This window comes from Nerophis ophidion, linkage group LG17 (genome assembly GCF_033978795.1).
Source record: "Nerophis ophidion isolate RoL-2023_Sa linkage group LG17, RoL_Noph_v1.0, whole genome shotgun sequence".
NCBI classification, from domain to species: domain Eukaryota; kingdom Metazoa; phylum Chordata; class Actinopteri; order Syngnathiformes; family Syngnathidae; genus Nerophis; species Nerophis ophidion.
The window spans coordinates 37,000,777-37,144,955 of record NC_084627.1 but is presented as its reverse complement, the minus strand read 5'-3'; the positions used below and the strand labels follow the sequence as shown (position 1 = coordinate 37,144,955).

Here is a 144,179-nt window from a genome sequence, read left to right as displayed (position 1 = left end):
AGCCAGACATGGTCTAAAAAACATATTTTATAACAAAAGCTTTAAAAAAAACAATTGATTTCTGACTTTTATTATTTAATTATGAATTGGAAAAATGTTGGAAATTGTTTTGAGCAATGACCGTTTGAAAGAAAAAAAACAGCTTTGTTTTAATAGTCAACGTTGCAACTTTTTCTAAATTACATTTAGCCTTTAAAGGGGAACATTATCACAATTTCAGAAGGGCTTAAACCAATAAAAATCAGTTCCCAGTGTCTTATTTTATTTTTTGAAGTTTTTTTCAAAATTTTACCCGTCCCGGAATATCCCTAAAAATAGCTTTAAACTGCTTGATTTTTGCTATTTGCTTAAGCCACTGTCCATTTCCTTGTGACGTCACATAGCGATTCCAATACAAACAATGGCAAATAGCACAGCAAGATATAGCGACATTAGCTAGGATTCAGACTCGGATTTCAGCGGCTTAAGCGATTCAACAGATTACGCATGTATTGAAACAGATGGTTGGAGTATGGAGGCAGATAGCGAAAATGAAATTGAAGAAGAAATTGACGCTATTGAGCGAATAGCTATTGACGCTATTCGGCCATGTCTGCCTTAGCATTGCCGGTAAAATGTGCAGACCAACCGATCAGGACTTTCGCATTGACACTGGATCAACTTAAATCTGTCGATTGGTAAGTGTTTGTTTCGCATTAAATGTGGGTGGAAGGAAACGCTGGATGTAAATATAGTTTCATATGTACATACAGGTAGCCTATATAGCATGTTAGCATCGATTAGCTGGCAGTCATGCCGCGACCAAATATGTCTGATTAGCACATAAGTCAATAACATCAACAACACCCACCTTTGTGATTTCGTTGACTTTATCGTTGGGAATGCATCTGCTTTGAGTGTCGCAGGATATCCAGACATTCTTGTCATCTCTGTGCCATCTCTGTCGTAGCATCGCAGGTAAAAACCAAACGAGGGACTTTCGCATCTCTTGACACAATCCGTCGATTGCTAAGTGTTTGTTTGGCATTAAATGTGGGTGGAGGGAAAGGCTAGATGTAAATATAGCTACAAATGAGGCATAGTGCTGCAATATGTACACAGCTAGCCTAAATAGCATGTTAGCTTCGATTAGCATGCCGTGCTAATCGATGCACATTCTACGTAAATCAACTTGAATCCGTCACTGATCATGTTGTTACACCCTCCGACAACACACTGACGAGGCATGATGTCTCCAAGGTACCAGAAAACAGTCGAAAAAACGGAAAATAACAAAGCTGATTTGACTCGATGCGTCTGATGTGGTAGGGAAAAATGGCGTTGAGTACCGATGTGACGTCACGTTCTGACGTCGTCGCTCAGAGAGGCATAAACAGGAAGGCGTTTAATTTGCCAAAATTCACCCAATTAGAGTTCGGAAATCGGTTAAAAAAATATATGGTATTTTTTCTGCAACATCAAGGTATATTTTGACACTTACATAGGTCTGGTGATAATGTTCCCCTTTAAGCTTTTTTATTTCACTTTTGTTTATGTTTTTGTTTATTTTAATAGTATTTTTAGAATGTGCCGTGGGCCTTTAAAACATTAGCTGTGGGCCGCAAATGGCTTCCGGGGCACACTTTTGACACCCCTGCTATAGATAATAAAAAATAAAATATGATAAATCTATGGATAAAAAGTAGAGCCTGGCGACGCATGTGCGGTTATCATAACTCTCTCGCTCTCTCTGTCCCTTCCTCACGAATGCTGCTGCATGCACAATTTGTTTTGTTTTTACCCCTTCTTAGCCCTGAATGTACATTGAAAATACACTTAACCCTAACTTAAAATGCTGGACATTTGAGGCATTTAAGAAACTCCACCCGGACAGCCCCGCAAAGGAGGACATATCCGGTGAAAAGAGGAGGTATGGTCAGTCTATCGTAGCCCGGTCGCATGCTAGCATGCCGTGTGTTGTGCCTCGGTGTGCATTGTTTACACAACGTGTGGTACGCTACTTAATATGTCCGTGTGGAAACTCGTTCGGTACACCTCCGAACCGAACCGAAACCCCCGTACCGAAACGGTTCAATACAAATACGCGTACCTTTACACCCCTAGTAAAAAGTGGGATTTCTAACAATTAGTAAGGTTTGTGTCATGTTTGTCCTCCTTTTGTTTATTTTTGGTTTACGCTTTAGATACCTTTTTACCTGCATGCTGCCTCCCGCTGTCGTCTGCATATTGTGATCATGACAAACCATCGTCGTTACAAAGCAATTAACCACCTGCTGAAATGGAAGAGTATTACACGGTTACTCCGCCGATCCCGAGACAGCACCGACACTCAACAATGGTGCATTATTTGCAGATTATAATTACTGGTTTGTAAAATGATTTTTTAACCCAAATAGGTGAAATTACGTGATCTCCCACGGCACACCAGACTGTATCTGGCATACTGCATGTGTGTATGGGATGCCAGCTGCACGGCGGCAGAGAGAAATGCACTTTAGAGGGTCATAAAAACTGCTATGAAGATCACTGGCTGCTCTCTCCCCTCCCTAAATGAACTGTACAGTGCCAGGTGCCTCAAAAACCATCATAAGGGACCCATCACACCCTGGACATAAACTTTTTAAACTGCTGCCCTCGGGCAGGAGATACAGGACAATAAAATGCCGGACAAACAGATTTAAGAACACTTTTTACCCGAGAGCAATAGCGTCGCTGAACACAAGACGATAATGACTGTGCATGTGAGCTTGGTGTTTTTATGTATTTTATGTATTTTTATCTATGTTCTTATGTGTTATTATGAATTTGCACTAAATTAGTTTTGCTTACAATTTCATTGTACAATGGCAATAAAGATATATTGTATTCAATTCTATTCTATTGCTCTGGTGTATCGTCAAATTTGTAAAACGATGGCATCCCCTCAAGGAGAACAAAGGCTGTTTGTCGCAATGGAAGGTTTGGGCAGGGCTGTGAGAACACAGACTGTGGCGATTTCTGAACTAAATCGCGAGACGGATCACATCATGGAGAAGTTTGCTGAAAAGGAAGATTGAATTGAATTTGAGAGAGCCGGCATAGACTAAGAACAGACAAGTCATTGTTTTGTCTGTTCGCGAAAAACAAACATCCTAATCTACGATTTGACTCCCTCGAATGGCTTTGACGCTAGGACCAGGCTGATCTGAAAAACTCCCCCCAGGACACCTCGATAATGGACGCTTTTGACCTCCCTCCCTTCTCAACGACACCCGGAGTCAAACTTTTTCAGACCGGCCTCAGTCTACAAAAACATTACACCATGACACCCAAGACAATTGGGCACACACGCAAAAACCTCCCCTCCCCCACCCCACACCTTCACCACCGCTTGTTTTTCCCCTCGGGGCCTTCTAGGGCTCCAACTCCCCCCCTCCTCTTCTGTGTGAGTTGTCATGATTAAATGTAACGTGTTTATGTGGGCATTGCAAATGCCATCCATCCATCTTCTGCTGCTTATCAGAGGTCGGGTCGCGGGGGTAGCAGCCTAAACAGGGAAGCCCAGACTTCCCTCTCCCTAGCCACTTCATCTAGCTCTTTCCGGGGGATACCGAGGCGTTCCCAGGCCAGGCGGGAGACAGTCTTCCCATAGTCTTCCTTGCATTGCAAATGAGTTTTTGCGGTATAGCTCGGTTGGTAGGGTGGCCGTGCCAGCAACTTGAGGGTTGCAGGTTCGATTCCCGCTTCCGCCATCCTAGTCACTGCCGTTGTGTCCTTGGGCAAGACACTTTACCCACCTGCTCCCGGTGCCACCCACACTGGTTTAAATGTAACTTAGATATTGGGTATCACTATGTAAAGCGCTTTGAGTCACTAGAGAAAAGCGCTATATAAATATAATTCACTTCACTTCAAATGACCTGTGGGTCCAGCCTTTGACTGATATTTGTTTACTCTCACCCCCTTTCCCAATATCACCTTTTTCCCGCCTTTTTTAAGGAGTGCCGTAAAAATGGCTGATCCGTTGGCGGTCCCGTATTGTCTCCCTGTAACGTATGTCTGCTCTTAGTGGGACTCTGCCGAAAATGTACTTGTCGGTTCTTATGTGTCATGTTAAGAATTGACGATAAATAATTTTGAATCTTGATCTCACGGTACACTGCAGTGGTTGAAAAACACTGCAGTCCACGATTTTTAACGTCAAAAAGGAAATAAGTCTGGGCTTCCCTGCTTAGGCTGCTGCCCCCGCGACCCGACCTCGGATAAGCGGAAGATGATGGATGGATGGATGGATGGATGGATGGGAAATAACAAATATATTTAGTAAGAAAAGATTAAGCATTTTATTCACGCATATTATTTCCAGGCTTTTGCGGGCCACATAAAATAATGTGGGCGGGCCAGGTTTGGCCCCTGGGCCTCGAGTTTGACACCTGTGCTCTAAAGCAACAGTACTCTTACTTAAGTCTGATTTTTGACGACTCCACCCACTTCCAACGGTCATTTGTTTACAGTATGTTTGCCACTGACTGGCGACCAGTCAACTGGGATAGGCTCCAGCTCGCCTGCATCACTAATGAGAACATGCAGCACCCAAAAGTGGTTTATTTTCTGCACCGGTAAACAAGCTCATGACTTATCATTGCAGCCAAAATCTTCTCAGCTGTCAATTGGTTTTTAGGGCATCTTGATATGTTTGTAACTTCTATCTGTGTGAGGTTGGCTTTAAAACACTCAGCAGAGATTCACAGAGTATGTGGCAAAGTAGCACGTCTGTGCAGACTCACCCAAAAGGTCAGGGAGCGCACTGCCAGTACCTTCTGTGTGCTTTTCATGACTCTGTGGGGGTTCACTTGAATATTTGAACTTGCTCGCCACAGAAATAACCCCCGGAGCCAAACCGGTGGCACACTTCTCACATTACAGTGAAAGGTTTTTTTTTTCAAAAATGGCGCATCAACCCCTGCGGCTGAGTTCCAAAGACCTCCATATGCAATAATGCGCAGGACAACGGTCTTTATAAAAGCTCACTGTATTAAAAGTCCTTTTTAACAACCATTACATGCCAGGAATAAAACCCCCCTAAAGGGGTATTTTCACTGCAGGCCTCAATACACCATTAAAGTGGGCCTTTATAGAACACCACTAAAATATAAACAACATGATTTAAGTGTAGGATTTTGTCAATGTCTCCAACAACATTCATAATTTTGAAAATGTACAAGTTTTGCCCTCACTTTATACTGCAATTGTACGTTTTGCATGAAGATGCACATGAAAAATATCAATAATGAATGGCATCGGGCCTCATATGACATTTTACATATAACATATTCCTAATCTGTCTATAATACAAAATCCAAAACCAGTGAAGTTGGCACGTTGTGTAATTCGTAAATAAAAATAGAACACAATGGTTTGCAAATCCTTTTCAACTTATATTCAATTGAATGGAAAGCAAAGACCAGATATTTAATGTTCGAACTGGGAAACGTGTTTTTTTTTTTTTTTTGGCAAAAAATTAGGGTGTGAAGGATATCACCACATGGGCTCAGGAACACTTCAGAAAAGCACTGTCAGTAACTACAGTGTGTTGTTACATCTGTAAGTGCAAGTTAAAACTATACTATGCAAATCCGAAGACATTTTGTGACGTCTGGGTGGCATCGTGGCGTGTGTTTGCGTTCTCGTGGTGCAGCGTAGATGGAACAACAGCGTTAAGGTAGGAATGATGATTTATTCCTAACTAAAAAAACAAACTAATAACAGAAATACGGGCACATAGGTACTACAGACAAAACAAACAGCACTAGCGTGGAAGCTAGAAAGAACAGAAAGCGCTAGTATGTAACCTAGGGACAAGTAAACAAACAAAATAGCATGGAAGCTAATGGGTGAAACAAGATAATTACCACAATGCAGGAAGAGCGATGTCACTTGTTGCGTATAGCAAACTATAGTCCGAGACCGAATGTGAAACAAGGGCGGTCTTAAATAAGGAGATAACTAATCAAGTCAGGTGCGTGACGACAAACCAGAATCAGGTGACACTGAATGAGTTACCCTGACAACAGAAAACCAAACAGGAAGTGCCACCGGGAACCAAACACAGGATGATAATAAAACAGAACAAAAGCAGAATATGACATGGTCCAAGTTGTGGACCATGACACATTTATCAACAACACCCAGAAACGCCGCCGGCTTCGCTGAGCCCGAACTCATCTAAGAAGGACATATCAGTAGAAGCATTTAAGTCTCACCTTAAAACTCATTTGTATACTCTAGCCTTTAAATAAACTCCCTTTTTAGACCAGTTGGTCTGCCGTTTCTTTTCTTTTTCTCCTATGTCCACTCTCCCTTGTGGAGGGGGTCCGGTCCGGTGGCCATGGATGAAGTACTGGCTGTCCAGAGTCGGGACCCAGGATGGACCGCTCGTCCTGTGTATTGACTGACGACATCTCTGCGCTGCTGATCCGCCTCCGCTTGGGATGGTTTCTTACTGGCTCCGCTGTGGACGGTACTCTCGCTGCTGTGTTGGATCCGCTTTGGACTGGACTCTCACGGCTGTGTTGGATCCACTATGGATTGAACTTTCACAGTATCATCTTAGACCCGCTCGACATCCATTGCTTTTGGTCCCCTAGTGGACATATGTGGTCCTCTCCAAGGTTCTCATAGTCATCACTGTCACCGACATCCCACTGGGTGAGTTTTCCTTGCCCTTATGTGGGCCTACCGAGGATATCATAGTGGTTTGTGCAGCCCTTTGAGACACTAGTGATTTAGGGCTATATAAGTAAACATTGATTGATTGATATGCGAAGTGGAAAAGTGTTCTGGCCTCTGACGAGTCCACATTTCAAATTGTTTTGAGAAACTGTTGACGTTGTGTTCCCTGTACCAAAGAGAAAAAGAACCATCCGGACTGTCTAGGCGCAAAGTTCAAAAGCCAGCAACTGTGATGGTATGGGGGTGTATTAGTGCCCAAGGCATGGGTAACTTACAAATCTGTGAAGGCACCATTAATGCTGAAAGGTACATACAGGTTTTGGAGCAAGATATGTCGCCATCCAAGCAACGCTATCATGGACGCCCCTGCTTATTTCAGCAAGACAATGCCAAGCCACGTGTTACAACAGCGTGGCTTCATAGGTACTAGACTGGCCTGCCTGTAGTCTAGACCTGTCCCCCATTGAAAATGTGTGGGGCATTATGAAACGTAAAATACCTTAACAGAGACGCCGGACCGTTGAACAACTTAAGCTGTACGTCAATCAAGAATGGGAAATAATTTCACTTAAAAATTGGTCTTGTCAGTTCTTAAACATTTACCGAGTGTTGTTAAAAGGAAAGGCCATGTAACACAGTGGTAAAAATGCCCCTGTGCCAACTTTTTTGCAATCTGTTGCTGCCATTAAATTCTAAGTTGATGATTATTTGCAAAAAAAACTAAATTCTCAGTTCGAACATTAAATATCTTGTCTTTGCAGTCTATTCAATTGAATATAAGTTGAAAAGGATTTGCAAATCATTGTATTGTTTTTACTTACGATTTACACAACGTGCCAACTTCACTGGTTCTGGGTTTGGTGCAACTCGAAATGACCCAAAATGTTACAGCATGCATCAGCCGCTATATTAGGAGCCTTTGTAACCTATTTTGAAATATTTGTGTTATCATCCATCCATCCATCCATTTTCTACCGCTTATTCCCTTTTGGGGTGACGGGGGGCGCTGGCGCCTATCTCAGCTACAATCGGGCGGAAGGCGGGGTACACCCTGGACAAGTCGCCACCTCATCGCAGGGCCAACACAGATAGACAGACAACATTCACACTCACATTCACACACTAGGGCCAATTTAGCGTTATCATATGTATGCCAAATAGTATTGACTGTCCATCGTTTTTATGATAATGAATGAAAAACTGGAGGAAAAACAAGTTAACCATCAGGCAGCACCAAGTTCCTGGGGGGTGCAGATAACTGACAATATGACCTGGTCCCCACACACTGGAGCTCTTGTAAAAAAGAGCTCAGCAGCGCATGCACTTTTTGCGTCAGATGAAAAAAGCACAGCTCCCTGCCCCCATTCTCAGCACATTCTACAAAGGCACTATAGAGCAGTGGTCCCCAACCACCGGGCCGCGGCGTGGCCCGATTGGTACTGGGCCGCAGAATAATTTTTTATTCATTTTTATTTAAAAAATAAAAATAAATTAAAATTTTTGTTTTTTATTTTTTATTAAATCAACATAAAAAACACAATATACACTTACAATTAGTGCACCAACCACAAAAACGTATTATTTTCGGGTCTCCCCATGTCTAGCATTAAAAGATTACAGTTGGTACAAAATGCGGCTGCTAGACTTTTGACAAAAACAAGAAAGTTTGATCACATTACGCCTGTACTGGCTCACCTGCACTGGCTTCCTGTGGACTTAAGATGTGACTTTAAGGTTTTACTACTTACGTATAAAATACTACACGGTCTAGCTCCAGCCTATCTTGCCGATTGTATTGTACCGTATGTCCCGGCAAGAAATCTGCGTTCAAAAGACTCCGGCTTATTAGTGATTCCTAGAGCTCAAAAAAAGTCTGCGGGCTATAGAGCGTTTTCCGTTCGGGCTCCAGTACTCTGGAATGCCCTCCCGGTAACAGTTAGAGATGCTACCTCAGTAGAAGCATTTAAGTCTCATCTTAAAACTCATCTGTATACTCTAGCCTTTAAATAGACCTCCTTTTTAGACCAGTTGATCTGCCGCTTCTTTTCTTTCTCCTATGTCCCCCCCTCCCTTGTGGAGGGGGTCCGGTCCGATGACCATGGATGAAGTACTGACTGTCCAGAGTCGAGACCCAGGATGGACCGCTCGTCGGGACCCAGGATGGACCGCTCGCCTGTATCGGTTGGGGACATCTCTACGCTGCTGATCCGCTTGAGATGGTTTCCTGTGGACGGGACTCTCACTGCTGTCTTGGAGCCACTATGGATTGAACTTTCACAGTATCATGTTAGACCCGCTCGACATCCATTGCTTTCGGTCCCCTAGAGGGGGGGGGGGGGGTTGCCCACATCTGAGGTCCTCTCCAAGGTTTCTCATAGTCAGCATTGTCACTGGCGTCCCACTGAATGTGAATTCTCCCTGCCCACTGGGTGTGAGTTTTCCTTGCCCTTTTGTGGGTTCTTCCGAGGATGTTGTAGTCGTAATGATTTGTGCAGTCCTTTGAGACATTTGTGATTTGGGGCTATATAAATAAACATTGATTGATTGATTGAAACCTCCCTTTTCCATGACAAAAACGTCCCTTTTTCATGACAAAGAAAAAAAAAAAAAAAAAGCCCCCGGGCCGCGGGACAAATTATTACGCGTTGACCGGTCCGCAGATACAAAAAGGTTGGGGACCACTGCTGTAGAGAACCTACTGACCAACTGCAACTATGTCTGGACTGGAGCCTGCAGTGCCTCAGAACGGAAGTCTCTACAGAAAATGGTGAGGACGGCGGAAAAAAATCGTCAAGACTCCTCTTTCTCCTATCCGGGAGAACGCAAAAAGCCGCTGCCTGACCAGGGCTCAGAAAATCTGCAGAGACTCCTCCCACCCCCAGCAAGGACTGTTTTCACTGCTGGACTTTAGAAAGAGGTTCCGCAGCCTCCGAAGCGGAACCTCCAGGTTCTGTAACAGCTTCTTCCCTCAGGCCGTAAGACTCTTGAACGCATCATAATAATCCCCTCAATTCCCCCCAAAAATGGATTAACTGGCTGGAATATAAAGACAATATAACATAAATCCATAAACCTGGATGCATTAGCAAAAGTGCAATATATTTATCTGTACCGTAATCTATTATTTATATCTGCACCTTATTGCTCTTTTATCTTGTAATACCATCAGCTAGTGCTGTCATGATCCGTGGTCCGGATCATGTATTTGTTACGTTCTGTTCATTTTGGACTCTTTTAGTTCCTGTTTATGCACCACCTGTGTTTGTTACCATGGCTACTTATGATTTTCACCTGCCTCTGCTGTTGGGGACGCGCACCTGTTTCCAATCAGACGTTATTCAAGCTTGCCTTTGCCAGTCGGTCGGCCTGGCGTCGTCATTTGCCTCATGCCTTGCCAAGTAAGTCTTGTTTGTTCCATGCCAGTTTATGTTAGTTGTTCGCCTCACGCCTAAGTCTTTTTTATTTCATGCCACAGTTTCGCGAGGGTCCATGTCCAATAGTTTCACGTCTTTGCCTTAGCTTCAAGTGGGAACGGCACGTCTTTTCCTCGACTAGTTTTCTGTTTTTGGTGCTCTTTTGACCTCTCAAGAATAAACCATGTTCCTACCTGCAAGTCTTGTCCGGAGTGGTCCATTTACCTTCCTGGGGGAACGACCCCGCAGTAAGCTGCGAAAACCATGTCCTGACAAACACAACTGAATTCAGTTCTTATCTGTACTGTAAAGTTCAGATATGAATGACAAAAAAAAGGAAATCTAAAGTCTAATCGCCTCTCATGCTGTGGGGAATGAGGATGATTCCGAGAAAGGTGAGGGATCAGCCCGGGATTACACAAGAGGAGCTTGTCAATGAGCTCAAGGGGGAGCTGTGGCCACAGACTCCAATTACAAACCTCGGTTGCATAGTTCACTTTCATGCAATCCTCACAACGTCCTGCTCAAGAAGGAACATGTTTAGAACCCTTTGAAGTTTGCCAAGGAACATTTGAACGATTGAGAGAATCATCAGGAGCGTGTGACGTAGTGAGATGAGGCAACATTTGGCATCGACTCGACCGGCTGCGTTTAGCGTAGAAGTGCTGAATACGACTTCATGAACAGCCTTCCAGAAAAAAAACACTTTTCCAAATTTATTTTGCAGATTTTCCGCAGCCCTTAAGACAAAAACATACTGGTATACACAAGCTATGTGAGTTTGTGACGAACCCCAAGATGCAGAGATGGCGGCAAGCATAGTGCGGGAAAACATGATTTAATGTCCAAAAGTAAAAATAAAGAAAAGACCCAAACCAGGAACTAGGAACAGCCAAACTGGAAAACGGGAAACAGGATCCAGCAAACAGGAACTAGGAACAAAAAGCAGTCCACGGCATACAGGAACAGCGATAAGTAACATGTAGGAGCTACAAGTATTGATGACAATAATCCAGCATCTGACTGGAGGACAATGCAGGTTCAAATAGCATTTGGCTGATTGACACCAGGTGTGGCTAGGTGACAATCAGCCGCGGCTGAGGGGAAACAGCGCTCAGGGAGAAAAGCAGGAAACAAAGACATACAGAGGAAAAACTAACACCTAACCAAACTGTCAGGGACGAACCTGACACTATGGAGATGATATCAGTAGACAAAACTGCATCTAGTTTTGATATTTAACAAATCATATATTGGAATATGGGATACTTTAGTTAAATTTGTTTTAACTATTAAATTAACCAAAAATATGACTGATTTTTATCTTTGTGAAAATATTGGACACAGTGCGTTGTCTAGCTTATGAGATGCGATGCAAGTGTAAGCAACTGTGACACTATTGTTCATTTTTATTATTATTTTTTTATAAATATCTAGTGATAATGTCAATGAGGGATTTTTACTCACTGCTATGTTGAAATTGTTACTGGTAATGATACTGTTGTTGATAATATTCTATTTTGTTTCACTACTTTTGGATTGTTCTGTGTCATTTTTGTGTGTCCTCTTAACTGCTCTGTTTATTGTTGCTGGGTCGGGTTTGGTTCTGGAATTGGATTGCAATATTATGGTATTGCTGTGTATTGTTTTGTTGGATTAAACAAAGTAATTAAGAAAAAAAAAACTTTCCCTTTTCTGGGCTTTCTAAATAGTGAAAAACTGCTAGCACGAGGCAGCTACCATGCAGGTTTTGCATTTCACCTATTTCGCCTGGAACAGGAGTCGGCAACCCAAATTGTTGAAAGAGCAATATTGGACCAAAAAAACAAAAAAACAAAAAAAATAAAAATCTGTCTGGAGCCTCAAAAAAATAATTGCCTTCTATAAGTGATATAGAAGGCATATTATGTTTGCTGTGGTCTGGAACAACATGGCACATGAACCACTATCAGAAATGCAGCCAACTATACATACAGATAAAGTGTCATGAGAAATGCAGATATACCGTATTTCCTTGAATTGCCGCCGGGGCGCTAATTAATTTAAAACCTCTTCTCACTCCTACGCTTACCAAAGGCATGCGGTAAAAGTAAGCATGCGCTAAACATTTTAAAACCTCTTCTCACTCACACATTTAATTAAAAAAAACGTTATTTATGGTCTTACCATTACTTATAAATGAAGTCCATGCCAGCTCCTTCGGATGAAAAGCATCGATAACTTGTTTATAGAAGTCTTCCTTATCTTTCTTCAGTTTTAAAAGTCTCTCTGTCTCGATGGAGATCTTCCTTTATTACCTCCTGCTTCGATTGAAATTCCAGTTTAGAAAACTGTTTTATTTTAACAAACACACGCTGCTCACTCTTGCTGGTCCAGTTCATATCCGTCATATCCGTCCCAGCACAATTCACGTCACTCAGTCACTTCTTCCGCAGCCGAGTAGTCGCAAGAAGGATCACTAGCGCCCTCTACCACCAGGAGGCGGAAGTCATTTAATGACTCATATTTGATAGACGCAGCTAGGTTATTGTGATGATCTCAAGCCGTCGTTTTGCAGGTTCCCAGGACCACCAAGGAAGGACATGGCTTGAGTAGTTTGATTTTGTTTATTTTTCAATAAAACCTCAGTCCAGGTCGCTCTTCCGCTCCTCCTCTCCGCTCGCTCACCGTCTCCTCGCCGCCAGCATGCCCGGCCTGTCTGTTGGACCGTCGGCTCCACCTCTCCACAGGTACCGGTATATTAATAAAACATAGCTGCTTACTGTTCTTTTTAGCATACCGGTATTCTATAGCTTGGACCTTAAATCCTACTGAATAGCTCTTAATCTTCTTCCCTTTATGCGATTTCATATTACCGGTATTGAAATCAGCCTCCTCCATTTTGAAAATGATGACAGGGGAAGTGTCACTCGTGACATCACGAGTTTGACCCGGCAGTAATACTAAGCATGCGCTAATTATTTTGCGAAGCAAGTTTGAGCCGGCAGTAATTCAAGGCAGGCGCATACTATATACCCGGCGGCAATTCAAGGAAATACGGTAAATTAAATACACAGAGAACATAGGAAATTAAAAGAGCTCAAGTATACCAACAAACGAAGCATAATGATGTAATACGTACATAAAGCTAGCCTAAATAGCATGGTAGCATCGATTAGCTTGCAGTCATGCGCACTGACCAAACATGCTTGGTAAGCACTCCAACAAGTCAATAACGTCAACAAAGTTCACCTTTGTGCAGTCACGCACAGCATAAAAAGTTTGGTGGACAAAATGAGACAAAGAAGGAGTGGCATGAAATATGTCTTTCTCTGGCATCGTTGAAGAAAGTTGTACATGCAAACAAACTACGGTGAGTTCAAGGACCGCCAGAATTAGTAGGACAAAACGGTGCTCGCCAAATATTCTCATCAGTGAAGCATGTTTAATGTAAACAGTGGTTTGTGTCATGTTTGTCCTTCTAAAGAAACCCTATTAAAACCAAAATATATTTTTCCCCCCATCTTTTTAAAATTTTTATAAATTTTTGAAAAAGCTCCAGGGAGACGGCAGACTCCCCGGCCTAGAATATTAACCAAGCTGTAGCGACATTGTTATTGTGGAGCTAACAAAGAAGATCTAAGACAGGGGTGCCCATTACGTCGATCGCGAGCTACCAGTCGACAGCGGGGGGTGTGTCAGTCGATCTCCAGCCAGGCTTTTAAAAAAAATAGACCTAAAAATTAGTGATCATCAATCTTCACCAAGACGTCACTTAAATGACATTCACGGTACCGGAGGGTCTTGTGAGATGACGCTGGCTGCTGCAAGATCATTATTATTAAAATATGACCGAGAGGAAGGCGAGAAACACTTTTTATTTCAACAGACTCTCGCGCCGTACCTTCCGTCAAAACTCTAAAGGCCGACTGCACATTTCCTATCTTCACAATAAAAGCCCTGCTTCATGCTGCCTGCGCTAACTAAATACAGAGTCTCGGAAAACTGGCGTGCACAAGCGATCCCTCAGAAAGCTGGCGTGCACATCACTTGTGCACGCCAGCTTTCCGAGACTCTTATTTTGTTAGCGCAGGCAGCATGAAGCAGGGCTTTTATTGTGAAGATAGGAAATGTGCAATCGACCTTTAGAGTTTTGACGGAAGGGACGGCGCGAAAGTCTGTTGAAATAAAAAGTGTTTCTCGCCTTCCTCTCTGTCATTTTTTCATAATAATGAACTGGCAGCAGCCAGCGTCATCTCACAAGACCCTCGGGTGCCGTGAATGTCAATCAAGCAAGCTACGGAATTTGCCGCCAATGTTTTTCTTGTAAAGTGTATGGAAGCTGGATGAATTAGATGCCAAAAACCAACCACTTTCATGTGGTATTGTACAGAAAGGACAACTTTTTTCTCCTCCATTTGAAAATGGGGGCGTTATCATCATTACTGTCTGATTCCAATCAATGCAAGTCATCAGAATCAGGTAATACACCAACTTATATTCTTGTCTTCGTGAAAGAAAGACATCTATATGTGTTACACATGCTTGTATTATCATTAAACACATTTAACTTGTTTACAAAAATGTCTCTTTCATTAATAAATAAATATAAATGATATATATAAATGAGGTAGATCCCCTCGAGTTGGTCAATTGAAAAGTAGCTCGCCTGCAGAAAAAGTGTGGGCACCCCTGATCTAGGCTTTTGGCGTAGTAAAACAAGGCCTTGCTCACAGGCTACTATTTTAAGTGATGCGAGCTACAGCACCGGAACGGCTTCTGCTGTTGTATCACATGTGAGTTTTGAAAAGTTAAGGTGAGCTATTAAAACATGACTCACATGTATTTTTTAATCAACTCAAAATATTTTTTAAACATTTAACAGTGATAATGATAACTATACTGCCCAGTTATATTAAGTTTTCTTACACTTTCTTACACTACATACAGGTTTTGAAGCAACATACGTCGCCATCCAAGCAACGTTATCATGGACGCCCCTGCTTATTTCAGCAAGACAATGCCAAGCCACGTGTTACAACAGCGTGGCTTCATAATAAAAGAGTGCAGGTACTAGACTGGCATGCCCATAGTCCAGACCTGTCTCCCATTGAAAATGTGTGAAGCAATATGAAGCCTAAAATACCACAACCGAGACCCTGGACTGTTGAACAACTTAAGCCAGGGTTGTCAAAGGCCCGGCCCGCAAACAGGTTTTATCCGGCCCGCGGGATGAGTTTGCTAAATATAAAAATGAGCCGAAATTTTTGAATGAAAGAAACGGCTGTTCTGAATGTGTCCACTAGATGTCACAATAGCAATTTTGTGTATGTTCGTAGAGCAGGGGTCGGCAACACGACTCCTGAGCTACATGCGGCTCTTTGATCTCTCTGATGTGGCTCAGCTGCATACTTGCCGACCCTCAAGATTTTTCCGGGAGGTTGTCCGGATTTCAGTGCTTTCCCCAGTAAAATCCCTGGGCTAGTATTTTCCGGTTTTCACCCACATAATTAATTTGAGGGCGTGTCGTGGTGACAATGCTTTTAACGTTGTTTTACACATATCGTCACACACGCCTTCACGTTATGCTATCTGCGTGCCAGCCAGTCACATACTTGTTCAACAGCCACACATGTTACACTGATGCTTGTGATATAAATAACGTTAACACTCTCACTAATATGCGCCACGCTGTGAACCCACACCAAACAAGAATGACAAACACATTTCGGGAGAACATCCGCACTGTAACACAACATAAACACAACAGAAGAAATACCCAGAATCCCATGCATCTCTTCCGGGCCACATTATACAACCTGCCCCCCCCAACCACGCCCCTTCAACCGACGCACGGATATCAACTGATACCGATATATACAGTTCGCGGAATTAAATTATTATTATGCCTAATTTTGTTGCGAAATCCGAAGTTGTCTTTGTTTTTAAGTTATCGTGCTGTGATTTTACCAGCCCGGCCCACTCGGGAGTAGATTTTTCTCCATGTGGCCCCCCATGTAAAATGAGTTTGACACCCCTGACTTAAGCTGTACATCAAGCAAGAATGGAAAATAATTCCACCTGGCACTAATGGCAAAAACGACTGAGAAAGTTGAGGAATGCTCATCAAACACTTATTTGGAACATCTCACAGGTGAACAGGCTAATTGGAAAACAGGTGGGTGCCATGATTGGGAATAAAAGCAGCTTCCATGAAATGCTCAGTCATTCACAAACAAGCAAATTGTCCAACAGTTTAAGAACAGCATTTCTCAACGACCTATTGCAAGAAATTTAGGGATTTCACCATGTACGGTCCGTAATATCATCAAAAGGTTCAGGGAATCTGGAGAAATCACTGCACGTAGGCAATGACATTACGAACCTTGGATCCCTCAGGCGGAATTGCATCAAAAAGCCACATCAGTGTGTAAAGGATATCACCACATGGGCTCAGGAACACTTCAGAAAATCACTGCCAGTAACTACAGTTGGTCGCTACATCTGTCAGTGCAAGTTAAAACTCTACTATGCAATGCGAAAGCCATTTATCAACAACACCCAGAAACGCCGCCGGCTTCGCCGGGCCCGAGCTCATCTAAAATGGACTGATGCAAATTTTGAAAAGTGTTCTGTGGTCTGACAAGTTCACATTTCAATTTTTTGGGGGAAACAGTGAACGTCGTGTTCTCTGGACCAATGAGTTAAAGAACCAACCGGATTGTTATGGGTGCAGAGTTCAAAAGCCAGCATCTGTGATGGTATGGGGGTGTATTAGTGCCCAAGGCATGTGTAACTTACACATCTGTGAAGGCACCATTAATGCTGAAAGGTACATGCAGGTTTTGGAGCAACATGTGTTGCCATCCAAGCAACATTATCATGGACGCCCCTGCTTATTTCAGCGGGACAATGCCAAGCCACGTGTTACAACAGCGTGGATTCATAGTAAAAGAGTGCGGTACTAGACTGGCCTGCCTGTAGTCCAGACCTGTCTCCCATTGAAAATGTGTGGGGCATTATGAAGCCTAAAATATCACAATAGAGACCCCAGCTGTACATCAAGCAAGAATGGGAAAGAATTCCACCTGAAAAGCTTCAAAAATTGGTCTCCTCAGTTCCCAAACGTTTACTGAGTGTTGTTAAAAGGAAAGGCCATGTAACACAGTGGTAAAAATGCCCCTGTGCCAACTTTTTTGCAATGTTTTGCTGCCATTAAATTCTAACTTAATGATTATTTGCCAAACAAAAATAAGTTTCTCAGTTGGAACGCTAAATATCTTGTCCTTGCAGTCTATTCAAGTGAACATCAGTTAAAAAGGATTTGCAAATCATTGTATTCGGTTTTTATTTACAATTTACACAATGTGCCAACTTCACTAGTTTTGGGTTTTGTAACTTAATAGACAAAAAAATAAATAAATAAACAAAAACTGCACACTAAGCATCAGTCTAGAACAGGGGTCGGCAACCCAAAATGTTGAAAGAGCCATATCGGACCACAAATACAAAAAAAGTAATCGGTCTGGAGCCGCAAGAAATTAAAAACCTTATACATGTCAGGCTTTCCCCTGACAGTTTGTGGGTTTTAGTTTTTTCCTCCGTATTTGTCTTTGTTTCTTCTGTGTTTAGTATCTCCTGTCTTTAGTTCCTGTCAAGTGCTCTTATTTTGGTTCGGCTTCCTGTTTGTCTCCCTGTGTGATGTTGTCACCTCATCTGCAGCTGATTGGCATCTGGCCACACCTGTGGTCAATCAACCCGCTCCGATTTTACCTGCTCTGTTCCTCCAGTCAGTGCTGGATCATTGTATTGTCGTAGCGGTAAGCTGTTCTTGTTAGCCATAAGCTATTCCCAGTTTTTCTGTTTGCTATCCACTAGCTTCCATGCTAAAGCTCCTGTTCGTTTTTCTAGCTCCCAGTGCTAGCTCCCTTAGTTTGTTAATCCGCCCACGTGCGTGCTTTTTGTTTATACCCTTTGTTCTTATTCTAATATTTTATATTAGTCGTAGCGGTAAGCTGTTCTTGTTAGCCATAAGCTATTCTCAGTTTTTCTGTTTGCTATCCACTAGCTTCCATGCTAAAGCTCCTGTTCGTTTTTCTAGCTCCCAGTGCTAGCTCCCTTAGTTTGTTAATCCGCCCACGTGCGTGCTTTTTGTTTATACCCTTTGTTCTTATTCTAATATTTTATATTAGTCGTAGTGGTAAGCTGTTCTTGTTAGCCATAAGCTATTCTCAGTTTTTCTGTTTGCTATCCACTAGCTTCCATGCTAAAGCTCCTGTTCGTTTTTCTAGCTCCCAGTGCTAGCACCCTTAGTTTGTTAAACCGCCCACGTGCATGCTTTTTGTTTATACCCTTTGTTCTTATTCTAATATTTTATATTAGTCGTAGTGGTAAGCTGTTCTTGTTAGCCATAAGCTATTCTCAGTTTTTCTGTTTGCTATCCACTAGCTTCCATGCTAAAGCTCCTGTTCGTTTTTCTAGCTCCCAGTGCTAGCTCCCTTAGTTTGTTAATCCGCCCACGTGCGTGCTTTTTGTTTATACCCTTTGTTCTTATTCTAATATTTTATATTAAATCATGTGTTTTCATTCAATGCCTACCTCCATCTCTGGATCTTGGGGTTCCTCATCAAATAACTTTGACAATATAAGTGTTAGGATGTAAGTGTCTATATTAGCCTACTATCAAAATAACTATGTGGCGCAAATCTTTGTTCACAGAAATGTTGAAACGTAATATTTATTCTAAACATTTTTACAACATTGGAAAACATTAGTACAACCTCTCAGAAGGTGAGATAACTCCTAAAAAATAACTGTCTTAGAATGGTCAAAGGTATAGATGTGTGTCCAGGTTAAAGGAAACAGCAAGCTTTCTTCTTCTAATGGATTAATTACAATCTTTGCAAACTAAGAAATGTTTGCTGTGGTCTGGAACAACATGGCACACAAACAACTATCAGAAATGCAGCCAATATTACATACATATAGTGTGTGATGAAAGATGGAAAATTAAAGGGGAACATTATCACAATTTCAGAAGGGTTATTAAAACCAATAAAAATCAGTTCCCAGTGGCTTATTTTATTTTTCAAAGTTTTTTTCAAAATTTTACCCTTGATGGAATATCCCGAAAAAAGGCTTTAAAGTGCATTTTCGCTATCTGTAAATCTAGCCGTCCATTTTCTTGTGACGCTAATACAAACAAACATGGCAGATATAGCGACATTAGCTTGGTTTCAGACTCGGATTTCAGCGGCTTAAGCGATTCAACAGATTACGCATGTATTGAAACGGATGGTTGGAGTGTGGGGGCAGATAGCGAAAATAAAATTGATGCAGTAACTGAAGCTATTGAGCGAATAGCTATTGGAGCTATTCGGCGATCGCCTTCTAACCAACGATTGCATATTTTGACCGCTGGAGCAACTTAAATACGTCGATTGGTAAGTGTTTGTTTGGCATTAAATGTGGGTGGAGGGAAAGGCTGGAATGCACATATAGCTACAAATGTAAATACAGCTAGCCTAAATATCATGTTAGCATCGATTAGCTGGCAGTCACGCCGTGCACAAATATGCCTGATTAGCACATAAGTCAAAAACATCAACAAAACTCACCTTTGTGATTTCATTGACTTTATCGTTGGAAATGCATCTGCTTTGAGTGTCGCAGGATATCCACACATCTCTGTCGTAGCATCGCTATCATAGGTAAAATGTGCAGAACAAACGAGGGACTTTCGTATCTTTTGACACTGGTGCAACTTGAATCCGTCGATTGGTATGTGTTTGTTTGGCATTAAATGTGGATGGAGGGAAAGGCTGGATGCAAATATAGCTACAAATGAGGCATATTGATGCAATATGTACATACAGCTAGCCTAAATAGCATGTTAGCATCGATTAGCATGCCGTGCTAATCGATGCATATTCTACATAAATCAACTTGAATCCGTCCCTGATCGTGTTGTTACGAGGCATGATGTTCTCCAAGGTACCGGAAAACAGTCGAAAAAACGGAAAATAACAGCTGATTTGACTTGCTGCGTGTAATGTGTTTGAGAAAATGGCGGTTGACTACCTATGTGACGTCACGTTTTGACGTCATCGCTCCGAAAGCAAATAATAGAAAGGCGTTTAATTCGCCAAAATTCACCCATTTAGAGTTCGGAAATCGGTTAAAAAAATATATGGTCTTTTTTCTGCAACATCAAGGTATATATTGACGCTTACATAGGTCTGGTGATAATGTTCCCCTTTAAAACTACGGAAGTTTCTAGAAATAACTTTTTAATCTTGGCAAGTGGCAATTAATATGCAGCGTGGTTAATTACTGTGTTGTTTTTGTTGTGCGGAGGGCCCTGATGACAAGGTTTGTCTCGGGCCCTCAAAGGACCAAATGCTTTAACTCGATCCTGGGGTTCTACGGATACGCTGCCACAGTTGATCAGGGAGAGAGCGTACACAGCAGGAGGTCGATCGATGCTGTTTGAGTAGCACTCGAGGCCGATCTGATAGGACAATCATAGGGTGTGTGTCAGGAAGGAGAAGGCTGTCTCAAAAGCAAAACAAACAAGTGAAGGAGGTGAAGGCAAAGCAAGCGGGTTGCCATCACAGATAGAATGCAGGTGACAATATTTGCCTACGAAGGAAGGTGTCTTGCCCAAGATGTCAGAGTGCTACATATTGCAATAAAATAACTGAAAATTGAGACCCCATGTACAAACCCTGTTTCCATATGAGTCGGGAAATTGTGTTAAATGTAAATATAAACGGAATACAATGATTTGCAAATCCTTTTCAACCCATAAACAGTTGAATGTACTACAAAGACTATATATATATTTTTTTTTTTTGCAAATAATTTAGAATTTCATGGCTGCAACATGTGCCAAAGTAGTTGGGAAAGGGCATGTTCACCACTGTGTTACACCACCTTTTCTTTTAACAACACTCAATAAACATTTGGGAACTGAGGAAACTAATTGTTGAAGCTTTGAAAGTGGAATTCTTTCCCATTCTTGTTTTATGTAGAGCTTCAGTCGTTCAACAGTCCGAGGTCTCCGCTGTCATAATGCACTACATTTTCGATGGGAGACAGGTATGGACTGCAGGCGGGCCACGAAAGTACCAGCACTCTTTTTTTACAAAGCCATGCTGTTTTAACACGTGCTGAATGTGGCTTGGCATTGTCTTGCTGAAATAAGCAGGGGCGTCCATGAAAAAGACAGAGCTTAGATGGCAGCATATGTTCTTCCAAAACCTGTATGTAGCTTTCAGCATTAATGGTGCCTTCACAGATGTGTAAGTTACCTATGCCTTGGGCACTAATGCACCCCCATACCATCACAGATGCTGGCTTTGAAACTTTGCGTCGATAACAGTCTGGATGGTTCACTTCCCCTTTGGTCCGGATGACACGATGTTGAATTGTTCCAAATTTGAAATGTGGATTCGTCAGACCACAGAACACTTTTCCACTTTGCATCAGTCCATCCTAGATGATCTCGGGCCTAGAGAAGCCGGCGGCGTTTCTGGATGTTGTTGATAAATGGCTTTCGCTTTGCACAGTAGAACTTTAACTTGCACTTACAGATGTAGCGACGAACTGTATTTAGTGGCAGTGGTTTTCTGAAGTGTTCCTGAGCCCATGTGGTGATATCCTTTAGAGATTGATGTTGGTTTTTGATACAGTGCCGTCTGAGTGATCGAAAGTCACGGTCATTCTATGTTGGTTTCCGGCCATGCCGCTTACGTGGAGTGATTTCTCCAGATTCTCTGAACATTTTGATATTATGGACCGTAGATGTTGAAATCCCTAAATTTCTTGCAATTGCACTTTGAGAAATGTTGTTCTTAAACTGTTTGACTATTTGATCACGCAGTTGTGGACAAAGGGGTGTACCTCGCACCATCCTATATTGTGAAAGACAGCATTTCATGGAAGCTGTTTTTATACCCAATCATGGCACCCACCTGTTCCCAATTAGCCTGCACACCTGTGGGATTTCCAAATAAGTGTTTGATGAGCATTCCTCAACTTTATCAGTATTTATTGCCACCTTTCCCAACTTCTTTGTCACATGTTGCTGGCATCAAATTCTAAAGTTAATGATTATTTGCACACAAAAAAAAATGTTTATGTGTTTGAACATCAAATATGTTGTCTTTGTAGCATATTCATCTGAATATGGGTTGAAATTTATTTGCAAATCATTGTATTCCGTTTATCCATCCATCCATCCATCCATCCATTTTCTACCGCTTATTCCCTTTCGGGGTCGCGGGGGGCGCTGGCGCCTATCTCAGCTACAATCGGGCAGAAGGCGGGGTACACCCTGGACAAGTCTCCACCTCACCGCAGGGCCAACACAGATAGACAGACAACATTCCCACTCACATTCACACACTAGGGCCATTTTATTGTTGCCAATCAACCTATCCCCAGATCAACACAATTTCCCGACTCATATGGAAACAGGGTTTTTATTTTCATACTATTTCCATTTTGTCATAGCTTATAACAGTTAAGACTGGAGTGTGAAAACGACCTGTTAGAAGAGTGGGAATGAACACATTGGCAGTTCACAGTCTTAGACAACTCTAACATCCAGGTTCAGATCCACAGGATGAAGTGTGGAATTTGAACTACACACCACACTGGTAAGTGAGTGTGACTTAAAAGCCAACCTTGGAAATTTTTTTTTTTTAAAAATCACGTTTGACTGAGCTGACCCTCTCTGGGCCCTCTCTCTTGGTCCGTTCTTATAAACAGACAATAGCAGTATTTACACTAAATGTTTCTGGTCAAAATAAAGGAGGCTATTGGCAAAATATACTTATACTGGTAACACGCAGTTTATATATGTGCCAAAAGTTTGGACACACCTTCTCATTTCAATGCTTTATTTTCATGACTATTTTACATTGTACAAACCCCGTTTCCATATGAGTTGGGAAATTGTGTTAGACGTAAATATAAACGGAATACAATGATTTGCAAATCATTTTCAACCCATATTCAGTTGAATGCACTACAAATAATAATTAACTTAGAATTTCATGGCTGCAACACGTGCCAAAGTATTTGGGAAAAGGCATGTTCACCACTGTGTTACATCACCTTTTCTTTTAACAACACTCAATAAACGTTTGGGAACTGAGGAAACTAATTGTTGGAGCTTTGAAAGTGGAATTCTTTACCATTCTTGCTTGATGTACAGCTTAAGTTGTTCAACAGTCCGGGGTTTTGTTGTCGTATTTTACGCTTCATAATGCGCCACACATTTTCGATGGGAGACATGTCTGGACTGCAGGCGGGCCAGGAAAGTACCCGCACTCTTTTACTACGAAACCACGCTGTTTTAACGCGTGGCTTGGCATTGTATTGCTGAAATAAGCAGGAGCGTCCATGATAACATTGCTTGGGTGACAACATATGTTGCTCCAAAACCTGTATGGACCATTCAGCATTAAGGGTGCCTTCACAGATGTGTAGGTTACCCATGCCTTGGGCACTAATACACCCCCATACCATCACAGATGCTGGCCTTAGAACTCTGCACCCATAACAATCCGGTTGGTTCTTTAACTCATTGGTCCAGAGAACACGACGTTCACTGTTTACCAAAAAAAATTGCAATGTGAACTTGTCAGACCACGGAACACTTTTCAAAATTTGCATCAGTCTATTTTAGATGAGTTCGGGCCCAGTGAAGCCGGCGGCGTTGTTGATAAATGGCTTTCGCATTGCATAGTGGAGTTTTAACTTGCACTGACAGATGTAGCGACCAAATGTAGTTACTGGCAGTGATTTTCTGAAGTGTTCCTGAGCCCATGTGGTGATATCCTTTACACACTGATGTGGCTTTTTGATGCAATTCCGCCTGAGGGATCCAAGGTTCGTAATACCATTGCTTACGTGCAGTGATTTCTTCAGATTCTCTGAACCTTTTGATGATATTACGGACCGCAGATGGTGAAATCCCTAAATTTCTTGGAATAGGTCGTTGAGAAATGCTGTTCTTAAACTGTTGGACAATTTGCCCGTTTGTGAATGACTGAGCATTTCATGGAAGCTGCTTTTATTCCCAATCATGGCACTCACCTGTTCCCAATTAGCCTGTTCACCTGTGAGAAGTTCCAAATAAGTGTTTGATGAGCATTCCTCAACTTTCTCAGTTGTTTTTGCCACTTGTGCCAGCTTTTTTGCAACATGTTGCAGGCATTAAATTCCAAATGAGCTAATATTTGCAAAAAATAACAACATTTTCCAGTTCAAACATTAAATATCTTGTTATATAATGTATAACTTATAATTTTATCTCATATAATGTTTTTGTTATCCTGTCTATGATGTATTTATTGTATTTATTTTGATATCTACTCAACTTAAGAGTTAGTTTTTTTTGACATTGTTCTGTGTTTTAATCAAGCTTTTGAATAGATTAAATTGATATGAACCCTTATTTCATCTTATTTGATATAAATATTATTTTTCTATATTTTCTTTTTTTTTTTTTTTTTAATTCCCTTGTAACGTGCCTCTGGTGTTTTCTCACTGGCATTTCCTGACTCAAGTTTTCATCAACGGCCATATTATTTCAGCTGCAGTGTGTGTGTGTGTTCTTGTATTTCTACCCTTCTTGAGACATCATTAAGGAAAAGTACCTTCCATATGAGGACCGGTTAACAAGTTAGGACCCAAATCATGTTCCCAATACGGAAAACCATTGCATCTAATAGAGAGACAAATACTAGTCTGTGAACATTGCTCCAAAGTCAAGAATTTTTGTTGATTTAATGTGCATACAAAATTAAACAAGGACAGGTGCAAAGGCAGCAGTATATGATAAAAAAAAATATGGCAGCTGAAGAAAGATTTCCCTATTCATTCCCGGAAAAACCTGTTAGGTGAACAACTGATTTTACGACTTCCGGTGCTGACGTAAGACAACCCGCGTCCCACATGATGAACAAATACACTACGATACTAAGAGTATAGTGGCTAATAAAAGTTAGCGTCTACAGCTGGGTTGCCCAAAGTGCGGCATAGGGGCCATCTGTGGTCCGTGATTCGTTTGTCATCGGGCTCAAGCACATTACAAAAAACAAAAAACAAAATTATACAAAAAAATAGATTTGCACCCCTGGTGGTGAAATCTATCAAAATTAGGGTGGTCCCAAAATGGAGGGATTTTTTCAAATTGACTGTTAGTTAGAGTTAGTGTCACACACACACTAGATGTGGTAAAATTATTCTCTGCATTTGACCCATCACTCCTGATCACCCACAGGGAGGTGAGGGGAGCAGTGAGCAGCAGCGGCGGCCACGCCCGGGAAACATTTTGGACGATTTAACCCCCAATTCCAACCATTGATGCTGAATGCCAAGCAGGGAGGTAAAGGGTCTCGTTTTTATAGTCTTTGGTATGACTCGGCTGACGGTTTTGAACTCACGACCTACCGAGTTTTAAAAGTGCGCCCCCTCAACATATGAAATAAAAAGGGGGGGGAAAAGTTTTAAGTGCTCCCCCTCTGGACAACATATGAAATAACAAGTGTGTGTAAGAAATTAACATGTGCCCCCTATGGCCAAAATGTATACAACAAATAAAATATATATGTACGTGTCGGTTTTAAAAGTGCGCCCCCTCAACATATGAAATAACAAGTGTGTGTAAAAGTTTTAAGTGCTCCTCCTCTGGCCAACATATGAAATAACAAGTGTGTGTAAGAAATTGAAATGTGCCCCCTATGGCCAAAATGTATAAATAAATATGTATATAGAGACATACTGTAATAACTTGAAGTAGTGAAGTGAAGTGAAGTGAATTATATTTATATAGCGCTTTTCTCTAGTGACTCAAAGCGCTTTACATAGTGAAACCCAATATCTAAGTTACATTTAAACCAGTGTGGGTGGCACTGGGAGCAGGTGGGTAAAGTGTCTTGCCCAAGGACACAACGGCAGTGACTAGGATGACAGAAGCGGGAATCGAACCTGCAACCCTCAAGTTGCTGGCACGGCCGCTCTACCAACCGAGCTATGCCTAGTAAAATAATGATTAAAAAACAATTACAATAAAAAAATAAACTAAAAGAGCACCTTTTTTTAAATGTGCATAGTTTGTATATATTATTAATGTTGTAAATACACATATTCATATATCTAGAAAAGGTGGTCCTACAGAGGAAGGCATTTTTCGGAGGTCTCAAGAAGGTAACGAATACGAGTGTGTGTGTGTGTGTGTGTGTGTGTGTGTGTGTGTGTGTGTGCATGAAACATCTGTACTCACCCTGCTTTTATTGTGACAAGCACTACGATGTTGTGTAGGGGTGGTTCTAGTTGTGGGCCACATGGATTTTTCTCTAGGGGGCGCTGCAAGGATAAAGCGGGGGGAGGGGGTTAAGGATTAATAATCCTAACCTTTTGGACTTTGGGGCCCAACTTTTTCACTACAAGGCCCACTCAAATGTTGACACAAAATTTGTAATGTTACCCTTGATTTTAACCATATTCAATAATTATATCTAGCCTACTTAGAGTTTAACAGTGCTAAAATACATAAATAACTGAATTAATGGTAACCTAGATGAGGCAATTCCTAAAGGGAATTGTGTGTGAATGCTCCAATGCTGAAGTTGAAGTGAAATACTGAAAGAATGTAGTATGAATGTAAGAATAGTTTGAATGTGGGAATGGTTTGAATGTGTCATGACGTGGACTTTGGTGTGATTAGTTTTCCCGTGGTGCAAAGCGACTGGATCGGACATGGCGTGAAGGTAAAAACATGATTTTAATCTTAACTTGGAAAAAAAGGACCAAACGAAAGACGATGAGGTGGTGACTTGTCCAGGGTGTACCCCGCCTTCCGCCCGATTGTAGCTGAGATAGGCGCCAGCGCCGCCCGCCACCCCAAAAGGGAATAAGCGGTAGAAAATGGATGGATGGATGGATGGATGGAAAGGCGCTCTCAGTGTTATGTTTACTAAAGGGGAGATGACGGCAGACTGACACCAGGTGGGAGTAATGTTCAATAATTATTATATATATATATATATATATATATATATATATATATATATATATATATATATATATATATATATATATATATATATATATATATATATATAATAAACAATACTAAACTAATAAGATAACCCAAGGAAATGGAGTGTGTCAAACCCAAGTGCATAAGTGTGTGACTACGTGTGTAGATTAACTGAAGTGTGTGTTACCAAGTGTTGTAGAGAGCGAAGGAACAAGGCAGTCCGATGAACATCCAGGGTAGGAGAGAAGAGGCTCGATCCGTGTTCAGGCGAAGGTTTGGGAATCGAGGAAGGCAGTCCAAAAACACAGGGGGGAACAAAAGATGATCTTGAAGGGGGAAGACTCTACGGGAGAGCAACACGGACGTCAAAATCATATAGGGAAACACAACAAAGTTGCGTCGACATCAGGCTTACGGTACACAGAGAGGTAACTAAGTTCCCGCGTTGATCCTTGGGTCCACTGGACCTTTATCCAGCCCGCCCTCATCAATTCCAGGTGAGCAGATTGGCGAGTGGGTGCAGGCTTGCCGCTGCGTGGGTATGCTGCGCTCAGCGTGGGCATGTCCGAGCGAGCAGCCAGAGGAGGAACTGTGACAAACAGATGCAGGAGGAAAACGGGTTCGAAATCCACGCCGTGACACTCAGCAGAGGTTCAAAACTTGGCTAGGAAAACAAAACTACCACAAAGGCAAAACTATGGACATGAAACAAAAATTTGCAAACTATGGCATGAATAGAGAACGAGAAAAGAACTTGGAACGAGAAAAGAGCATGAAAAAGAGCAGCATGGATCATCAGCATGAATAACAAGGGTGTATAGAGGGTGATGTCGCCAGGCTGACTGCCTGGCAACTACAGGCTTAAATGGAGGTGACGTGATTAGCAACAGGTGAACGAGTTCAAATGAATCAGGTGCGTGACATGAGGACAGGTGAAAACTAATTGGTTTTCATGGAAACAAAGCAGGGAGTGCAAAAAACAGGAGCTGACAGAATGCAAAAACCAAACAGAACATAGCCAAACTAAACATGATCACCAAGACATAACAGAATGTTGAAAAGCTGACCATGAACTGAAATGCTAATGGAATGAAGGATAATTGTAGAAATCGTTTAAATGTTGAAATCGTTTAAACGCTGAAATAGTTTGAATGTAGGAATGGTTTGAATGTTGAAGAATTTTAATTTCCAGGGAAATCGGAATTTGATTTGGAACTTGGGGAAAGGGTTAGTTTGAATGTCCGGGATGAGTAAAATTGTTTGATGTTGGAATGGTTAGAATAGGTTGAAAAATGCGAGATTTGTGCAAAACTTAGGAAAATGTCCCATTTATTTCAATGGGAACTTCCTGGAAATTTGGGGATTTAGGGAAAAGCGGGAGTTTTTCAAAAAATGATTAGGAGCATGAATGGTCTGAATGAGCTGAAATGGTTGGTGTTGAAATTGTTTAAATCGGTCACGAAACAGTTTTTAATTGAGATATTCCTGGAATTTTTCCAGTTCCTTAACCAAATTGTTTTTTGTCCTGAATATGAGGAGTTTTTTGACGGTGGAATGGTTGAAATGGGTTGAAACATGTGAAAGGAGTCGAACTTAAGGGTGGAAATAGGTTACCAAAAAAGGGAGTCCCTGGAAATGTGTTGAATGTGGAAAAATTGTACTTTGAATTTCCAGGATGAGTTGAATGTGTTGAAGGTGGAATGCTTTGAATGGGTTGAAGAATGTGGGAATTGTGGAAGTTGAAAAATGGCCAAATCATTTTGAATGGGGAAAATGCAAAAAAAAAAAAAAAAAAAAGGAATTATGGGAAATCTGGGAATTTTTATTTAGAATTGTTAAAGTAGAGCACACAATTGCTAAACATATTTAGAGGTTGACACAGATTGAATCAGATGAAAAGTGTGGAAATTGTCAAACGTTGAAAAATGTCCAATTGATTTCAACGGAAATTTCAGAAAACATTGGGAATTTTGAGAAAAGCGGGAACTTTTTTGAAAATGATTAAAAAAAAACTTTTTTCATATGTGTATATATATGTACATATATATATATATATATATATATATATATATATATATATATAGATATACAACATTCACACACTAGGGCCAATTTAGTGCTACCAATTATATATATATATATATATATATATATATATATATATTATATATATATATATATATATATATAATTGGTAGCACTAAATTGGCCCTAGTGTGTGAATGTTGTATATCTATGTGTTGGCCCTAAGATTAGGTGGCGACTTGTCCAGGGTGTGCACCGCCTTCAGCCCGTATGCAGCTGAGATAGGCTCCAGCACCCCCCGCGACCCCAAAAGGAATAAGCGGTAGAAAATGGATGGATGGATGGATGATGGGGGCTGCACATAGAGGCAAATGAATTCATTTTTAAAAGGGATATTTTGAAGGTCAGTGTTTTTCATTCATAGACCATCCTTATTTGTTTGGCTGATGTTTGCAAAAAAGAAAAAAAAAACAACAACAAAATCTAAATATGCTGTTTTTATTTGACATGCATGTATGTTATTTGAGTTTCTGAAATAACACCTGCTCAGTAGGCTGTGAGTTCGAACCCCGGCCGAGTCATACCAAAGACAATAAAAATGGGACCGACACCTCCCTGCTTGGCACTCAGCATCAAGGGTTGGAATTGGGGGTTTAATCACCAAAAATATTCTGCTGCTCACTGCTCCCCTCACCTCCCAGGGAGTAAACAAGGGGATGGGTCAAATGCAGAGGACACATTTCACCACACCTAGTCTGTGTATGATAATCATTGGTACTTTAACTTTAAGCGAGTGAGTTTTGAGAGAAAAGGGTCTGACTATGAGCTATAAAGTAGACATAAATCAAATATTTTTACTACAAAAGGGACATATTTACACACATGCTGCATTGAACTGTACCTTGAAGGGAAATGACATCCACATTATCAATTTTGCCTTTGAAACGCAGTCGCCCTCTGCTGGACATTATGAAGAATGCACGTTTAATAATGCCAAGCTAAAAAACAAGTACACTGTAATAACAATAGAAATAATAATAATAATGAGTATACACATGAAAAGCAACAGCATGATTTAAGTCAATGTCGGTGAAGAATTTGGTTTCTTCGCCTGAATGGAAATTGAAAAACCAAAAAACGATGGGTTTGTTTTATTTTGAAACACAAAAAAATAAAACAGCGTTGTTATTGTTTTTTGATTCGTCGAAGAGCAATAACTAGATTATAAAAACGGTTTGATGATCATTTTATATTTAATATAATCCCTAACACACAGAAACGGAAAATAGAACAAAAAATGTAATCCCCCACCCCCTCCCCATAGTCCAACACCGGAACCGGAAGTTGTGATATGAAGACAAGGCAGAAAACTGATGTGTAGAAAAAAGCAAAAGCGCGTCATATTGTAAATTGTAACCTGTCAGAAAGATCAGATATGATCGATGTTTTAATAAAGAATACTTTTTTTTTTACCTACAGGCCAGTCCGCCGTCTTTTCTTTAAAAAACTACTTTCGGTACCGGTTTAATATAAAATAACATTTATTTTGTTTGTATTGACAGGTGATTTGTATTTGTCTGTGAAAATTAAAATAAAACCGTTTTGCTTTGTTTCTCTTTTTTTTGTATTTCAAAATAATATAAGAAACCAAATGTTTTTTTGCTAATTCCCATTCATTAAAAGAAAATTAAATGACCAAAACATAGGCTAACTCATACGGAATCCACACCAGTGCAACTGCGCATGCGTAAAAATCCAAGGAATGCAGAAAGCATTTGGGCATGGATTAATGACTCTTAAATGTCATTAAAGGCTATATTTTTGTATTTTAATATACGGCTCATACTACTACACCTTATATTAGGTTATGCGTTATCTAAAACATTGGGTTTTATTTACACAAGTGATTGTTATTTTGCTTTTAAAAAAGGGTTAAAAATCCATTTTAAAAAGCCTTTTTTTAATAGATATATGCGTACCATTTTTTTAGATATATGCATACTAGTTCTAGCTTTTTATTTTTTATACACTGTAGCAATTTGAGTTTGTTTGCTCAATATAAAGTGCATTTTACAAATAAAATCCATTATTAATTTTTATTATTTTATCGGTATGGTTTTATTTTGAAGGCCGGACATTAACAGCGACAAGATGCGTTATCTTTATTCATCAAAAAAAAAAAAAAAACAGCCTTTGTTATCATTAATTATTTAATCCTACTAGATAAAATGGAAGGTATGGAATTAGGAGCCTGGCTGGAGACTGGTTAAAAAGTTAGGGAGTGTATTTTTTGTAAAAATGGGTCAATATTTACCAGATACTCTTGACGTTGCTTCTGGTGTTCCCCAAGGGTCCGTGTTGAGGCCAAAACTGTTTTATGTGTAAATTAAAGATTTTTTAATACATCCAATTATTGAAATGTATACTATTTGCAGATGACACAAATATATTCTACAGTAGTGATGAGCTCATAAATACAGTAAACAGGGAAGTAAACATAACAAAAAAATGGATGGACACAAATTATCCTTGAATATGAATTAAACTAAGATAGTGATGCTTGGTAATCGCAACATAAAGTCTGAACAGAAAATAAATGGGAAAAAATAATTGATAGCAAACTATCATGGACACCTCGTGTCTGACACATTAAAACAAAAATCTCCAAAAGCCTCTCAGTTATAAACAAAGCAAAACTACACCTTAATGAAAATTCACGCCGTACTTTATATTGCACCTTCGTACTGCCATACCTTACAAATTGTGTTGAAGTGTGGGGAAATACTTACCACTACACAATTCATCCTCTGATCTGTGCTCTGTCTTATAATGTTTCCTTACCATCATTGGTATATTGTCCATTACCATCGTTGGTATTGTTCTTTCTTCCTTCATTATTGCTGAAAATTATTGTTAGTGTAATAATTATTGATACCTGTGAAGCCACCATGATAAAACATTGGTATAATAATCCTTTAACAAAGTAACACTGAAGCTCAATATAATAATTACGGGGGTGTGGGATTAAATACATTTTCTTCTTCCCGCTCCCTTACAGGCAAAACTGTATCATCATGTTTACATACATTCTCTTCTGCATTATATGAATGAATATTATGTTTTCTACCTTGTACTTTTTCTGTGTCATTGCCTGAAACAAAGGCCAACTGAAACCCACTACTACCGACCACAGTCTGATAGTTTATATATCAATGATGAAATCTTAACATTGCAACACATGCCAATACGGCCGGTTTAGTTTATTAAATTGCAATTTTAGTATCCTACTAAAACGTCGCGGTACGATGACGCATGCGCGTGACGTCACGCATTGTAGAGGACATTTTGGTCCAGCACCGTCCACAGCTATAAGTCGTCTCTTTTCATCGCATAATTCCAAAGTATTATGGAAATCTGTGTCGCTGAATCTTTTGCAATTTGTTCAATTAATAATGGAGACGTCAAAGAAGAAAGATGTAGGTGGGAAGCGGTGTATTGCGGCCGCCTTTAGCAACACAAACACAGCCGGTGTTTCCTTGTTTACATTCCCGAAAGATGACGGTGAAGCTTTGCTATGGAACAGAGCGGTCAAGCGAACATGGCTCCCTACCACATGTCAACCGGCAGGTTTCGGTGAGAAAATGGTGCTAATAAGTCGGCTCTTACCCTAGACATGAGCGGAGAGCTTGCGTCGTTCCTCCTGCACCTGCCAAAGAGGCATTTGCGACGCTCTTGCCTCCTCCCACCGGCCGCCCCCGTGGAGGAGGGAAAAGAAAAAAAAAATCTTTCGCCTCGTCGAGAAACGTGGCTTCCCTCTGAGACACTGGCGGTCACCAGGGGTGGCATGGCGTAGTGGGTAGAGCGGCTGTGCCAGAAAACTGAGGGTTGCAGGTTCGCTTCCCACCTATTGACATCCAATTCGCTGCCGTTGTGTCCTTGGGCAGGACACTTCACCCTTGCCCCCGGTGCCGCTCACACTGGTGAATGAAAGATGAATGAATGATAGGTGGTGGTCGGAGGGGCCGTAGGCGAAAACTGGCAGCCACGCTTCCGTCAGTCTGCCCCGGGGCAGCTGTGGCTACAGATGTAGCTTACCACCACCAGGTATGAATGAATGATGGGTTCCCACTTCTCTGTGAGCACTTTGAGTATCTAACAATAGAAAAGCGCGATATAAATCTAATCCATTATTATTATTATTATTACCCGTGGCCAAACCCGACAACTTTCAGGTTGTAGAGGTACGACCATATAATCTCACTAAAACACTAGTAACACAATAAGCAGATAAGGAATTTTACAGAATTATCCTAGTAAATTTGTCTAATAACATCTGAATCGCTCTGCCGTCTAGTTTTTTTTCTTTTTTTTTTCTAGTCCTTCACTCTCACTTTCCTCATCCAGAAATCTGTCATCCTCGCTCAAATTAATGGGGAAATAGTCGCTTTCTCGGTCCGAATCGCTCTCCCTGCTGGTGGCCATGATTGTAAACAATGTGAGGACGTGAGGAGCTCCACAACCTGTGACGTCACGCGCACATCGTCTGATACTTCCGGTACAGGCAAGGCTTTTTTATTAGCGACCAAAAGTTGCAAACTTTATCGTCGATGTTCTCTACTAAATACTTTCAACAAAAATATGGCAATATCGCGAAATGATCAAGTATGACACATAGAATGGACCTGCTATCCCCGTTTAAATAAGAACATCTCATTTCAGTAGGCCTTTAAAAAAAACCCTTATAAATATTGAATTTACGGTACCATTTTTTAATGAAAGTTACACTCGACACAATAAAGTAGTTGTGTACATGTATTTTATTGACAGACAAACTGTGAAAACGGTTAGTGTGTAGCTTTTAACAAAGTGTGTGAGTCGTTCGTAAAACGTGAAGTAACTACGTCAAAACTCGGGGTGTCCCTTTTAGAGCTGTTTCGCCAACGATATCGTACAGATATTGGAGCTTTGAGTATTGGTCGATATTGATCCGATACGATATCAGCACAAATCGTACATACCTTTATTATTAACCCTCCAGAATTGACTTATGCTGCCTTTCAATCGACACCAAGTGGCCACAATAATTAATTGAGTTAAGCTTATGACATAATAAGTTGAATGATGCGGACACGTTTGTTACTGGATACTTTCTAATGCCTTTGAGACCTTGAATGTGTCATTACTATGCAGCTCGAAGTATTTGATACTTAATATTGACTTCATATTTTAGACTGCAATATTATACAAATAAGGACACTTATTACATATGTCTAGCTTGCGTGCTAGTGTGTGCTTAGCTGCTGTATAGCTCCTAGTAGCCTATAGTGAATGTTGACCTTTAGTGAATTTATTTCAGCAAATCCTATTTTTGCCGATATCGTATTGGATCAGGACACCCCTCGTCAAGACGATCTAATTCGTCATTTTACGTGCTTGCATGTGTGTCAACATACGCTCCTTGGAAAAGTGTTATAGCTTGCGTTCTCCACAGACTATACTCTGGTATATTCCGTCCGTCAAAGGTACGTAGCTGTTCTGCTGATAGTCCAACACGTAAAGAGGATCTGCTATAGCTGAGGGGTTAAAGCCGCTCTCAACCAGTTGAAACTTCTGCTGCTTTAAAGTGCTCGTCGTTTCCATGACGACCTGAGGAGACAAAGAACAAAATGCTGTCAGCGTGTTGACAATGTACAGTGTATCGTTTCAAAAGTATAGAACAGGTTTTGTGTACTTTTATTCGTTCTTCACTTCCTGCTGGAAAAGAAAACATTGCCAAAATACAGTGGTATTTTGTTGAATACAGTTTGCAAATACATCGAAAGATGCTAATATAATCCATTTCTAATGGATAAAACTTTGGCCTGGATAAGAGGTCATCAGGTGGTCCCCAACGTTCACAGAGTGTTTCGACCCTTAACCACAACACTCTCCGGTTGGTGGGTCAGCAGTGATTGGCCAGATCACTGCTCCTCTCATCCAGGCTTACAAGCTATTGTCCTCTCTTTTATGCCAGAGCCAACAGGAGGCTCTCTCCGCCGCTTCTCCCAGCCTACGAACGGCTGTTTTTCTCAAGTGACCTCTCAATCCGACCTTTGTCATCATATTCCACACAGATTGCGCAGGGAATCCTCGACAACCAACTTCCACTGTCATCAGCCATGCTGTCCACCCCTTGTCCCGGCAGGCCTGGACAAGTTGTTGGTACTTTGTTCTCTTCCTCTCTGCCGCTTCCTGACATCCCTCCTCCCACGGGACAGTAAGTTCCACCAGGATGATTTTCTTTCCCTCTGGAGACCACATAACTATGTCTGGTCTCAGAGTGGACTGTACCGCCTCTGGGAAGAGGAGCTTCCGCCCCAGGTCAACCTCCATCTCCCATCCCTGGGCCAACTGCAGGAGGTTTTGGTTGGCTTGGCCTTGGACAACTGGTCTATGACCCTCTTTCACGAAGGTGATGGTGCTCAGCAATGGCTTTGTTTTGGCTGGGTGTTTCTTTCTCCTCTCTTGCTCCAAGATGTCTGCGAGCATTGCCAACACCCTGTCATGGCGCCACCAGTATCTTCCCTGGGTCAATGCTGTTTTGCACCCAGACAGAATGTGCGCCATAGTTCCTTTACCGCCACACAACTTGCACAGCGGGTCCTCCCTCATTCCCCACCTATGCAAGTTGACTGGGGTCGGCAGGGTGTCGAATACTGCTCGAAGCAGAAATGAGATACGAAACGGCTCCAGCCTCCACAATTCACTCCATGTCACGTTCCTCTTGGGAAGGTTCCACCTTGTCCAGGCACCTTGGGTTGTGAGCTATGCCTTTAGCTCTTCTTCCTTCTTCAAGGTTTCGAACTTCATCCTGAATCAAGGTCCTCTTTTCCCTGGGAGTGGACTTGGACCACTGCTGGAAATGTGATGTTCCTAGACCCTGTCTTCCAGTGCAGAGGCTTCCGATGGTATCTTTGGTCCTGAGAGATGATTCTGCCTGGGTAATATAGCAGTGCTAGCGGCCCACTTCCTGCCAGATCTTGTTGTTATTCCAGCTTCCCTGATCAGCCATTCTTGGGAGTCCCTATACGTCAGGGTAAGTCTGCATTTTGCGACTTTAAACTCCTCCAGAACTGAAGACAGGTGGAGCTGGAGCTGACCTGACCTTATGTAGAGCCCCATAGATGTAAAGCTCGGGGGTATTCCCAACCATTTCCGAAGGTGCTTGTTGAACTTCCTCTCCAACCCTTCAACAGTTGTTATCGCCACTTCGTAAACGGTGAGAAGCCACATAAGTCTTTGGAGTAGGCCATGCTGGTAGATCCAGCACTTGTATTTCCCAGGCAGACCAGACTTGTCAATCCTTTCCAACCATTCTTCAACTTGATTTTCGGTGCTGGAGATGGTGTTTTTATCCGTCAGGGAATCATCATACCACTTTCCAAGGCATTTAATAGGGTTCCCTTGGATGTTTGGGATTGCTTCCCCCTGAACAAGCAGCTTGAACTTTCCCGTTGTTTTTCCCTTTTGGATCACCAGAAACCTTGATTTCTTGGGCTTAAAGATCATCTTCGCCCAAGTAGCCATCCGATCCAGTTCCGCCAGGACCCATCTCGCCTGCACGTGAGTTGGTGTTATCACGGTAAGATCATCCATGAATGCCCTGATTGCTGGTTGTTGACTTCCTGCTGCTGTCTTTGGTCCTCTTGACATTATGATCGCTGCAGAGATGATCAGGTTCATTCCCATGACAAACAAGATGGGAGAGATGGTGCACCCTGTCACTATTCCCTTCTCCACTGGCTGCCATTTAGTTGTGAACATGGCTGCTTGGAATCGTAGCTTGATGTATATATATTTTGTTGAAGTACAAGTACACACCCTGTTTCGATATGAGTTGGGAAATTGTGTTAGATGTAAATATAAACGGAATACAATGACTTGCAAATCATTTTCAACCCATATTCAGTTGAATACGCTACAAAGACAACATATTTGATGTCCAAACTGACATTTTCTTTTTTGCAAATAATCATTAACTTTAGAATTTCATGCCAGCAACACGTGACAAAGAAGTTGGGAAAGGTGGCAATACATACTGATAAAGTTGAGGAATGCTCTTAAAACACTTATTTGGAACATCCCACAGGTGTGCAGGATAATTGGGAACAGGTGGGTGCCATGATTGGGTATAAAAACAGCTTCCCAAAAAATGCGCAGTCTTTCACAAGAAAGGATGGGGCGAGTTACACCGCTTTGTCCACAACTGAGTCAGCAAATAGTCAAACAGTTTAAGAACAACGTTTCTCAAAGTGCAATTGCAAGAAATTTAGGGATTTTAACATCTACGGTCCATAATATCATCAAAAGGTTCAGAAAATCTGGAGAAATCACTCCACGTAAGCGGCATGGCCGGAAACCAACATTGAATGACCGTGACCTCCGATCCCTCAGATGGCACTGTATCAAAAACCGACATCAATCTCTAAAGGATATCACCACATGAGCTCAGGAACACTTCAGAAAACCACTATCACAAAATACAGTTCGTCGCCACATCTGTAAGCGCAAGTTAAAGCTCTACTATGCAAAGTGAAAGCCATTTATCAACAACATCCAGAAACGCCGCCGGCTTCTCTGGGCCCGAGATCATCTAAGATGGACTGACGCAAAGTGGAAAAGTGTTCTGTGGTCTGACGAGTCCACATTTCAAATTGTTTTTGGAAATATTCAACATCGTGTCATCTGGACCAAAGGGGAAAAGTACCATTAAGACTGTCATCGACGCAAAGTTCAAAAGCCAGCATCTGTGATGGTAGGGGGGTGTATTATTGCCCAAGGCATGGGTAACTTACACATCAGAAAGGTATATACAGGTTTTGGAACAACATATGCTGCCATCTGAGCACCGTCTTTTTCATGGATGCCCCTGCTTATTTCAGCAAGACAATGCCAAGCCACATTCAGCAATTGTTACAATAGCGTGGCTTCGTGTAAAAAGAGTGTGGGTACTTTCCTGGCTCGCCTGCAGACCAGACCTGTCTCCCATCGGATATGTGTGGCGCATTATGAAGCGTAAAATACGACAGCGAGACCCCGGACTGTTGAACGACTGAAGCACTACATAAAACAAGAATGGGAAATAATTCCACTTTCAAAGCTTCAACAATTAGTTTCCTCAGTTCCCAAACGTTTATTGAGTGTTGTTAAAAGAAAAGGTGATGTAACACAGTGGTGAACATGCCCTTTCCCAACTACTTTGGCCCGTGTTTCAGCCATGAAATTATATGTTATTTATTATTTGCAAAAAAAAATTAAAGTTTATGAGTTTGAACATCAAATATCTTGTATTTGTAGTGCATTCAACTGAATATGGGTTGAAAAGGATTTGCAAATCATTGTATTCCGTTTATATTTACATCTAACACAATTTCCTAACTCATATGGAACGGGGTTTGTATTTAATGTGTTCCAAAATGATGTAGTCTGATGAGACAAAACTTGAAGTCCTTATAACAGATATCGGTATTGCGGGGGTAGCCCAGCTGCATTCGGACGGTAGGCGGGGTACACCCTGGACAAGTCGCCACCTCCTCGCAGGCCCAACACAGATAACATTCACACTCCTTATCAATGTTTTAGGTGTTCTTTGTGAATTTAACCCTAAAAATGCATACATCAAACAAAACATCCTCAATATGAATTGATTTTCTAAACCAATTATCAAATTATAGTATAGGTATTACAAAAACAAACATTTCTTTATTGTCCGCCGCCTGCTCTTATTGTTCACAATTTGCAGACATATTTTATAGTTGAAAAGTTTTTGTCGAGCATAATCTTTTGTTTATGTTCCAACACGCTTACGAACTGTTGAGAGTCACCTATAGCGCTCGTTTAACACTCCGCTTTCGTTGAGAACATTTAGGAACCGTGGAGCGCTAAATGTTTCTGGGTCTTTGCTTAGAGCACTGGTGTCAAACTCAAGGCCCGGGGGGCAGATCTGGCCCACGACATAATTTCATCTGGCCTGCAAACACCTGTATTTGATTTGTGTCAATAAAGTATGTAATAGTTTCTCACTAAATGTAATAGATTTTTTTCATTTCAACAGAAAAAATATATGTACTGCTTGAAATTGCATACCTTTAAAACTTTAACAGTATCCAATATTGCAACAATTATTACAGTGTATTATCATACTTTCAAACAGTTTTTTGTCTAAATAAAAATACTTAACAGCAAACTTCCCATTATATTAATACAAATTACAATCAATTTTACGGTGTTCTTTAAAGCATATTACTGTATATCAGTGGTTCTCAAATGGGGGTCCGCGTACCCCTCGGGGTACGTGAGATTTTTTTTTAAATATTCGAAAAATAGCAACAATTCAAAAATCCTTTATAAATATATTTATTGAATAATACTTCAACAAAATATGAATGTAAGTTCATAAACTGTGAAAAAGAAATACAACAATGCAATATTCAGTGTTGACAGCTAGACTTTTTGTGGACATGTTCCATAAATATTGATGTTAAAGATTTCTTTTTTTTTGAAGAAATGTTTAGAATTAAGTTCATGAATTCAGATGGATCTCTATTACAATCCCCAAAGAGGGCACTTTAAGTTGATGATATATCATATGTAGAAATCTTTATTTATAATTGAATCACTTGTTTATATTTCAACAAGTTTTTAGTTATTTTTATGTCTTTTTTTCCAAATAGTTCAAGAAAGACCACTACAAATGAGCAATATTTTGCACTGTTATACAGTTTAATGAATCAGAAACTGATGACATAGTGCTGTATTTTACTTCTTTATCTCTTTTTTCAACCAAAAATGCTTTGCTCTGATTAGGGGGTACTTGAATAAAAAAAAAATGTTCACAGGGGGTACATCACTGAAAAAAGATTGAGAACCACTGCTGTATATTAATAAAAAACTACAACTGTTTTTAGCATTAAAATTCTGTTGACTGAGCTGCCAGTTTTTGACTGTAAAATCGGTAGTTGTTGTTTTTAACACTGTATTACTGTAAATGGAAAGATGGTACATTTGCTTTTACGGTAGAAAAAATGGCAGCTAAGTTGCCAAAATAAAAACTTGTACTGTTTTTCCATTAACAATATAATGTTGTAAAAACTTTAACACAAAAAGTCTCGCAACTAATTCGCCAGCTTTTTCCTTAACTTGTGTCCATTTTAAAAGCACGGACAGGGAAAGTGCTGATAAGATTAAATAATTTATTTACGCAATATATTTATGTAAATAATAAATAACAGCAAAAACAACAAAGCTGAGCTTGAGCGCTTAAAAAAAAGACAAAAGTGTAATATATTGGATTGTATTAAAAACTTAAAGTAGATTGATCTAAGTTACACTTATAAAAGATAAAAAACTTCAATCTAACTGGGATTGACTTCGGACAAAATGTGATTGATTGCATTTAATATTTGAATGTGGGATCAGAGCCGAGGATGCTGTAGAGGATTGTGCAGCCCTTTGAGACATTTCTGATTAAGGGACATTTAAGTAAACATTTATTGATTATCATTTTCCAGCCAATTATTTATTTAATTGGCATTATTTGAGAGAATTGGCAAAAAAAAAAAAAAAAAAAAAAAAAATTTGCAAAAATTATATGGAGGGTCTGTAAATTTGAAAGACAAACAGCAAATTGAAAATGATTTGTTATAAAAGCCAATAAAGAACGCATATTTTGCTTTCTCTGATTCTTACCTGAAGTCTTATAAAAAGGGGTTGAGCGTAAGTGGGTAAATCCATCACCACGTGCTTAAAAAGTTTGTTCCCATCAAAAGTGAGGTCTGGTCTTAAAATCATGGCAGCCATTCCTGCTCTTCCTTCATGTCCTGTTAAACAAAACAAAAACAAGGTTTAGTGTTCTCATTATCGCTCTCAGGCGTAAATGTTTTAATAATCCTCAAACAATCTTGTGATGTCTGTCCCGTTTCGCTCAATCTGTGTCCTATTTAGCAAATAACTACTCATCGTTATTGTTATTGTTATTTGATTGGGTTTTTGATGCCCCATTAAACCTCCAGATGAATGAGCAGTAAGAGAAAGGGCAAATCTACTCCGGCAATACAAGGCATACAATTCTGATGGATTACGGGACTCAGCTGCAGAACAGGACAGGAAAAATAATCCCTTCTGGGTTTGCAAATAAACAGAAAACCAATCCAACATTGCTAGTTGTGTTTTCTTTTGACAAAGCTATACAATGTACCTTATTTCCCGGATCATAGGGCGCACTGCTGATGAATGGTCTATTTTTCTATCTTTTTTCATATATAAGGTGCACCAGATTATAAGGCGCATTAAAGGAGTCATATTATTATTATTTTTTTCTAAATTGAAAACACTTCCTTATGGTCTACAAAACATGTAATGGTGGTTCTTTCGTCAAAATGTTGCATAGATGATGTTTTACAGATCGTCTTCAAGCCGCTTTCTGACAGTCGCTTCTGAATGCGCCATTTTGTGGGTGGTCTTATTTACGTGGCTCACCTTCGGCAGCGTCTTCTCCCCGTCATATTTGTTGTAGCGGTGTAGCGTGCAAGGACGGGAGTGGAAGGAGCGTCAAAAGATGGAGCTAACTGTTTTAATGACATTCAGACTTTACTTAAATCAATAACGGAGTAGCAACTCCTCATCTGCCGGAAATGTGTCCCGTGAAAAACCGTGCGACCGGACGTCTGTAATAACTTAAGTTCCTTGGGTGAATAATGCAAACTCACTACACCGGTACGTTTTAGCGCTTTCATGGTGAGTTTACTGACAGATATAAGTAAGAACTTTACACTACTCTTTATAAGACATGGCAACAGCGCAAGATGAATGTCCCATAACAAGAATAGAGAAAAAGAAGAAGCTTATCGACTACGTTGTCGGCACGGACTCTAAAGGTGGACGTGCGCAATTTTTCAGGACTTATGTAGATCCCAAATACAGATCAGTAGGTACCAGAAGGTAAGAAAAGTTGCTTTTGCATAATATTGTGAAACAAAATGCCAGATAATATGTCTTACTTTATACACACACACCATAATAATACTCGTATGTTGAAGCACAGTACAATCCATCAAGCGGTGCGTCTTCATGGCTTACCACAATCAAAAAAATGATAGATTTTTGTGCGCCGTGTGTAATGTTATATATTTTCAATGGAACATATAAAAAGTTGGTGTTGTTTACGTAAGTCATATTGCAGTCTACACGTATCTCTTATGTGTGACTCCCATCATATTGCAGTCTATGCTATGGCTATGACTTTTCTTTTCTTGGGCTCAGTCTGGACCTCTGCAGGGGCCCAAGCTTGGACGGAATTTTTTTTTTTTACTCCCCCCAGTTTTTACCTTTTTCTCACCATTTTTGAAAGGGGCGTCGGAAATTGGCATAGCGATCTTGTTCTGTCTCTCTGTAATGTTTGTCTGATCTTGAGTGGGATTGTGCTTACAATCTTAATTTCCTCTCAAGGATTAATAAAGTACTTCTGATTCTGATTGCCCAGACCTAGTGGTCATGTTGTAGTGGTCGGGTGACGGCCATAGTAATGACACTTGGAGGATCATTTGGGCTTGCAGTGAGAACTGTAATCTACAGTAGAACACACCCAAGGATACTATTTTGGATGAACTGAGTGTAATTTTCAAGTTTAGAGGGATTTGATGATTAAAAAAACATATTTAGAAGGTCATTAACAATTTTTTTACATTATATATTATATGTATATATATTGACTCCCAGTGTGTGGGAGCCAGAGTACGGCCCCAGCCACCCAGAGAGCCCAACCCACAAACAGCAGGTGTGGCATCCAGGAGACCAAGGACTACCGGCCCCACCCAGACAGGCCGGCCAACGACAAGAACCCCAGAGCCCAACCCACCGTGCCGCCCAGAAGAGCCAGCAGCAGGCCGCAGACAGACGTGCCCGGCAGAGGACAAGGCACGGGACAAGCAGGGGACAGCCAGCCCTCAAGCCAGCGAGAGACCATACCTCACACGGGGTATGGTCTATCACAGATAATATTTTATATGAATAATTATCCTACTTTCCGGAAATTTGTCAGCACCAATTAACTGTGATAAACAAATGACGACTGATACTTACACACATTTTTAGATTGGTTTCATGTCAGATGTAAATTATATTTTCAGAAATAGAGTGATGAGTGAATATTAACTTATGATTGGAACTGTACCTGGTACTGCCACTCCATACACATTGACTTCCTGAACAAAGTCCAGTAAACCCAGAGTCTCTGCCACCTCTGTTGTTGCTACATTTTCACCTTTCCACCTGAATAAAAAAAAAACACAACAAAAAACTATTTCAATAAACAGAAAAAGGCATTCAATAACTGAAAAGGTGATGAAATACAGTCAAACTAGTCGACAGCGGCCAAAAAAATGTACCCCACAGAAAAAAGTAGGGTTATAAACCTTGTCTATAGCGGCCAACTGTATAATGCACTACGTATATTGTCCAATGGTCTGATAATTTTAGTTTAGTTGGTTATTTCTTTGGTCAGTGGTCAACAAAGTAAACAGTTTTACATTCATAAATTGACAATTTTACAGACCGAGAAAGGCTTTAGGATGAAGTTGAGCTTTTATTTCGCCTAACCTATAAACAATCTCAAATACAAGACGTAGTCAAACCAGGAAACATCAGGCCCTGCTCTTGAGCTTCATAGAAATATGAAATTTCCGTTACACAACATATTATGAATACACTTTGTACACAACATGCACTGTTTAAATATATACACAGTAAATATATTAAAATAGTTGCAATGATGCATAATGTTTATGGATGGAGTTTCAGTTGTTGTATACACTTTTTTTAAATAAAGTGAATTATTTTCTTCTTTCTTCCAAGATATTCAACTTTACTCATTTAATAAAGAACAGTAATTAACGATGACACTTGTTCGGGGTGGGTGCTGTCAGGCCAAATTTCTTCCCCCTTACAAAAACCTTTCCCCCCATTTACTTCTGAGGTCATGATTAATACAGACGTTTTGTTAACGCTATATTATAAAAATATAACGCTATATTATAAAAATACAGACATTTTGTTAACGCTATATTGTAAAAAAATAAAAAAAATATTAAAAAACAATTTACAAACACAAGCTATGGGATGACGTAAGAGTTCCTATCTACCATCCCCAGCATGCCCACAACACTCGTAACTTAGATCTGATAACAGGTAAACATCGTTTACTGGCTTGTACCGCTCACAGTGTCGTATGCAGGGGACCAAAGATTTGGAACCAGCTTAATGAGAGCCTCAAGATGCTGTATCCATTCTCCAACTTCAAAAAGAAACTGAAAACTTACCTATTAACCACATATCTTTAATGACTCATGTGGGGTAGACTACTGTTGGGTTTTGCATGGTTGAATGAATGTACGTATGTATGTGTATGCTTGCTTTAGTACTATTGTGTTTATTATATAGCGTTGTTGTTGTTTTGTTTTTGTTTTTGTGCTTGCTACCATGTTTCATCTTTCCATATATATACTGTCCGCTGGACCACCTGTTAAAAGCTTTTTGTAGCTTATTTGGGGGACCCTTTCACGTACCAACATCTTTAAGTGATGATATTCACCACTATTGTAATTGTTATATGGTATTGTGAATAAACTTTTAAACTTGAAACGTGACTCCGGAAGTAAATGCGTCATCCCATAGTTTGTGTTTGTTTTTTTAATTTTAATTTGTATTTTTTATAATATAGCGTTAACACAATGTCTGTATTTTTTATAATATAGCGTTATATTTTTAGAATATAGCGTTAACAAATTGTCTGTATTAATGTATTAATTGTCTGTATCATGACCCCGGAAGTAAATGGGGGGGAAGGTTTTTGTAGGGGGGAAGAAATCTGCCTTGACAGTGCCTTGACCTAAATATCGATAATATCCATACCAAGGTGGGTGTTGGTATCAGATCGATACTGGCGTGATTGGATCGATACTTTTGTTACCGTTTTTCTCCTCAACAACAGCCATGCGAGTTCCTCACAGTATCGATACAAAAATCCCCAGCAAATACATTTGCGTTATCGTCAGAGGTGGGTAGAGTAGCCATAAATTGTACTCAAGTAAGAGTACTGTTACTTTAGAGATTTATTACTCAAGTAAAAGTAATGAGTAGTCACCCAAATATTTACTTGAGTAAAAGTAAAAAGTATGTTGTGAAAAAACTACTCAAGTACTGAGTAACTGATGAGTAACCTGTTCGTTTAATGATTCCAGCAACAAATAATGCACAAAAACATAAAAATAGCACCGAGCAAATTCAGAGCCAGGAATATCTCTTAAGCAACTAAAAAATATTATATATTAAATAATAATACATTAAAATAAAATAAAAATCAAGGCAAATTGAGCCACAATAACTTAACAGCACCATAGGCTCAGTAGGCATTGATTGATTGAAACTTGTATTAGTAGATTGCAGTATAGTACATATTCCGTACAATTGACCACTAAATGGTAACACCCCAATAAGTTTTTCAACGTTTATCAATTACTTAATAAATGACCAAGTCGAGGTGATCCACCTCATATATACATATACATACACACATATCATATATATACACACACACACACACACACATATATATATATATATATATCCATCCATCCATCCATTTGCTACCGCTTATTCCCTTTCGGGGTCGCGGGGGGCGCTGGCGCCTATCTCAGCTACAATCGGGCGGAAGGCAGGGTACACCCTGGACAAGTCGCCATCTCATCGCAGGGCCAACACAGATAGACAGACAACATTCACACTCACATTCACACACTAGGGCCAATTTAGTGTTGCCAATCAACCTATCCCCAGGTGCAATATATATATATACATATATATATATATATATATATATATACATACCTTTATATATACAGTATATAATTTATATTTATTTATTTTGCGGTTTTTGTTGACATGTTAAAGGTGTTTTAATGAATATACATGCATGTTTAACATATAGATTCCTATCTTTAATGAAGACAAGAATATAAGTTGGTGTATTACCTGATTCTGATGACTTGTATTGATTGGAATCAGACAGTAGTGCTGATAACGTCCCGGTTTTCAAATGGAGGAGAATAAAAGTTCCTCCTTCCTGTCTAATACCACATGAAAGTCGTTGATTTTTGGCATCTTATTTGTCCAGCTTCCATAATCGTTTTTATACACTTTACAAGAAATACATTGGCGGCAAACTCCGTAGCTTGCTAGTTTGTTTGCGCTGGCTTTTGGAGATTCTTATTTTGTTAGCGCAGGCGCGATGGACCGGCACTTTTATTGTGAAGACAGGAATTGTGCGATCAGTCTTTAGGCTTTTGACGGGAAGTACGGTTGAAATAAAAAGTGTATTTTTTCCTTTACACTTTTGATTGATTGGTTGATTGATTGAAACTTTTATTAGTAGATTGCACAGTACAGTACATATTCCGTACAGTTGACCACTAAATGGTAACACCCCAATAAGTTTTTCAACATGTCGGGCTCTGCGTGTGACGGTCACGTGACCACCTGGCTCTGTTTGATTGGTCCAACGTCACCAGTGACTGCATGTGATTGGTGAAACGCAAGCATGCGTAGTTCCTACTTTGAATGTGTGTCTGACAAAATCAAAACAAACAAAGCGTGCATTAAGAGATCGGTAAAAAAAAAAGTAGCGAGTAGCGACCTGATTGCAGATAAATTGAGCGGAGTAAACGTAGCGTTCCTTCTCTATAAATATACTCAAGTAAAAGTAAAAGTATGTTGCATAAAAACTACTCTTAGAAGTACAATTTATCCCAAAAGTTACTCAAGTAGATGTAACGGAGTAAATGTAGCGCGGTACTACCCACCTCTGGTTATCGTTAGCACTACACTTACATGTCATATTAAACTTTTTTTTACCAAGTACCTGCTCAGTGGCCGTGGGGTTAAAGTGTCCACCCTGAGACTAGAAGGTCGGGAGTTCAAATCCCAGGCCATACCAAACACTATAAAAATGGGACCCATTGCCTCCCTGCTTGGCACTCAGCATCAATGGTTGGAATTGGGGGTTGAATCACCAAATAATTCCCGAGCGTGGCCATCGCTGCTGCTCACTGCTCCCCTCACCTCCCAGGGGGCGAACATGGGGATGGGTCAAATGCAGAGGGTAATTTCACCACACCTCGTGTGTGTGTGTGTGACTATCGTAGGGACTTTAACCACCTCAGAAAAATGTGGCTTTCCATATACCACCAGTATGACTACCATTAATTTACAGTAGCATAGTAGGCCTAAGTATTCATTAAAAACAAGGCAGAGGTTTTATTTAACAAGTATGTTAATATTTTTGATCACTGTAACGTTACGCCCAGTTTGAGCAGTAACACTGTGATTGAATACTTACCGTATTTTCTTGAATTGCCGCCGTAGTGCTAATTAATTTAAAACCTCTTCTCACTCCGGCGCTTACCAAAGGCATGCGGTAAAAGTAAGCATGCGCTAATTATTTTAAAACCTCTTCTCACTCCGGCACTTACCAAAGGTATGCAGTAAAAATTTGAGTGTGATGTAAGCTTGGACCTTAAAACCTACTGAATAGCTCTTAATCTTCTTCCCTTTATGCGATTTCAAATTACCGGTATTGAAATCAGCCTCCTCCATTTTGAAAATGATGAAAGGGGAAGTGTCACTCGTGACGTCACGAGAGTGACCAGGCGGTAATACTAAGCATGCGCTAATTATTTTTGGGAAGCCAATTTGACCCGGGAGTATTTCAAGGCAGGCGCATACTATATGCCCTGCGGCAATTCAAGGAAATACGGTAAATGATTCTTTGGCGTGCCACAGTTTGAGAATCACGGGCCTATGCCAATGAGCACTACTCTCCCTTGTTCGTTCTAAAACTTTCAACTCCAGATGTCCGATAATATCGGACTGCCGATATTACCGGCTGGTAAATGCTTTAAAATGTAATATCCGAAATTATCGGTATCGGTTTCAAAATTATCGGGTTCAAGAAGTAAAATTCATGACTTTTTAAAATGCCGCTGTGTACACGGACGTAGGTAGAAGTACAGAGCGCCAATAAACCTTAAAGGCGCTGCCTTTGCGTGCAGGCACCAGTCACATAATATGTATGGCTTTTCACACACACAAGTGAATGCACACATAATTGGTCAACAGCCATACAGGTCACACTGAGGGTGGCCGTAAAAGAAACTTTAACATTGTTACAAATATCCGCCACACTGTGAACCCACACCAAACAAGAATGACAAACTCATTTCGAGAGAACATCCGCACCGTAACACAACAGAACAAATACCCAGAACCCCTTGCAGCACTAACTCTTCCGGGACGCTAAAATATACACCCCCCGCTTCTCCTCCGTCTCAACCTTTCAGGGAGAGCGTGTAACAAATTCCAAGCTGCTGTTTTGAGGCATGTTAAAAAAAATAATGCACTTTGTGATCCATAACTTGAGTTGATTTATTTTGGAAAACCTTGTTACATTGTTTACTGCATCCAGCAGGGCATCACAACAAAATTAGGCATAAGAATGTGTTAATTCCACGACTGTATATATCGGTATCGGTTAATATCGGAATCGGTAATTAAGAGTTGGACAATATCGGAATATCGGATATCGGCAAAAAAGCCATTATCGGACATCTCTACTTTCAACCAATCAGCGAGCAGCAGGCCTCTCCTATGGCCGTTTTTAGTACGATTACTGACATCTCAGCCCTCGTGTTTACCGATTTAACACTTTCCGAGTCCGCTTTTGCGGTTTCACTTGAATGGTGGCTACAGACAGCGTTAACTAAATACATTAGCTAAGAAATAAATGGGTGATGAGAAATAATGAATCAATATTTTCCATTATTTGTATTGTATGCCACTGTACCTAAAGGTGTCTCCCACTCGGTCTTTGAAAGCGATGAAGCCCTCGTGGTCCTCAGCCATCAGGTCCCCCGTGTTCATGTAGACGTCTCCCTTCACAAACACGTTTCTTATCAGCTTGTTCTCCGTCAGCTGCTTGCTTCCGGCGTAGCCAAAGAAAGGGCTGAGGGCGCTTACTTTTGAGAGTAATAGCCCCGTCTCACCTGAGAAATCCAAAGAAAATGAATAATATGGTTGTCAGCAATGATATTTACACAACTCATAAAAAAAGTTAGGGATATTCAACTTTTAGGGACATTTCAAGATGCAGCCACAATGCACTGGCACCTTTAAGGTCACACTTTAAAAAATTTGAGCTCAACTTTTAATTAATATTGCAGTACTTTTTGCAAAACGTGCTGTTCTGCAACAAATAGCTGAACGGCAAAATTCAAAACATGTTTGTGATTTATGACTAAAACACTCCTTCCAGGCTTTTTTTGTGATTGTCGATCTGACGGTTCAAACACCTGCCGCCACACACTGCTGTGCGCGCCTCAGGACACGCCCACGGGCCTACCGCCTCCTGCCGTGCAGCTCCACGCACTCTGTAATCATCACACCTGATGCTGATGAAGACTCCACGGCTTTCTTAAGCCAGCACGTCCTGCGTTCCCTACATGTCTCTAGCTTTCCTTGCCTATGTGTTTCCCCTCCTATGTTCATTGTGTCTTGTCCTGTGTCGTCATCTCCGTTCCCTGGTTTTGAGCTGTGTGTCTCGTCTCCCTGGATTCCCTCTGGACTTCTTCCTGCCTCCCTGGACCCCTTGACCTCTTGCCTGCCCACGGACCTCCGAGCCTGGACTTTCGCATCTTTCACAGCAAGCATCATCAACACTTCCCGGTAACACTCACCAAGTAATCGCTTCCCATAGTCACACCACGCATTTGGGTTAATTACACACGTCACTCTTTTCGTGTTAATAAACATGCAGCAAACTCAACGACGTCCTTGTCTCAGTTCCGTCTCCTTCCTCACTGTACCGTTACAGTTGAGGCTAGGGCTGGGCGATGTATCAATATACTCTATATATTGCGGGTTTGTCTCTGTGCGATATAGAAAATGACTATATCGTGATATTCGAGTATACGTTCTCACGCAGTTGATTTTTGCTGTGGGCATTACACTGCAGGCTATTCTCAAGCTTTCCTGTCTCTCCTTCTCACAGACAAGCGCACCTTCTTATATGTCACATACTGCCACATCATACGCCCTCGCGTGAGAGGTAACAGCATGGGTAACATTAGCTGTGATGCTAGCGGAGTGGTGCGAGTGGTAATACGAGAAAAATAAAGTGCCAATCTGGTAAAAAATGAAGGAATAATTAATTCCTAAGAAAAACACCACGGGATCCATCGTCTGGCGGTGGTTTGGCTTCAAACGGGAATATGTCAAACAAGTATGCGGCAGAAGCGTTGTCACGAAAAGTAGCACCTACTGCTAATTTGTAGCATCATTTGAAAAGTCCCCCGCTAGAGAATGAAGAGTGCTTGAAACTGCATGTCAACATCTCCGTTTGGTGCCATACCCACAAAATGCCGAAGCTAACATTACCAGATCGTATGAAAAAAATTGTCAACAACATAATTAAATAACGTCTGTAGTAACCCACCACATAGCAGAAGACATACACTATTTGATTTCCTATTATGCAGCTCATTTTTATTTGACAATTATTGAAATATCTTGTGTGACATCATGCACAAAAGTGCACTTTATTTGTTTTTAGCTATTGTAGTTGCGTTTTGTACAAAAAGTGCACTTTAATTTAGTGTTGTTTTGATGTGTCATCTTAGTGACATCATGCACAAAAGTGCAATAATAGCTTGTTTTAAAATGTCTTTGGCAATCTTGCACTTTCTATTTTGAAATGAATGTTTGTGCCACTGCTTAATAACTGTTTAATAAATACAGTTTTGGTAAATTGACTTAATTGTGGTTTCCCTCTCTGCATGAAAGTTTAAAAGTAGCATATATTACTGCTGTATAAACAAGAATGTTTTAATGTAGACACATAGAATCATCATACTGCTGTGATTATATGCCTCAAGTGTTCATTCAAGGTTAAGGCAAAATATCGAGATATACATCGTGTATTGTGATACGGCTTAAAAATATCGAGATATTAATAAAAGGGCATATTGCCCAGCCCTCGTTGAGGCCTAAAATACTTGAATTTGCGTCAGTTATCCACAAGGATGCCCAAAAAGTTGTGATGTTTTGAGGCCTCCCAGAGTGGGAATTTAACAATTTGTTAACATAACTGTCAAGGCAGTTATTATGACAAATACATCTGGGTTAAAACCTAACAATTCACGTTAATCAGTTACAGACTTACACTCGCTAACGCCCATGAACACACACCATTTGAACGCAAACAAATAAGAATGTTCAGTATTCCACGGTTAAACATAAATTCTAACTATTGATGTCAAATGATGATTTTTTTTCCCTTTTTTAACAACTTTAGTGATATTATATTTATTTATACAATTATTTGTATTGGTGTTTATTTGAAGGTATATAACAATACATGGTCAAAGAGGGAACAGTGGTAGATAAGAGCCACGCTCACATGAACATTCAATGGGATTAGCTGAGGCCAGAGAGAGAGAAGGGGCTGAAATTCAGCAACATATGTTGAAGACATATGGTAAAAGGATGTCCCGATAAACACTTTCGGCCACAAATCCTGATCTATTGGCCTCAAATCCAATCCGATACATTGACAATAGATTATGGAACTGAATTTTTTTTAGAACCAGTGTAAACACAATAACACATTTTCATAAAGCTTATCCTAATACCATATTTCCTTGACTGTACGCATTTAAAATCCTTTTTTTTCTTCTCAAAACTCGACAGTGTACCTAATAACCCGGTGTGCCTCATGTACGGAATAATTTGGGTGTTGCTTACAGACCTCAAAGCTATTTTATTTGGTACACAACAACACATTTTCATAAAGCTTATCCCACAACCGTATTTGCCGGACTATGAGGCGCATTTAAAATCTTTTTTTTTTCTCAAAACTCGACACTGTACCTTATAACCCGGTGCTCCTAAAGTACGGAATAATTTTGGTTTTGTTTACTAACCTCAAAGCTATTTTATTTGGTACATGGTGTAATGTGACCATTTTCAGATAGCTTAACCTACTACTGTATTTTCCGGACTATAAGGTGCTTATCCTACAACCGTATTTTCCGGACTATAAGGCGCATTTAAAATTATTTTTTATTTCTCAAAACTCGACAGTCTACCTAATAACACGGTGCGCCTAATGTACGGAATAATGTTGGTTTTGCTTACTGACCTCAAAGCTATTTTATTTGCTACACAACAACACATGTTCGTATAGATTATTTTACTACTGTATTTTCTGGACCAGAAGGCGCATTTAAAATCCTTTTTTTCTTCTGAAAACTCGACAGTGTACCTTATAACCCGGTACGCCTAACGTAGGGAATAATTTTGGTTTTGCTTACCGACCTCAAAGCTACTTTATTTAGTACACAACAAAACATTTTCATATAGCTTATTGTACTACTGTATTTTCCGGACTGTAAGGCGAATTTAAAATACTTTTTATTTCTCAAAACTCGACAGTGTGCCTTATAACCCGGTGCGCCTAATGTACGGAATCATTTTGGTTTTGCTTACTGACCTCAAAGCTATTTTATTTGGTATACAACAACACATTTTCATATAGTTTATCCTACTACCGTATTTTCCGGACTATAAGGTGCATTTAAATCCTTTTTTTATCTTTTCAAAACTTGACAGTGTACCTAACAACCCGGTGCGCCTAATGTACGGAATACTTTTGGTTTTGTTTACCGACCTCAAAGCTATTTTATTTGGTACACAACAACATATTTTCGTAAAGCTTATCCTACAACCGTATTTTCTGGACTATAAGGCGCATTTAAAATAATTTTTTATTTCTCAAAACTCGACAGAGCGCCTTATAACCCGGTGCGCCTAATGTATGAAATGATTTTGGTTTTGCCTCCCAACCTCGAAGCTAATTTATTTGGTACATGGTGAAATGTGACCAGTAGATGGCAGTCAAACATAAGAGATATGTGTAGACTGCAATATGCTGGCAGTCACACACAAGAGAAAGGTGTAGACTGCAATATGACTTAAGTAAACAACACCAACATTTTATATGTTCCACTGAAAATATAGAACATTACACACGGCGCTGAAAAATCTATCAAAATATTTTAGTATGACTTTGGTAAGCTATGAAGCCACACTGCTTGATGTATTGTACTGTGCTTCAACATACAAGTATTATCATGGTGTGTGTGTATAAGGTAAGACATTATCTGGCATATTGTTTCGCAATATTATGCAAAATCAACTTTTTTTACCTTCTGGTACCTGCTGATCCTATGGTCCGGAAAATACGGTAAATTTGAAATTTGCAAGTAGTGTTGTAACTCTCATGATGTATTAATAAATGTGTGGCATTGATTGCTACATACATTTTTTCAACTAAATAAAGTGCTTAGTGCACAGTACCTAAACAAAAACTACAATTGGTGCCTATTTAAATCATTTGGATTTTGCCCTAAAACCCTTCCTGTATCCAGAGATGTACTTCTTGACTTTGTAAACTATAACAAAAACGACCAACACTGGGACACAGCTGTGGTAAACATTTTTTCAAACATAATTTTGGGACATTTAACAAATACATATATTTGAATACATTTCATTTATTTCCTAAAAACTTGGCACTAGTTTTAGCAACCCTTTTGTCTGGTTTTATTTAAAAGAGAAATTTGCTAGCGAGCAGACCGATAGGAGTCTCCTCACTCATCTTTACAATGGCATATGAATTTATGGGGCACTCTTACCCTTCTTCACGCGCTGACAGAAACCAAACTGATCTTTCATTGGCTGGTCTTTCTTCATGTCATACTTAACCAGATCATACTTGAACAGGAGCTGTGCAAAAAAAAAATGGAATTTTATTAGGGCAGCGACATAATGTAAATATGTCATTCTTGGTATGATAGAACACATCAACCTCTTTCAGACTCATGACAACTAGGGATGGACAATATGGCCTAAAATCTACATTGCGGTATTCTATAACCTCCTGCGACATGTGTATATATGTGTATATATATTGAAAAAGGAGGATTACCTCCAAATTATTCAGGACAACCTTAAAATCATCAGCCCAGAGGTTGGGTCTTGGGCGCAGTTGGGTGTTCCAACCGGACAATGACCCCAAACACACGCAAAAGTGGTAAAGGAATTGCTAAATCAGGCTAAAATTAAGGTTTTAGAATGGCCTTCCCAAAGTCCTGACTTAAACGTGTGGACAATGCTGAAGAAACAGGTCTATGTCAGAAAACCAACACATTGAGCTGAACTGCACCAATTTTGTCAATAGGAGTGGTCAACAATTCAAGCACAAGCTTGCCAGAAGCTTGTGGCTGGCTACCAAAAGTGCCTTATTGCAGTGAAACTTACCAAGGGACATGTAAGCAAATATTAACATTGCTGTATGAATATTAACATTGCTGTATGTATACTTTTGACCCGGCAGATTTGGTCAAATTTTCAAATGGACCCATATTAATAATAATACCATGAATTGATTTACGTGGACCCCGACTTAAACAAGTTGAAAAACGTATTCGGGTGTTACCATTTATTGGTCAATTGTACGGAATATGTACTGTACTGTGCAATCTACTAATAAAAGTTTCAATCCTCTTTTCAGCGGATATGTCGTCTTTGCGGGGCTGTCCGGGTGGAGTTTCTTTAATGCCTCAAATGTCCGGCATTTTAAGTTAGGGTTGCATGTATTATCAATGTACGTTCAGGGTTAAGAAGGGGTTGAAAACAAAACAAATTGTGCACGCAGCAGCATTTGTGAGGGAGGGGCAGAGACAGAGAGAGCGAGAGAGTTATGATAAACGCGCATGCGTTGCCAGGCTCTGCTTTTTACCCAGAGATTTATCAGATTTTATTTTTCATTATCTATAGCAGGGGTGCCCACAGCTAATGTTTTAAAGGCCCACGGCATATTCTAAAATACTATTAAAATAAACAAAAACATAACAAAAGTGCAATAAAAAAGCTTAAAGGCTAAATGTAATTTAGAAAAAGTTGCAATGTTGACTAATAAAACAAAGCTGTTTTTTTGTCTTTCAAACTCTCATTGCTCAAAACATAATGTTGAATCAAAATCAATGTTATTATGAATTATTGACCTATCCAAGGTTCCCATTACTTCACATCAAATATTCCACAAAGAAAAATATTTTTGGTGGAAGATTTTGCAAATTTGGTAAATAAATAACCCAAAAACGTATATTTTGTTGTTTTCTTACTGTAACGAAAATGAACTAAATTGGCCCTAGTGTGTGGATGTGAGTGTGAATGTTGTCTGTCTATCTGTGTTGGCCCTGTGATGAGGTGGCGACTTGTCCAGGGTGTACCCCGCCTTCCGCCCGATTGTAGCTGAGATAGGCGCCAGCGCCCCCCGCGACCCCGAAAGGGAATAAGCGGTAGAAAATGGATGGATGGATGGATGGATGGATTTTGCAAATTTGGTAAATAAATAACCCAAAAACGTATATTTTGTTGTTTTCTTACTGTAACGAAAATGAACCGAACCATGACCTCAAAACCGAGGTACGTACCGAACCGAAATTTTTGTGTACCGTTACACCCCTAATGTATATATATATATATATATGCATGTATGTATATGTGTACATATATGTATACATATACTGTATATAAATAGATAGATAGATAGATAGATAGATAGATAGATAGATAATATCCATCCATCCATTTCTACCCCTTCTCCCTTTCAGGGTCACGGGTGGTGCTGAAGTCTATCTCAGCTGCATTCGGTGTACACCCTGGACAAGTCGCCACCTAGATAGATATAATTTAGTACAAGGGTCACCAACCTTTTTGAAACCAAGAGCTACTTCTTGGGTACTGATTAATGCGAAGGGCTACCAGTTTGATACACACTTAAATAAATTGCCAGAAATAGCCAATTTGCCCAATTTACCTTTAATAAATAAATATATATAAATATAAAAAAATGGGTATTTCTGTCCGTCATTTCGTCGTACATTTTTTTTTCCATTTACGGAAGGTTTATTGTAGAGAATAAATGATGAAAAAAACACCTAATTGAACGGTTTAAACGAAGAGAAAACAGGGAAAAAATGAAAATTTAACTTTGAAACATAATTTCGACTCTTTAAAATTCAAAATTCAACCAAAAAAAAAGAAGAGAAAAACAAGCTAATTTGAATCTTTTTGAAAAAATTAAAACAAAAATTTATGGAACATCATTAGTAATTTTTTCTGATTAAGATTAATTTTAGAATTTGGATTACATGTTTTAAATAGGGTAAAATCCAATCTGCATTTTGTTAGAATATATAACAAATTGGACCAAGATATATTTCTAACAAAGACAAATCATTATTTCTTCTAGATTTTCCAGAACAAGAATTTTAAAAGAAATTCAAAAGACTTTGAAATATGATTTAAATTTGATTCTAAAGATTTTCTAGATTTGCCAGAATATTTATTTTGAATTTTAATCATAATACCTTCGAAGAAATATTTCACAAATATTTTTTGTCAAAAAAACAGAAGCTAAAATGAAGAATTAAAATGTATTTATTAATGTTTACAATAAAAAAATAAATGTATTTGAACATTGATTTAAATTTTCAGAAAAGAAGAGGAAGGAATTTAAAAGGTAAAAAGGTATATGTATTTAAAAATCCTAAAATCACTTTTAAGGTTGTATTTTTTCTCTAAAATTGTCTTTCTGAAAGTTATAAGAAGCAAAGTAAAAAAATAAATGAATTTATTTAAACAAGTAAAGACCAAGACTTTAAAATATTTTCTTGGATTTTCATATTCTATTTAAGTTTTGTCTCTCTTGGAATTAAAAATGTCGAGCAAAGCGAGACCAGCTTGCTTGTAAAAAAATACAATTTAAAAAATAGAGGCAGCTTTCTGGTAAGTGCTGCTATCTGAGCTATTTTTAGAACAGGCCAGCGGGCGACTCATCTGGTCCTCACAAGCTACCTGGTGCCCGCGGGCACTGCGTTGGTGACCCCTGATTTAGTATGTAAATAGTAATTGAAGCATTTTAAAACGAGTAACACAAGCTTCCAATTGAGCTGCTGACATATGGGGTAACATATTGCGTCTTTTCCAGTTGTATTATTTCATCAAAACTATAATTGATCTACTTGCTTATTTACTTTTAATAATAGCTGGTTACTTTCTGTTGTAAGATGTTTATAAACCAGGAGTGTCAAACTTAGGTAAAGGCTTCATCCGAACGCAAAATGAGTTTGCTCAGTATAAAATGAGCGAAATTGTTTTAATAAAAAAAAACTGCTGTTCCAAATGTGTCCACTTCATGTTGCAATAGCAATTTCTGTGTGTCCTCTGCTGCAAGCGTGTGCATGACCTCAGAGGGGGCAGAGCTATCTATGTGCAGTTCTTGGACACTATGTGCTCACTTACTATTACCCCAATGGGACAATTCAAAAACTCTGCCAGACACAATTCCACCTATTTGACTGACGAACATTATCACATTATTTATTCAGAAAGTATAACTCACGACAAATAAGGATAGAATACTATTAATTGCAACATGTAAAGTGTAAAAAAAAAATATATATATATATATGATTTTTATATTTTTAGAAAGTGCTTGGTCTATTTCTAAACAAAGAAAACTGTCTGAAGTTGAAGCTATATTTATTTTTAAGTTATCATGCCATGATTTTACCAGTCCCGCCCACTAAAGCTAAAATGAGTTTGACACCCCGATCTACACTTACGTTTCAATGTAATTATGCTGTGCCTTTTATTCATTAAATTAAAATTTAAAATGAGTTCTGACCACCTTTCTTCAAAAATCTGAAAGGGGTTCCAACTGTTCCAACTAATGTCCACACATATTCAACTTATATTTGATTAGAGGACACGCCTCCCTTACTACTGAACAGAAAACATTGTGTTTAACAGTAACTTATGGCCCAGAAAAGACGGTCTAAGAATAGCTGCGGTCAGGGGATTTAAAGCTAAATACATCCTTGTAACCTCCCTGGCTCAGCTTTAGTGGTGGTAATACCTATAGCTCTGTTGTCCATGACCTCCACATGTCAAAACACTCAATTTCTTGCTTTATCAACAGAGAGTATGTACTAAATATGTCATGATGGCCTGTTCAAATGAATAAATGTGCTTCCTTATGATGTCATTCAGGCAGGACGGTGGGAGAGGGGTTAGTGCATCTGCCTCACTATACGAAAGTCCTGAGTAGTCCTGGGTTCAATCCCAGGCTCGGGATCTTTCTGTGTGGAGTTTGCATGTCCTCCCCGTGACTGCGTGGGTTCCCTCCGGGTACTCCAGCTTCCTAACAACTCCAAAAACATGCACCTGGGGATAGGTTGATTGGCAACCCTAAATTGGCCCTAGTGTGTGAATGTTGTCTGTCCGTGTTCGCCCTGTGATGAGGTGGCGACTTGTCCAGGGTGTACCCTGCCTTATCGCCCCAATCCAGCTGAGATAGGCTCCAGCGACCCCAAAAGGGACAAGCGGTAGAAAATGGACGGATGGGATGTTCCAAATAAGTGTTTGAAGAGCATTCCTCAACTGTCTCAGTCTTTTTGCCACTTGTGCCAGCTTTTTTGAAACATGTTGCAGGCATCTAATAGTAAATGAGCTAATATTTGCAAAAAATAACAGTTTACCAGTTCAAACGTTAAGTATCTTGTCTTTGCAGTCCATCCAATTGAATATAAGGATTTGCAAATCATTGTATTCTCTTTGTACTTACCATTCACACAACATGCCAACTTCACTAGTTTTGGGTTTTGTAATTACACAAAATACATGCAGAAATAGCAACCACCTTAAAGCAACTGGTCAGACACCTTGTTTTTAAATCGTATTGGCTTCATAGAAACTTAAAATGATTCAAAATAATAAAAACCTTATCATAACATAATCTGTAGAAAATGTTTCTATAAATGATGAGAACTTCCATCCAGCATGAACAATGAGTCTGTCTATTCTCTGTGCAACATTTGTGATACATTTCACTGCCTGATTTACTTGCGCATGCTCAGACATAATGTATGAATGTTTTAAAAAAAAAGTGTTACGTGCATGAATGAATGATGTAATCCCTTTTGAAAGAAAATGTCTTCGGAATTGTGTCCTGCAGAGAGTTCTTTACGAATAGTTGAAAGACTGATACCTCAACTTGCTACCTCAAGTTGAATTGGTTCGTACTTTGAAAAACATGTACTGCGCAAAAGTGTTGCAAATTTAAATTAATTTAATCTGTGCTTTTAGATGAGAAATATCGTATGAAAAACAATACAACAAAATTTAGTACAAACACACAACAGTCGTTGTATGAAATAATGTAATAGTAATGTACTTAGGGAGTGGACTTCTATGGTACCTCTTTTCAGCTCCTTCTTTGTCAAACACACTATCAGCAGCTTCTCCATATTTTCATGGGTAAATGTCTGCCGTTTAGATAGTTTAACAACCTTGGCTGGCGTTATCTGCTTCAGTACGGTGCAGACCATGGGCACCAATCCCGTGGATGCTTCGGGGCGCGAGCGTCCACGTGGGATTGACGGCAACTTTCAATCTTTAAATAAATTTTTGGAAAATCGAGTTTCTTGTTTACATAATAAAAAAGTCTCAAATCATCTAGTGTATTATTAACAAAGTTCAACCAAGATTACATTGTCCCCATTAATGAACTAATGACACAATTATCTTGACTTTGATCACAGTGCACGTGAGTGAATGAAGGGCAAATTTAGTCGACAGCCACACATGTCACACTAAGGGTGGCCGTATGAACAACGCCAACACTGTCATTAACATGTGCCATATAGTGAAAACACTAAACAAAAACAAACATATTTTAGGAGAATATTTGCACGGCAACACAACATAAACACTACAGAAAACCCAGAATTTCCTGCTGCACCAACTCTTCCAGGACGCTACAATATAAACAAATGCCATTGGTGGATCTACACCTAACATCCACTGCAATGATACCACGTACAATAGCGTATCTCGTCGATACTATGATTACATCAATATTTTTTTTTACATCACAAAATCTTCTTAGTTTTTTTTAATTTTGTTGTGAACCAAGACTTTTTTGGAAGTCCGAATAAAAAAAATGCCAAATTATAACTTCTGACCGGGCAGCACAGTTAGTTACGCTGTGTAGTTACGTTATAGCATCCTCAAAAATGTATATTTCAAGGCGAGACTGAAGTTTATGTATTATTTAGATAAATGTAAAGTCACTAGATTTTTAAAACCTATAAGACCAAAATCGTATTCAAGACTTTAAGAGAATTTTAGACATTTTAAGGCCTTAAATTCAAATGAATGTATTTAAGACTTTTTCTGACTTTTTAAGACCCCGCAGATACCCTGTTAAGCCAGTAATTTCCAAGAGTTACCTGACCCTCTGAGCAGCCTGTTTTAGTCATATTTTCCAATGGTGTAAAAATTTCTAGAAAAAATATAAATTTCTGTCAACAAAGATTTGCGTCAGCCTGCTACACAGTCATTTTGATAGTGGGCTATTATAGCTAACATAGACACTTATATCATCTGTCGCCGTCATTGTAAGACTTAAAGGCTTTTATTTTTTTGCGGCTGCAGACAGATTTTTTTGGGGGGATCTAATAAGGCTATAATAATAATAATAATAACCGGAGTCATACCAAAGACTATAAAAATGGGACTCATTACCTCCCTGCTTGGCACTCACCAACAAGGGTTGGAATTGGGGGTTGAATTACCGAAAATGACTCCCGGGCGCGGCACCGCTGGTGCCCACTGCTCCCCTCACCTCCCAGGGGATGATCAAGGGTGATGGGTCAAATCCAGAGAATAATTTTGCCAGACTAAGAGTGTGCGTGACAATCATTGGTACTTTAACTTTAACAATAATATTAAATATAATATAATATAATATAATATAATATAATGCAATATTATATATATATATGTATAATTATATAATATTATATATAATAATATATATATGTATACATACATGTATAAATATACATATACACATATATATACATATATGTATAAATATGTGTATGTATATATATTTATATTGATATAAATATACACATACATACATATACATATATATGTATATACAAATACATATATATATATATACAGTATATATATATATACATACACATATACATATGCACATACATATACACATATGTATATACATACATATACATATACACATATATACATATGCATATATACATATGTTTATACATATATAAATATACATATACACATATATATATACACACATATCTATACACATACAAGCATACACACACACACATATGTAATATAATATAATATAACGTATATTACATATAATAATATATAATAAGGCTCTTTCAACATTTTGGGATGCCGACCCCTGGTCTACACAAACTAGTGGTGGGGAGGCTTGGAACCCGAAATTTTGCTCGCACCTAAAGCATAACAATAAGCCTCAGAGATAGCTCGTATCCTGAAAAACTCGTAAGTTGGGGCATTTATATCCCGAGGTACCACTGTATAGTACAATGTGAATTCAAAATTCCCTGGATCCGTACCAAAATGTAAAGAGTTCCTCTTTGCAATACTCAGTGGAAACTAGACCATCATCTATTCTATCACATTTGCAATAGATGTAGGAATCCACTCACCCTGTAGAAGAAGTTTGAACGTCCCACTGTGCCGATTTTTCCAACGTGGTTCATGAAACACAGGTTCCCCTCGGTGGAGCCGTACACCTCACACATTTGAATTTTCCCGAAACGTCTGTGGAACTCTTTCCAGACATCCTGACGCAATCCATTCCCGACTCCCATCCGCACTCTGTGTACTTTGTCCAGCTCTGTCTTATGGTGACAAAACGAGTAAGAGTAAAAACTTGTTATTCAGTTATGTCACAGGTTTTCAATACAGTTTGCATTCAGCATTTTTATCCCCACCCATAAATGCATTTAAAAAAATAAATAATTTTTTGATATAAATTCCTACTGTACTAGGGGTGTAACCATTGTCGACAAAAATCGCAAATGTTATTTGTTGTAGACACATTTATTTTCTCGAAAATAGTTGTCGCTCGTGTTTTTTCTGCACAGAAAACTAAGCAAAAAATAAGCGAGCAGATTTGAAGCAAGTTGGTTAGCATATTAGCTGGATAGGTAACACGGTGACGTAGCAGTTCAGTTCAGTTCAAATTCAGTTTATTTGGAACATGCAAACGATACAATGTTATTCAAAGGAGTAGGAAGAAGCTTATTTAATCCTACACCTTTTCATACCACACCTTGTTCTCTGTAACAGAACAGTGAACAAAAAAAAAACATAAATAATTTACCATAGTAAGCAAACAAATATTAAATACATAATCTTTCTCTAAATAAAAAAAGAGAAACAAATGGTGCTTTTTTTGTATACTTTGTGAACACTTGTAATTTAAACAGTATCTTAAACTGAATCATAATAGGTGCTGTTTAATTTCTTTGGTTAATCCGCTGCATAATTTAATTCCACATACAGATATGCTAAAGGTTTTAAGTGTTTTACGAGCATACAAATGTATTAAAGTAGATTTTCTTGTAATGTTAAATTTCTCCTCTTTTGTTGAGAATTGTTGTATATTCATTCTTGGGTAGCAGGTTATAGTTTGCTTTGTACATCATTTTAGCTGTCGTGTAAAAAAAAAAAAAAAAAAAAATGTAACTATCCAAAGTCCACCAGCTAAACTTTATATAGCAGGGGTCACCAACGCCTTGCCCGCGGGCACCAGGTAGCCAGTAAGGACTAGATGAGTAGCCCACTGGCCTGTTCTAAAAATAGCTCAAATAGCAGCACTTACCAGTGAGCTGCCTCTATTTTTAAAATTGTATTTATTTACTAGCAAGCTGGTCTCGCTTTGCTCGACATTTTAAATTCAAAGAGAGACAAAACTCAAATAGAATTTGAAAATCCAAGAAAATATTTTAAAGACTTGGTCTTCACTTGTTTAAAAAAATTACATTTATTTTTTTACTTTGCTTCTTATAACTTTCAGAAAGACATTTTCAGACAAAAAATACAACCTTAAAAATGATTTTAGGATTTTTAAACACAAATACCTTTTTACATTTTAAATTCCTTCCTCTTCTTTCCTGCCAATTTAAATCAATGTTCAAGTATTTTTTTATTATTGTAAAGAATAATAAAGACATTTTAATTTAATTCTTCATTTTAGCTTCTGTTTTTTCGACGAAGAATACTTGTAAAATATTTCTTCAAACTTATTATGATTAAAATTAAAAAATATATATTCTGGCAAATCTAAAAAATCTGTAGAATCAAATTTAAATCTTATTTCGAATTTCTTTAAAAAATGTTGTTTTGGAAAATCTAGAAGAAATAATGATTTGTCTTTGTTAGAAATATAGCTTGGTCCAATTTGTTATATAATATAACAAAGTACAGATTGGATTTTAACCTATTTAAAACATGGAAAAACAGGAAAAATTACTAATGATGTTCCATAAATTCTTTTGGTATTTTTTTCAAAAAGATTCAAATTAGCTAGTTTTTCTATGAATTTTTTTCGGTAGAATTTTGAATTTTAAAGAGTCGAAATTGAAGATAAACTATGTTTTAAAATTTAATTAATTTATACATTTTTTTCCTTTTTTCTCCTGTTTTAAACCATTCAATAAAGTGTTTTTTTCATAATTTATTCTCTACAAATAACCTTCTGTAAAAGGAAAAAAAATGTACGACGGAATGACAGACAGAAATACCCATATATATATATATATATATATATATATATATATATACATATGTATTTATTAAAGGTAAATTGGGCAAATTGGCTATTTCTGGCAATTTATTTAAGTGTAGCCCTTCGCATTAATCAGTACCCCAGAAGTAGCTCTTGGTTTCAAAAATGTTGGTGACCCCTGTTATATAGTATCCAGTACGTGTGTGCATCTTTCTAGTCACATCATCATCATCATCATCATCACAAAATACTCTCAATTAAGGCTGGGTGATATGGCCTTTTATTAATCTCAAATTTTTTGGGCCATGTGATAATCAATATATTTCTCGATATTTTGCCTTAGCCTTGAATGAACACTTGATGCATATAATCACAGCAGTATGATGATTCTATCTGTCTACATTAAAACATTCTTATTCATACTGCATTAATACGTGCTCATTTTAAACTTTCATGCAGAGAAGGAAATCCCAACTACGTCAATTTAGCAAAAGTATATTTATTAAACAGTTATTAAGTTGTGGCACAAACATTCATGTCATTCCCAAAACAGAAAGTGCAAGATTGTCAGAGACATTTTAAAACAAGCTATTAGTGCACTTTTGTGCATGATGTCACTAAGATGACATATCAAAACAACACTAAATTATAGTGCACTTTTTGTACAGAACGCTACAATAGTTAAAAACAAATAAAGGGAACTTTTGTGCATGATGTAACACAAGATATTTCAAAAACTATCAAATAAAAATGAACTGCGTAATAGGAAACCAAATAGTGTATGTCTTTTGTTATGTGGTAGGTTCCTGCAGACGTATCTCCTTCCGTTGATTTTTTTTTCATACAGTGTTGATCGGGAAATTGTTGCTTCTGCATTTTGTGGGTGTGGCCCCGAACATAGATGTTGACATGCAGAGTTTCAAGCACATTTTATTCTCTAGCGGGTGACTTTTCAAATGATGCTACATTAGCAGTGGTGCTACTTTTTGTAGCAACGCTTTTGCCGCATAATTGTTCAACATATTCCTGCTTGAAGCCAAACTACCGCCAGATGATGCACCCTGTGCTGTTTTTCTTGGGAATGAATTATTCCTCCATTTGTTACCAGATTCGCACCTTCTCTCTCGTACTACCACTCGCAACGCACCGTTAGCATCACAGCTAATGTTATGTCGCTACCTCTCTGCTCGGGGAGGGCGTGTGATGTTGCACGCGCGACAGTATGTGACGTATGTAAGAAGGTGCGCTTGTTTAAGTCTCTGTGAGAAGGAGAGACAATAAAGTGTGAAATGCATGCAGTATAATGTCCGCAGCTAAAAGCAACTGTGTGAGATCACATACTCGAATATCACGATACAGTCATTTTCTATATCACACAGATACAAACCCACAAGATATCGAGTATATCGATATGTCGCCCAGCCCTACTCTCAATCTTGAAGAAGTTAGCCGGTAGATATCTTTGGTGTCGTTTTGTTGTTTGTTTTTATTGCTGCCATTTCGATTATCCTTTGTTCACATAAATAATTATTTTATACTTTGGTCCATTTTAAAGCAAGGGGAAGCCAAGTGCTGGTAAAAACAAAGTTTGATAATCAATTTTATTTTTGAAGTATCCTAATCGGCAGCACACTTACATTATTAATAGGTATTTCTAAATAAATACATCTTTTGTTTTTGCATTTATTATTTGTTTACACATACATAAAAATATCTCAATATGAATTTAAAAGCTGATGACTAAAGTAGAGCCACTAAAGAGGTGTACGCTTCATGAGCCTATGTGTAATGTCATGCTATACACCAGGGATGTCAAACTTAATTGAGCACAGGGGCTGCATGGAGGAAAATCTGTGCACACGTGGACCGGACTATTAAAATCATAGCATTGAAACTAAAAAAAATAAAGACAACTTCAAATGATTTTCTTTGTTTTACTTTGGCCAAAACTAGAACAAATGCATTCTGAAAATATTGCAATAAAAATATAGAAAAAAATACCGGCAGCGGTTAATTTTGGATCTATTAAGGAAATAAGAAAGTGAATGAATGTTTATAACTGAATACATTTACATATGCATCAAAAAAAAATTCTTTTTTTTTATTTGTATTTTTTATGAATTAAGTAACGTTTAAGACAACCAAATTCCAAAACACAATATAAAAATTGACATAACAGGATAATGCATAAATTTATCAATTGTTTTCTAAACGGTTTGAAAAAAGTGGGACCCCAAAAATTTACTGTGGGACCCCATTTTAATGACTTGACGGGGTCCAGGGACCCCATCTTGAACATTCCTAGCACCAAAACTGATGGAGTATTGGTGCGTGGAAAACAGCAGCAGGCGGCTGTGGCCTGTGGGCCGGTTCTAATACTAATCCAAAATCATCTCATGGACCATATATAATTCATTCGTGGGCCAGATTGACTTTGACACCTCTGCTATATATACATGTGTAATGTGCAAACTTTGGTGATGATCTTATGTTGACGTGTTTTCTATTTTGATATTTATTAAAGTTATCTTGTAATGTTATGCGTCATAGAAAACATTACCTGCCTTAGGACAACAGAAAAAAATGTGTTATTGTACCTAATTCTGGCATATTTATTGTGATTATTTTGCTCATATGTTGATCACCATGCATTATCCCAATTAAATACGTTATTCAATTCAACTCAAGTCAATGCGACACGTCGATGATCTTAACAATTAGTCCACTAATCGAATTTTGAAGAGTATACCTACTGTATTTAGCAGTAAAAAAAAGTAGTTGCAGCCCAATTGTAATTAATACATGCATGCATTTATTAGTGCAAAGTACCTGTTAGAGGTGTGGCGAGACAAGACACAATATTACTTTCAAACTGGTGGAATGGGACAAAAATTTGGGGATCATGGAAGGGGTCTCTATACAGTACAAGAATGAAATATGTTACGTTTACTTAAAGATAACATGTGCTGATTGTTGTGTTAGTAATAGTATGTATATTTCAGGCCTTTCTTATTACATTATGCCTTTTGCTGAGTTTTCGTTTAATTTTATTCTACAATCTACCCCTTGGTCATTCCTGCTATAAATTACAATATTTTAGTAATCGAGTATTTCACAGAAAATTATTTTTGATTAATCAAGTAATTTAGTTTGGTTAAAGAGCAATAATACATTTTGACAATATTAAGACTAAAGAACTAATCTAGTACGGTCATATAGCATGGATGTGCATTTTTGAACCCTCAATTTACAGCAGCTGACTTAGTAAACCACCGGTTTAATTTAGTATTTGACCAAGAAAGTTGTCTCCAAAGTTGTATTATTATTTTTCTTTAGCACCACTGTATCACAAGTTATAAAGTTTGGGTTGCATGCTTCCGTAGGTTTTCTGCACGCCTCTGACGGTGGTAATGCACACATTCTGGCCTTGTGGAGGCGGATCTTCATCTTTTGACGGTGACATCATACAAAATGTGAATAAAAGATGAAAAAAAATGACTGCACATGTGTTTGTGGTCTTTGTATGAACCAATGACCATGGATTGGGCCCACTGACTGACCCGCACATCATATAGGCAAAAAAAAAATCATCAACTTAATGTCAACTCATCAACGAGTAAGCATGCATTGATCAAAAAGAAAAACATCAGAGCTTCACAATTTTCCAGTGACTGATAATCAATCACAAAGGATGGACGTGCAATGGCCAAGTTTTCACCCACTCAACCAAATAAGAGAGGGACAGTGAACAAAGGGGACCTTCAGTCCTGCATTGATAACAACAAGAGGTTTGCCATCATATAATGTGTGTGTGCATGTCTATGTGTTCACTGTGCGAGGAGGCAAACACTAAAACAAAGACCTAGTTTTCTTCTGGTTGGCAATGCAGAGCCCGATTCACTAATGAGGGACTGTGGACTTGAAAACATCACAGATCAATAATCAGCAGTACAGTAAATTTGTTTTTTTGGTGTGCAAAACTTTTGCTCAGTGTGCAATACGGGTGTTAAAATAGTGTTTTTGTTTTATTAATTATCTATAAATCGTGCAACCATTTAGTGTGCAAGATGTATTGCTTAATACTCATTTTTAGTTTTTTATTATGTTTTATTTGTTGTTACTGTATGTAAAAAATCAGTACTGCAAGCACATAGCTTTTCCATTCTGGGATAAATTTAAGTGTCGGGTATCTTAGTAATGACAAAGCATATAATAAAGTTTAAGTAAAAAGTAATAAATGGCTACTCTGCACTTCGAATACTGTAAAAAATAGTATGGGGTTTAATGGTTAAATAGAAGAATTAACCTGCAGAGAAATTACATACTGGTAATATTCTGAATAATGAAATATACGGTGGTCCTGTGGACTTTGGTCTAGTCCAGTGGTTCTTAACCTTGTTGGAGGTACCGAACTCCACCAGTTTCATATGTGCATTCACCGAACCCTTCTTTAGTGAAAAAATAAAATGGGTTTTTTTTCAAATTCAAGAAAAAGTTTTATGATTTATTTTTTATTTTTTTAGTGTTGCACAAAATGAACCGTGCATGAACATCACTTTGTTCAAAGAACAAAACCAACACAGTGCATGAACTCACAAACAAATGACACACCCGCAAATCAGTTTGACTTCTGCTGTTGCCGCATCCATAATACGCCGATAGGGAGAAGTTTTTATGTACACCTAGCCTGGGCAATTATTTTGACTCGGGGGCCAAATTTAGAGAAAAAAATATCTCTGGTGGCAGGTATATTTATTTTTAGGAAAACTAATACAAAACCTTGCAATAATGTCAGATCGAATGCTAAAAACGTTATGACAGACCGCCTTAAAAAATGGAATGCAATTTTACATTTTTTTTACTGAATGAGACCCCCGGAATGTACATGAAAATTAAGAATGTGGGATTTACAATATTAACTATGACGGATAATTTTTTTTTTCCAAGATGGCGCACTGTAGTAGCTGCTGTTGGCAGGAGCTCTGTGCTTTTGTGTCATCCTTTTGTGTTTCCCTCTTGTTTTTCATGTGTTATTATATTTTTTGGCCTTTTGGTCCGGGACCCTTTGGGACTATGTGACAAGGGGTGAAAATTTCGTGACCTCTGTGGTGCTTTTTTTGTGGACTTCTGGATCCGCCTCCCGGGAGCCTTTTGGCCATGGAGACCAGCTGCTGGGTCTCTGCTACACCAGAGTCAGTTTGGAAGGACTGGAGGAGATGCAGATGAGGGGACAGGGCTGGAGAGCTAGCACTGAGCGCTGGGACGGAGAGGCTTTGCGGTGTCTTGGCTGGGTGAGCAGGTATCGGACACCTCAGTCACCTTGGACGTATCCTCGCTCATCCATGCAGACTGGACACTGGCCGAGAGTGGAGTCGGCTCTCTTGGTTGCTTTGTTGGGTCTGCTCCTGTCTTTGGCCATGCTTCCTCCACCCCAGCGGACGATGGCGTGGAACACCGCAGAGGCCACCACAGTGGATATGTTTCTTTTACTTTTTATTCATAGCTGTATGTAGAACTGTCTTGTTGTATCTGCTGCTTTAATGTCTTTAATGTCCTGTGTTCTTTGATGTTTGATGTTTCCCTCTTACACACATGTAAGAGGGATGTGTACTATGGCTATGAGTTGTTGTTGGTTTTTTTCTTCCCTTGGCCTCAGTCTGCACCCCCTCTCCAGGGCCCAGGCTAAGACCGATTTTTTTATTTTATTTTAATCTTCAATTTTTTTCTCACGTTTGTCTGATCTTGAATGGGATTGTGCTGAAAATTGTAAGTTTCCTGAAGGAACTCTCCTGTTGGAATAAATAAAGTACTATCTAATCTCTCCAAAGACATGCACCTGGGGATAGGTTGATTGGCAACACTAAAATTGGCCCTAGTGTGTGAATGTGAGTGTGAATGTTGTCTGTCTATCTGTGTTGGCCCTGCGATGAGGTGGCGACTTGTCCAGGGTGTACCCCGCCTTCCGCCCGATTGTAGCTGAGATAGGCGCCAGCGCCCCCCGCGACCCCGAACGGGAATAAGTGGCAGAAAATGGATGGATGGATGGACTATCTAATCTCTATCTAATCTCTAATCTAAAATACTGAATATTGACAACATATGAACGTCACACCCCCTCTCCATCCACATATTTTACAATCAAGCAAAACACAACAAAAATGCAACAAACAGAGAAATATGAATGCAAATGGTAAAAAAAAACAACCAAAAAAACACCTAAAATCTGATATATATTAATATATTGGAAAAATCTCCTTCCGCGTCTGTCCCTGACACCCGCATTTGAGGCTCTGGAAACACTCCCCACCCACACTGCTTGGTGCCTGGTCTGAGCTGCTGTTACTTAGATGACCAAAGTAATTAATTAGATGAACGTAGTAACTAATTAGATTACCATAGTAACTAGTATTTCATGCAAAAGCGCAGATTTCAACCATTTAAATACTTTGTATAGTTCAGGACTTACGATCATTATAAAACATGAGTGCACATCATAATAGCAGCTTTACTTTCCATCTTATAGATCTAAAAAAAATATTTGGGAATGTCCAGTGGGCCAGATTGAAAAACTTAATGGGCCGCATGTGGCCCCCGGGGCCTTAATTTGCCAGGGTCTGATGTACAAGATGAGTCGGGTGTGGCTTGACCTCCACCGAACCCCTGAGGCCGACTCACCGAACCCATAGGGTTCGGTCGAACCCAGGTTAAGAATCACTGGTCTACTCCTTAAAGTAGTACTAACATATTAGTAGTAGTTCGGGATGCAATGATAAACCTTAGTTATCCGGAAAGTATTCACAGCACTTCACTTTTTCAGACATTGTTATGTTGAAAGCCTTATTTCAAAATGGAAATGAATCAATTTGTGTCCTCATTATTTTACACACAATACCCCATAATGAGAATGTGAAAAACTTTTTATTGAGCTTTTTTAAATATATCTAAAAAAAACAATAACTAAGAAATCACATGAACGCAAGTATTCACAAGCTTTGCTCAATACTTTGTTGATGCAAATACAGCCTCAAGTCTTTTTGAAAACGATGCCAAAATCTTGGCACACCTATCTTTGGGCAGTTTCTCTTTGCAGCACCTCTCAAGCTCCATCCGGTTGGATGGGAAGTGTCGGTGTGCAAGCCATTTTCAGATCTGATATTCAATCAGATTCAAGCCTGGGCTTTGGGTGGGCCACTCAAGGACATTTACAGAGATGTCCTGAGGCCATTTGTTTAATATCTTGGCTGTGTGCTGAGGGTCGTTATCCTGCTGAAAGATTAACGATCAGTCTGAGTTCAAGAGTGCTTTCATCCAGGATGTCTCTGTATATTTCTGCATTCATCTTTCCCTCTATCCTGACTGGTCTCAAAACTCCTGCGGCTGAAAAACATCCCCGCAGCATAATTGTGCCACCACAATGCTTCACTGTAGGGATAGTACTGTCCTGGTGATAAACGGTGCCCGGTTTCCTCCAAACATTAACGCCAAAGACTTCAAGCTTTGTCTTATTAGACTAAGGAATGTTGTTTGTTACGGTCTGAGAGTCTTTCAGGTACATTTTGGCAAATTCTAGGAGGGCTGCCATGTGCTTTTTACGAAGGAATGGCTTTCGTCTGGCCAATCGATTGGTGGATTGCTGCAGAGATGTGGTAGTCCTTCTGGAAGGTTCTCCTTTCCCAACAGAGGAATGCTGCAGCTCTGACAGATATCCACCTCCTTGACTTGGGCCCTTCTCCCTCGATCGCAAAGTTTAGAGTTCTGGTGGTTCCAAATTTCCATTCTTCTATTTACGAATGATTGAGGCCACTGTGCTAATTGGGACCTTAAAGGCAGCAGATATTTTTTGTACCCTTCACCAGATTTGTGCCTCGAGACAATCCTGTCTCGGATTTTTACAGACAATTCCTTGCACTTCATGCTTGGTTTGTGCTCTACCATGCCTTGTCGGACCTTATATAATCACGAATAACCAAACCATATCCAATCAAGTGAATTTACCACAGGTGGACTCCAATTAAGCTGTAGGAATATTTCAAGGATGATCAATTGAAACAGAATGTTCCTCTTTTCCTCAACAATATATTGACTTACAAATTATTGCCGATTAACAAGATTATTGCCATTCATTTTTGAGACCAAATCAACCATTGATATAATGATAATACATAATTTATGTACATGCTTCCAAAAGCAATAAACTTGCGTTCTTTGTATATTATAAAGTTGTAATTGGAATTTCCATCCATCCATCCATTTTCTACCGCTTATTCCCTTTTGGAGTCGCGGGGGGCGCGGGCGCCTATCTCAGCTAATTGGAATTTAACCTTTTAAATCTCCGAGTTCAATAAAACTAACAACTAATAACCATAATACATATAAATATATGTAAAACAAAGTAAAACAGAATTTTTAAAAAAGTGTTCCTCATTGTCATTTAGTTTCTATTTATTTTCACTTTATTCCCTCTTTTAGTTCGGGTTCATTATCTGCTGTATGCCAAAGTGTTCTGTTGCTTTATAAATTCCTGCTAGAATTGATTTACTTTTATTCTGCCTTCTCCCTAATAAAGGGAGCTCCTTCCTGAACTTTGTCGACCTTCTCTGCATTGCGAGATTCACAAAAGTTTAATTTATTTTTGAAAACCTCATAAAAACATTTACACACATCCTTCTGAATATTTGTCAAAAACAGGTTGTTTAAATCAGCCGATTCCAATTATCTATAAGTAAAATCGACTTTTATAAATCATATTTACTAACCGTAATTTTATTTATGGTAAGTTCTACTGACAATTTAACAATATCAACACCCAATTTACACAATAATAGTACACAATAACTAAACAAAAACAACTATTATTCATTTAAATCGTTCATTTTTTTGTCATCAAAGTCATCCTGTGTCCAGGGATAGAGCCAATCGTATACTGATACACACATGTGAAATGTCTATCGTAAACTGATACTACCTTTGGTATCCAACACTACCGATTTATGGATCCATCTTGCCCGTACGTGTGTTTCTGGCAGCGAATGCTAAACAACAAGAGCCACCCAACAGTTTATCCTCTCTCGAACTCTTATTAATATACTTGTTAATTTCCTGTTAAGAACTGATTACTTTCTGCTGTCACGTGCTTCCAGCTACACTTCTTAAACTTTATTAAGCACTTATTTCTTATGTTGTTTTAAGTTACTTTAGCCTGCTTCTGCATGTTTGTCTTCTGAGTGTAAAATGTTAAGTCTCAATCTCCAGTGATAGTAATACTTGTAGTATGGATGTATGTAGTTTTTTTGCTACAATGGACAATTACTGACTAAGGAGAGCGGCTCCACAAGTTCTATTGAGATACAGTTAGCTGCTAGTTTCCTCTGTGGCAGCTAATTCTTCCAGTAAAAGCATAAAAGTACAAATCAACGTTTAAAAATGTGGACAGTTCTGGGTGAATCGTAATGCAACACCCTGTTCCCATCAATGCCCAACTTTACTTTTAAGTGAAATACAATGCTGAACTGCAGGATAGTTTTACCTTGGGTTGGTTGCAGAGGTATCTGCAGAGTTCACCAATATACTGGAAAACTGTCACATTATTCTTTCGACAGTCACTCCAGAACTGTGATGCTGAGAACTTCTTCTTTAGAACGCAGGTCGCACCTGAGTTGAAGACATAGAATCCACCATTAGAATAACAACTGGGTGCAGTTTCCATGTCATGGTCATGTCCACGCAGTCCATTTTTAAAACAGAAATTTTTCCTATTCTGGTGTAAAGACAAATGATTATGTTCCATTGAAAACATTTCTACTTTCTGTCATGCACATTTCGGCAAATCAGAAACGTGAAAAGGAAGCCACAGTTTGTTTGGTTGTGCATTATCGCGCCTCCTTTTAACGTTCATATTTGCAATTCGTCGCCATTTTTAATACATTTGATAATACTTGATGGCTATTTCCGGACAAAACCGAACAGCAAAAGAAAGAGAAAAACATCTGTGACCAGTGGCAACAACAACTACTAGAGCAGGCCTGGGCAATTATTTTGACTCAGGGGGCCCAATTTAGAAAAAAATTATGTGTCTGTGGGCCGGTATATCTCTCTATCTATGTACGTATACACATACTGTAATATATATATATATAAATATATACATACATTCATACATACATATATGTACATACATACATACATACATACATACAGATATACATATACTGTATACATACACACACACATATATATACACATATATATATGTATATATATATACACAGAATATATACACATATATTATATATATATACAGTGATACAGTGTATATATATATATACATATATATATACATTCATACATACATATATGTACATACATACATACATACAGATATACATACACACACACATATATATACTTATATACATACATACACGTATACATATATATATATATATATATATATATATATATATATATATATATATATATATATATATATATATATATATATATATATATATATATATATATATATATATATATATATGTGTGTGTGTGTGTGTGTGTGTACTGTGTTCATAAGAACGGTTGCTCAATGGAGCCCACTGTCCTCAATCTCTCTGATCTCTCCTCATCTTCCAGTGTTGCCAACTCCTCATTAGTGATAGTAGCTATTGGCTGTCATAAAAGTTGCTAGAAGTTGATGTTATCACCTCATTTGAATAATAATTGATTACATTGGAGCTGTAGGAGAGAGGAATAAGATGGTAAGAGACATAAAAAGTGAGTTAAAAAAACGCAAATTATAATAGCTGTAAATTAATTTTCTTCTGTTGATTCTAAGTTTAGTTGCATTTTTAATGACTGAGCGAGCATGTCAAGCTAATAATGGCAAAGTGTATACAAGTATGAGAGCACAGTGTTCAAGCAGCTGCAGTGTCTTTCCCCATATCCTGTGCCACTTAGTTTGACTACTTTAGGACAATGACCTCTCTGTGGTTCATCCGATCAACAACTCTGGGCATTGACCACCACCACTCAGGGATATTGAACTTTAGAATCAACAAAAACATGTGGTTAAAATGCGTACCTTTTCTAGGAAAAGGGTACTGTTTACTGGATGTTGTGACACAACATAATTGACATTCAAGAGATAGCCCACAGGAGCATACTTCAACAAAGTATGAATGTGTACATGTTGTCCTAGAACAGGGGTCGGCAACCTTTACCACTAAAGGAGCCATTTCGACTCGTTTCACAATATGAGGAAGACAATGGGAGCCACAACTATTCTCGCCAATATCTGCTGGTGGTCACCCAGATGACAAGAATAAGGGCCCACCTCAACCACGCGGGGGGGGGGGGGGGGGTTGGTGCTCGCGGGGTGTATAACATAGTCAAGTTGTGGCATGGATGCAAAGGATTCTGGGTATTTGTTGTGATGCATTTATGTTGTGTTACTGTGAGGATTTTCTCCCGAAATGTGTTTGTCATTCTTCTTTTGTGTGGGTTCACAATGTGGCGCATATCAGTAGGAGTGTTGAAGTTGTTTATATCACAGACGTCAGTGTACTCTGTGTCACCCAGTATGCCTTGCAATCTCATACATGTGCCGATAGAAGCAGCGAAATGCATGTGTCCCGTCGGCACGCAAATAGCATCCCGTGAATGGCGGGCGTGATGATGGTCAAGAGGAGGCAAATAGCATCCCGTGAATGGCGGGCGGGATGACGTTCAAGAGGACGTTAAGAGAAATATCATCACGGCACGCCCTTAATATTGTACTCCGAGTGAAAATTGGAGAACGTTGACTCCGGGTTAAGCCGGGAGAGGCATTGATTTCCGGAATCTCCCCGCAACAATTCTTGGGGGTCGGCGATTGTGCAGCTGAGCCGCATCAGAGTTGCCAAAGAGCCGCATGCGGCTCCGGAGCCGCGGGTTGCCGACCCCTGTCCTATAAGAACTTCAAAATAGCGTCACCGACTAATAGCAACACAGAGGCATTTCCGTCCATCTATCCATTTTCTACCACTTGTCCCTTTTGGGGTCGCTGTTTTATATCAATGTTAGTCAGTATAAATCTAATTTGTTTGTACAAGTCTAAAACCATCGTGACAATAATTTTCATTAGCCTGTCAATCCGATCATCCATTGTATGTAAAGATACCTTTATAAATTCATATTAGATATAAAGTCATGGATTTTTTTGTGTGCAAATTTTGTCCATTCATCCATCAATTTTCTACTGCTTGTCCCTTTCAGGGCCGCGGGGGGTTTTGGAGCCCTTCTCAGCTGCATTTGGGCGGAAGGCACGTACACCCTGCACAAGTCGTCACCTCATCGCTGGTCCAACAGTGTGTAAAAATAAAAAACAACAACACGTACGTATGTATTTATCGCTTTTGCTCAATACTTTGTTGATGCGATTTTGGCAGCAATAACAGCCTCAAGTCTTTTTGAATACAATGCCACAAGCTTTGCACGCCTACCTTTGGGCAATTTCGCCCATTACTCTTTGCAGCGCCTCTCGAGCTCTTTTGGTTTGGATGGGAAGCGTTGGTTTTCATCAAACATGTCTCTGTACATTGCTACATTCATCTTTCCCTCTATTTTGCCTAGTCTCCCAGTTCCTGCTGATGATATTGGCCTGGGGATGAGCCCTAAAGAGTTCAATCTTTGTCTCATCAGACCAAAGAATGTTGCTTCGTAACGTCTAAGAATCTTTCAGGCCCATTTTGGCAAACTTTTAACTAAAAAAATAGCTTCTATCTGGTCACTCTACCATATGGGCCTGATTGGTGGTTTGCCACAGAGGTGGTTGGTCTTCTGGAAGGGTCTCCTCTCTCAACAGAGGAAAGCTCTAGCTCTGAAAGAGTGACCATCGGGCTCTTGGTCGCCTCCCTGACTAGACTAAGATAAATTCAGCTATGTACAGAGACATCCTGGATAAAAACCAACACTTCTCATCCAATCTGATGGAGCTTGAGAGGCGCTGCAAAGAGGAATGGGCGAAACTGTCCAAAGATCAGTGTGTCAAGCTTTTCAAAAAGACTTGAGGCTGTAATTGCTGCCGAATTTGCATCAACAGAGCATCGAGCATATTTATTTATGTACATATCATTTGTTTGTTATTTTTGTTTTTAATACATTTGCAAAATTAAAAAAAACAACATTTTCACATTGTCATTATGGGGTATTGTCTGTAGAATTTTGAGGACAAACATTAATGTATTCTATTTTGGTATAACGCTGTATCATAACAAAATGTGGAAAAAGTGAAACAATACTACTCAACTATGTATAAAGCGTTTTCTATTCGGGCTCCAGTACTCTGGAATGCCCTCCCGGTAACAGTTCGAGATGCTACCTCGGTAGAAGCATTTAAGTCTCATCTCAAAATTAATTTGTATATTCTAACCTTTAAGTATACCCCCTTTTTAGACCAGTTGATCTGCCGTTTCTTTTTTTTTTCTCCTCTGTCCCCCTCTCCCTTGTGGAGGGCGGGTGGGGGGGACACAGGTCCGGTGGCCATGGATGAAGTACTGGCTGTCCAGAGTCGGGACCCAGGATGGACCGCTCGTCCAGAGTCGTGACCCAGAATGGACCGCTCCCTTGTATATCGGTTGGGGACATCTCTGCGCTGCTGATCTGCCTCCGCTTGGGATGGTTTCCTGCTGGCTCCACTAAAGACGGGACTCTCGCTACGATATTAGATCCACTTTGGACTGGACTATCACCGTTTTATTAGATCCACTATGGACTGGACTTTCACAATATCATGTTAGACCCGCACAACATTCATTGCTTTCGGTCCCCTAGGGGGGGGGGGCGGTTGCCCACATATGCGGTCCTCTCCAAGGTTTCTCATAGTCATCATTGTCACTGTCACCGACGTCCCACTGGGTGTGAGTTTTTCCTTGCCCTTATGTTGGCTCTGTACTGAGTAAGTCGTCGTGGTTTGTGCAGCCCTTTGAGACACTTGTGATTTAGGGCTATATAAATAAACATTGATTGATTGATTGATGTAACAATATCAAGATTGTCCAATAATGACTTGTGCAAAAAAATATGAACATACCTATTTGTCATTTCACTTTTCCTACCCTCAGACATACTGATACAAAAATGTTGAGTATAACAACTGTGTGCCAGCCTTATATACAGGGCCAGAAGACAAAGATGCAATAACAATTCTTCACAATGGTGTTCAGTCTTCTACTCCAAAATCAAAACACCCTTGTTAAGGTACAAGTCAAAATGAAAGGCAGGTCATCAATCAGAGTGTTACACGTTTTTGCCAGTGGACATTGTGTGCCACCCACTTGACTGTTTGCCAAGAAAATGACTACTCCGTAAAAAAAACATTCAGAGGCAGTAAGAGCAGAGTAGGGTACGGTGTAAAAATTGTACTCAAGTAAGAGTAATACCGTATTTTTCGGATTATAAATCGCTCCGGAGTAGACGTCGCACCGGCCGAAAATGCATAATAAAGAAGGAAAAAAACATGTATACGTCGCACTGAAGTATAAGTCGTATTGTTGGGGGAAATTTATCTGATAAAATCCAACACCAAGAATAGACATTTGAAAGACAATTTAAAATAAATAAAGAATAGTGAACAACATGCTGAATAAGTGTACGTTAGGCATAAATAACAAACTAAGAAGATGCCTGGTATGTTAACGTAACATATTATGGTAAGAGTCATTCAAATAACTATAACATATAGAACATGCTATACGTTTACCAAACAATCTGTCAACCCTAATCGATAAATCGGATTAAATCTTCTTCCTCGATGTCGCTTCTAAACAACTCTGCCAACTCCAAAGGTATGCGCCGCTCCCTCTTGTCGTTTTCTGCTGCATATTTCACTACGTCCAGCTTGTAATCTGCAGTACATGATTTCCTTTTTGGTGCCATTTTTGTTCAGCCCTTCTCAGTTTTTATAAGTTACCGCCAACGATGAAATGATCAATTTTAATAGCTACGGCAGTAGCATATAGCATATAGCAGTTAGCATTCCATGACCCACAATGCACTTCTGCCATTACCCTACCCCACCAAATTTTTTATTGGTTGACGTGTGTGTGTGACTATTGCTGACATTTTCTTCGTCTCTTCCGCGAATGAGATAAATAATATTATTTGATATTTTACTGTAATGTGTTAATAATTTCACACATAAGTTGCTCCAAAGTATATGTCGCACCCTCGGCCGAACTATGAAAAAAACTGCGACTTAACGGTACTTTGGAGTGGTCCCTAAACTATGGTCCGCGGGCCGAATACGGCCCACCAGCGTCCATAATCCGGCCCGCGGGAAGTCTCAAGTTTGTTTTTTTGATTTGTCCTTTTTAATTTATTTTCTACCGCTTGTTACTTTTGGGGTCTCCTAGTCGCTCAGGCAAATCATATTGTCAAAAAATGCATTTTCCCATCGATAACGTGACATCATACCGCTCGCGCTGCGAGTGTGCGGCAAGTGCGCACTCTTTTAGTCAATTAGTGCGTATATATATATATATATATATATATATATGTATATATATATATATATATATATATATATGTATACTATGGTTGTGCAGTATACCGGCATGGCGTAGTGGGTAGAGCGGCCGTGCCAGAAACCTGAGGGTTGCAGGTTCGCTTCCCACCTATAGACATCAAAGTCGCTGCCGTTGTGTCCTTGGGCAGGACACTTCACCCTGTGCCCCCGGTGCCGCTCACACCGGTGAATGAATGATGAATGAATGATTGGTGGTGGTCCGAGGGGACGTAGGCGCAAACTGGCAGCCACGCTTCCGTCAGTCTACAACAGGGCAGCTGTGGTTACAGATGTAGCTTACCACCACCAGGTGTGAATGAATGATGGGTTCCCACTTCTCTGTGAGCGCTTTGAGTATATAACAATAGAAAAGCGCGATATAAATCTAATCCATTATTATTATTATTAGTATAGTACCGCGATACTAATGAATAATGTTCGGTACTATACCGCCTCTAAAAAGATTCCGATCCGCACCCCTAAACCTCCCGCGTCGTCGTCACGTCATGACAAAAGAGAGAACGGATGCATTTTGACTTAAAAACTAATGGAAAAGGTAAAGTTATAACACTAAAATACCGGAAGAGGTGCTTTAAGACATGGCTAGTTAAATAGCAGCTTACGTCCAGCCCCCGTCGGCAGTGTTGTAGCTACTTCTAAATCACTAATCCTCGCCTCCATGGCGACAAATAAAGTAAGTTTTTTTACAAGTATCATCCCTGCAGGACGAGGAATAGCTAAACATGCTTCACTACAAATCGTAGCTCACTGGCTTCACAATGTAAACAAATGCCATGGGTGGATCTACACCTGACATCCACTGTAAATTACCAAGTACAGTAGCGTATCTAGTCGATACTACTATGATTACATCGATATTTTTTTTCATTTTTTAAAAATGTATATTATGTTTAAAAACTCAGGAAATATGAAATATGACTTTGAATATGACCAATGTAACGACTTGGTATCGGATTGATACCCAAATTTGTGGTATCATCCAAAACTAATAAAGCATCAAAACACCAGAAGAATAGGTGATTATCACATATTAACAGAAGTGTAGATAGAACATGTTAAGAGAAAATAACCAGATATTAACAGTTAACGAACACGTAGAATAATAATTCATTTTCTAACACTTGTCCTTGCGGGAGCTGCCATGCAAGGCCCTGACCACGACCCATCAGGAGCAAGGGTGAAGTGTCTTGCTCAAGGACACAATGCACGTGACTAGGTTGGCAGAAGGTGGGGATCGAACCAGGAAGCCTCAGGTTGATTGCACGGCCACTCTCAAAACCGCGCCACGCCATCTCATGTATTACACGGTTACTCTGCCGAGCTCTAGACCAGTGGTTCTCAAGTGAGGGTACGAGTACCCCTGGGGTACTTGAAGGTATGCCAAGGGGTACGTGAGATGTCTTTAAAATATTGTAAAAATAGCCACAATTCAAAAATCCTTTAAAAATAAATGTATTGAATAATACTTCAACAAAATATGAATGTAAGTTCATAAACAGTGAAAAATAAATGCAACAATGCAATATTCAGTGTTGACAGCTACATTTTTTGTGGACATGGTCCATAAATATTGATATTAAGGATTTCTTTTTTTGTGAAGAAATGTTTAGAATTAAGTTCATGAATCCAGATGGATCTCTATTACAATCCCCAAAGAGGGCACTTTAAGTTGATGATTACTTCTATGTGTATAAATCTTTATTTATAATTGAATCACTTGTTCTTTTTTCAACAAGTTTTTAGTTATTTTTATATCTTTCTTTCCAAATAGTTCAAATGAGCAATATTTTACAATTTGATGAATCAGAAACAGATGACATAGTGCTGTATTTTACTTCTTTATCTCTTTTTTTCAACCAAAAATGCTTCACTCTGATTAGGGGGTACTTGAATTAACAAAACGTTCACAAGGGGCAAATCACTGAAAAAAGGTTGAGAACCACTGCTCTAGACAGCACCGACACTCAACAACGCCACATAATTTACAGACTATACTTATCCATCCATCCATATTCTACCACTTGTCCCGTCCGGGGTCGCGGGGGGCGCTGGAGCCTATCTCACCTACAATCGGGCGGATGGCGGGTACACCCTGGACAAGTCGCCAGCTCATCGCAGGGCCAACACAGATAGACAACATTCACACTCACATTCACACACTAGGGCCAATTTAGTGTTGCCAATCAACCTATCCCCAATTACTGGTTTGCAAAAAATATTTTTAACCCAAATACACTAGTGTGCGGCGGCACAGTGGTTGAAAAACACTGGATTAGTGAAACAAAACCATGTGACAGTTCCCAGTGAAAAAGTCTCTGACAAGCCTAATGCATGTCTTTGCAAGCTCCAATTCCATCCATCCACTTTCTACCTCGTCCCTTTCGGTGTCACGGGGGGAGGGGGGGGGGGGGTCGCTGAAACCTATCTCAGATGCATTCGGGCTGAAGGCGGTGTACACCCTGGACAAGTCACCCACCTCATGGCAGGGCCAACACAGACAGACAACATTCACACTCACATTCACACACTAGTGCCAATTTAGTGTTGCCAATCAACCTATCCTCAGGTGCAAGCTCTAGTTAAAAGAATATAAATAAAAATATAGTAAATAAATGTAGTGATCAAAATGAAATAGAATGCAGTGGAGTAAAATAAGTGTTTGTTCTTTACAAAAAATAGTCAAGTAGAAGTAAAAAAATATGTTGCATTAAAACTACTCTGACATGTACAATTTATCCAACAAGTTACTGTAATTAATGTTGCGCAATACTGGCCATGTCAGTGTTTGAGCATAGTTACTTTTTTCCTCACTTTCTCCTCCTATTTGTATCCTTTCCAGAGGAGATAGACATCTCAACACAAAGACTTCTGTGTGTAACAGCATCATTCAATTACAACAAGCCTTCAGGCATACTTTCCTGGACATTTATTTTTTTTGTTCAGTTATTCTACTATAAATGATATGGAATAACAGTAAAACATGCCTGCATATTCCTTCCTTGATTCTCTGTTCAATATAATTTTTTTAATGTGCTCGTACGTTCTGTTTTTATTTGGCGATTGATTTGGTTTCTATGTGTCAGACAGTCAACTTCTTTCTTTCCCTGGCATCTTCCTTAGCTGTCTCTCGTCATGTGATTAGACTGTGTATACTTCCTCCTCCGTTTCTAGGTTCGGTCCTTGTCATGGATTACGAAATGTGTTGGGTTATTTTTTGTTTCTTCAAAAATGCAGTCCTTTGAAATTACTTTTTCTTGGATTGTTTGATGATGAAGTATTTTTGAGTTTTCCTGCTCGGTTTTCTGAATTTGGTCTATCTTCCTCTGCTTCATGTATCTTAAAAATATCGAATAATACCTAAACACAAAAGCTAGTTTAGCCTTCTTGTCTGCTTCTGCTTGGTCTTATTCTGTGCAACATGTTTAGCCTTGTGCCCCAGTCTTCCAATGATAATAATACTTGTAAGAAATGCAATTCATTTGTCGCAATGGAGGTGATGATTCATAATATAGGAGAGCAGCTACACCCTTTATGAAAATACAGTTGCTAGCCAGAGTACCAAAAATAAATACTGTATTTCCTTGATTTGCCGCATGGCATTTAGCATGCGCCTGCCTCGAATTACTGCCGGGTCAAACTCGCTTCGCTAAATAATTAGCGCATGCTTAGTATTACCGCCTGGTCAAACTTGCGATGTCACGAGTGACACTACCCCTGTCATCATTTTCAAAATGGAGCAGCCTGATTTCAATACCGGTCATTTGAAATCGCATAAAGGGAAGAAGATTAAGAGCTATTCAGTAGGATTTAAGGTCCAAACTTACATCACACTCAAATTTTTACTGCATGCCTTTGGTAAGTGCCGGAGTGAGAAGAGGTTTTAAAGGCCGACTGAAACCCACTACTACCCACCACGCAGTCTGATAGTTTATATATATCAATGATGAAATATTAACATTGCAACACATGCCAATACGGCCTTTTTAGTTTACTAAATTGCAATTTTAAATTTCCCGGGACTTTTTTCTTGAAAACGTTGCGGAATGATGACGTGTACGCGTGACGTCACGGGCTGTTATGAATATGAGCGCTGCGTACACACACAGCTAAAAGTCATCTGCTTTAACCGCATAATTACACAGTATTTTTGGACATCTGTGTTGCTGAATCTTTTGCAATTTGTTCAATTAATATTGGAAAAGTCAAAGTAGAAAGACGGAGTTGGGAAGCTTTAGCCTTTAGCCACACAAACAGACGGTGATTCCTTGTTTAAAATTCACAGAGGTGAAACTTTAGTATGGATCACAGCGAACTACATGTCAACCAGCAGGTTTCGGTGAGAAAATTTTGGTTAAAAAGTCGCCTCTTACCGGATAATCAGCTGAGCTGGTGCCGTCCATACAGCTGCCGTCGACTTCCCCGAGACACTGCGAATCAACACCCGGCCGTGGACGTACACTTCCGACTATCAGGTACTGTTAAACTCACTAAAACACTAGCAACACAATAGAAAGATAAGGGATTTCCCAGAATTCTCCTAGTAAATGTCTCTAAAAACATATGAATCCGTCTCAAATGCAACGTGATTGCAATCGCGTTGTGGTTTTTTTAAACTTTTTTTTTTTCTTTTTCTAGTCCGTCGCTATTAATATCCTCAAACACAAATCTTTCATCCTCGCTCAAATTAATGGGGAAATTGTCGTTTTCCCGGTCTGAATAGCGTTTTTTTGTTGGAGGCTACCATTAAAATCAATGTGAATATATGAGGAGCCCTCAACATGTGACGTCATCGTCTGCGACTTCCGGTAGAGGCAGGGCTTTTCTCCAGTTGCGAACTTTATCGTGGATGTTCTCTACTAAATCCTTTCAGCAAAAATATGGCAATATTGCAAAATGATCAAGTATGACACATAGAATGGACCTGCTATCCCCGTTTAAATAAGAAAATCTCATGTCAGTAGGCCTTTAAAATAATCAGCGCATGCTTACTTTTACCGCATGCCTTTGGTAAGCGCTGGAGTGAGAAGAGGTTTTAAATTAATTAGCGCCCCGGCGGCAATTCAAGGAAATACGGTAAATAAAGTATTAGCCAAAAGAGGATCATTTTTTGTGATTGGCAAGGAAAAGGCACTAAAAGGGCTAGGACTGCACGATTTATCAATTTTACATAAAAATCCAATTAATCATTTATGACAACCCATCCATCCATCCATCCATTTTCTACCGCTTGTCCCTTTAGGGGCCGCGAGGGGTCACTGGAGCCTATCTCAGCTGCATTCGGACACAAGGCGGAATGTTTAAAAAAAGAATATTGTAAAATCAACATTCTCTATTATGTCTTGTACCCCCAAGCTCAGTTCCTCCACTCCAGTCCAGTCTGCATGGACCAGGGGCGGCCAACCAGTCAGAGACCAAGAGCCCTATTTTTCACTTTGTTACCGCAGAGAGCCACGGCATACACATGGGCACAAATGAACATCACCCCATCCATTCCTCTCACACACACATGCACATACGCACACACACATCAGTGTTTAAAGGGGAACATTATCACAATTTCAAAAGGGTTGAAAACAATAAAAAACAGTTCCCATTGTTTTGTTGTCCATCCATCCATTTTCTACCGCTTATTCCCTTTCGGGGTCGCGGGGGGCGCTGGCGCCTATCTCAGCTACAACGGGCGGAAGGTCCTGCAGTCCTGGGTTCAAATCCAGGCTCGGGATCTTTCTGTGTGGAGTTTGCATGTTCTCCCCGTGAATGCGTGGGTTCCCTCCGGGTACTCCGGCTTCCTCCCACTTCCAAAGACATGCACCTGGGGATAGGTTGTTTTGTTGTATTTTTTTAATTTTTTTTCAAAATTTTACCAGTCCCCGAATATCCCTAAAAAAAGCTTTAAAGTGCTTGATTTTCGCTATTCGCGATGCGACTATCCATTTCCCTGTGACGTTATACAGTGCTGCCAATGTAAACAAAAAATGGCGAATAGCATCTGCAGGTTATCCATACATCTCTGTGTCATGTCTGTCATCGCCGGTAAAATGTGGAGACACTCTGGCACATTCAATGGGGGTCTGGCGGCAGACACTTTCGCATCTTCGGGCCACTGGTGCAACTTGAATCCCTCCCTGTTAGTGTTGTTACACCCTCCGACAACACACCGACGAGGCATGATGTCTCCAAGGTTCCAAAAAATAATCGAAAAAACGGAAAATAACAGAGCTGAGACCCAATGTTTACAATGTGTTGAAAATGAAAATGTCGGCTGTATTACCTCGGCGACGTCACATTCTGACGTCATCGCCTCCAGAGCGATAAACTGAAAGGGGTTTAATTCGCCAAAATCAACCCATTTAGAGTTCGGAAATCGGTTAAAAAAATATATGGTCTTTTTTCTGCACCATTAAGGTATATATTGATGCTTACATAGGTCTGGTGATATTGTTCCCCTTCAAGTTAAAGTTGGAAGTACCACTGATATCACACACACACTAGGTGTGTTGAAATGACCCTCTGTTTTGGACCCATCCCCTTGTTCCACCTCCTGCGAGGTGAGGGGAGCAGTGAGCAGCAGCGGTGACTGCGCTCGGGAATAATTTTGGAGATTTAGTATACATTTTTTTATTTACGGCCACAATTTAACTCACTAATGTACATTTGGCGCTTCTGGGTTCAACCTTGTACATAAACAAATATTAATGAAACTGTGGATGATTGTATATTGCAAATCCACTCCACTACACACCTGCTTTGCCAGAGAAGAAGACACAGTAGAAGGCATCTGAGGTGCCAATTTTGTGATTATTGTCACAAAAATTGTTCTCATCCTCACACCGTAACCTGTGGGGTCCCCCAGGGCTCCGTACTCGGTCCAACCCTCTTCACCATGTACATGCTTCCCCTCGGGTGTGTCGTCAGCAGACATGGAATTAATTTCCCCTGCTATGCTGACGACACACAACTCTACCTTAAGGTCTCCCCTTCTAGGTCCTCCTCCCACTTTTGTTAGTCTCAGCTCCATCCTGGAGTAAACACATGGATGAGTCCAAACTTCCTGCAGCTTAACGGCTCAAAAACTGAAGCCTTCCAAACTGGTACTCCTCAACAACTCAATTCTTCCCACATAGCCTTAGTTTCATTTTTTGGCCACAACTATTTCCTTAAGTTTGACCCCCACCTCTCCATCTCCAAACTTCACCCCTTCCTTGTCCATGCCTTTGTCTCCTCCAGGTTGGATTACTGTAACGCACTCCTCATCGGGATCCCTGGCATAAGCCTCCAAAAGCTCCAGTATGTTCAGAACAGCGCTGCCAGAGTCCTGACAAGGGTGCGGAAGTATGAGCACATCACCCTTATCCTCCGCACCCTTCATTGGCTCCCCGTCACCGCCCGCATTGAGTACAAAGTCCTCTTGCACACCCACCACTGTCTGCACGGTGATGCCCCCACTCAGTGGCCTAGTGGTTAGAGTGTCTGCCCTGAGATCGGTAGGTTTTGAGTTCAAATCCCGGCCGAGTCACACCAAAGACTATAAAAATGGGACCCATTACCTCCCTGCTTGGCACTCAGCATCAAGGGTTGGAATTGGGGATTAAATCACCAAAAATGATTCCCGGGCGCCGGTGCTGCCCACTGCTCCCCTCACCTCCCAGGGGGTGATGAAGGGTGATGGGTCAAATGCAGGGAATAATTTCACCACACCAAGAGTGTGTGAGACAATCATTGGTACTTTAACTTTAACTTTACCTCACCAACCTCCTCACACCACACACCTCAGCTCGGACCCGGTCAGGCCAACCACACTGTCTGCTCGCGCCCAGGACAGGGCTCAATACCATGGGGGACAGAGCTTTTGAAGCTGCCGCTCCCCGTCTGTGGAACACCCTCCCTGACCACCTCAGGGCCCCACAGACAGTGGATGCTTTTTAAAAAAGGGCTAAAAACCTACCTTTTTAAAAAAGCATATATCTAATTTTAACCTAGTTTTTATTCTGTCTTGTTTTAATGCGTTGGATGTTTTTACTTTTTATTTGTTATTCAAATGTTAAGTGCCATATATGATAAAATTGTGTGATGACTGTATTATGATGATATTTGTCCCATGAATTAATGAGGACCCCGATTTAAACAAGTTGAAAAACTTATTCGGGTGTTACCATTTAGTGGTCAATTGTACAGAATCTGTACTGTACTGTGCAATCTACTAATAAAAGTTTCAATCAATCAATCCATCAATACAAATAAAATGCCATCCATCCATCCATTTTTTAACGCTTGTCCCTTTCGGGGTCACGGTGGGGTACTGGAGCCTATCTCAGCTGCATTCGGGCGTGATTGAACTCAGGACTACTCGGGACCTTCTTATTGTGAGGCACACGCACTAACCCCTGTCCACCGTGCTGCCCCAAATAAAATGTATTATTATTATTATTGTGTTTATTTAATATATTATTTATCTATTATTTATGTATTGTAATTCAAAGATCAAATGGACCAAAATAAATCACCTGACCCTCATGAATTCCTCATTTACCGATAGGACGATTTTCTGACTGTTGGACATTGCGGATAAAAGCCTGACTTTTTTTCAAGAACAATTCGGTACACTTTATTTTTTAAATCATATCGTTTTGTATATGATTGCTTTTTTATTTCAATCACTTACTTTATAGTAAAATAACATAATATTGTCTGTTTATTCACATGGTATCAGCATAGTAATATTAAAGCTGCCAATTGTAAAACGTTAGTGTCACGGTGCGTTCCAAAATTTGGGCCCTTTTTTAATGTCAATGCATACATTTAGACTGATGTCCTCACCTTTAGCGTCTCTCACTAACTTATTTGTCATTATTTCCCTATCTCTATCATATTTCATAACACTGTATTCATTCTAGGTGGGGGAAATAATCTATTTTTAGATGCATTGCATTTCGGACATGAGCGATTGTAAAATTGATCAGTAAACACCAACAATCACTTACTTTATAGTAAAATAACATAATATTGTCTGTTTATTCACATGGTATCAGCATAGTAATATTAAAGCTGCCAATTGGAAAACGTTAGTGTCACGGTGCGTTCCAAAATTTGGGCCCTTTTTTAATGTCAATGCATACATTTAGACTGATGTCCTCACCTTTAGCGTCTCTCACTAACTTATTTGTCATTATTTCCCTATCTCTATCATATTTCATAACACTGTATTAATTCTAGGTGGGGGAAATAATCTATTTTTAGATGCATTGCATTTCGGACATGAGCGATTGTAAAATTGATCAGTAAACACCAACAATTGAATATTTATTTACTGTAAAAAAAATAATAATAATAAATAAAAAAGTAATGAAATCAGTTCTAAATGCGGCTGACTGCAGCGAGCCACCTCACCAAGAGATCCAACTGACTGCTTTCTTTTAGGGCACTTAGGTTCCAGTTTTGCACAGATTTCCATTAATAAATGCAAATAGGGATTCAACTTTTTCGTTTTACAAATACACTCCTTTTAAAAGTGATGAATGCTTATTTAGTGAAACAAAAAAAAAATTAAAGCTGCATCAATTTACACAAATTAAAGACGCATTAATAATTGATTTTTAATCAAATCCTAGCTCCGGAATTGTAATCGTAATCAAATCGTGAGGTGCCCAAAGATTCATTCCTCTTTCATACATGCTTTACATTTTCTATTTGATTACAAAAATCACACAGTCCTGTGTTATGTTGAGGTGGGAATCTTTGGTCACATCACAATTCGATTACGATTACAATTCAGGAGCTACGATTCTATAAAAAATCTATCATTGAAGCATCTATAAGTTATGGATATTAATGCAGTTTTACATTTCTTTTTGTTTCACTAAATAAACGTTTATCACTCGCAACATTAAAAAACAGTGCATTTGTAATGGGAAATTAATTCTCACATTCACTAAATTAATGGAAATATGTGCTAAACTGGAACATACTATGATAAAGGAGTTGGTCGGATCTCTCGGTGACATGGCTCACAGCAGTCAGGCTTTACAACAGTCTGCATTACTCATTTTACAATAAATAGATTATTGATTATTGACGTTTACTACTCTATTTCATAATTGTCCATGTTTAAATTGCGATGCATATAAAAAGAGTTATGTTCCATATTAATTTCAAAGAGCTATTTAGATTTTTATATCATACACTCAGTGATATCTTCCTAATTCCTAGTTCCATTATCTCCTCTTATTACTCCCACACTTCTCTAGACTTTGTAATACCGCTTACCTTTTCTTTCTTTATTCCAATTATCCTGCCATTTTTTTTATTTTTATTGACTTAACCACACATTTACCACACTTCCAGCTACATTCATACTTAAGATTTTCGGAGCTATTTCATATTTTGAATCCTGTCTTGTTTCTGAAGCTATGTTTTTTATGCTGATTAAATGCACTGCTGCAGTTTGAGCACACAACTTGACTTACTTTATTTACCGCTATGTCTATTTAACTGCCATGTAACTTGCTATTAATTCAAAACAATGTTTTCTTGTAGAATAATTGCTAAATGGTAAATGGCTTATACTTGTATAGCTCTTTTCTACCTTCAAGGTACTCAAAGCGCTTTTGACACTATTTCCACGTTCACCCATTCACACACACATTCACACATGGATGCCGGGAGCTCCCATGCAAGGCGCTAACCAGGACCCATCAGGAGCAGTGTCTTTGAGCAAGCAGTGGCTTGCTCAAAGACACAACAGACGTGACTAGGATGGTAGAAGGTGGGGATTGAAGCAGGATCGCTCAGGTTGCTGGCACAGTCACTCTCCCAACTGCGCCACGCCGTCCCCTATTGCTGATGCTCCGTTATTATTTAACGTTTTATATGCATCGCTATATATTTGTACATACAGTATTCTGAATACTTTTTCTCAATATATTTTTTATCTGATAATGCTTTAAACTTATTGTGGAGAGGCGGAGCCGGCAGTCCGATAGCGAGGCAGGGCACACCGTAGCCCGCTGCAAGATGGCGACGAGGAGGCGTGGACGGCGAGCGAGCGGCGAGGCGGGGCGCGCCGGGAGCGAAGCCGCTTTCGTGATCAGGTGCGCGGGCTACTCAGCTGGGGACAATTAAATAATCCTCTTGCACTCTGTAAAAGGGCGACAGCCGGAAACGTGGGGGAGAGAGCCGGAAAAAATGAGAGATGCAACAGGAGGCGGATGCAGAGCGAGAGCGACGGAGAACGAGAGCAAAAAGGAAACGACGACGTGCTGCTGAAAAGCAGACGGCGGAGCAAGCAGAAGAGGGAGGCGCAGCTGAATAGCGACCCGACCAGAGACAGCGTCTTTATTGAAAGAATAAAGAAGTCTAAACATGCCCACAGCTATGTCATTTCTTGGTGGTCCTTGGAACCCGGACAGTGCGAGTCTGTCACACTTATATTCTTTAATAATTGGATATCCACATCTGGAATGTCATAGAGCTGCTGCGGTATGCCAGGAATTGGTATTTTGTTATCAATTTGATATATATATATATATATACACATATAGATAGACGAAGTGGCTGGGGAGAGGGAAGTCTGGGTTTCCCTGCTTAGGCTGTTGCCCCCGCGACCCGACTTCGGGTAAGCGGAAGAAGATGGATGGATGAATGGATAAATATAAATATATATAGATATATACATGGCGGTGCCTTTCGTGGTTGGTTAGATTCGGGCTCAAGGGACTGATGAGATTGGTCTGCTCAGTCAGCAAGGGCCAAAGTTTATCATCATGAAAAATATAAATATATATTAGTGGATGGGGAAATATAAGTGTGAGAAATGTCAAATGTGTGGCGTGAGAAAGGGTTAAATTGCGTGTCTGTCACACTTAAAGCATGAGGCTTGGTAGCCCTGCAATATACTAAACCACTCCTCCATCCATCATCAGCCTGAGTTGTATAAACTACCCTGAACTGTGAAATGCGGTTGAAACACAAACCACACACTTCAACAGGAACCTGTAGATCTAGGAGGTGGGAAGGGGCCTATAGATGGCCTTTGAGCAAAGTTTGGAATCTTTTTGCACATGCTGCGGAACGCCTCTCTGGGTTTAATAACGACAAGCTTTAACCTGGTTTTTAAATGTTAGCCAGCCAGCCAATTTTGCTGAGATTTGCAATCCCATTTTCCCGACATGTATTCATTTTATCGCTTTCGCTACAGGATCAGCACGTTCACACGTTGTAGAAAAATTATTAACGGGGATCTGAAATTTTGGGAGGAATTTTGCCTATCATTCACAATCCTTAAGTAAGAGAATAACGTGACAGAATATACAAACCATACCTCATGTTGGTTGCTAAACTTTGTTAAATTGCTAAAAAAAGAAAAAGTCCGCGGGCTATAGAGCGTTTTCTATTCGGGCTCCAGTCCTCTGGGATGCCCTCCCAGTAACAGTTAGAGATGCTACCTCAGTAGAAACATTTAAGCCCCCTCAGCTCATTTGTATACACTAGCCTTTAAATAGACCCCCCTTTTAGACCAGTTGATCTGCCGTCTCTTTTCTGCTCTTCCCCCCTCTCCTACGTGGAGAGGTTATTAGGTGACCACAGATGAGGCGCTAGCTGTTCAAAGTCAAGACCGGGGTGGACCACTCATCTGTGCATCAGTTGGGGACATCTCTGCCCTGCTGTCCTGTCTCCACTCACACTATTAACAAGATCCACTCAACGTCCATTGCACCGGTTGCCCAGGGGGCCAGGGGGCCAGGGGGTCCCCACATCTGCTGTCCCCTCCAAGGTTTCTCATTGTATCCCATTGAGTTGAGTTTTTTCTTGCCCTGATGTGGGATCTGAGCTGAGGATGTCGTTGTGGCTTGTGCAGCCCTTTGAGACACTTTGATTTAGGGCTATATGAATAAACTTTGATTAAGTGGCCTGGTGGTTAAAGTGTCCGCTGTGACATGGGTAGGTTGTGAGTTAAAACCCCGGCCGAGTCACGCCAAACACTATAAAAATGGGACCCATTACCTCCCTGCTTGGCACTCAGCATCAAGGGTTGGAATTGGGGGTTAAAGGCCTACTGAAACCCACTACTACCGACCACGCAGTCTGATAGTTTATATATCAATGATGAAATCTAAACATTGCAACACATGCCAATACGGCCGGTTTAGTTGACTAAATTGCAATTTTAAATTTCCCGCGAAGTGTCCTGTTGAAAACGTTGCGGAATGATCACGCTTATGTTGACGCGTGCTTGTGACGTTATTGGTTGGAGCGGACATTTTATCCCAGCACCACTCACGGCTAAAAGTCGTTCGATTTAATTGTATAACTACACAGTATTCTGGACATCTTTGTTGCTGAATCTTTTGCGATTTATCCAATTAATAATGGAGACTATAAAGAAGAATGCTGTTGGTGGAAAGCGGTGGATTGCAGCTGTCTTTAGCAACACAAACACAGCTGGTGTTTGTTTGTTTGTTGTGAAGCTTTAATATGGAACAGAGCGGTCAAGCGAACATGTTTCTCTACCACATGTCAACCGGCAGGTTTCGGTGAGAAAATTGTGGTAATAAGTCGGCTCTTACCGGAGACATGAGCGGATCTTGCGTCCTCCTGCAGCTGTCAGAGGCAGCTGTGACTTTCTTGGCTCCTCCATAGCTTCCACCAGAGACACTGGCGGCCACCACACCCCTCGGACTTTCAGGTATGACTTTATAATCTCACTAAAACACTAGTAACACAATAAGCAGATAAGGGATTTTCCAGAATTATCCTAGTAAATGTGTCTAATAATATCTGAATCGTTCCCACTGCCCTCGCCTTTTTTTTTTTCTTCTAGTCCTTTAGTCTCACTATCCTCATCCACGAATCTTTCATCCTCGCTCAAATTAATAGGGAAATAGTCGCTTTCTCGGTCCGAATCGCTCTTGCTGCTGGTGGCTATGATTATAAACAATGTGAGGATGTGAGGAGCCCTACAACCAGTGACGTCACGCGCACATCGTCTGCTACTTCCGGTACAGGCAAGGCTTTTTTATTAGCGACCAAAAGTTGCGAACTTTATCGTCAATGTTCTCTACTAAATCCTTCCAGCAAAAATATGTCAATATTGCGAAATGATCAAGTATGACACATAGAATGGACCTGCTATCCCCGTTTCAATAAGAAAATCTAATTTCAGCAGGCCTTTAAATCACCAAAAATTATTCCCGGGCGTGGCCACCACTGCTGCCCACTGCTCCCCTCACTTCCCCAGGGGGTGAACAAAGGGATGGAGCAAATGCAGAGGACAAATTTCACCACACCTAGTGTGTGTTTGACAATCAACGGTACTTTAACTTGAACTTAATTGATTGATTGCTCTCACAAGCCAAAAATATACAGGCTCCGACATTGCTGACACACCAACAGTTGCTGTTACAGTGCATCCGGAAAGTATTCACAGGGCTTCACTTTTTCCACATTTTGTTATGCTGCAGACTTATTCCAAACTAGAATACATTAATTTTTTTTGTCCTTATATTCTACAGAGAATACCTCATAATGACAGTGTATTTTTTATTTTACAAATGTATTTAAAAAAAGAAAAAGTATACTTTGAAACAAGTTAACTCACCAAGCTCAATGGTTCCCCCTATACCAACCAGTGAAGCTGCACTGTGGTAAAGAGGCAGAGGGATGTACACAACGTCATTGTGGGTCACTCCGAATGCCCAGAACCCTCCTGATGCCTTCAAGCTTTGGAGGTGAGTGATCACTGCTGCTTTAGGAAGCCCTTGAGGGGAAAAAAACACATAAAAATATGACCATAATATCAAACACACACTGTTGAATTCCTTAACGAAGGTTTGGAGATAGGATTTAAGGATCTTTAAAGGGAGCCAGTCCTTGAGGAACCAATCAAAACACTCGTTTGTTATTACAGTTAATTTTATTTAATAAGGCAACAATCACTTGCAGCAGTTATAAGATAAACTGTAGATCAGATTATGTTAAATTTACACCAATATCCCAGCAGGCACAAGAGATAACGTTGAGAACTTGTTGATTTACGTCATGACGTTGAGCAACTCAAACATAACTTTGAAACAACATGCTTTTTGACGGCGTTAGTTCAATGTCAGGTTGTGACGTTGATTTGACCTTTGAAATTTGGTCATTTCCCAACCAACAACTTGGAAACCAGTATTAGACATCAACGTTGTCTCAATTTACAAATACAACTATTTTGCAAGGTTGTTTCAAAGCCAATTTTAAAGGACATGTACTGTACGTATAATCCATGTTGTATAAATGTCTTGTGTCTGCAGGGATTATTTTATTGGTCGAAAGTAGAGCTGTCCGATAATATTGGGCTGACGATAATATCGGGCTGCTGCAATTATCGGACGATAAATGCTTCAAAATGTAATATCGGAAATTATCGGTATCGGTTTCAAAAAGTAAAATTAATGTATTTTTAAAACGCAGCTGTATGGGATGGTACACGGACGTAGGGAGAAATATAGGGCGCCAATAAACCTTATAAGCACTGTCTTTGCGTGCCGGTCCAATCACATAATATCTACGGCTTTTCACACACACAAGTGAATGCAAGCATACTTGGTCAACAGCCATAAAGGTCACACTGAGGGTGGCCGTATAAGCAACTTTAACACTGTTACAAATATGCGCCACACTCTGAACCCACACCAAACAAGAATGACTAACACATTTCGGGAGAACTTACCCACCGTAACACAACATAAACACAACAAAAAATCCCTTGCAGCACTAACTCTTCCGGGACGCTACAATATACACCCCTGATGGGCCTGCTATCTGTGCCCTGGACCTCTGGCCGGGGGTCGCCGCACTTCATGGTGCTGAGTGTCTGAATCTATGAGTTTTAGGTGGAACGGAAAAAATGAGCCACAGAAGTAGCCTAAATCAGTAGCATGTTTACATTAAAAATGATAACAAGTAGCATGTGTGCAAACGATAGCATGATAGCAGTCAGCATGTTTCAAATACCAGGTTGTATAACTCAAAGTTGTAAGGCTGTGGAAGTAGAAAAAAAGAGTGTAAAATTTGATGAAAAAGTGAGCAAGCCTAAGTTAGCTTGCTAACATGCTATCGTTTCCATGCTAACAGTTAACACATATCACATATCAAGTTATATGACTCTGGGCTAAACGGTAACAAAAGTAGATAAAAAAATTAGCATGCTAATGTAAGCATGTTAGCAGGCTAACGTGGGCATGATAATAGTTAAGACAATAGTCTGTTTTAATAATAACAATAATAATAATGGATCAGATTTTCTATTGCGCTTTTCTATTAGAATCTCAAAGCGCTTACAGAGAAGTTCATTCACACCTGGAGGTGGTAAGCTACATTTGGTAAACTACATGATAATAGTTAGATTGTTTTAGAGACCAAGTCATATGACTCTAAGGTGTGGCAGGGGAATTAGAGAAAAAAAAAGTAAATTTAGCAAAAAAAGTTAGTACTTTAATTTTAGCATGCTAACATTTGCATGCTAACTATTTACGCAAGCACCCATTCACATGCTGCTTAGCAGCATGTGAATGGGTGCTTGCATTGCAGCAGGCCCATATTTATTTTAGTAAGAAATTTTGAATTGTTTTTCTTTACATTATGCTATATTGCTCTTTTTTTTTTCCTGTTCAATTGTACTTTCAGTATGTGCTGTTAAAAAGCTAAATCATTGAAATGAAACTAATCTAACCTTTGTAAACAATAAAAACATTTTAAAAAGATAATATGCTAAAATGTTGAGTCAATTTGAAATATTTTTTTGGACAACTTTCAAGCTATACAGAGCAACACATCACCTTGATTCCAACTGTTTGTTTCAAACAAATCAGAGGACTTAAGTTCAGCCTATAATGATCATTTTAGTTACAAAAGGCAGGTTGATACTTCAATGTAAATATGCATGACATCGATGAATTTTCACAATGTTACACAAGAATTAACCGCACCACTCACCAGTCGTTCCAGAGGTGAAGATGTAAAGGGTTGGAGTTTTGAGGGAGGTGGCGGCGCGCAAAATTGCCGGCACGGGTTTGTCGGAGGCAGCGTCGACGTGCGCCAAAAGGCTCTGCACCTGTGTGTTCCTGCACTGGCTGCTCATTGACCACACCTGAATGTTGTCCTCCACTAAGGTGCTAATGATGCCATCAACACATTCTACATCTGTAAAGAAGAAAATGTCACCATTATTATCAACTGTATATTTTTCCCTGTCCCTTTTAACACGATTTATATTAATGTTACACAAAAATGAGAGCAAGGTGGATATTGTAAAGGATTAGAGATGTCCGATAATATCGGACTGCCTAGTTTATTGGCCCATAAATGCTTTAAAATGTAATATCGGAAATTATTGGTATTGGTTTCAAAAATTTAATTTTATGACTTTTTAAAACGCTGTTGTACGGAGTGGTACACGGACGTAGGTATAAGTACAGAGCGTCAATAAACTTTAAAGGCACCGCCTTTGCGTGCCGGCCCAATCACATAATATCTACGGCTTTTTACACACACAAGTGATTGTAAGGCATACTTAGTCAACAGCCACACAGGTCACACCGAGGGTGGCCGTATAAACAACTTTAACACTGTTACAAATATGCGCCACACTGTGAACCCACACCAAACAAGAATGACAAACATATTTCGGGAGAACATCCGCACCGTAACACAACATAAACCATGAATTGATTAACGTGGACCCCGACTTAAACAAGTTGAAAAACTTATTCGGGTGTTACCATTTATTGGTCAATTGTACGGAATATGTACTGAACTGTGCAATCTACTGATAAAAGTGCCAATCAATCAATCAATCAAACACAAGAGAACAAATACCCAGAACCCATTGCAGCACTAACTCTTCCGGGACGCTACAATATACACCCCAACCACCTCAACCCCCTCATGCTCTTAGGAATAGCATGTCCCAAATTTTAAGCAGCTGTTTTGAGGCTTGTTAAAAAAAAAAAAGAATGCGCTTTGTGACTTCAATAATAAATATGGCAATGCCATGTTGGCATTTTTTTCCATATCTTGAGTTGATTTATTTTGGAAAACCTTGTTATATCGTTTAATGCATCCAGCGGAGCATCACAACAAAATTAGGCATAATGTGTTAATTCCACGACTGTATATATCGGTATCAGTTGATATCGGAATCGGTAATTAAGAGTTGGACAATATTGGGATATCGGCAAGAAAGCCATTATCGAACATCTCTTAAAAGAATGTTTTGCATTCTTACAACTCCCTAAGCATATGACAATTAAAAAGTGGTAGAAGACTTATGGCTGTGTCTAAGGTCCAATACATCCATCAGTACTTTGGAATCTGGAAACAGACAACTTGCGGCCTGTGGACCAGATGAAGCCCTTGCCATTGATTAATCGACCCAGGGATTATTTTCCAATTGAAAAAAAACCTGAAAAATAATATTACAAAAAAAACCATTGTATCTTTCTGATACATGTCTTGCTGGGATCGATCTCCGAACTTTTGCTGTCAAGTTTAGCATTAACTCAGCGTTAGTGTTGTCCCAATACCAATATTTTGGTACGAGTACCAAAATTTATTTCGATATTATTTGGTACTTTGATACCTTTCTAAATAAAGGGGACCACAAAAAATTGCATTATTGGTTTTATTTTTAACAAAAAGTCTTACGGTACATTGAACATGTTTCTTATTGCAAGTTTGTCCTTATATAAAACAGTGAACATACAAGACAACTTGTCTTTTAGTAGTAAGTAAACAAACAAAGGCTCCTAATTTAGCTTCTGACATATGCAGTAACATATTGTGTCATTTATCATTTTATTATTTTGTCAACATTATTAAGTACAAGTGGTCGAAAATGAATTAATAATCTACTTATTAATTTACTGTTAACATCTGCTTCCTTTCTCTTTTAACATGTTCTGTCTACACTTCTGTTAAAATGTAATAATCACTTATTCTTTTGTTGTTTTGATCTCCTCTGCCCCCTTCTGCCTTTTGGGGGTTGGGGGGGGGGGGGCAGGTCCGGTGGCCAATGATGAAGTTCTGGCTGTCCAGAGTCGAGACCCGGGGTGAACCGAACCGCTCGCCTATGCATCGGTTGGGGACATCTCTGCGCTGCTGACCCGTCTCTGCTCGGGATGGTCTCTTGCTGGCCCCACTATGGACTGGACTCTCACTATCATGTTAGATCCACTATGAACTGGACTTTTACAATATTATGCGACACCCACCCGACTTCCATTGCATCCTGTATCCTCTAGAGCAGTGGTTCTCAACCTTTTTTCAGTGATGTACCCCCTGTGAACATTTTTTTAATTCAAGTACCCCCTAATCAGAGCAAAGCATTTTTGTTTGAAAAAAAAAGAGATAAAGAAGTAAAATACAGCACTATGTCACCAGTTTCTGAATGATTAAATTGTATAACATTGCAAAATATTGCTCATTTGTAGTGGTCTTTCTTGAACTATTTGGACAAAAAGATTTGACAATAACTAAAAACTTGTTGAAAAACAAACAAGTGATTCAATTATAAATAAAGATTTCTACACATAAAAGTAATCATCAACTTAAAGTGCCCTGTTTGGGGATTGTAATAGAGAGCCATCTGGATTCATGAACTTAATTCTAAACATTTCTTCACAAAAAAAGACATTTTTAACATCAATATTTATGGAAAATGTCCACAAAAAACTGAATATTGCATTGTTAAATTTCTTTTCACAGTTTATGAACTTTCATTCATATTTTGTTGAAGTATTATTCAATAAATATATTTATAAAGGATTTTGGAATTGTTGCTATTTTTAGAATGTTTTTTAAAAATCTCACATACCCCTTGGCATACCTTCAAGTACCCCCAGGGGTACACGTACCCCCATTTGAGAGCCACTGCCCTGGAGGGTGGGAGGGGGTCACCGACGTCTGCAGTCCTCTCCAAGGTTTCTCATAGTCATTCACATTGACATCACACTGGGTTGTGAGTTTTTCCTTGCCCTTATGTGGGCTCTGAACCGAGGATGTCGTTTTGGCTTGTGCAGCCCTTTGAGACACTTGTGATTTAGGGCTTGTGGAGAGACGCAGCCGACGGGCCGACAGCAGGCGGACAGAGGCGTTCTGGACCGGAGTGGAGGCCAGGAGGCGGGGCATGCGGCGGCGAGGAGCGGCACAAGAACGGCAATCTGAGTCAGGTGCGTAAAACACACACCTGCTCACAATCTGCGCATCTGCTCCTAGATTATAAGAGGTGAAGGGGGCACGATCAGGAGAGAGAGGAGGAAACCACGGCAGCCCGACAACCCATATCGACAACCGAGATCACGCCAAAGTGAGTCCTCGCCACAGACGCGGCAGGCGAGCCCCGAAAGGTGCAGCGCGACCAGGAAGAGCCAGCGCACTAGAAATGGGCGCGCCCGACTGGCAATAAAAGTAAATCAAACCTGCTATGACACGTCGTGTGTCCAGTGTCACCGCAACCCACACGAGGACGGCTGGGAGTCCGTAACAGGGCTATATAAATAAACATTGATTGATTGATTGATTGATTTGCATTAGTTTGGATGATACCACAAATGTAGGCATCAATCCGATACCAAGTAGTAACACGATCATACATTGGTCATATTCAAAGTCCTCATGTGTCCAGGGACCTATTTCCTGAGTTTATGAACATAAATTTTTTTTTTTTACAAACAAAAGAAGATTTTGTGATACTAAAAAGAATCGATGTAATCATAGTAATATCGACGCTCCTGTACAGACTAATTAGTTAAGCACAGTGTTTGCAATAACACTCCTTGTCTCTCTATAATTGCCATTGTTCACTGATAATGAAGGAAGCTGAGAAGTTTGTTTGGTGTTTTACCATTTCACATTACACAAGTAAAAATTAGTGTGGGAGGGAAAAAAACAATCAACAATTGTGTATTTCAGCCAAGAGGGAATCGGATCGGAGCACTTTTTATTGATCTTAAAAACAAGCTCATGTGTTGAGTTTGTTTGGCAACCTTATTAACAAGTTAACCTTAAACTTTAGGTGCCACTAAAACACAAATCATAACAATAACTTCTATGCTGTCATAATTGTTTATTTCAGGACATGCTTTTCTCGTCATATCTAATGCTAAATACTTGAGTACTGCATCCAAAAGCCACAAATATGTTTTGCAGTGAAACTTGTAATAGAAATATTTCTTCCTGTCACTGAAATGTTGTGATTCACCTGTTTTATTTTATTCTGAGAAGAAAATAAGATTGAAATATATAGTGCAATATATCTCTGTACAGTAATCTACTTATTTATATCTGCACCTTATTGCTTTTTTATCCTGCACTACCATGAGCTAAAGCAACAAAATTTCGTTCTTATCTGTACTGTAAAGTTCAAATTTGAATGACAAAAAGAAAGTCTAAGTCAAAGTCTAAGTCTAAAATTGAGTCTTCTTAAACGGTCGTTTAGTTCACTAAAACAGTTCAGTGAGTTCAATGTCATAGGTTGGACTGGCCCTTGGTCACAGACGGTAAGTGTTTGATTGGCCCCGTCTAGTGTACACTGTGTACTTTAGTTCCTGATGACGCAGAAGTTGAATGTTTTGTGCTGTTACAAATCAAATACTGTCATTGTACACTTGCCAAAATGTTTTGTTCTCTCCATTTCTATTGTGAATTGCAATTGTATCTGTTTGTTAGGGACATTCCGATGAGTGTTTTATGCTGTAGATTCCCATACCGTTCATCCATAAGTAAGATTGGTCGATACCAATATGGATACGGATTACATGTAATATCTCAAAATGTTTATATATATGGTGAGTACCGAGAGGGACAAGCGGTAGAAAATGCATTGAATGGATGGACTATATACAGTGTAACGAATTCAACACAATATTTAAATAGCACCCTAAAGGGCTGGGCGATATGGCCATTTTTTATTATCTCGATATTTTTAGGCCATGTCAAGATTCACAATATATCTCCATATTTTGCTTTAGCCTTGACTTAACACTTGATGAATATAATCACAGCAGTATGATGGTTCTATATGTCTACATTAAAACATTCTTGTTCATACTGCATTAATATATGCTCATTTTAAACTTTCATGCAGAGAGGGAAATCACAACTAAGTCAACTGACCAAAACTGTATTTATTAAGCAGTGGCACAAACATTCATGTCATTTCCAAAACAGAAAGTGCAAGATTGTCAGAGACATTTTAAAACGAGCTACTAGTGTACTTTTGTGCATGATGTCACTAAGATGACATATCAAAACAACACTAAATTAAAGTGTACTTTTTGTACAGAACGCCACTACAATAGTTTACAACAAATAAAGTGCACTTTTGTGCATGATGTCACACAAGATATTTCCATAACTGTCAAATGAATATGAGCTGCATAGTAGGTTCCTGCGGACGTTATCTCCTTCGGTTGTTGAATGTTTTTTTCATACGGTGTTGATGTGGAAATGGTTGCTTCGGCATTTTGTTGGATGTTGACATGCAGTTTCAATCACTCTTCATTCTCAAGCGGGTGAATTTTCGAATGATGCTACATTAGCAGTGCTGCTACTTTTTGTAGCAACGCTTTTGCCCCATATTCCCGCTTGAAGCCAAACCACCGCCAGACGATGTACCCCGGGCTGTTTTTCTTGGGAATTAATTCTTCCTTCATTTGTTACTAGATTCGCACCTTCTTTCTCTCGTCTTACCACACGCACCGCACCGTTAGCATCACAGCTAATGTTACCCATGCTGCTACCTCTCTGCTCCACGGAAGCGTGTGTAAGAATGTGCGCTTGTTGGATGTCTCTGTGAGAAGGAGACAAGAGAAAGGGAGAAACGCCTGTAGTGTAATGCCCGCAGCTAAAAGCAACTGCGTGAAAACGTATACTTAAATATCATGATATGGTCATTTTCTATATTGCACAGAGACAAACCCGCGATATATCGAGTATATCGATATATGGCCCAGCCCTACATGTTTGTGTGTATGCTTCACGGATGAGAGTATTTGGTGAACATTGTTTTGTCCGACTAATTTTGGCGGTTCTTGAACTCACCATAGTGTGGACTGTGACGCAATAGTCTGTTTACATGTAAAATCTTCCACTCCTTCTGTCTCATTTTGTCCACCAAAAGTTTGATGCTGTGCGTGAATGCACAAAGGTGCACTTTGTTGATGTTATTGACTTGTTGGAGTGCTAATCAGGAATATTTGGTCAGTGCATGACTCCAAGCTAATCAATGCTAACATTTTATTTAGGCTAGCTGCATGTACATATTGCATCATTATGCCTCATTTGTAGGTATATTTGAGCTCATTTACTATCCTTTACTTTTAAACTCTTTGTATATTAATTTAGTTTTGCATGCCTCATTTATGTAACATCGGCTGCGTTTCTGATAGTTGTGCCATGTTTTTCCAGAACACAGCAAACATGACTGACTTTGCCAAAGATTGAAATAAATCTATTAAAAGAGGACAGCCTGTCGTTTCCTTTAACTTGGACACACACATTAATAACTTTGGCCATTAAAAGCCAAGAATTTCCAGGAGTTACCTTACTTTCTGAGTAGCCTCTGATTTACTAATGGTTTCTAATGTTGTAAAAATGTGTAGAATAAATATTACATTTCAACATTTCTGTCAACGAAGATTTGCTTCAGCTTGCGACACATAATCATTTTGATACAAAATGATTATAGCTATTATAGTCACTTACGTTATGGAGTTGCCTTCATTATAAAACTTATATACGGCTTTTCATTTTTTGCGGACCCAGACAGATTTGTATTTTGTATTTTTGGTCCAATATGGCTCTTTCAACGTTTTGGGTTGCCAACCCCTCGGTATGTTTTTTTTCTTTCTTTCTTTCTTGGGTATAATAATATTTATTTAGTTTTTTGTTTGGGTACTGACCGTTGAATGGGTTGTACTTGTATAGCGCTTTTCTACCTTCAAGGTACTCAAAGCGCTTTGACACTACTTCCACATTCACCCATTCACACACACATTCACACACTGATGGAGGGAGCTGCCATGCAAGGCGCTAACCAGCACCCATCAGGAGCAAGGGTGAAGTGTCTTGCTCAGGACACAACGGAGGTGACGAGGTTGGTACTAGGTGGGGATTGAACCAGGGACCCTCGGGTTGCGCACGGCCACTCTCCCATTGCGCACGGCCACTCTCCCATTGCGCCACGACCGTTCACTGCATTGTCATATTCCTCAGTGCAAACACACTCAAAAAACACACACATTACTCCAAGATGTATTAAAACCCGCATGTCCTCCACTTCCAAATCTTGTTTGCAAAGCTTAAAAATAATAAGTTCATCTACAACAGTGTGCAAAACTTATAAATATATTTTATTACCACAATTAACTAATATTCTCTAGTCACGCTGTTGCATGGATCCTCCTGCTTGCAAGGGCGTTGTGAGGACAGTATTCTTAACCAACGTCATGCTTGCTTGGTTGAGTAACGGTCACATGGCTGGAGCATAGTAATTCCTATTAACACAATTCTTCTGGTGAAACCAGGACGGCAGCAACCAAATGATCAGTTCAGTTTACTACGATTAGTTAGTCTGGGCTACTTCTGTACTATTGTTGAACACACAGTATTTGGAGTCAGAGGTACAGGAATGATATAGTATTATATAGTTTGTGTTCAGTTTTTTATTAACCCTTTAATATGTGATACTTCTTCTATTTTTCTTGACCAACTTACCTGTAAAATCTGTCAGCTACACTTGAATATTGAGTTTCCCTCAGGATCAATAAAGTATATATCAATATTAAATGTGGTAGAGACTTAAGATATTATAGAACAGATGGTGTTCTCTTGTTCTCATAGAGAATCAGGTCATATCTGCATGAGTTGCGTTCATTTTTGCCCAACTCTTGTATTGATGGTTTTCTTGCACTTCTGAGTCTCAGTTGCAAGTATGCATTCAATGCAGTATGTCCAAAGGATGTTGCCGTAGTCTGAGAATTGTATACAGCTTCAAATATTGGGACTTCACTACAAGCCGGAATTATTATTATTTATAGCATATTCTGATGTTTGGCCTAAATTAAGTGTTCAGTTAAGTGTACTTCATGTACTACAGTGCAGTCTTTATGTTTTTTTCCTATTATTATATTGCGGCGATCTATAAAGATAAGAATGAACGATACAAAAAAATAACACGGCGGCTAGTTTTAGAATAGAATAGAATGAACTTTATTGTCATTATATTTGCATATAACGAAATTAAAGACTCCAACTTAAGGTGCGATAGTGGGAACAAATATGGGGTGAAAAAAATGACATAAGAGGTAAAAAGGAAAAACTAACAATTGAAATAAACAGACTACTATCCAATAAAAATAATAAGCAATCATGTACAATATACAAAACACTATATAAGTACAAAATACAAAATACTGTACAATATACAGAACAAGACAAGAGTACCGGAGTAATAAATAACAATCAGTGTCGGACGTATTGCACTCGAAGGGTAGTATTGCACAGTAGGGTATTAGGGCATGATATTGTATAGGAGTGAATTATTATTATTTTAAGTTAGAGTTCAACACGGTGACAGTTTTGGGAAAGAAGCTGTCTCTGAGCCTGTTTGTCCTGGCACTGATGCACCTGTAGCGCCTGCCTGATGGTAGCAAGTCGAACAGGTGGAAGCCAGGGTGTGTGCTGTCCTAGGTAATGTTTTTTGCTCTGTTGAGGCAACGGGAGTTGTGTAAATCCTTCAGGGAGGGCAGGGGACAGCCGATGATTTTTTGTGCTGACTTTATGACCCTCTGAAACCACCTGTTTGTCTGCTTCAGTGCAGCTGGCGTACCACACTGTTATGCAGTGCGTCAACAGGCTCTCGATAGCCGAGCGATAGAAAGGCCACCATCAGCTGCCTCTCCAGTCTGTTCTTCCTCAGCACTCTCAGGAAGTGGAGTCTCCGCTGGGCCTTCCGGATGACCGCAGTTGTATTTTGGGTCCAGGACAGGTCAGCAGATATGAGGGTGCCGAGGAACTTGAAGGAGCTGACTCTCTCCACCTTAGGGCTATCTTCATTACGACTATGAAGTTGACCAACATTTGGCACTAAAACTTTTTTAAGCACTTAATTTTCAACTCTTGCTTCATCAATAACACCTCTCTTTTAGGGTTGCACGGTATACCCGTATTAGTATAGTACTGCGATAGTAATGAATCATATTAGGTACTATACCGCCTCTGAAAAGTACCGTACCATGAATTGATTAACGTGGACCCCGACTTAAACAAGTTGAAAAACGTATTTGGGTGTTACCATATAGTGGTCAATTGTACGGAATATGTACTGTACTGTGCAATCTACTAATATAAGTTTCAATCCATCAATCAATCAATCAATCAATCAATCAATCAATCAATCAAACCGGTCCGTCATTGCGAACAAACGCCATTGGTGGATCTATACATAACATTCACTGTAATGATACCAAGCACAGTAGCATACCAAGTCGATACTACTATGATTACGTCGATATTTTTTCTCATCACATCATCGTCTTTCGTTTTTTTAACATTTATATTATGTTTATAAACTCAGGAATTATGTCCCTGGACACAGGAGGACTTTGAACATGACCAATGTGTGATCCTGTAACGACTTGGTATTGCATCGATACCAGAATTTGTGGTATCATCAAAACTAATGTAAAATATCAAGCAACAGAAAAATAAATGATTATTACATTTTAACAGAAGTGTAGATAGAACATGTTAAAAGACAAAGTAAGCAGATATTAACAATAAATCAACAAGTACATTAATAATTAATTTTCTACCGCTTGTCCTTAATAATTTTGACAACATAATAGAATGGAAAATGACACAATATGTTACTGCATACATCAGCAGCTAAATTAGGAGCCTTAGTTTGCTTACTTACAAATAAAAGACAAGTTGTCTTGTATGTTCACTATTTTATTTAAGGACAAACTTGCAATAAGAAACATTAGTTTAATGTACCATAAGATTTTTTTGTTAAAATAAAGCCAATAATGCAATTTTTTTGTGGTCCCCTTTATTTAGAAAAGCACCGAAAGTACCAAAATAATTTTGGTACTGGTACCAAAATACTGGTATTGGTATTGGTATCAAAAACCAGGACGTGAGATGAACCAGTGCTAGCATGCCACTTAAAGCATCCAAAACAAACATTTTCTTAGCTATTTGTACCTGTGTTAGTGTATTCGTAATCTGCATAAATCCTGAATATTTGAAATTAAACCGTGGAGGCATTGCGGGGATATTTATAAACAATATTGCCTTCCATGAAAGTTTCTCTAAATGAGCCGTTTGAATTTGCCCTGACTTGTGACGTTTTCTGCCCTGTGCCGTCAGCGGCTAACTCTATACAGTAGTGATCAAAATTATTCAACCCCCACACAATTTTGGTGTTTTAGCAAGTTGGACATGTATTCCGTATTATGTTTATAGTCATATCAAATAAAGATGCATTAAATAGACAAATGCAACTTGAATTACAACATTATATTTTGTAACATATCAAACAGTGTCATTTCTCTTAATATCTCATTGACAAAATTATTCAACCCCTTGAAGATCATAACTCTTAAGAACAGAATTTGAATAAGGTATTTTCAATCAGGTGTTGAAAACACCTGTAGATGTGATTAGAAACATAATAAGCAACAATTAAACTGATTGAAAAAGACTATGACGCTCAGCTTCTTGTAGATGGTCAATAATGTATTTGCAACATGGTGAAGTCCAGGGAGTGGTCAAAGAAGTCAAGAGAAGAGGTAATTTATCTTCATAAGAAAGGATATGGATATAACGAAATAGCAAAGACATTACACATTCCAAGAGACACAGTTGGGAGCATAATTCACAAGTTTAAAGCTAAAGGCACAGTGGAAACACTACCTGGGCGTGGTAGAAAGAGGATGCTGTGTGCAGTGGTGAAAAACCCCCGGGTAACAGCTGAGGAACTACAACAGGACATTGCAGAGGGGGGAACGCAGGTTTCGTCCCAGGCGCGCACTACGAGATGAAGGCCTCCATGCCAGAACTCCCAGGCGCACCCCACTTCTGACTACCAGGCACAAGAAAAATAGACTCCAGTATGCCAAAAATCATCTGGACAAACCCCAAAGGTTTTGAGAAACTGTTCTATGGAGTGATGAGACAAAACTGGAACTCTTTGGGCCTATGAAACGTTATGTCTGGAGGAGAAAATATGAAGCTTACAAAGAGAAGAACACCTTGCCTACTGTTAAGCATGGTGGGGGGTCAATCATGCTCTAGGGCAGTTTCTATGCCTCAGGTTCCGGGAATCTCCAACGCGTTCAAGGCATTATGAATTCTATTTCCTACCTGGATATATTAGCTGCAAATTTCATGAAGTCAGTGACGAAGCTGAGGCTTGGGAGACGTTGGACCTTCCAACAGGACAACGATCCCAAGCATACCTCCAAATCAACATCAGAGTTGTTGCAGAAGAAGGGTTGGAAGACTCTGGAGTGGCCTTCACAGTCGCCAGACTTAAATCCTATAGAAAACCTGTGGTGGGACTTGAAGAAGGCAGTTGCAGCACGCAAGCCCAAGAATATGAATGAACTGGAGGCCTTTGCCCAAGAGGAATGGGCTAAAATACCTGTAGATCGTTGCCAGAAGCTTGTGTCCGGTTATGTATCAGGTTGCAAGGATGTAATTACTGCCAAAGGGTGTTCTACTAAGTACTAAAGATGCATGGAACTAGGGGGTTGAATAATTTTGTCAATGAGATATTAAGAAAAATTTTCTTTTTTGGTATTTTGTAAAATACAGTGTTACAATCTAAGTTGCCTTTGTCTATTTGACACATCTTTATTTGATATGACTATAAACAAAATACGGAATAAATATCCAACTTGGTAAAACACCAAAATTGTGTGGGGGTTGAATAATTTTGATCACAACTGTTTATGGTATAAATTTACCCAAAGTAGTTTGCGCAAGTCCACCACGATAGTCCACGCTGTAATTAATAAGCGCTTGCTCTTTCTCTATCCTCTTGTTGTGGGGCAGATTTTCTTGTACTTGCACATGCATCCTCTTCTGTTGCCATTTGTAATACAAAGAAGCTTATAGTTCGAACTTAATCCGTCAGTACACACGCAATGGAAATGCTAAAAACCGAAAAAAGGTGGCAGGGAGAAGACGCTCTTAGAAGCAGCTTAGAAATGGTCTAGACAACATAATAAATGCAGAATTTTGACCAAAGAACCACAATTGCACGTTATGTAGACTACAAGGAAGTGTTTTGAATGTAGAAAAAATATATATAATATCGCCCCTTTAATGATAACAAGACTATTGTCTGGGCAAAACTAAGTGGAGATGATCTCTTTTGATACACTTTATATTCGACTTCATTTACTCCACATGACATTGGTGAGCCTTTATCCGGAGTGATATGGAATGACAACGCAGGACACGCAATGCTAACAACACAGAATGCTGACAACAGGGCTAATTGTGATAGCGGCGACTGTCAAGTTGACAGATTTGTGGCAGAACAATTTACACCCAGGCTTTCATAGGGAAGCCAAATTCTAACTTAGAGGAATTACCCAGGATGCAATGAAGTAGAGCTGGCAAAATATCGATATACTCGCTATATCGCAGGTTTGTCTCTGAGCGATATAGAAAATGACCATATCGTGATATCCGAGTATCCGTTCTCACGCGGTTGCTTTTAGCTGCTGGCATTACACTACAGGCTCTTCCCACACTTTCCTGTCTCTCCTTCTCACAGACAGCAAGCTCACCTTCTTACATACATCACATACGTATATACGCCCTCGTGGAGCAGAGAGGTAGCAGCATGGGTAACGTTGGCTGTGGTGCGAGTGGTAATACGAGACAAACAAGGTGCGAATCTGGTAACAAATGAAGGAAGAATTTATTCCAAACAAAAACAGCAGGGGGTCCATCGTCTGGCGGTGGTTTGGCTTCAAGTGTGAATATGTCCAACAGACAACCGTAATTTGTCAAGTATGGGGCAAAAGCGTTCCTACAAAAAGTAGTATTTCTGCTAATATGTAGCATCATTTGAAAAGTCATCTGCTAGAGAAGAGTGTTTACTCTGCATGTCAACATCTCCATTCGGTGCCACATCTACAAAATGCCGAGGCAACCATTTCCTTATCAACACCGTATGAAATAGATAGTCAACAACATAAGGAGAAAATGTCCGCAGTAACCTACCGCACAGCGATTCAATTTCCTATTATGCAGCTCATTTCTATTTGACAGTTATTGAAATTTCTTGTTAGAAATCATGCACAAAAGTGGCCTTTATATGTTTTCACTATTGCAGTGGTGTTCTGTACAAAAAGTGCACTTTAATTTAGTGTTGTTTTGATATGTCATATTAGTGACATCATGCACAGACGTGCACTCAAAACTTGTTTTAAAATGTCTCTGACAATCATGCACTTTCTGTTTTGAAATGACATGAATGTTTGGGCCACTTCTTAATAACTGATTAATAAAAACAGTTTTGGTCAATTGACTTAGTTGTGATTTCCCTCACTGCATGAAAGTTTAAAATGAGCATATATTAATGCAGTAAGAAGAATGTTTCAATGTAGACACATAGAATCATCATACTGCTGTGATTATATGCATCAAGTGTTCATTATATTTAAAAAAGGCCATATCGCCCAGCCCTAATATGAGTGTTATTTCATATTTAGAAGGCTCTAACTGTGATACAAACATTTTTTTTTAAAAGGCTTTTATTATTAAAATATTCACAGAAGTTCACCACAGTCAGGCCTGGAAGCAACTAGTCGCAATAAATGAGGGACGACTGTACTTCCATTGAGCTGAATGTACAAGTCTTGCTATTTGATGAGCCCTGCAAAGTGTTTGCCTGTAAGTATCTCTACTAATTACGCATTAGCGGCTTGATTTTTATGTTTATCTTTGTTGCGTATTTGATTGTCCTATTCGGAGATGTTGAAATGGCCCTATAGAATCGCCAATGCTAAACAGTAACATGAAGCAAATCTAATGTAAATTGGCATCGAGCTAGCACTTTTCTTTTGATGCCTTTCTTTAATGTTGGAATGTCACATAAAAGATATTTTGTATATCATGTAAGCAATAATAACATGTGTAGTTCTGCATGTCCAGTTTTATTTAAAAAAAAATACCTTAAAAAGCTTGAGTCTTTATTGACAACTTGTTATCTATCTGCTAAACCAGCAAGAGACGTTAGCGGGAGCAGAACATTTATGTACAAAATTTTTCGAAATTACTTTTTAAAATAAGGCGTCAGACCAGGGGTGTCAAACATACAGCCTGTGGGCCATATTAGGCCCGCGAACAGGTTTAATATAGCCCCTGGCTTGAAAAATTTAGTTTGCTAAGTATAAAAATGAGCTCCAATTTTTTTATTGAAAGAAACTGTGGTTCTAAATGTGTCCAATGGATGTTGTAATAGCAATTTTTTTTTGCAAAAGCGTTTTAAGTGCAACCCACATCACACATGGCACTCTTTAAAGATGCAGCGTCAGATGACTTTAAAGGCCTACTGAAATCCACTACTACCGACCACGCAGTCTGATAGTTTATATATCAATGATGAAATCTTAACATTGCAACACATGCCAATACGGTCGGTTTAGTTTACTAAATTACAATTGTTAATTTCCCGCAGAGTTTCCTGTTGAAAACGTCGCGGAATGATGACGTGTATGACGACGCATGTTTGTGACGTTATTGGTTGGATTGGACATATTAGCCAGCACCACTTGCCACTAAAAGTCTAGTCTCTTTTCATCGCGCAATTACAGTGTTTTGGACATCTGTGTTGCTGAATCTTTTGCAATTTGTTCAATTAATAATGGAGAAGTCAAAGTAGAAAGATGGAGGTGGGAAGCTTTAGCCTTTAGCCACACAAACACACGGTGTTTCCTTGTTTAAAATTCAAGCTTCTTTACTATGGATCAGAGCGGTCAAGCGAACATGGTTCCCGACTACATGTCAACCGGGAGTTTTTGTGAGAAAATTGTGGTAAAAAGTCACCTCTTACCGGAAATCAGCGGAGCTTCTGTCGTGCTGCAGCTGATCGTGACTTCCCTCAGAGACTGGCGTCAACACACCCGTGGACACACCCCTCCGACTATCAGGTACTATTTAATCTCACTAAAACACTAGCAACACAATGGAAAGATAAGGGATTTCCCAGAATTATACTAGTTAATGTGTCTAAAAACATCTGAATCGCTCCTAATGCAATCGCCTTTTTTTTTAAACTTTTTTTTTCTAGTCCGTCACTCTAAATTTCTTCATCCACGAATCTTTCATCCTCGCTCAAATTATGGGGGAAATTGTCACTTTCTCGGTCAGAATAGCTCTTGCTGCTGGAGGCTCACATTATAAACAATGTGAGGATGTGAGAAGCTCTACAACAAGTGAAGTCATGCGCACATCGTCTGCTACTTCCAGTAAAGGCAAGGCTTTTTTATTAGCGACCAAAGGTTGCGAACCTTATCGTCGATGTTCTCTACTAAATCCTTTCAGCAAAAATATGGCAATATCGCAAAATGATCAAGTATGACACATAGAATGGCCCTGCTATCCCCTTTTGACTAAGAAAATCTCATTTCAGTAGGCCTTTAATTTATCATCTTTCAAATATTAAAATTATAATATAAACAAATCCATTATCAAAATGTGTCTAAAAACATCTGAATCGCTACCAATGCAATCGCCTTTTTTTTTTACCCCTAGTCCTTCACTATCAATATCCTCATCCACAAATCTTTCATCCTCAAATTAATGGGGAAATTGTCGCTTTCTCGGTCCAAATAGCTCTTGACGCTGGAGGCTCACATTATAAACAATATGAGGATGTGTGGAGCCCTCACACCGGTGACGTCATTGTCTGCTACTTCCGGTAAAGGCAAGGCTTTTTTATTAGCGACCAAAAGTTGCAAACTTTATCGTCGATGTTCTCTACTGAATCCTTTCAGCAAAAATACGCGAAATGATCAAGTATGACACATAGAATGGACCTGCTATCCCTGTTTAAATAAGAAAATCTCATTTCAGTAGGCCTTTAAGTGCCCTCCAGATTGGCTGCTGCTACTCCAATCAGCGCAGGTGCAAGCAATCACCCGCTCCTGTTGTGACTGGCAGCAGATGGTGGCAGACTGATGCAGTATCGACGTAAAATACCCTCTTTCCTTGTAAATTTCCCAATCAATGGATGAAATAACGAAACGGTAAGACGCAAAGACATATGTCAACATGACCATCATCTTGGTAGTAGTTAAGAGTTCCTTGCAGCGCCCGCAGTTGGTTGAAAGTGAGTTGCACACCCTCAACTCCATTGCAAGAATGTGTTTTTTACATTTGTTGTTGGTTCTCTTTTATTTTGTGCTTAAATCTACCATGTTCACATTGGTTAAGTTTGTAGTTATGTCACCTTGATGTCAGCTATGGTGTCATTTTGATAATGGATTTGTTTATATTATAGTTTTAATATTTGAATGATGATAAATGAATGTGTTGTGGCAGTTGCGGGTGTCACCAATGCGGCGGTGTGAGGAAACACTTGGTTGATTTTCCAAACACATCTTCAACGGTGACTGGCCAATATGAGAACAATAAACATGAAGTCCTTAAAGTTTAATACCTTTGTAAATATGCAAAGACTTTTAAACTGCACCAATTCTTTCCCTCTGAATTTTCAACTAACTTGAAGTGTTTTGCCAAGATAATTATTTGTAAAATGTAAATTTTCATGATGTGCTTGTTTTATTTTTGATCAAAGCAAAACAAAGGAAACAATCTGAAGTTTTTTTGTTTTTTTTTAAAGTTACTATGCCATGATTTTAACAGTGCGGCACATATAAAACTACTTTGCAAAGTGAAAGCCATTTATCAACAACACCCACAAACGCCGCCGAGATGGACTAATGCAAAGTGGAAAAGTGATTTGTGGTCTGACGAGTCCACATTTTAAATTGTTTTTGGAAACAGTGGACGTCCTGTCCTCCGGACCAAAGAGGCAAAGAGCCATCAGGACTGTTATAGGCACAATGTTCAAAAGCCAGCATCTGTGAGGGTATGGGGGTGTATTAGTGCCCAAGGCATGGGTAACTTACACATCTCTGAAGGCACCATTATTGCTGAAAGGTACATACAGGTTTTGGAGCAACATATGTTGCCATCCAAAGCAACGTCTTTTTCATTGACGCCCCTGCTTATTTCAGCAAAACAATGCCTAGCCACATTATCTTATTTCAGCAAAACAATGCCAAGCCAAATTCTGCACGTGTTACAACAGCATGGCTTTATAGTAATAAACTGCAGGAACTAGTCTGGCCTGCTTGTAATCCAGACCTGTCTCCCATTGAAAATGTGTGGCGCATTACGAAGCGTGAAATACCACAACGGAGACCCCGGATTGTTGAACAATTTAGGCTGTACATCAAGCAAGAATGGGAAAGAATTCCACCTGAAAAGTATCAAAAATTGGTCTCCTCAGTTCCAAAACGTTGTTAAAAGGAAAGGCCATGTAACAGTGTTAAAAATACCCCTGTGCCATTTATTTTGCAATGTGTTGCTGCCATTAAATTCTAAGTCAGTGGTTCTCAAATGGGGGTACTTGAAGGTATGCCAAGGGGTACGGGAGATTTTTTCAAAATATTCTAAAAATAGCAACAAATCAACAATCCTTTATAAATATATTTATTGAATAATACTTCAACAAAATATGAATGTAAGTTCATAAGCTGTAAAAAAAATTCAACAACGCAATATTCAGTGTTGATAGCTAGATTTTTTGTGGACATGTTCCATAAATATTGATGTTAAAGATTTCTTTTTTTGTGAAGAAATGTTTAGAATTAAGTTCATGAATCCAGATGGATCTCTATTACAATCCCCAAAGAGGGCACTTTAAGTTGATGATTACTTCTATGTGTAGAAATCTTCATTCATAATTAAATCACTTGTTTATTTTTCAACAAGTGTGTAGTTATTTTGATATCCATTTTTCCAAATAGTTCCAGAAAGACCACTACAAATGAGCAATATTTTGCACTGTTATACAATTTAATAAATCAAAAACTAATGACATAGTGCTGTATTTTTCTTCTCCAGCTCTTTTTTTTCCAACCAAAAGTGCTTTGATTTGATTAGGGCAGTGGTTCTTAACCTGGGTTCGATCAAACCCTGGGGGTTAGGTGAGTCTGGCTCAGGGGTTCGGCGGAGGTCAGAACAAACCCGACTCATCGTATAAATAAAAACTTCTCCCTACCGGCGTACTACGGATAAGGCAACAACAGAAGTCAGACTGATTTGCAGGTGTGTCATTTGTTGTGAGTTTAGACACTGTGTTGGTTTTGTTGTTTGAACAAGGTGATGTTCATGCACATTTCATTTTGTGCACCAGTAAAAAAAACATGGTAACACTTTAGTATGGGGAAAATATTCACCATTAATTAGTTGATTATTAACATGCAAATTAGTAACATATTGGCTCTTAACTAGTCATTATTAAGTACTTATTAATGCCCTATTCGGCATGGGCTTATTATAACCCTAACCCTAACCAAATAACTCTAAATTAAGTCTTTCTTACTTAGAATATGTTCCCCATACTAGAGTGTTACCAAAAACATAACTTTGTCGTGAATTTGAAAAAAAGGAGGGTTCGGTACCTCCAACGAGGTTAAGAACCACTGATTTAGGGGGTGCTTGAATTAAAAAAATGTTCACAGGGGGTACATCACTGAAAAAAGGTTGAGAACCACTGTTCTAAGTTAATGATTATTTGCACAAAAAAATTCAAGTTTCTCAGTTCGAACATTAAATATCTTGTCTTTGCAGTCTATTCAATTGAATATAAGTTGAAAAGGATTTGCAAATCATTGTATTCTGTTATTATTCACGATTTACACAACATACCAACTTCAGTGGTTTTGGGTTTTGTAGTTTATTTACGAGTTGTGTTCTTTTCCCTCATAAGAATTTAAAAATTATAATCACAATTCCCCTTTATGCTAATGACGCAGTGAGTTGGATGATGCGGACACATTTGTTACTGTATCATTTTTAATACTCCTCTGCCTTAGGAGACGTTGTACAAACCCCGTTTCCATATGAGTTGGGAATTTGTGTTGGATGTAAATATAAACGGAATACAATGATTTGCAAATTAATTTCAACCCATATTCAGCTGAATATGCTACAAAGACAACAGATTTTACGTTTAAACTGATAAACTTTTTTTTTTTGCAAATAATCATTAACTTTAGAATTTGATGCCAGCAACACGTGGCAAAGAAGTTCGGAAAGGTGGCAATAAATACTGATAAAGTTGAGAAATGCTCATCAAACAGTTATTTGGCACATCCCACAGGTGTGCAGGCTATTTGTGAACAGGTGGGTGCCATGATTGGGTATAAAAACAGCTTCCCAAAAAATGCTCAGTCTTTCACAAGAAAGGATGGGGCGAGGTACACGCCTGTGTCCACAACTGCGTGAGCAAATAGTCAAACAGTTTAGGAACGTTTCTCAAAGTTCAATTGCAAGAAATTTAGGGATTTCAACATCTACGGTCCATAATATCATCAAAAGGTTCATAAAATCTGGAGAAATCACTCCACGTAAGTGGCATAGAATGCCTGTGACCTTCGATCCCTCAGACGGCACTGTATCAAAAACCAACACCAATCTCTAAAGGATATCACCACATGGGCTCAGGAACACTTCAGAAAACCACTGTCACTAAATACAGTTCGTCGCTACATCTGTATCTTAAAGCTCTACTATGCAAAGCAAAAACCATTTATCAACAACATCCAGAAACGCCGCCGGCTTCTCTGGGCCCGAGATCATCTAAGATGGACTGATGCAAAGTGGAAAAGTGTTCTGTGGTCTGACGAGTCCACATTTCAAATTGTTTTTGGAAATATTTGACATCTTGTCATCCGGAATAAAGGGGAAGCGACCCATTCCAGACTGCTATCGACGCAAAGCTGAAAAGCCAGCATCTGTGATGGTATGGGGGTGCATTAGTGCACAAGGCATGGGTAACTTACACATCTGTGAAGGCACCATTAATGCTGAAAAAGGTACATACAAGTTTTGGAACAACATATGCTGCCATCTACGCACCGTCTTTTTCATGGACGCCCCTGCTTATTTCATTAAGACAATGCCAAGCCACATTCAGCACCTGTTAAAACAGCGTGCGGGTACTTTCCTGGCCCGCCTGCAGTCCAGACCTGTCTCCCATCGAAAATGTGTGGCGCATTATGAAGCGTAAAATAGGACAGCGGAGACCCCGGGCTGTTGAACGACTGAAGCTCTACATAAAACAAGAATGGGAAAGAATTCCACTTTCAAAGCTTCAACAATTAGTTTCCTCAGTTCCCAAACGTTTACAAAATAGGACAGCGGAGACCCCGGACTGTTAAACGACTGAAGCTCTACATAAAACAAGAATGGGAAAGAATTCCACTTTCAAAGCTTCAACAATTAGTTTCCTCAGTTACCAAACGTTTATTGAGTATTGTTAAAAGAAAAGGTGATGTAACACAGTGGTGGACATGCCCTTTCCCAACTACCATGAAATTCTAAGTCAATTATTTGCAAAAAAAAAAAGTTTATGAGTTTGAACATCAAATATCTTGTCTTTGTAGTGCATTCAATTAAATATGGGTTGAAAGGGATTTGCAAATCGTTGTATTCCGTTTATATTTACCTCGAACACAATTTCCCAACTCATATGGAAACGGGGTTTGTATGTGTAACTATGACGTGTAAACTATAAATTGTTTCCAAACAATGACCTCATTTCCACAACCACGATGACATAAGATATAAGAGGATTTGATTTACCTGCGCCAACTATCATGGTTTTGGCTCCACAGCAGCTGAAGCAATGAAGCAAAGCTCTCGACTTGATGTTGGTGTTGAGAAACGCGACCGAGCAGCCGAGCTTCGCCAAGGCGAACCAGACGCAGATGAAGTCGGGCTCGTTGTTCATGAGCAAGGCAACGCAGTCGCCTTTCCTCACGTCGAGTTTGTGGAGGAAAACATTGGCCAGCCTGTTGCTACGAAGCTCCACGTCCTTATAGGTGAAGATACGTCCTTCGTATATGACAAAAGCCTTGTTGGGGATGCGGTGAGCCTGCTGGATGAACCTGTCCAGCACGGTGCACACCCTGGAGGTCAGCTTAAACAGCTCCAGTCGCACGCCGTATCGAACCACACTCCACAGGAAGACGAAATCTTTCCAAAAGTACGGAAAACAAAGTGCCTGCAACATATGAAGCGAGAAAAGAGCCATGGCCAGGGCTGAGAACCAGCCCAAAGAGAGCATGGTATCTGCTGGCGGGAGGACGGGGAAGACGCCTCGTCCCTGACTCGTCCGCACTTACGTACTCATCGTGACAAACAAACTGTCAACGTGACGTCACCAAGCTACAAGTGGTCAAAGCGTGATGTGAGTCGCCACACCGGAAATGATGTCGTCAAAATAAAGTACCGCTATCCTGCGTAGGCGCTATAAACACGCCTTAATAATTGACGAATTACGAGATCATTGGCATGCTTTCGAATAAAAAACATTATGTAATAGTATGTGTTGAATAGCTACCGTTGACGCTGATGCATTTTATACAATTTAAAAAAAAAGACACTTCCGGTTGTACCTACGATGAGGAGGCAACTTGTCGGTTTAACTCCCAGAAGTAAACAAAGTTAAGAAACAGCATGTAGGAGAGTGGTTCTCAACCTTTTTTCAGTGATGTACCCCCTGTCAACATTTGTTTTAATTCCAGTACCCCCTAATCAGAGCAAAGCATTTTTGGTTGGAAAAAAATACATAAAAAAGTAAAATACAGCACTATGTCATCAGTTTCTGATTTATTAAATTGTATAAACACCGTTTCCATATGAGTTGGGAAATTGTGTTGGATGTAAATATAAACGGAATACAATGTACAATGTAAGATGAGCATTTAAGTCTCATCTTAAAACTCATCTGTATACTCTAGCCTTTAAATAGACCTCCTTTTTAGACCAGTTGATCTGCCGCTTCTTTTCTTTCTCCTATGTCCCCCCCTCCCTTGTGGAGGGGGTTCGGTCCGATGACCATGGATGAAGTACTGACTGTCCAGAGTCGAGACCCAGGATGGACCGCTCGTCGGGACCCAGGATGGACCGCTCGCCTGTATCGGTTGGGGACATCTCTACGCTGCTGATCCGCTTGAGATGGTTTCCTGTGGACGGGACTCTCACTGCTGTCTTGGAGCCACTATGGATTGAACTTTCACAGTATCATGTTAGACCCGCTCGACATCCATTGCTTTCGGTCCCCTAGAGGGGGGGGGTTGCCCACATCTGAGGTCCTCTCCAAGGTTTCTCATAGTCAGCATTGTCACTGGCGTCCCACTGAATGTGAATTCTCCCTGCCCACTGGGTGTGAGTTTTCCTTGCCCTTTTGTGGGTTCTTCCGAGGATGTTGTAGTCGTAATGATTTGTGCAGTCCTTTGAGACATTTGTGATTTGGGGCTATATAAATAAACATTGATTGATTGATTGAATGATTTTCACATCCTTTTCAACCCGTATTCAATTGACTGCACTACAAAGACAAGATATTTGATGTTCAAACTCATACTTTTATATATTTTTTTCAAATAATAATTAACTTAGAAATTCATGGCTGCAACAAATGCCAAAGTAGTTGGGAAAGGGCATGTTCATCACTGTGTTACATCACCTTTTCTTTTAACAACACGCAATAAACGTTTGGGGAACTGAGGAAACTAATTGTTGAAGCATTGAAAATGGAATTCTTTGTCATTCTTGTTTTATGTAGAGCTTTAGTCGTTCAACAGTCCAGGGTTTCCGCTGTCGTATTTTACGGTTCATAATGCGCCACACATTTTCGATGGGAGACAGGCGGCCCAGGAAAGTACCCGCACTCTTTTACTCTTTCCTGACTTAACTAATTACATATTACAAAATTGTAAAGCTCATTCACGGTTGTCATTTTACTATGAAAAGGTAAGTTAATGAATTTATATATTTGTAAATGCTCTGAAGTGGGAAAGGGGTAGGATTAAATAAGCTTTGCTTCTTCCTACTCCTTTTCCAACATGATGTAAACAGAAATGATATGAAATTGTGTGATTTATTATGCTGTAAGTGTGTTCATGTTCGAAATAAACTACAATAAAGAAAAGAAAGAAATATTTTTGTGTTGTCGATCAACCTATCCCAAGGTTGCATGTTTTTTGGAGGTGGGAGAAAGCCGGAGTACCCGGAGACAGCCACTGGTAGAAAATACAAACTCCACACAGAATGATTCAGAGCCCGGGATTGAACTCAGGACCTTTGTATTGTGAGGCACATGCACCAACCCCTGTCACACCGTGCTGCTCTTTTACTTTAAAAAAAAAATAAAAAAATCTGTAGATTTAACAGTGAAAAAATAATTTCACCAGTCCCTCCGTGATCTTGACTGTTGAAACATTTAAGAAACATTTGAAAAGTTCTCTTTTTAGTAAAGCGTTTAGTCAATGCACCTTTAAACTATCAACTGTAATCCACTTTGTATGCTTTTTATGATGTTGCCCCTGTCGTTCTGAATGGATTGTTGTTATACTTCACCTATGTTTTGTAAAGCGCTTTGGGATTTTATCAGAATCAGAATCAGAAATACTTTATTAATCCCTGAGGGGAAATTAAAATTTTCGGCACAATCCCATTCAAGAGCAGACAAAACATTAAAGTCTGCCAACTTCTGGCGCCCCTTAAAAAAAAGGTGAGAAACAGGTGAACAATGGGGGGGCCCGACTGAGGCGAAGGGAAAAAACAACTCACAGCCATAGCACACATACACATGTGTGTAAGAGGGATACATCAAAGAACACAAAGGACATTAAATACATTAAAAGAGTAGAGCTGATGCAACCAGCCACTTCTACATACAGCTATGAATGAAAAGTAAAAGAAAAAAAATACACTGTGGTGGCCTCTGCGGTGTTCCACGCCATCGTCTGCTGGGGTGGGGGAGCATGGCCAGGGACAGGAGCAGACCCAACAAAGCAACCAAGAGGGCCGACGCCACTTTCGGCCGTCCACCAACTCTTGGCCAGTGTCCAATCTAAAATGGATGAGCGTGGAAGTACTGCATACTGTGTATTTTTCTACAAGAAGTTCAATGCGAATAATCACCAACATGGGTAATTATTTTCAGAGACTATTTTATTGACCATGAGTAAATATTAAGCAATAAAGTCGAGGGACTATGATACAGCCTTGCAAACAAAATAGTGGTCACTACTGAAACAATCTTGACCAAAACACTTGAGTGTTTACAAAAAAACTAAGTATACTAGGAATAGAATAGAATAGAATAGAAAGGACTTTATTGTCATTATATTTGTATATAACGAGATTAAGGACTCCAGTTTAAGGCGCAGTAGTGGGAACAAATATGGGGTAAAAATAAATAACACAAGAGGTAATAAAGGAAAAACGAACAATTGAAATATACAGACAACTATCCAATAAAAATAATAAGCCATCATGTACAATATACAACACACTATAGAAATACAAAATACTGTACAATATACAGAACAAGACAAGAGTACCGGAGTGATACATCTTATTTTAAAAGTTATCTACTACAATGTTATCATATTGTTTGGCTAAATGTATATCTAATTTCACAAATCATAAACTCTCAATCTGATCAATGTTGTACATTTAGGAAATAATTATTGCACATTGATTTTAAACAATTGTATAAATTGAAGTGGAAAAAAGTGAGGTAAAAAAAATATTTTTATGGATTTTATTGTGAAAAGCTTATATATTTATAATACAAATAATCTTGACACAAGCAAAGTAAATATAGGATTATATATATATATATATATATATATATATATATATATATATATATATATATATATATATATAAATATTAGGGGTGTAACGGTACGTGTATTTGTATTGAACCGTTTCGGTACGGGGGTTCCGGTACGGGGGACCGGAACCCCCGGATGGGGAAGTAGTACTGAAAGAGTTTCAAACGAACAAATGAAGTAGCCGCCTATTCTAAAGTCTTAACAAGCTGCTCTGCTCCGTTCTGCCTCTGTGTCTGTACACAGCACCCTGCATTGTCCCTCCCACACAACCATCTGATTGGTTACATACAAAGCCAATCAGCAGTGCGTATTCAGAGCGATGTAACAGCCAATCAGCAGTGCGTATTCAGAGCGATGTAGTCAGCGCTTTAGCATCGTGCAGATATGAGTTCAGCAGGGGAGAAACGGACTCTTCCCAAATTATACTAAACACTTCCTAGTCAACTAATTTCTAAACATCACTATGAGCCTGTTGACCTTCTAGAAACAAACTGCAACTCAGCTCGCTCGCAGTTCTGGCTTTAGGTGAAGGCTAGTTAGCTTTTAGCATAACGTTAGCTCATTTTGCGGTGTGTGTGCGTGTGTGTGCGTGTGTGTGCGTTACGGACAGTGTTGATTGAGGTGTGTTGAAGCAGCAAAAAAGGACATTATATTAAATGAAGAGTTTCTGTCTCTGATAGTGTATATAATAATGTAAGTGCATCATAAAGCCTACATGAACTCCATGGTCTTCAGGGATGAATCGTCTCTCCTATTGCTATTGTACTATTTTTTTCAGCTATAGTTACATTAATCACAGCTATAGTTACATTAATCATTAGTAATGTAGCAGCCTAGTTTTGAATGGCCGGGAGCCTGCTATCACATGTTAATAAAAATATAACATTTACATAGTAAAAGTCAACTACAGGCTACCCAAATGCTGTAATAAATTAAGCATGATGAGTTGATTTAAAACTGTTTAATGTTGCACTTTTTATATGTAGAAGAAAAGTTGTGTAATTTTATTTAATCAAAGCAACAATTTGAGGCAGTTTAATGTGGATTAACGTGGGAAGAATTATTATAGTGTTCCCAATGTTAAAAGGATCAAGACATTGTTTACAAATTTGGTAAATAACCAAAAAATTTATATTTTGTTGTATTCTTACTGTACCGAAAATGAACCGAACTGTGACCTCTAAACCGAGGTACGTACCGAACCGAAATTTTTGTGTACCGTTACACCCCTAATATATATATATATATATATATATATATATATATATATATATATATATATATATATATATATATATATATATATATATATATATATATATATATATATATGTATATATATATATATATACACATGTATACATACATACATATTGTTTTATTTTTCAATTATTATTTTTTATTATTAACACATGTATGTTTCATTAGTGACACATTTTGGGAGAGTCAAATTATTCCCAGATATTGTAAAATTACAGTAGACTGTTCTTTTCCAGAAATGTGTAATTCTACTACTTCCATCCATCAATGTTCTACCGCTTATTCCCTTCGGGGTCGCGGGGGGCGTTGGAGCCTATCAGCTACAATCAGGCGGAAGGCGGCGTACACCCTGGAAAAATCGCCATCTCATCGCAGGGCCAACACAGATAGAGACAACATTCACACTCACATTCACACACTAGGGCCAACTTAGTGTTGCAAATCAACCTTACTTCTTCTACTTGTACAATATATATATAATTTGAAAATATTTCTAACCTCACTTTAAACCAATCCGGTAGAATGGCCCAAATATGACTTTCCGTTTGATTACTGTATGACTTTCCCATCTCATAATTTCAACATTGCTATTGAATTTTTTTTTTCCTAATTGTGACTTTATAACTCATATTTACTTTTTATCTCATAATTTCCACTTTCTATTTAAAAAGATAAAACATTCTTATCGGAAATATAATTATAACTTACGAATCACATTATTTCGACCTTCTATGGACATTTTATCTCATTAATATGACATTCTAGCTTATGACGACTTTCGTATCTCATAATTTAGACTTGTATTATGTATTCTTTTCTTTTTTCATAATTTCGATTTATTGTCTCATAATCATAACTTTTTGTCTCATAGTTCTGACTTTTTTTTTATCTCTTGTGACTTTTTTTAATGTCGACTTTCTCCCTCATGTTTAAAACTTTGTATCTCAAAATTTCGACTTTTCATTTAATTAGTCGTAATGACTCTTTATTTCATAATTACAACTCTCTTACCTCATCAATTTGACTTTTTATCTTATTATTATGATGAGGGTAGCCGGCTTTAATAGTTGTGTGTTGAAGAAACAAAAACATGCATACTGGCTATAGTCCTGGTTGATACTGGCTCCTCCCCCTCTGGCTGAGAGCTTGACATCAACCTCGCTGTGATGTCACGACTTACAGTAGCCACACTGCAAAACCTAATGAACATGAGCATCCAAAAATGCCGCGACAACTCACACCAAAATGCATGAACCTCATGATTTCATGCTTCGACATTGTTTGCACAAGTATTCAACAATGTTAGTTTTATAAGTCAGAAAAGACAAAATTTATAATAGTACTGTCAGGGTTGATTGTTGACGAATCCCATGATGCAGAGAAGGAGGCAGGAAAACATGATTTAATTTAAATAATAGAATAAGAATAAAAAAAAGTACGCACGTGAATAACAAACTAAGGGAGCTAGCACTGGAAGCTAGAAAGCAAAAAGGAACTTTAGCATGGAAGCTAGTGGATAGCAAACAGAAAAACTGGAAATAACTAATGGCTAACAAGAACAGCTTACCGCTACGACGACCAGGACAAAATGTAGCATGACAGGTAATAGCTGAAAAGAATCACAGACACGACAAAAGCAACATATGGCAACAACAAGTCCGAATGACAATACAATGATCCAGCCACTGACACAAGACCAAGGAGGTACAAATAGGACCCGCAGCTGAAGGGGAACACAGCACTCAGGGAACAAGACAGGAAGCTGACAAAATAAGAGCACTAGACAGGAACTAAGGACAGGAAATACTAAACACACTGAGGAGGAACACAGCACTCAGGGAACAAGACAGGAAGCTGACAAATTAAGAGCACTTGACAGGAACCAAAAGACAGGAAATACTAAACACAGGAAACAGACAAATGCAGATAAAAAAACTAAACCATAGACAAACTGTCAGGGGCAAGCCTGACAAGTACACTTTTTATGGATTCATCATTCACAATCAGTATTAAAGACATGACAATTAAAAAAAATTTTTTTTTAATGCATTCTCACTCATAAATAAAAGTCCGCTTATAGCCGAGCCAATGGGAGGTCCTCTATTGTGCCCATAAACCCAATAAAAAACATGCAAAAAGCGCCAACAATTCTCCATTTACATTTCGTGACCTGAATATTAACCGAGTATTGGTAATTATTGTTATTGTAAGTGCTAACGCAGACAAACTATTTATAGCGGCATCGTGATCACTAGTGTGTGTGCCATTGTTTACATTATCGACTGATCAGCTGCTTTGTTTCCTTGCTCGTCAAACTTTATTGTAGATCATAAATCATGCCTCTCACCTGGATAGTAAAAGGATGAGGACGTATTCGGACAAGTTTGTGAACTTTGAAAGCAAATTTAGACGCGGCAATGGCAAAAACAACACAAAAAGACGTTTGCTTCCTCCCCCCTTTTCTTTGCGAGGATTGTGAGTCATTCTTCATCTAAACCAGGGGTCACCAACACGGTGCCCGCGGGCACCAGGTAGCCCGTAAGGACCAGATGAGTAGCCCGCTGGCCTGTTCTAAAGATAGCTCAAATAGCAGCACTTACCAGTAAGCCGCCTCTATTTTTTGAATTGTGTTTATTTACTAGCAAGCTGGTCTCGCTTTGCTCGACATTTTTAATTGTAAGAGAGACAAAACTCAAATAGAATTTGAAAATCCAAGAAAATATTTTAAAGACTTGGTCTTCACTTGTTTAAATAAATTCATACATTTTTTTACTTTGCTTCTTATAACTTTCAGAAAGACGATTTTAGAGAAAAAATACAACCTTTATAATAATTTTAGGATTTTTAAACACATATACTTTTTTACCTTTTAAATTCCTTTCTCTTCTTTCCTGACACTTTAAATCAATGTTCAAGTAAATACATTTTTTTTTTTATTGTAAAGAATAATAAATACATTTTAATTTAATTCTTAATTTTAGCTTCTGTTTTTTTGACAAATATTTGGGAAATATTTCTTCAAACTTATTATGATTAAAATTCCCCAAAATTATTCTGGCAAATCTAGAAAATCTTTCGAATCAAATTTAAATCTTATTTCGAAGTCTTTTCAATTTCTTTTAAAATTTTTGTTCTGGAAAATCTAGAAGAAATAATGATTTGTCTTTGTCAGAAATATAGCTTGGTTCAATGTGTTATATATTCTAAGAAAGTGCAGATTGGATTTTAACCTACTTAAAACATGTAATTAAAATTCTAAAATTAATCTTAGTCAGGAAAAATTACTAATGATGATCCATAAATTATTATTTTTTATTTTTTCCAAAAGATTTGAATTACCTTGTTTTTCTCTTCTTTTTTTCGGTTGAATTTTGAATTTTAAAGAGTCAAAATTGAAGATAAACTATGTTTCAAAACTTAATTTTCATTTTTTTCCTGTTTCCTCCTCTTTTAAACCGTTCAAATAAGTGTTCTTTTCATAATGTATTCTCTACAAAAAACCTTCCATAAAAGGAAAAAAAAAATATACAACGGAATGACTGATAGAAATACCCATTTTTTTCATATTTATATATATATATATGTATATATATTTATTTATTAAAGGAAAAATGAGCAAATTGGCTATTTTTGTAAATTTTTTAAAGTGTGTATCAAACTGGTAGCCCTTCGCATTAATCAGTACCCAAGAAGTAGCTCTTGGTTTCAAAAAGATTGGTGACCCCTGATCTAAACGGTAATATATAAACATCCTTGCAGTCGGCATCCTAATGACAGCAGACATTGTACAGTAAGTGATGTTTTATTATGTTTGTAGCCTGTCACAAAGTCTTCAGTGAGTAATAATCAGTGGTGGTGTTGAAAAAAAAGCGTTTTTAAAAATTAATGCGCCTCATATGCTTAAATATTTTAAAATATTAAATATTATTATGAATGTGCCTATTTCTAAATTACATGTATACCTACATCATGTATATAAAAACTTAATGGGGGTGTTTGGACGTTTTTTTAAGGGCTTTATAGAAAGATTGTAAGCAGACTTTTGATCACATGTATTTACTATTTAGAATGCATTAAAAAATATACATCTATTGTCATGTCTTTCATAATGATTGTGAACGATAGGCAAAATAAAAAAAAAAGTGCAGTTTCCCTTCAAGAACTACTCTTAATTAATAAATTTGTTAATTAAGATATTATGATTGTTTCTTGTTAGGTCCATAAATATTTCAACTGTTCACTCTTTACGATCCCTTGAATTGGTATTTTCTTCAGTTATGTCGATTAGGGCCATTGGTGTTGAAATGTTTAAGTTACGCATCCATATTGGCAGTCTGTGTGTTTAACAATCTATCTTCCAAGGTGAATTTTCCTACGCAAATAAGACTTCATAGTTTACGGTGGACACTGGACAACAGTAACAGAAATGTTTGAAGACAACTGAGCTCAGCCGGTTTACTTTCCCCGCAGTCCTTTAAAAACCTTTGGCTTCCTCAAATGAGTATACTGAACTATTTGAAGGTCAAACCGAATACAAAATGTGATTCCACCACAGGAATAACCAAACCTTTCTCCTCAATTTGACATACTTCAATGGCATTTGGACTACTTTCATGACTGTCGAACACCATGTTGTTTAAGGCCCAACATTTTTTCTAGCAGTTGTGGGAAAACCAGCTTTGCAAGAAAACAAGCTGTCTTTTGGAGTTCACTCACAAAACAAGTTGAGATTTACTCAAACACGTCTCTTAGGTTACTTACACCAAAAAAGGAAATGAAATACAAAACCCCGTTTCCAAATGAGTTGGGAAATTGTGTTAGATGTAAATATAAACGAAAACAATGATTTGCAAATCATTTTCAACCCATATTCAATTGAATGCACTACAAAGACAAGATATTTGATGTTCAAACTCATAAACTTTATTTTTTTTTGCAAATAATAATAAACTTAGAATTTCATGGCTGAAACACATGCCAAAGTAGTTGAAAAAGGGCATGTTCACCACTGTGTTACATCACCTGTTCTTTTAACAACACTCAATAAACGTTTGGGAACTGAGGAAACTAATTGTTGAAACTTTGAAAGTTGAATTCTTTCCCATTCTTGTTTTATGTAGAGCTTCAGTCGTTCAACAGTCCAGGGTCTCCGCTGTCCTATTTTCCGCTTCATAATGCGCCACACATTTTCAATGGGAGACCGGTCTGGACTGCAGGTAGGCCAAGAAAGTACCCGCACTCTTTTTTTACGTGCTGAATGTGGCTAGGCATTGTCTTGCTGAAATAAGCAGTGGCGTCCATGGAAAAGACGGCGCTTAGATGGCAGCATATGTTGTTCCAAAGCCTGTATTTACCTTTCAGCATTACTGGTGCCTTCACAGATGTGTAAGTTACCCATGCCTTGGGCACTAATGCAGCCCCATACCATCACAGATGCAGGCTTTTAAACTTTGCGTCGATAACAGTCTGGATGGTTCGCTTCCCCTTTGGTCCGGATGACAAGATGTCGAATATTTCCAAAAACAATTTGAAATGTGGACTTGTCAGACCACAGAACACCTTTCCACTTTGCATCAGTCCATCTTAGATGATCTCGGGCCCAGAGAAGCTAGCGGCGTTTCTGGATGTTGTTGATAAATGGCTTTCGCTTTGCATAGTTGAGCTTTAACTTGCACTTACAAATGTAGCGACAAACTGTATTTAGTGACAGTGGTTTTCAGAAGTGTTCCTGAGCCCATGTGGTGATATCCTTTTGAGATTGATGTCAGTTTTTGATACAGTGCCGTCGGAGGGATCGAATGTCACGGTCATCCAATGTTGGTTTCCGGCCATGCCACTTATGTGGGGTGATTTCTCCAGATTCTCTGAACCTTTTGATAATATTATGGACTGTAGATGTTGAAATCCCTAAATTTCTTGCAATTGCACTTTGAGAAACGTTGTTTTTAAACTGTTTGACTATTTGCTCACGCAGTTGTGGACAAAGCGGTGTACCTCGCCCCTTCCTTTCTTGTGAAAGACTGAGCATTTTTTGGGAAGCGGTTTTTATACCCAATCATGGCACCCACCTGTTCCCAATTAGCCTACACACCTGTGGGATGTTCCAAATAAGTGTTTGATGAGCATTAACTTTAAGTCTAAAGTTAATGATTATTTGCACAATAAAAATGTTTATCAGTTTGAACATCGAATATGTTGTCTTTGTAGCATATTCAGCTGAATATGGGTTGAAAAGGATTTGCAAATCATTGTATTCCGTTTATATTTACATCTAACACAATTTCCCAACTCATATGGAAACAGGGTTTGTAATAACTTAATTACTACTTAATACATTTATTTAATCGCGGGGTGTCAATGTTAACTCAAGTTAATGTTATTTTGTTTGAGGGTATCATTTTTTAAACATGCTTGCATAATGTGTGATTGTTGGTCCACACAGTACGTGAAAACACTCTGCAGCCAACGTTGAGCCACAAGCGGAAACGAACAACTGAGCAGGAATGGACAAAGGGTGGACTTTGAATGGTAAAGCTAGCCCGAAGCTCGCAGATGGGTTTCCCTACAAGACCATAGTACTGTAAGGCTGCAGCTATCAAATACTTTAGTAGTCGCATAATCTATCGACTAGTTTGTTGGATTCATAGAGAAATCAGGGGGTTGATTCTTTTTCGGGTCCTCACATTTGGTGGGGTTACTCGGCAGGGTGTGTCATCAGGCTGTGGTGTCAATCATCAATCAAATATTATTCATATAGCCCTTAATCACTAATGTCTCAAAGTGCTACACAAACCAAAAGGAAATCTTCTGATCCCACATGAGGGTAAGAAAAAACTACATCCAATGGGAACAACAATAAGCCCTGGGAAGGGCTGCACCCCTGGGTGACCGGTGCAATGGACGCCAAGTAGATACGGTTAATAACGTGAGATTCCAGTCCATAGAGACGTCTCTTGTATGTACAGTATAACCTCTCCACGCGTTAGAGGGGGGCAGAGCAGAAAAGAGAGTCGGCAGATCAACTGGTCTAAAAAGGGGTCTATTTAAAGGCCTACTGAAATGAGATTTTCTTATTTAAACGGGGATAGCAGGTCCATTCTATGTGTCATACTTGATCATTTCGCGATATTGCCACATTTTTGCTGAAAGGATTTAGTAGAGAACATCGACGATAAAGTTCGCAACTTTTGGTCGCTAATTAAAAAACCTTGCCTTTACCGGAAATATGTGCGCGTGACGTCACCGGTGTGAGGGCTCCTCACATCCTCACATTGTTTATAATGTGAGCCACCAGCAGTAAGAGCAATTCGGACCGAGAAAGCGACAATTTTCCCATTAATTTCAGCAAGGATGAAAGATTTGTGGATGAGGATATTGATAGTGAAGGACTACAAAAATAATAATAAAATCAAATCAAATAAAAAGCTACGGCTCCGGGCGGCGGCAGTGTGAGCGTTTCAGATTTAATTAGACACATTTACTAGGATCATTCTGGACGATCCCTTATCTGCTTATTGTTTTAATAGTGTTTTAGTGAGATTGTAAAGACATACCTCAAAGTCGGAGGGCTGCGGTGAACACGCCAGTGTCTCAGAGAGAAGCCGAGGAGCCAAGCTCACAGCTGCCTTTTTTAACAGCTACTGCAGGAGGACGCATAATCCACTGATGTCACCGATAAGATATATATCACAATTTTCCCATCCAAAAACATGCTGGTTGACGTAGAGAAACATGTTCACTTGACCGCTCTGTGTTAAAGCTTCACAACAAACAAAGAAACACCGGCTGTGTTTCGGTGCTAATGGCAGCTGCAATCCACCGCTTTCCACCAACAGCATTCTTATTTGACGTCCCCATTATTAATTGAACAAATTGCAAAAGATTCAGCAACACAGATGTCCAAAATACTGTGTAATTATGCGATGAAAAGAGACGACTTTTAGCCGTAAGTGGTGCTGAGCTAATATGTCCCCTCCAACCAATAATGTCACAAACACGCGTCATCATTCCGCACCGTTTTCAACAAGAAACTCCGCGGGAAATTTAAAATTGTAATTTAGTAAACTAAACCGGCTGTATTGGCATGTGTTGCAATGTTAATATTTCATCATTGATATATAAACTATCAGACTGCGTGGTCTGTAGTAGTGGGTTTCAGTAGGCCTTTAAAGACGAGAGTGTATAAACTAGTTTTTAAGATGGTACCTAAATTCTTCTACTGAGGTAGCAACTCTGTTACCGGTTGGCATTCCAGAGTACTGGAGCCCAAATACAAAACGCTCTAAAGCCTGCAGACATTTATGGGTTCTGGAAAGCAGCCAGAATTCTTAGAATGCAGATTTCTGGCCGGAACATACAGTATGGTGCAATACAATCAGCAAAATAGGATAGAGCTAGACGTAAGTAGTAAAACCTTTTAAAGTCACATTTTAAGTGCAAAAGAAAAGCCATTGCATGTGAGCAAAATTGAACACATTTTAGCGATATTACGGAAATAAAAGAAGGCTGTTTTTGTCATGATCTGTGGTTTGGATTATGTTTTTTATTTTCAATCTAAGACTCCTTCGGTTCCTGTTTTTTGTGCCCCCTTGTTTGTTTTGGTTACTATGGCTACTTATCATTTCCACCTGCTTCTAATTAGTGTTCACCCGCTCACCTGCTGCCTGAGCACTAATCAGAGGCATTATTTAAACCTGCCTTGCCCTCCAGTGAGTGCTGGAGTATTGTTTGCTGTTGACTGCCTTTTTTTGGAAGCTAAGAGCTGTTGCCTGGATCCCGACTCCTGTCCCTGTTGTGTTTTCCTTGCCTTATTTTTTAAACATTAAAACCATGTTTTCATTTTCCAAGACTGTCATCTCTGCATCTTGGGGTTGCTCACCGACACCACCTGACAGTTTTAGTAACACTCTTAATGTGTGACTCCAAAGAGAGAGTTGGGTCGAAGATAATACCGAGATTCTTTACTGAGTTGGTTTGTAGAATTGTTCGGTTGTCAAATGTTATAGTAGTATTATATTTTATAAGGTGGTGTGAGTGTCACACTGGAGTTGTTTTTGCTGATTTCATCAAAGCAGGCATTGCGCACCCTGAGTTTTGTAGTATTGCTCTAATGCCTTTCCACATATTCCGGGGGTCATTGGAGGCAAAGTGACTCCGGGTCTTTTGTACATACAGTAGCGGGCTTAAAGGGGAACATTATCACAATTTCAGAAGGGTTAAAACCAATACAAATCAGTTCCAAGTGGCTTATTTAATTTTTCGAAGTTTTTTTCGAAATTTTACCCGTCATGGAATATCCCGAAAAAAGGCTTTAAAGTGCCTGATTTTCGCTATCTTTAAATCCATCGTCCATTTTCTTGTGTTGTCATTTAGTGATACCCACATGGCGGATAGCACAGCAAGATATAGCGACATTAGCTCGGATTCAGACTCGGATTTCAGCGGCTTAAGCGATTCAACAGATTACGCATGTATTGAAATGGATGGTTGCAGTATGGAGGCAGATAGCGAAAACGAAGAAGAAAGAAGAAACTGAAGCTATTGAGCGAATAGCTATTGAAGCTATTCGGCGATGACCTTCTAACTAACGATTGAGTGTCGCAGGGTATCCATACATCTCTGTGCCATGTCTGTTGTAGCACCGCCGGTAAAATGTGCAGGAACAACTTAAATCTGTCGATTGGTAAGTATTTGTTTGGCATTAAACGTGGGTTGAGGGAAAGCCTGGATGCAAATATAGCTACAAATGTACATACAGCTAGCCTAAAAAGCATGTTAGTATCGATTAGCTGGCAGTCATGCCGCGACCAAATATGTCTGATTAGCACATAAGTCAATAACATCAACAAAACTCACCTTTGTGATTTCGTTGACTTTATCGTTGGAAATGCATCTGCTTTGAGTGTCGCAGGGTATCCATACATCTCTGTGCCATGTCTGTCGTAGCAGACCAAACAGGACTTCTGTCAACTTGAATCCGTCCCTGATCGTGTTGTTACACCCTCCGACAACACACCGACGAGGCATGATGTCATGATGTCAATAACAGAGCTGATTTGACTAGATGTTTTAATGTGTTTGAGAAAATGGCGGATTGAATACCTAGGTGACGTCACAACATTGCTCCGAGAGCAAATAATAGAAAGGCGTTTAACTTGCCAAAATTCACCCATTTAGAGTTCGGAAATCGGTTAAAAAAATATATGGTCTTTTTTCTGCAACATCAAGGTATATATTGACGCTTTCATAGGTCTGGTGATAATGTTCCCCTTTAAGCCTTCTCGATGCCTGTGGCTAGCTCCCTTCTAGCGGCTCTGAGAGCTGATGCTTTGCTTGTCCTAAAGGCAGCACTCTTAGCCATTAGCAGTGCTCTGAACTCTTCATTCAACCAGGGCTTCTGTTCGGGGAGACAGTGATTGTCTTGGTGGTGGAGACATCATCAGCACTGTTGTCCCCAGCATTACTGGTGCTTAATTTGCAGGGAGGTAATAGGGTCAGCATAGCAGTAGCATTACTTGGCCCTCGGTGGGATGTACACAGTGGTCTTGAACACAACAATAAAGGCAGTCCGCGCCGACACCGTAGTCGATAAGCTTCTTTTTCTCTATCTTCTTGTTATGGGACATTCATCCTCCGCTGTTGCCATTTCTAATATAAAATAGTGTACAGTTCCAGAGGTGGGTAGTAACGCGCTACATTTACTCCGTTACATCTATTTGAGTAATTTTTAGAACAAATTGTACTTCTAAGAGTAGTTTTTATGCAACATACTTTTACTTTTACTTGAGTATAATTATAGAGAAGAAACGCTACTTTTACTCCGCTCCATTTATCTACTATCAGCTCGCTACTCGCTACTTTTTTTTATTGATCTGTTAATGCACGCTTTGTTTGTTTTGATTTTGTCAGACACGCATTCAAAGTAGGAACTACGCATGCCTGCGTTTCACCAATCAAATGCAGTCACTGGTGACGTTGGACCAATCAAACAAAACCAGTCGGTCACGTGACCGTCACACGTCGATTCCGACCTAAAAAAGTTGAAAAATGTATTGGGGTGTTACCATTTAGTGGTCAATTGTACGGAATATGTACTGTACTGTACAATCTACTAATACAAGTTTCAATCAATCAATCAAAAGTGTAAAGGAAAAAATACACTTTTTATTTCAACCGTACTTCCCGTCAAAAGCCTAAAGACTGATCGCACAGTTCCTGTCTTCACAATAAAAGTGCCGCTCCATCGCGCCTGCGCTAACAAAATAAGAGTCTTCGAAAGCCAGCGCAAACAAACTAGCAAGCTACGGAGTTGGCCGCCAATGTATTTCTTGTAAAGTGTATAAAAACAAATATGGAAGCTGGACAAATAAGATGCCAAAAACCAACGACTTTCATGTGGTATTAGACAGAAAGGAGGAACTTTTTTTCTCCTCCGTTTGAAAATGTGGACATTATCAGCACTAAACTGTCTGATTCCAATCAATGCAAGTCATCAGAATCAGGTAATACACCAACTTATATTCTTGTCTTCATGTAAGATAGGAATCTATATGTTAAACATGCATGTATATTCATTAAAACACCTTTAACATGTCAACAACAACGGCAAAATAAATAAATATAAATTATATACTGTATATATAAATGTATGTATGTATATATATATATATATATATATATATATATATATATATATATACATACATATACATAGAGAGGTAGATCACCTCGACTTGGTCATTTATTAAGTAATTGATTAACGTTGAAAAACTTATTGGGGTGTTACCATTTAGTGGTAAATTGTACGGAATATGTACTGTACTTTACAATCTACTAATACAAGTTTCAATCAATCAATCAATCAATCAATCAATCAATCAATCAATAATCGATCAATGCCTACTGAGCCTATGGTGCTGTTAAGTTATTGTGGCTCAATTTGCCTTTTTTTTTTTTTCATGTATTAGTATTTAATATATATTATTGTTTTAGTTGCTTAAGAGCTATTCCTGGCTATGAATTTGCTCATTGCTATTTTTATGTTTTTGTGCATTATTTGTTGCCGTAATCATTAAACAAACAGGTCACTCATCAGTTACTCAGTACTTGAGTAGTTTTTTCACAACATACTTTTTACTTTTACTCAAGTAAATATTTGGGTGACTACTCCCTACTTTTATTTGAGTAATACATCTCTAAAGTAACAGTACTCTTACTTGAGTAGAATTTTTGGCTACTCTACCCACCTCTGTACAGTTCTTACTTATATCTTATCAGCAAACTCGCCATGAAAGCGTTAAAACATACCGGTGTAGTGAGTTTACATTATTCACCCAAGGAACTTTAGTTAATAGAGTTCCGGTCGGACGATTTTTCACGGGGCACATTTCCGGTGTTGTTTCTGGATGAGGACATGCTGCTCTGTTATTGATTTAAAGACCTACTGAAACCCACTACTACCGACCACGCAGTCTGATAGTTTATATATCAATGATGTAATATTAACATTGCAACACATGCCAATACGGTTTAGTTCACTAAATTACAATTTTTTAAATTTCCCGCGGAGTTTCCTGTTGAAAACGTATAGGAACGATGACGCGTGTTATTGGTTGGAGGGGACATTTTAGCCCAGCATCACTTACGGCTAAAAGTCGTCTCTTTTCATCGCGCAATTACACATTATTTTGGACATCTGTGTTGCTGAATCTTTTGCAATTTGTTTAATTAATAATGGAGACGTCAAATAAGAATGCTGTTGGTGGAAAGCGGTGGATTGCAGCTGCCATTAGCACCGAAACACAGCCGGTGTTTCTTTGTTTGTTGTGAAGCTTTAACACAGAGCGGTCAAGCGAACATGTTTCTCTACGTCAACCAGCAAGTTTTTGGATGGGAAAATTGTGATATTAAGTCGGCTCTTACCGGAGACTTGAGCGGATTACGCGACCTCATCCTGCAGCTCAAAAAGGCAGGTGTGATATCCTTGCCCAGTGAGTGTGAGTTTTTCTTGCCCTTATGTGGGTTCTTCCGAGGATGTCGGAGTCGTAGTGGTTTGTACAGTCCTTTGAGACATTTGTGATTTAGGACTATCTAAATAAACATTGATTGATTGATTGATCGATCTTGGCTCCTCGGCTTGTCTCAGAGACACTGGCGTTCACCGCAGCCATCCGACTTTCAGGTATGACTTTATAATCTCACTAAAATACTATTAACACAATAAGCAGATAAGGAATTTTCCAGAATTATCCTAGTAAATGTGTCTAATTACATCTGAAACGCTCCCACTGCTGCCGTCTGGAGCCGTTGCCTTTTTTTTTTTTTTTCCCCAAAGTGCTTCACTCTAACATTCCTCATCCACGAATCTTTCATCCTCACTCAAATTAATGGGGAAATTGTCGCTTTCTCGGTCCGAATTGCTCTTACTGCTGGTGGCTCACATCATAAACAATGTGAGGATGTGATGAGCCCTCACACCGGTGACGTCACGCGCATATTGTCTGCTACTCCCGGTACAGGCAAGGCTTTTTTATTAGCGACCAAAAGTTGCGAAATTTATCGTCGATGTTCTCTACTAAATCCAGCAAAAATATGGCAATATCGCGAAATGATCAAGTATGACACATAGAATGGACCTGCTATCCCCGTTTAAATAGGAAAATCTCATTTCAGTAGGCCTTTAATTATTGTCTGTCCGTCTAATCCCCCTCTTATCCCCACAATTTCCACCCGTCTTCCTTTTTTTCTCTTTCTATCCCCTCCTGCACCAAATAATAATATAAATACATTTAATAAAGTCAAATTCAAATAAGGCAACAAGAGAAGTATCCTACACTTCTCTTTTGTAAAGTAAATCTGAACAGCCAATATGGGCATCTACATCAACTATATGATTTGCCTGAGAAGCTGGAAAGGACAAAAATAAATAAATAAATACATAAGAAAATCTAATTTCAGTAGGTCTTTAAGTAAAGTCTGAATGTCATTAAAACAGTTTGCTCCATCTTTGCTACAACAAAGATGACGGGGAGAAGACGCTGGCGAAGGTGAGCCACGTAAACAAAGCGACGCATCCTGAAGCGTCTTGTCAGAAAGTGGCTTTAAGTAAAACATAATCTATGCAACATTTTGACCAAATAACCACCATTACATGTTATGTAGACCAGTGGTCCCCAACCACCGGGCCGTGGCCCGATTGGTACCAGGCCGCAGAATAATTTTTTATAAAAAAAAATATTTTTCATTTTTATTTTTATTTTTTATTAAATCAACATAAAAAACACAATATACACTTACAAATAATGCACCAACCACAAAAAAAAACCCTTTTCATGACAAAAACGTCCCTTTTTCATGTCCCTTTTTCATGACAAAGAAGAAAAAAAAGAAAAAAAAAGGACACCCCCGCCCCCGGGCCACGGGACAAATTAGGTTGGGGACCACTGATGTAGACCACAAGTAAGTGTTTTACATTTAGAAAAAAATAATGACTCCTTTAATGCACCCTATAATATATGAAAAAAAAAAAATAGACCATCGGCAGTGCGCCTTATAATCCGGTGCGCCCTATGGTCCGGAAAATACGGTAGTTGTCATGTAATTGGAACGGCGTGGCGCAGTGGGAGAGGGGCCGTACGCAACCCGAGGGTCACTGGTTCAAATCCCACCTAGAACCAACCTCGTCACGTCCGTTGTGTCCTGAGCAAGACACTTCACCCTTGCTCCTGATGGTTGCTGGTTGGCGCCTTGCATGGCAGCTCCCTCCATCAGTGTGTGAATGTGTGTGTGAATGGGTAAATGTGGAAGTAGTGTCAAAGCGCTTTGAGTACCTTGAAGGTAGAAAAGCGCTATACAAGTACAACCCATTTATCATTTATCATTTATAATTGTGAAAGCTTTTTGTTGAGGTAGTCTTTTATTTGCCATCTCGTTGCAGATCGTGCACAGGAAAAAAGATATAACGGCTTTCTTCGTCCTGGCAGAATTCAAAGAAAATTAAATTCTAAAAACCTGAGAGGATTAGGAACTATTCGTAAGCATATGCTGTACACAAAATACAACGATGCATGACCTTGAACTTATTTAAGTGCATGCAAGGTTGTCTATTGATCCATCTGGTACATTTTTATAATGATTACAATTGATTAAATGATTACAATTGTACTGTACTGCAAAAAAATAAAAAATAAATAAAAAAGTCAACCTTAATACTTACTAATGCAAGGGGCACCAGGTAGCCCGTAAAGAGCAGAAGAGTCCCCCGCTGGCCTGTTCTAAAAATAGCTCAAATAGCAGCACTTTCCAGTGAGCTGCCTCTTTTTTTTTTTTAAATCTTATTTATTTACCAGCAAGCTGGTCTCGCTTTGCTCGACATTTTTAATTTTAAGAGAGACAAAACTCAAATAGAATTTGAAAATCCAAGAAAATATTTTAAAAAGACTTGGTCTTCACTTGTTTAAATTAATTCTTTTTTTTTCTTTTACTTTGATCTTATAACTTTCGGAAAGAAAATTTTTGAGAAAAAATACAACCTTAAAAATTATTTTAGGATTTTACAACACATATACCTTTTTACCTTTTAAATTCCTTCCTCTTCTTTCCTGACAATTTAAATCAATGTTCAAGTATATATATATATATATTTTTAATTGTAAAGAATAATAAATACATTGTCAAGTTCTTCAGGTTTTTCGCAGCTGTGCCCAAACTTGAAAGTGCCAGTGGGACTCAAGAAGGACACAAAGGGACAACTCAATCCTCTTTCCTTGTGATTTATTGATGTTTGATTTGAAGCAATCAAATAAACTGGGTTATCGGCGTAAATGAATGGATGAAATGAATGAATAGTCAAATAGTCGGTAGTTAAACAGTAGAAAAGTTGATTAGTGGATTGTTGATTAGCCGATTTGAATAGCCGATTAGTTGGATAGAATAGGCGATTAGTGGTGGGTTGATTAGGCGATTAGAATAGCCGACTAGTTGGATAGTAGAATAGGCGATTAGATTGATAACCAGTTGCGTCTTCAGAGTCCACACAAGAGCTGTCTTCCTTCCTCTTAGCAGCATGTCAAAAAGGTGTGACTGACTGAAGCTCAAACATTTTGAGTGTGTGCTTTGAGCAGGTGAACAGGTGAACTCAATCAAACCAATCTAGTGGAAGCAGGTGGAGATGTTCAGCCCTCAGCTCTCACTGTTGCCCTTTCAGGCCTGGAGTGTGCTCTGCAAATCAGTGGTGTTTTTTCTGCTCTGTACTTTGACTTGACATACATTTTAATTTAATTCTTCATTTTAGCTTCTGTTTTTACGACGAAGAATATTTGTAAAATATTTCTTCAAACTTATGATTAAAATTGAAAAAAGATTTAAATATGATTCTACAGATTTTCCAGATTAGCCAGAATATTTTTTTTAAATTTTAATCATAAATTTGAAGAAATTTTAAAAGAAATTCAAAAGACTTTGAAAAAAGATTTAAATTTGATTCTACAGATTTTCTAGATTAGCCAGAATAGTTTTTTTCAAAGTCTTTTGAATTTCTTTTAAAATTTTTGTTCTGGAAAATCTAGAAGAAATAATGATTTGTCTTCGTTAGAAATATAGCTCGGTCCAATTTATTATATATTCTAACAAAGTGCGGATTGGATTTCAACCTATTTAAAACATGTCATCAAAATTCTAAAATGTATTTTAATCAGGAAAAATTACTAATGTTCCATAAATTATTTTTTTTATTTTTTTGAATTAGCTAGTTTTTCTATTCATTTTTTTCTGTTGAATTTTGAGTTTTAAAGAGGTCGAAATTGAAGATAAACTGTTTCATTTTTTCCGTGTTTTCTCCTCTTTTAAACTGTTCAATAAAGTGTTTTTTTTCATCATTTATTCTCTACAAAAAACATTCCGTAAAAGGAAAAAAAATGTACGACGGAATGAGAGACAGAAATATCCATTTTTTTAATATATATATAGATTTATTTATTAAAGTTAAATTGAGCAAATTGGCTATTTCTGGAAATGTATTTAAGTGTGTATCAAACTGGTAGCCCTTCGCATTAATCAGTACACAAGAAGTAGCTCTTGGTTTCAAAAAGATTGGTGGCCCCTGTACTAATGTTATGCATTGAAACTGACTGTGATACCTACTGTGACCAGCAGGGGTCCACCAAGCCTCAACAATGTTCAGCCAGACGCCAAGAAGAAGACAACGCTTCCTACAGATTTTGGTAAGCACATTTGACGTCTCACCGCCCGATAAAAAGTCTGCGACTTCTGTTCCATACTTTTGGCACTTTTTCTAAACAAAAATATAACTTCATGGTTGCCAAATGTTATACTTAAAACTTTAATATAGAAAATGGGAAAATTATTCATGGGACATACATTTCTTTTGGAGAGGTTGTCTGCTAGCCAAATGTGAAGACATGTCCTAATTACTATAGCAGATAATACAATTGGCATATTTATAAAAGATAGCAACCTAGAAATGATTATTCGTATTATTTTGTTGCAAGGAAAAAATAGACTAGGGGTCACCAACCTTTTTGAAACCAAGAGCTACTTCTTGGGTACTGAGTAATGCGAAGGGCTACCAGTTTGATACCAGAGGTGGGTAGTAACGCGCTACATTTACTCCGTTACATCTACTTGAGTAACTTTTGGGTTAAATTGTACTCCTACGAGTAGTTTTTATGCAACATACTTTTACTTGAGTATTTATAGAGAAGAAACGCTACTTTTACTCCGTTCCATTTATCTACATTCAGCTCGCTACTCGCTACTTTTTTTTATCGATCTATAAATATATGTTTTGGCTAATGACAGAGCTTCAAAGTAGAATTTACGCATGCCTGCGTTTCACCAATCACATGCAGTCACTGGTGACGTTGGACCAATCAAACAGAGTCAGGCGGTCACATGGCCGTGATACGTAAAACCCGACTTAAACATGTTGAAAAACTTATTGGGGTGTTACCATTTAGTGGTCAATTGTACGGAATATGTACTGTACTGTGCTGTCTACTAATACAAGTTTCAATCAATCAAAAGTGTAAAGGAAAAAATACACTTTTTATTTCAACCGCACTTCCCGTCAAAAGCCTAAAGACTGATCGCACAGTTCCTGTCTTCACAATAAAAGCGCCACTCCATCGCGCCTGCGTTAGCAAAATAAGAGTCTCCGAAAGCCAGCGCAAACAAGCTAGCAAGCTACGGAGTTTGCCGCCAATGTATTTCTTGTAAAGTGTATAAAAACGAATATGGAAGCTGGACAGATAACATGCCAAAAACCAACGACTTTCATGTGGTATTGGACAGAAAAGAGGAACTTTTTTTCTCCTCCATTTGAAAACGCGGACATCTGATTCCAATCAATGCAAGTCATCAGAATCAGGTAATACACCAACTTATATTCCTGTCTTCATGAAATATAGGAATCTATATGTTAAACATGCATGTATATTCATTAAAACACCTTCAACATGTGAACAAAAACGGCAAAATAAATAAATATAAATTATATACTGTATATATAAATGTATGTATATATATATATATATATATATATGTGTGTGTATAAATGATTTGTGTGTGTATGTATGATATGTGTGTGTATAAATGATATGTGTGTGTATGTACATATGAGGTAGATAACCCCGACTTGGTCATTTACTAAGTAATTGATAAACGTTGAAAAACTTATTGGGGTGTTACCATTTAGTGGTCAATTGTACGGAATATGTACTGTACTGTGCAATCTACTAATACAAATTTTAATCAATCAATCAATCAATCAATCAATCAAATCAATGAATGCCTACTGAGGCTAAGGTGCTGTTAAGTTATTGTGGCTCAATGTGCCATTTTTTAAATTTTATTTTAATGTACTATTATTTAATATATATTATTGTTTTAGTTGCTTAAGAGATATTCCTGGCTCTGAATTTGCTCATTTCTATTTTTATGTTTTTGTGCATTATTTGTTGCCGTAATCAGGTTACTCATCAGTTACTCAGTACTTGAGTAGTTTTTTCACAACATACTTTTTACTTTTACTCAAGTAAATATTTGGGTGACTACTCCTTACTTTTACTTGAGTAATAAATCTCTAAAGTAACAGTACTCTTACTTGTGTACAATTTCTGACTACTCTACCCACCTCTGTTTGATACACACTTAAATAAATTGCCAGAAAAAGCCGATTTGCTCAATTTACATTTTAATTATATATATATATATATATATATATATATATATATGAGAGAGAGAGATAAATAGGTATTTCTGTCTGTCATTCCGTTGTACATTTTTTTTTTCCTCTTACGAAAGGTTTTCTGTAGAGAATAAATGATGAAAAAAAAACAATTGAACGGTTTAAAAGAGAAGAAAACAGGAAAAAAATGAAAATAAATTTTTGAAACATAGTTTTTCAATTTCGATTCTTTAAAATTCTAAATTCAACCGAAAAAAAGAAAAGAAAAAGTAGCTAATTCAAATCTTTTTGAAAAAAATATTTAAAAAAAATTTATGGAACATCATTAGTAATTTTTCCTGATTAAGATTAATTTTAGAATTTTGATGACATGTTTTAAATAGGTTAAAATCGAATCTGCACTTTGTTAGAATATATAACAAATTGGACCGAGCTATATTTGTAACAAAGACAAATCATTAATTCTTCTTGGTTTTCCGGAACAAAAATTTTAAAATAAATTGAAAAGACTTTGAAATAAAATTTAAATTTGATTCTACAGATTTTCTAGATTTGCCAGAATAATTTTTTGGAATCTTAATCATTATAAGTTCGAAGTAATATTACACAAATATTCTTTGTCAAAAAAACAGAAGCTAAAATGAAGAATTAAATTAAAATGTATTTATTATTCTTTACAATAAAAGATAAAAAAAATACTTGAACATTGATTTAAATTGTCAGGAAAGAAGAGGAAGGAATTTAAAAGGTAAAAAGGTATATGTGTTTTAAAATCCTAAAATCATTTTTAAGGTTGTTTTTTTTTTCTAAAATTGTCTTTCTGAAAGTTATAAGAAGCTAAGCAAAAAAATTAATGAATTTATTCAAACAAGTGAAGACTAAGTCTTTAAAATATTTTCTTGGATTTTCAAATTCTATTTGAGTTTTGTCTCTCTCAGAATTAAAAATGTCGAGCAAAGCGAGACCAGCTTGCTAGTAAATAAATAAAATTTAAAAAATAGAGGCAGCTCACTGTTAAGTGCTGTTATTTGAGCTATTTTTAGAACAGACCAGCAGGCGACTCATCTGGTACTAACAGGCTTCCTGATGCCCGCGAGCACCGCGTTGGTCACCCCTGGACTATTGGATTACTGTTTTAGTATTAAATATTTAGATAGAAAAACCCTAAACTTAATAATATAGGATCAATTCCTTTCATTTTAGATAAGCTCAGTTTTTTTGATCACACTATTCATCTTTTAATTAGCAATGATTTTTATTATGTTTACGTTTGTTTTCTTTAACAGGTTTTGTTCATATGAAATTTGTTTATATCGATATGTACAAAACCCAAAACCAGTGAAGTTGGTACGTTGTGTAAATCGTAAATAAAAACAGAATACAATGATTTGCAATTCCTTTTCAACCTATGTTCATTTGAATTCACTGGAAAGACAAGCTACTTAATGTTCGAACTGAGAAACTTGGTTTTTTTTTTTCAAATATTTGCTCATTTGGAATTTGATGCGTGCAACATGTTTCAAAAAAAGCTGGCACAAGTGGCAAACAAGACTGAGAAAGTTGAGGAATACTCATCTAAAACTTATTTGGAACATCCCACAGGTGAACAGGTGAATTGGGAATAAAAGCAGCTTCCATAAAATGCTCAGTCATTCACAAACAAGGATGGGGTGATAGTCACCACTTTGTGAACACATGCTGGAGCAAATTGTCGAACAGTTTAAGAACAACATTTCTCAACAAACTATTGCAAGAAATATCGGGATTTTACCATCTATGGTCCGCATCAAAAGGTTCAAAGAATCTTGAGAAATCACTGCACTGCACGAAAACCAACATTGAATGACCATTGAGTGACCTTTGATCCCTCAGGTAGTACTGCATCAAAAAATTGACATCAGTGTGTAAAGGATATCACCAAATGGGCTTAGGAACACTTCAGAAAACCATGGTCAGTGACTGCAGTTTGTCACTACATCTATAAGTGCAAGTTAAAACTTTAATATGCAAAGTGAAAGCCATTTATCAACAACACCCAGAAACGCCGCCGGCTTCACTGGACCCGCGAGCTCTTCTAAGGTGAACTGATGCAAAGTGGAAAAGTGTTCTGTGGTC

The 144,179-nt window shown here is 38.9% G+C and overlaps 1 protein-coding gene across 1 annotated transcript; it reads right to left on the bottom strand.

Moving 5' to 3' along the window:
- Positions 1-33,983: 33,983 nt before the first annotated feature.
- slc27a6 (solute carrier family 27 member 6) lies at positions 33,984-118,128 on the bottom strand. Its single transcript, XM_061876883.1, has 10 exons — positions 117,552-118,128; positions 96,585-96,791; positions 94,207-94,365; positions 73,578-73,702; positions 61,965-62,159; positions 54,021-54,111; positions 49,115-49,313; positions 43,394-43,491; positions 40,912-41,042; positions 33,984-34,830 (listed from the first exon to the last, which is right to left on the bottom strand). The coding sequence occupies exons 1-10, from the start codon at positions 118,033-118,035 to the stop codon at positions 34,654-34,656; spliced, it is 1,866 nt and encodes a 621-aa protein (XP_061732867.1). The 5' UTR covers positions 118,036-118,128; the 3' UTR covers positions 33,984-34,653.
- Between the last annotated feature and the right edge of the window lie 26,051 nt (positions 118,129-144,179).

What these genes read in the sequence shown, in the direction of transcription:
- slc27a6 (XM_061876883.1), bottom strand. Translation starts at nt 118,035, where the DNA reads ATGCTCTCTTTGGGCTGGTTCTCAGCCCTGGCCATGGCTCTTTTCTCG. An exon ending in ACCTCTGCAACCAACCCAAG is followed by an intron (nt 62,160 to 73,577) that starts GTAAAACTATCC and finishes TGTCACCATAAG; the next exon opens with ACAGAGCTGGACAAAGTACA. An exon ending in GTTCAAACTTCTTCTACAGG is followed by an intron (nt 54,112 to 61,964) that starts GTGAGTGGATTC and finishes TTTTTTGCACAG; the next exon opens with CTCCTGTTCAAGTATGATCT.